The sequence below is a fragment of the Gastrolobium bilobum genome, unplaced genomic scaffold, assembly GCF_033153095.1.
Source record: "Gastrolobium bilobum isolate Gb01-03AN ecotype WA unplaced genomic scaffold, APGP_CSIRO_Gbil_v1 utg14995, whole genome shotgun sequence".
Lineage (NCBI taxonomy): Eukaryota > Viridiplantae > Streptophyta > Magnoliopsida > Fabales > Fabaceae > Gastrolobium > Gastrolobium bilobum.
The window spans coordinates 189,676-301,668 of record NW_026897755.1 but is presented as its reverse complement, the minus strand read 5'-3'; the positions used below and the strand labels follow the sequence as shown (position 1 = coordinate 301,668).

The following is a 111,993-nucleotide window of genomic DNA, read 5'->3' as shown; positions in this document are numbered from 1 at the left end:
AAACAATTGTATGTAGAGTCCTTTTGAAATGGACTGAATTTTGATAAAATCCTTCAAAAAAAAAAAAAAAAAAAATTATTTTTTTAACATCTATTATATCATATTATTTAAGTATTTTTATTTATAATATGATTTTTTTGTTTTCGCCCTTCATTACAAAAAAAACTAGGTCTGCCACTGTAGAGCTCAGGTTAGCTTTCACCAATTGCTGAATAGATTTGTGGTAGTCGTAGACAGTGGGATCCTAGTGGTATAGTTAGAATATGAACAATTGTGTCAAAAAGACCCACGTTACACAAAAAAGAAAACAAAGAAAGAAAAATTCATAAGAGATATCTAAAAATTGAAACAACTAGTGCTTAAAAAATGGATCCAAAAGTTGGAGTAACGACTTGCACAAGCACAAAGAAGGCAGATCAAGGATTCAGAGCAACAACTTGTGTAATCGTGTTTAGGTACTTAACTCAAAGGACTAGAAAATGGAGGATTCATCGAATGACAAAGAAAGGGAAAGTAGTATGAACTGGGACTTAATAAGGAAGTATGACTTGAAACCAATACTCTTCTCCAAATATCGAGATGCAGGTTGGCATTCCAAATTCATCATTTTGGTATGTTGCTATTGATTGTCCAAATGAAAAAGTTATGATGATTGTTGATAATCATGACAGTGATGACAATCCTGACCATAATAACTCTAATGTATAATATGACTCTGATTACTCTAGTGGAGAACCATAGGATGGAGAACACATTCTTGACATGTTCTTTGAGATGAAAACGATCCAAGGGCTAAAGCCTAACATTGTATATAAGATTCTAAATTCTCTTAAAGCTTGTGGCAATGTCTATTATTGAATCTCCAAGGGCATTAGAGTATAGGATGAACGCAAGGTATTTGATGAGATAATTGTGAAAAACTTGATGGCTAAATGTTGTTGTTTTCTGGACACACTCAATATGGCATTACAAATGAGGCAACATGTTTCTCATTGGGTTTCATGCTATGCAATTTTAAGAAAATTACTTGGATCCAAATGTGTTAACTTGGAACGATTCGATATTCGAGCTTTCACAGAGGGGTAAACAATGGTATCCGAGATCTTCAGGTTGATGATTCCAAATGGTGTTGAGCCTGATTTGGTATCGTAGAATTTTGTTATATATGGTGTCATGGTAAACTTTTGTAATGAATTGAACGAGTAAACATTTGATACATTTAAACAAGTGTTGCGCCATAGATTCTTCCCACCTTTGGTTACTATCAATGAAGAAGAAACATATTCTTGGTTGAATTTTTTCCTACTAGAACAGGGTGATGCACCTAAAGTTGACTTACATGAGAAGACCAATATTTAAAATTGATTCAGATTCCTTTTTATAGTCTTTCAATTATTAAGTTGATTTAATTTTAATTATTTTCTCATTTTAGTTGGATATAATGTTGATTAAATTGTAATAAATTATTTTTAAGCTTTTATTTTTTAGGATTATTTTATTCTAATATAGTTGTAATTTGTTTATGAACGAATATCTAAGACTTTATTGTTAAGAGCTAAATTTTTAAATTTTTGGTAATTGAAATTGAGAATCAAGTGTTTCTCTTTATCTACCATGATTTTTGTGTTTAGCGTGCTTTTTTAGGCACATTCACTCTAAAATCCTGAGCGCTGACAAGTCAGGGAGCGATCGCCGGTGCGAAAGGGCATAAATAAGGAGTGGCTCCTGGCAGGCTTCCAATGAGGGATACATGAATGAATTGAATCAATAGCCGAAAGAGAGGGATTCCAGACACTGTGCAGGTATAGGACTGTACAGTTGGTGATAGCTTATAAGAATTAATTAGTACTACCTATACTAACAAGATGCATCCACTTTTCGGTAGCCCATAACAGAAAAACTTCATAGTAAAATGTGCTTGACTTAGAGCAATTCTGGGATGGGTGACCTCCTGAGAAGTTTTTCCAGGAAGTATGTGGGTGAGAACAAAACACGCTGAAAAATCTCGTGTTAATGTGTGGAGACAGTCATTGATTCTGCAAGCGGCCGAGCGTTAAAAGTGGTATAAGAGCAAGGCCTCTCTTCCAGTATAGTGTGGTCCGAGGATGAACCAGGCGGAAGCTGGTGGGTATGTGACATCTTGAGCGCTGATGAGGGAGAGGAGTGATCGTCGGTACGAAAGAGCACGGTGTGAAAGGACACAAACAAGGAGAGATTCCTGGTAAGCTTCCAGCGGAGGTACGTGAATGAATTGAATCAACACTCGAAAGATAGGGATTCCAGAGACTGTGTAGTATAGTTGGGGGATAACTTATAAGAATTGATTGGTACTACCTATACTAATAAGATGCATCTACTTTTCGGTAGCCCATAACAGAAAAATTTCATAATTAAGCATGCTTGACTTGAAGCAATTCTGGGATGGGTGACCTCCTTCGAAGTTTTCCCAAAAAGTGTGTGAGCGAGGACAAAGCATGTTGAAAAGTCTCATGTTAGTGTGCGGGGAAAGTCATTGATCCTACAAGCGGCCGAGTATTATATTCACCATCATATGGTTTTGGTAACAAAGCGATGCTGAAAATATACAGAAAAAGTAGGCCAAATAGAATATCGAGATAGATAAAGAGAAATTAATGGATCTCAATTTTTATTATCAAAATAATTCAGAATGCAATTTCTTATAACTGGGTCTTAAATATTCTTTTTTATACTAATTACAACCCAATATAATTCAAATACTCCTAAAATAAAAAGAAAAATTAAATATAATTATGATTAAAATAAAAACAATTAAAGTTATCTTTAACCTAATAATTAAAAATTATTAAGGAAACCTAATTCATGTTTCAATTCTCGAAAAACGAAACAAGAGCATGTTATTCATCCTTTGATTCTCCATCAAAGTTGTCGTAGACTGAACCATGGTCATAGTCTTATTCTACATCTGAGTCATTATAGTTGGGATCATAGTCTCATTTATGCTCTCTATTAGAGTTATCTTATACTGGATAATCATCACAATCTTGATTATCAACTAGTGTTACAACTTATCAATTTGGACAATCAAAGGCAATATGCTAAAACGATGGATTTAGAATACTAATCTTTACCCTAATGTTCAGAGAAGATGATTAGTTTTGAGGTCATACTTCCTGATTATGTCTCTGGAGTAAAATCACTTTCATATATTCATCATCATATGCATTGTTCGATTCCAATCCTTATTCAAAATGAGTGCCTATGCCCACATGCGTAGGTTATTGTTTCAAATCTTGGATACCCTTCTCGGCACTTGCGCAAGGGTTCGCTCCAACTTTTGTATTCATCTTTTGAGCACTAGTTATTCCAATTTCAGGATTTGCTTTCTCAACTATTTATTTTATTTATCGTGTAAGTCTTTCTGATGTGATTATTTATATTTGGTCTCATATGTAATTTCACATCCCTACAACCGATCTCGTTGTTCGCGACTATCACAAATCTGTGAAGCCGTTGGTGAAAGCTGACCTAAACTCTAATAACCAAATGATGTTGAAAACATATAAAAAAGTTTGGTCAAACAGAAGATTATGACAAATAAAAAAAAATCACTTAGTCTTAATTTCTATAAAAAAAATTCAAAATCCAACCTAATTTAAAAATTGTCTATTACAATTCATCTAACATTAAAATATATATAATTAAATACTTGGGTTATGTGAACCTGTCAATAATTAAAGACTTGTAACCCTTGATGGGTGACTTGTTTACTACTTGATTTGCTGATGGTGTATTTTATGAGGACATTTCCCGACATTAGGGGGAGAAAGCTAGAAGCTTAAAGAATTCTGAGAAGTTTTCTGAAAGGAAAATCAATTAAATTATCTTGATCCACATACAAGTATGACTGAACTTGAAGTTCAAAAGATCATTAACTAGGAAGCTTTATTTAATATCACAAACACGGTTAATTAGTAAATTACATGTAATTAAGTAATTAAGCATATATCAGTGGTTTGAATTAAGTAAGAGGCCTAAGTAAATAAACTAGGGTCACATTTGAGGTAAAAGTGCAGTCAGTGAGATTTTCAGAGTAAAAATGAGTGTAGGCAAAGTACCCAGAACATAGAAGTAAAACTGGAAATATCAGTGTAAAAATATTTTGGTCCATTTGATAAAGTTTGGAAGTGAATGGTGGTGAATGAATAGATAGATGAGTGTTTACCCGGTTGAACGAAACTTAACTATGTTAAGTGAAAGAAACACAAAGTCAGCCCCACTTTCCTTATTTTTTCTTCGTCCAAGGCGTGAAACAGAGGGAGGGAGAAAGAGTGAAACCATTTGAGGAGCAAACCCTAACTTTCCCATTTCTTAACCAAATCCAACTATTCCAAAGCCAAAACCACTTGGAATCTTCCTTTCATTGTGAATCCAAGCTTGGTTTGGAGTGGGAAGCTTTATAGAGAGAGATCTCTCCTTCCAAAGATTTTGAACCCTTTGAAGATCGGAGGAGTTTGAGGGTATTTCACTCCTTGGGAGCTTTGAGAGCACTTATTCTTTGGTTGTGTGACCATTTGTTATAAGTTTCCATCCCTTAAACCTAGATTTCATTGAGATCGTAAGATGGGAAAAGATTTGAATAGTGTTTTATGGGTGATATGAGCTTCACCTGGATTGATACTTGACTCCTTTATAAAAGTTGTTAGAAGTGATAAATAAACGGTAAAAATGAGTTTAGATAGTCATTTAGTTATTGTTCAATATATTGGAAAACTCATGCTTGAGCTTGTGAATGTTCTAGCATTTTGAGTAATTAGTGAATTGGATGATTGAATATGTCCATTGTGTTGGTAGGATTGGAGCAAGCGAACCACCTTTGATTGTTGAAGAACCGGTGGAAACCATCGAACTTGATTAGCTCACTTGGATTGGTGAGTTTATGCCTGGTATATGGCATTTGATTGCCTTAGTGATAAACATTTAGTTTATCCAGTTTTATAGACTAAACTTACATGATTAATCAAGTTAAATAAGTGAAAACTAGGGTTTATTGATACAAAACATGAACTTTGTGAATTATGACTGAAATAATGTATATTTGCTTATTTTAAAGGGAATTAATGTTAAATGGATGCAAATATGAAGTTTGGAGAGATGGAGATCAAGAATTGAAGATATAAATATCTTATTTGAAGAAAAATGAAGAAAATCAAATTCTTGAAGTGGAGGCTTAAGCCTCCAATCTGGGGCTTAAGCTCCCAAGAACTTCAAAAGAGCCAAAAGCCCCCAACTCAAGGCTTAAGCACGCTACAAATAAAAATTCTAATTCGAAGTGCGCGCTTAATCGTCCATCAGCGCGCCACGTGAAAAATGCATGCATAATCTTCGAGGCTTAAGCGCCCAGATGGGGGCTTAATTAAGCCCCTCGAATGTACCAACTTAGGCCCACTTGAATTATCCACCTAGGGCACAGATTCTTTTCTCTTAAAAACATAAGTTGGGGCAGAATTAGGGAGCTTTTGATAATTCTTGACAATTCTTGGTACTTGGAGGCAGAGGAAACACAGAGAAACACCCAGTTCATGTTCTTGAAGGTTGGAGATGGATCAGAGTCAAGCCTGCACTGGAGTTATTGGAGAATTCTCATTCTAATATGGAATTTGGGGGAGCTTTTCTAATTCTTTTCTTTCTTGATTTCACCATGTCTAGCTAAATCTTTTAAGTAGTTAGGGTTAGATAGAACTTGATTTATTTATTATGCTTTGAATAATTCTTTACGTTAGTTTTCCATTTTATCATGAATGAAATTGTCTGTTATTAATGCTTTATATGAGCTTGAATCTTGTAGATTGATCCTAGATAATTGTATGATAATAGGAATATTGGTGTGTGTTGTGCAATTATGTACCCCTTTTATCAATCGCACATTAACGCAAGTGCACGTGTCAACAAGTAATAAAGTGGATGTGTAGGTCTAGATATCGTTCCCACGAAGAAAGCTATAAAGTTGGGATCAATCTGAAGCAATAAAAGTAACAATATTATGAAAGTTTTGTAAATTAAGAACTAAGGACTAAACTAATACTAAGTACTGGTTAATTACTAAAAGTGAAGTAAAAGCAAACTAAGAGTGCACTCAATAACAAAGAAGTGAAGTAATAAAGTAGATTGGGATCAATTTTCCCCATATTGCAATTTCACCAGAATGCAGTAACAATGCTACAATAATCATCCATTCAGTAATCAGAACACTAATGTATGTAAGGGCTCTCACCAATAATACATGTATACTAGTTCCTATATCTCTATAGCCAACATAGTTATGAATCATTAAGTTCAAGTTCTATGTGATTTTATGGTGTGAATGATCTCTCTACCCATAATTAACCAATTTTACTTAGTTAAACCACAATGTTTAATAACTTCCAGAATTTACCTATATCTCTATAGCCCAAATTCTAAGTACCTTGCAACTCTCTCTCGATGAATCAATAAGATTAGAAACAATGTAAACACTTTATTAAACAACTAAAAGGATAATAATCCAACAAAGTTTAGGCAAACTGATTACATCACAATAAGGGTACTCTATCACTCAATCCTAACAATTTAGCTTATACTTGGGTGAAAAGAAATAACAAAGAAAGAATAAGATTCCATAGATCTAAGATAAGAAAAAAAAGGGACGTTGTTGTAGCACTGCTCTCGTAGCAACCGTGAGCTCCACCAACATCCACTTGTCTCAGCCGCCGAAACAGTGCAGAAAATCACCGGATTCAATGATCTCTCTATTGAACCCTAGCTCCTCCCGTTGATTCGTTGGATCTCTCTCAATGAACCCTCAAATTTCCTCTAAGTGTTTCCCCCACTTTTTCTCTCTAAAAGAGAGGTTGACCAACCTCAAAGATAGATTCTCCCACCTTTTTGATGCGTGTAGGCTTCCTCTTTTTATAGACTTTGATGAATTGGGCTCCAATTAGTTCTTCAAATCCATTTCAAATCAAATTCAAATCTGCTCTATTTTGCTGCAGCTATGATTGAAGATGCAACACTATTTTGCTGCAGCGTTGAAGATTCTTTCCTTATTTGCTGCAGATATGATTGAAGATACAGCTCTGTTTTGCTGTAGCGCTGAAGATTCTTTCCTTATTTGCTGCAAATATGATTGAAGATACACCTCTGTTTTGCTGCAGCACTGATCAGGGACAGAGCATAATGTTGCTGCATATCTTCTCCAAATCTTTCCAAATATACTTCAGATTTGATTTGGATTTGTTGAATCTGATTTGATTAGGATTTCTTGGAGAGATATGAGTGATTATTCATATCAGATCATTTGTTTACGTGCTAAGAAGTTTCCCTCCATTAATTTGGGCTTGGGTCCATAGCTTGCTGGTGATGATGTCAATCACATGCACTGTTGACCTCATCTTCAATGCTACAACACTGACCTGCAATAAAACAACAAATGCAATAAATGATTCTAACACTCAAATTATCTTCAAATATCCACACTTAACATATTTCTCATTCAAATCATGAAAATATAGAATTCATGCATTAATCATATAAAATCAAGAGAATTATGCATATTTATGGCACCAAAACATCACATATAAGCCTAAAAATAACTCTCCACCAGAGAGTTATCAGTGTATGATCCTTATCTGACAATTTCATCGTAATTCTTATGATTCTAGGGATAGACATAAGGTTTTGCACAGTCCTATGATTCTTGAACTTAATGCTTACTTTCTTGGAGAATAACCGGGGAACTAGGATTCTTTCAAGATTGTGAAGATTTAGGATGTCAAGGGATTGAGTCCTAATTAAATTAAAAGAATCGACTGAATTGATATTAAGGACGATTAACTTAAAGAAAGAACTCAAACATAATAAAGAGATTGAGGGAAATCGAAACCCTAGCTACGTTTATTTTCTATCAGTTAATTCAAATCTTTAATTTCTTGTTTTTATTCTTGTTCTTAATTAGTTTTTAATATTTTAAATTTCAATTCAAATCCTGTTACAAATCAAATTTTGATTGTCCAACTTAAGTTGAAGTAGTGAATTAGTTCTTGATTTATAATCATCGTGGGAACAATCTCTTACTTAAACATTATATTACTTGTACGACGTGCACTTGCCGTGAGCGCAACACTTGGCTATGATGAATATATTGATATTCATTGGTTGGTATCGATTGATTGTATTGTACCTTGATGTTGGTATTAAATATTAAAGCTTGGTTGTTTGCATTGGTGGTGAACAAAGGTTGAATTGGAAGCAATTAAGGTAAGCCTTCGGACCTTGAGATTTATCCTTTTATTGTTCCACCAAGCCCTAATGGGGTAGTGGTATATATAATTGCAATGGAGTAGTTTAATGCATTGATATATGTATGTGTATGCTCTAAGCATGGCATAGGATGGTGTTTCCTTATGTTATGAATGTTACATGATGATGCGTAATTCATACTCGGTAGTTTAGCTGGCCAGTGGGACTATTTGCATCTGAGTATCTTAGAACGACATTAGAGCTCGAGGGATGTCTCCAAGAGATGTTTTACACACTACTCGTAAGGATTATCTATTGTAGTAGTTATACAATGTCAATTAGGTGAAAGAAGGTATTTGGGTTGAAAATCAATATAGATATCAGGATACCTGTCTTATGGTATATTTTTTATATTCTATATGATAGATTTTGATCCTTTGGACTTTTGGAAGTTATAGATCATTTTCTTAGCTTTTAAACGAGACCAAAATTGCGTCAATCGGATAAATATAATCTAATTTATGGGTGAAATACCAAAGTAGGTTGAAATTCCTTGTTTTGGAGTCTACCTCTAGACCCGCGACGCTTTTGGCACCATGGTGGCGCAATAGCACCGCCAAACAATGGGTTGGCACTGATGACACCGTAAGACAATGGGCAATCCATTTTCTGGGGCTATCAGCGCCTGGTTTTGTGAATTTCAACATCCTTGTATTACAAAATTCATAACTTGAGCTACGGTGCTCTAAATTGAGCATGGTTTGAACCCACGCATAACGCAGAGATCTATAATATAGTGGGAGATGAAGATTATATCGGAAGTATAGAATTCCTGGAGTAATTAAAAAGTAAAGATGTTTAGTGTTGAATATGAATAAAAATGAGTTTTAAGCCTTTTTGGATTAAAGGGACTACTTGGCGCTTTATGGGAGAGATGTATGGCATGGTTAAATAAACCTTAGAGTAAATTGTGGTCCCTCACAAATTCAAAAAAGACCCATATTAGTCCCTCAAAAAGATTAAAATGGGTCCACTTTGAATTTCATACGGATCAGGCGACTAATTTCTTTTTGTAAGGGACTAAAGTGAGGACTGTGTTTTTTGTTAGGGACCCAAAATGAGCTTTACTCTAAACCTTAAGTGTTCCGCATATTGTTTAAGTTGTGATTACAATTTTTGGAACTGTTTTAATTACGAAATTGATTTTAAACAGAAACATTTATTAATGCAAAAGGAAAATTTTTATCCCTTTTTTAATTCAATTGTTGTGATTGTAACTGCGGTTAATGTCATACGTAATGTTAACAAATCGGTTCTAGAACGGGGCATTACACTTTTGCGAGTCAACTGCCGGATGCATTTACTGATCTCAAAGGAGTGAATAAGTCCTACATTCTTGCAGAGAATGCACCACATAAAGTGGAGATTCCTATGGGACAAAATTTAGCTGAGCCTAGTCAACGTCGGAAGCATGGATGACCTATATGGGGTTAAAGACATAAATCCACGAAAAAAGAAAAATTAGTCACTCATTGTGCCTCTTAAAAAGGTTAATCTTGATGAAAACGAAGAAATAAGATTAGTTGCTCAATGTAACAATCCTGGGAATACGGAAATATCAAAATTAAATGTCACGGGAAATGACAAAGATTTAGTTGATGTTAACATAGAAGTTGCAATAAACTATGTTGACACAAGAGAGAAATGTGATAGAATTACAACTATCGTTGATGATTCATTTTCCTTCTCAGTAGCTCTTGTTGTCTCAAGAGATAATTGGGATCCAGAATCTAGAACAATTTAAGAATGCTAGAAGAATTCAGACTGGAATAAATGGAAGGAGGCAATTAAAGAAGAACTAATCTCACTTAATAAACATAATATTTTTGGACCTATTATTCGAACACCTAAAATTATTATCCTTGTAGGATATAAATGGGTGTTTGTAAGGAAATGCAATGAGCGTAATGAGGTGGCACGCTATAGAGTGAGGTTAGTTGCACAAGGGTTTTCGCAGAAACACTGTATTGATTATGATGTCATTTGTTCTCCCGTAACGGACATTATTACGTTCCGTTACTTGATCAGTATGGCAGCGAGTATATTCCTTAAGATGCACTTAATGCATGTCGTGACTGCATGTTTATATGGGTCATTTGACACTGACATTTATATGAAAGTCCCTGAAGGTTTTCCCATATCCCATATGAACAAGAATGAAAATTACAATATGTTCAACATTAAGCTGCAAAGATCATTGTATAGTCTCAAACAATCCGGACGTGTGTGGTACAACTAGTTAAAAGATTACCTCCTAAAGCAAAGGTATCTGAACAATGAGATTTGCTCTTGTGTGTTTATTAAGACATCTCTTAATGGCTTTGCAATTATATCAGTATATGTGGATGACCTGAATATAATTAGAACTCAAAAGGAGGTTGAAGAAACTCGTTCCTATCTAAAGAGGGAATTTGAAATAAAAGATTTAGGTCAAACCAATTATTGTCTTGGCCTACAGATTGAGCATCTCCGAAAAGAGATTTTGCTGCACCAGTCTAACTATGTAAAAGGGATCTTGGAGAAATTTTATATGGACAAGTTTCACCTTCTAAGTACCTCAATGATAGTTTGCTCACTAGAAGTGGTTAAAGATCCATTTAGGACTAAAGAAGCTAACAAGGAAGGATTAGGACTTGAAGTTCCTTATCTTAGTGCTATAGAAGCACTATTGTATTTTGGAAATTGCACCAGGCCTGATATCGCATTTGCAGTTAATGTTCTAGCTAGACAATGTTGGCCAACTAGAAGACATTAGAATGAGGTTAAACATATCTTTTGTTATCTTCAAGGTTCTATTGATTTTAGTTTGTTTTATTCACGAGATGATTATTTTACATTGGTGGGATATTCTAACGATGGCTATATGTTATGTTGCACCGACACCTACACGTGACACGACAAGATACTCCGACACGTTAATTCTAAAAATATTAGATTTCGACACTTTGGGACACATTTTGATATTGAATAATATTTTTAATTTATGTAGTGTATATTATATTTAATATTCAATAATTTAACAAAAAATGAAACTAAACTTATAATACCCATCAATTTTGCAAAGAAATATAAGATGTAAATATTTACTATTATATTTTCAAATTGAAAATCTGTTATGCATTCTAGTGAGATTTATTCGATATCCATTTTTTTATTATATCAATTTGGTAAAACATCGATCTATTTTTTTCATGATATTTAATGAAATTTCAAATATTATAGATATCAAAACGTGTTAGAGTGTCGGGGAGTGTCAGTATGACACTTCAGGTTTTTTGAAGTGTTGGGGCAATATAGGTGCTTGCAATGACCATCACTGTATGCCTGGATATCTTGCACTGACACCGACACAAGACACGACATGATGACAAGTTAATTCTAAAAAATGTTAAATTTTGACACGTTAGGACAAGTTTTGATATTAAATAAATTTTTAATATATATAATATACTTTACATGTAATACATATAGCAGCCCATAATAAATCATACAACCAATCAAATATTCAAATTCCATAACATAAATATAAAGCAAAATAATTTTTCATGTCAAATTTCATAACATAAATTATTTGATTTATATATTAATTTTTCATGTTTAGTTAAAAGGATAAAATAAAATAAAATTTGGATCTAGAAAAAAGTGTTAGAAAACATCGATCGCGTGTCGGAAAAACGTTGATTGCATGTAGGACCCGTGTCAGAACGTGTCGGTGTCCAACACACATTTTTCACAAAAATATGTGTGTCGATGCTTCTTAGGCTATATGTATGATCCACATAATGCTAAATCACAAACTGGATATATTTTCCTTTGCGAAGGTACTGCAATGTCATGGAAGTCTATAAAGCAAAGTCTAGTTGCTACTTCCTCAAATCACTCTAAGATTATTGTATTGTATGAAACTGGTCAAGAATGTGTTTGGTTAAGATCTTCAAAAGAACACATTAATGTTTCATGTGGTTGACCTATAATTGGAAATTTTTCCAGTGTCCTTTTTTATGCCAATGTAGATTGCATTACACAAATGAGTGATGGATATATTAAAAGTAACTGGACTAAACATATTTCACCAAAGTTCTTTTTCTTTTTTTTTGATAACTCACCGAAGTTCTTTTACCCACATGAACTCCGAAAGAATGGTGAAATAAATATCTGGCAAGTTTACTCTAATGATAAGTCCATCCCTAAACTTAATAATTTACTTTTATCATGGGGACTAAATTAATTATTATCATCCACAAAGGATGGAGTCCTGAAGGTATAATTCTGTACTCTTTCTTCCTTTGCTAATTTTTTTTCCAAAGGATTTTTCTTAGTTAAAGGTTTTCAAGGAGGCAGATTATACAATGTTTGATAGCATGTGTCATGTATTATTTTTCCTTAGTTGATTTATTTTTCCATATTGGATTCTTCTAGCATAATTTTTTTTTTTTTTTTTTTGGAGTTACACAACCCTAATTACCTCTTTGAGGCGAGTTGGCTCCCTCCGGTATCCCCACAAGCTTCGACTCTTTGAGCCGGCTATGGGACTAATCCGGAGTACGGGGGTCAGTGATGGCTAAAGGTTCAGCCCCCTCCCCAAGAATGCATTCAGCGGGAATCGAACACATGTCCAACCCCACTAACTCAGCGCCAAGGAACCAACTGAGCTGCACTCATTGGGTCTTCTAGCATAATTTTAACAAGGAATAAACTTAGCATAGTAATGTCGAAGGGGAGTGCTACAAATGGACTTTACTACATTTTATGGGAATGTTACAAATGGACTTTATTATATTTTATGATAGATTAAATGTATTGTATGTAACAATAGAATAGATGAAAAACTTATATTCTTCCTCCACCTTCATCTATATAAGAGATGATAGGATTTATATTCTTTTACACTGAATAATATAATTTCTGACTTTTTCTCTCTTTCTCTTTATCTTATAATTTCTTTTCTTGAGTTAATTTCATTTACTCACTGCTTTTTTCACAATGTTTGATATTTTTTGACCTCTTAATAAATTATTATTATAGTTAAATTTTTTTTAATTATATATAAATATATATTTAATACCTGATAATGAAAAAAATAATTTTGAAGAACCGTCTCGAATATAAGTCCAACAGCAGTATTCGAATTCGACTAATTCAAAAAGAAGAAGAAGATAATATAAATAAATGTTATACTCACTAGTCACTATGAATAAAAACTATTTATTTATTCATTCAAATTACTCCTTGGGTTTTAACAGCACGCCCACGCCTCCCCTTTATTTTTTTATTTATTTGGTGGCTTGTTGATCATGCATCACTTTAGAATTTAGATTGTTTGACTAGTAACTCCCTCAAGCCTTGTCAAAATTATGGGTTCCAAAATTTGACCTTGTCATCCATCTCGTGTGGCAATTTCAACGGACAAGTAGAGTGATGAACCATTGAACCATTCACTTGACAGCCTTTTATACTTTATCCCTATATTTAAAGTTCCTATATTATTATTAGTATTATTATTATCATTATTTTTCAATACATTAATAATATCATTTATTATTATATTTTTAGAATTAATTCAATCCTAATTATTATTTTTTAAAGAGAATGACTTTTTCGATATCCAACTCTTTAAGTTATCTATACGACTAATTTGAAATACAGTACGAATAAAGAATAAAAATAATTTTTTTTTTTTAAATTAAAATTTCGCCCACCAACCCCCTCCTCTTACCTTACCTACCCCCAAAGCACACCCTCCTTTCTTCTCATCCTCCTAACACCTTTGAGACACTCACCCCCTCTTCATCACGCACACAATCTCCACCAACAACAACTACTTCAACTATCCCCATTCCTATAAATCCTCCCCAAAACCCAGCTTCATTCCACAACAAACACTAACGCAAACACAAACCCAAACACAAAAAACTTCCGTCTAAATTCCCATTTTGCCCCTTTCTTTTTTTGTCATTACCATGGATCTCCTCCTCTTGGAGAAGACCCTCACCGCACTTTTTATCGCTGCCGTGGTGGCCATCGCCGCCGCCAAGCTCCGCGGCAAGCGATTCAAGCTCCCACCGGGACCAATCCCTGTTCCGATCTTCGGCAATTGGCTCCAAGTCGGCGATGACCTCAACCACCGGAACCTAACCGACCTCGCCAAGAAATTCGGCGACATCTTCCTCCTCCGCATGGGGCAGCGCAACCTCGTCGTCGTTTCCTCGCCGGACCTCGCCAAGGAGGTCCTCCACACGCAGGGCGTCGAGTTCGGCTCACGCACGCGCAACGTCGTCTTCGACATCTTCACCGGCAAGGGACAGGACATGGTCTTCACCGTCTACGGCGAACACTGGCGGAAGATGCGCCGCATCATGACGGTGCCTTTCTTCACCAACAAGGTTGTTCAGCAGTACCGGTTCGGGTGGGAGGATGAGGCGGCAGGCGTCGTCGACGACGTTCGCCGGAATCCTGACGCCGCCACGTCCGGGATCGTTCTCCGGCGAAGGCTCCAGCTCATGATGTACAACAACATGTACAGGATCATGTTTGATAGAAGGTTCGAGAGTGAAGAGGACCCTCTGTTTCAGAAACTGAAGGTTTTGAACGGTGAGAGAAGCCGTTTGGCTCAGAGCTTTGAGTACAACTACGGTGATTTTATCCCTATCTTAAGACCCTTCCTTAGAGGGTACTTGAAGATCTGCAAGGAAGTTAAGGATCGAAGGTTGCAACTTTTTAAGGACTATTTCGTTGAAGACAGAAAGTAAGTGTTTAGATTCTAAAAAGGTTTAACTTTTTGTTGCGCTATTTCTAGGGACCGATCATTTTGTCACGTTTTGAGAAAAAAAAAATTATCAGAATGGCACGCGAACATTGAAATTTCTCAAACTGCCACGTCAGAATCAAAAAATGCCATGTGTCAAAATTGTTAAAATTCGCTACCCTATGTAGCGAATTTCAACAATTTCAACATTCTGACACATGACGCTTTTTGGTCCTGTGCATTCTGGCGTGGCATATTTCGCTACAATATGTATCGAATTATGTCACGTGACAGTTTTGAGAAATTTTACTGTTCGCATGACATTTTAGTAATTTTTTGGTCAAAGTGTGACATTTTGGTTACTGTTCCTATTTCTAGGTTCTCAACTTGTTGAGAACGACGTCGTTTGATGATTTGACTGTGAATTTTGTGTAACAGGAAGCTTGGAAGTACAAAGAGAACGGACAACGAAGGACTCAAATGCGCCATCGATCACATCTTGGATGCCCAGAAAAAAGGCGAAATTAACGAGGACAACGTTCTTTACATTGTTGAGAACATTAACGTTGCTGGTAATAACTTTTTTTTTTAATTTCACTTCTATTTAATCTTTTTTTTTATAGAAAGAATAAAAAAGAAAGTTGACTAAATTAAGGAATTGGATGAATTTTTTAAAGTTGTATTAGTTTGATGAATAAAAAAAAATGTAGGATTACTAATTACAATCGGATTGGTTTAAGTACTGATATAATATAATATGATTTAATGTAAAGGTAATATGTCTTTTTTGGAAAGGAATACATATCAACATGGACATGATAATATGACATTAATCATTGAATGAGGGGTTAGGTGGAGTGGTGGAGCATGTTAATTAATTTTTGGGCCCACTTATAAATATTATTTATTTGTAAATAGTTTTCTATCGAGATGACGTTCAGAAATAAATTTCACATAGACGTTATAAATTTTTTTGACATAAAACATTTATTATACAAGTTTGCCAAATTTTCAAACTTGTGATGTTAGATGACGTATATGTGTATCCTTTGTTCTTATCGACGAGATGGGGAGTTTTTAATATACGTAACTTGTAAATTCATAAATTTATGGTAGTTTTTATAAGGGAAAAATGTTTGTCCTTTTAAATGACACAACTTATATCATTTCACTCTCACAAAGACGTGAGATTCACATCTTTATATTTTTTTGTCCACTCTTTCTCCTCCTTTATTTATCTCTTTCTCTCACTTAAAATGACACAATTTTACATCCTTTAAAATGATACACACTTTTTCCTTTTTTTTAATAATAAAACCTGTATCAATTTATGTAGAAATGTTAAAGGTGACGGACCTATTCCCACTCTGATTACGTCGCTCTCCCAAATTTAACCACGGTCCTATAGTTCGGTGACCATACCGTAGTCTCGGAGTGGGTAAGATAGTGACCATTTAGTTGGTGACCTAACTCCACTCTAGTGGGACGGCAGTTTTCGTGATTATTTGTGGTTTGTTCAACAATATCACCAGGATCATCATGAGAAAAAGAAAAAGCAAAATTATCACTAGCACAAGATTAAAAGGAAAAATTACAAAACAAAATAAAAGGGGTATTGAATGCGTAATTAGTGAGTAGGGGCCCACAAGATAAGAAATTTTTTTTTTTTGACTGCTTATATGTGATTCCTAATTGCAACTTTGATTAGTTTATTTCTTCTTCGAAATGGTATAATTTTGGAATAAAAGTTTTCTAATGTACAAAATGTTTGTTTTGGAGCAGCAATTGAGACAACTCTATGGTCAATTGAATGGGGCATTGCTGAACTTGTAAACCACCCAGAGATTCAGAAGAAGTTAAGGGATGAAATTGACAGAGTCCTTGGACCTGGACACCAGGTGACAGAGCCAGATACCCTCAAGCTCCCTTACCTACAAGCTGTTGTCAAGGAGACACTACGCCTTCGAATGGCTATTCCACTCCTTGTCCCACACATGAACCTTCACGATGCAAAGCTTGGTGGTTTTGATATCCCTGCTGAAAGCAAGATCTTGGTCAATGCATGGTGGCTTGCTAACAACCCTGCTCATTGGAAAAACCCTGAGGAGTTTAGACCTGAGAGGTTCTTAGAGGAGGAGTCCAAGGTGGAGGCTAATGGGAATGACTTTAGGTACCTTCCCTTTGGTGTTGGGAGAAGGAGCTGTCCTGGAATCATTCTTGCATTGCCTATACTTGGCATTACTTTGGGACGTTTGGTCCAAAATTTCGAGCTCTTGCCTCCTCCAGGACAGTCCAAGCTTGATACCACTGAGAAAGGAGGGCAATTTAGTTTACACATTCTGAAACATTCTACCATTGTCGCAAAGCCAAGGTCATTTTAGTCTTGTGAATCCCCTTATTCTTTTAGTGTTTTACTGTATTTTATCAATGCTGAAAATGGGGATGTTGTTTTAGTATCAGCTTTGCTTCCCTATATGTGCTCACTGTAAATCTCTCAACTTGAAATGATGGTTTTGAGAATATTTTGGAATAAAGTTTACCCTTTACTCCCTAGACTTCTTTTCAATCTTGTTATGATAATATATCAATATCTTACTTTACTAAAAAATATATATCAATATCATAGCTTGGCTAATTGAAGCCCATTCAAAGTTTCAACTAGCTCGTAAAAGTCAAAGGATGAAGAGAAGATTCAAGATTTTTGGCTAGGCGAAGGTTGTAATAAATTATATATCACTTAGATGTCGTCCTGTAATCAACATTAAATAGCACATGGTGCACTTACATAGGTCGAAAGTTACAAGTCACACGTGTGGAATCCAATTCATAATAAAGAAAAGTAGACTATTCAGCATTTATATGAACCACAAACACTGTAAGAAGTAATCATTATTATAAGTCTAGAGGTTTCTTCGCTCAGAAAGTGAATGCGAGTTGTACTGGTAGTTGGGCATATGCAAGTTTAGCTTCCTTTATGCACTGGTGAAGACGTGTATGCTTCGTCATTCACAAAAAGACACACATTATATCAAATTGTGAATTTTGTTTGGACCGCGTGGACAAATAATGGACATTCAACTTACCGACAAGCGGTCCTGGTGTCATGATTGAATTAAATAGGTAGGGTTTAATTATTATTAATGAATAAAGAAATAAATATAAAATTTTGTATGACCAGATAGATGATAAAATTTTAATATAAAAACATCTACTTCCAATAAAAGCATTGTTGTTCATTCTTATATAAATTTTTAGAATTGAATATATTTAGAGCTCGTCCAACTTTCAAATTTATAGAAACTTTCACTTGTAAGTATTGTTTAAAAAAAAATTTATTTAAAGAAAAAATTATATTATGACTTTGTCCCCTTCAAAAAATGTGAAGTGCAAGTACCTAACTTGAGTACTATCCGCCGCCCAAGAACATCCCTTGCTTTACAAGGAACTTCTTTTTCCTTTGCTGTGTAATTGGCCGATTGGTTTTACTAAAAAAATAGAATAAAATTGGCCGATAGGGATATGCTTGGCGGTTACTGCAACTTGTCCTTTTCATTCATTGACTTATAAGTTATAATTAAGTTGAAGGCTGCAATCTTTCTTTTAAAACATACAGTTGCAACTTCTTTAGCGGCTGCCAGTTCATCAAACGAAGGACGCTTTAGGTATTTCCTCATCACCATTTCATAAATGCATTTATATATATATATATATATATATATATATATATATATATAAATAAATGGATTATATTTATCTTATTTGACATGAGATTAATCAAATTTCTAAATATATATAACAAAGGTAGATTTCATCTCTATTTTTTTTCTCTAATTATTTGTCGGTCCCTCTTATAATTTTGTTTCACTAACATAAAATAATTATCTCCAACAACAAAAGAAAAATATTTTCCTCTATATATATGCGGCAGGATATTTTTACAACAGTATAAGAGATAAAAGTCTTACACTCAATCTTGAGCATTGAACCACTTGTATCCAATGGCTCACATTACTAAAAAATTAGAGCTCTTAGATATAAATGGGATTCAATGGTCAAAATTAAGAGTGTAACTTATACTGGTGTAAAATGATCCTGACAGTATATATATAGGTTATATTTATCTTATATTGTAGGAAAATAGTTATTTCATGTTATAGAAATAAAATTATAAGTGAGACCCACATGTAAGAGGAGAAAAAAAATAGATACGGGATCCACCTCCACTTTGTATGCGTAGGAAGCTTATTTATGTTACGTAACATAAGATAAATGTAATCCTATATATATATATATATATATATATATATATATATATATATATATATGGGGAAGAATATTGTGACAACCAAGTTGTATTACTACCAAGTGACTACCAATCAATCTCACCGTTAGATCGAGTATGTTGATCCAACAGTTATATTTATTTCCATCTTTGTATGGTCATGATTCCCCATATTTAAAGTGAAAGCATTAAATATGGGAAATTATAACCATACAAATGTGAAAATAAATATAAAGTATTAAATTTGGAAAATCGTGACCATACAAAGATGGAAATAAATATAACCGTTGGATCAATATAATCGATCTAACGGTAAGATTGATTGGTAGTCACTTGGTAGTAATACAACTTGGTTGTCACAATATCCTTCCCCTATATATATATATATATATATATATATATATATATATATATACACACGAGATTTTCTATTTTCTCATATTATTGGAGATAATTATCTCCTACTATAGACACATGATGCGGTGGGACCAACCACCTATTAAAAAAAAAGAAAATGGTGGCATAATTTTTTATGTGAGGATAACATGAGATAATTATCTCATGTAAAATGAGATAATAATTTTCCTATATATATATATATAGGGTAATGATTATCTCCATCCACATGTGAGAAGAAGCTTTTCCTACTGATACATCGACTTGTGTGTCAAATTTGTTTTTATTTTTATTTTATTTTTAAAATGATGGACCCACCATTTTGTTTCAATAGGAGATAAGGTTTTGATTTATGTAAAATAAGAAAAGTTTTCCCCATATATATATATATATATATATGGAAAAATATTTTCTCCTTTTAAAGGAGAAAATTTTTCTTATGTCAGTGACTCATAGTATAAGTGGGGCCTACAAAATAGTGGAGATGAGACCCACTTATGCTATGAGTCACTAATATGAGAAAAAATATCTCCTTTTAAAGAAAAAAATGTTATATATATATATATATATATATATATATATATATATATATATATATAGGAAAATGTTATATTTACAAAAAAAAAAAATCTAACAAACTTACAAACTACACTAAGTATGACTAGTCAGACTTCAATCAAGAGTGTCTGACTAGTCATCCTTAGTGTAGTTTGTAAGAAAAAAAATTTGTAACTAGATTCTTCCCCAAATATATATTCCAATCAAGGTAATTAAAATTAAGATTTTACATAAAATTGAAAGGGGGATAAAAAATCATAAAATATAAAGTTAAAAAATCATAAAAACATAAAAGCATTTGGAATATTGATAAAATCGTTTTGATTAAAAAAATTGTAAAAATATAACATCGTAGTGATAAATCGATATTTTAACTACTGTAATTCTAATTGATACATCGCTTAACGATTAGTTCAATTCATGACGGATTATGAGTAGGGGTATTCATCAACCGTTCAAAATTGATTCAAACCGAAAATCGAAAAACCGAAAATAAAAAAAAAAACTGCAAAATTTAATTGTATTGGATCGATTTTTGGATTGGTTAGTGAAAACCGATCAAATGCAAACCGATCCAATGATTTTCCAACCTTACCGTCTGCCTACTTAGGCCTTTCTCCAATCATAGCCCAAAAACCATATAACAAAATTCTAAATCTAAGGCCCATTAACACATCATGTTGGAGAAAGTGGGTTATGCTTGATCTATGTTATGCCCTTTTTTTTGGTAAGATACATAATATATTTTTATTACATGGGTTATTGTTGTACAACAGCTCCTCTATATGATCAAAATTTTGGTTACATCGTATCTCAGGCAACCATATTATACATTTTTTGTTTGAGGTAAACAATGGTAATTAACCTTTTTGTTGTACAATGCTTATAGATTGCACAATAATCATCGTACAAACTTTACAAAGCCGATATTAGAATAGATATGTTATTTACACACTAATCATCATACAAATCTTAGGCTTTTAAAAAAACTGAAAACCTATACAATCCAAACCAAATAAAATTGGATTGGATCGGATTGGATTTGAAAAAAAATACAAACTGAATTGATGATTACGTGATTAAACCGAAAGGATTTGATCATATGATTTTTGCTTCCAATACCGATACAATCGAGACCGCAAACACCCTTAATTATGAGATTAAGACTTTAAACTCCTCCCAAAGACGATACTAAGAAGGATCGAACACATGCACTCACACACTCACTTAATTTCTTGATGACAACTAAACTACCATCATTTAATACGCATCCTCTTTTTAAAACTTATAAATTCGACATTCTAATTAATGTGCCCCATTTTTCTAAAAAATTTGCAAATTATCTTTTACATGAATCTATTTTTTAATAGTATTATTATCTCTCATGTTATAAGAGATAATTTTATCTCTTACAGACACATACAATATATGAGGCCTATACTATCTTTCTCTTTTTTCTCTTCAAATAATTTCACACGAGTCCCAATATATTTTTATATGTGTACAAGTGATAAAATTATAAAATAGTAATCCCTTTTTCAATTTATCCTATTTAGTCCAGTTGACTCCATTAAATATTAATTAATATCGGGACATTGACCGTACTACCACAAAAATATATATAATATACTAAAATGCCACGCATTTGAAAAAATAAACCAAAGTGTCACGGCACCATAGTCGCTGAGTTATGTAGCGACTATGGAAGATAGCGACTTTGGTGCGACTTTACCATAGTAGCTACCCTATGTAGCTACTTTGGTCTTGTGAGACAATTCAGCCATAGTCGCTACCTATTTCAACTACTTTGGTCCACTGTCTTTAAGTTTAATACTCCAGTAACTATGAAGCACCGACACTTCAAAAACCCTGACGTGTCGTGTCCGACACTTTCCGACACTCCGACACTCCCCGACACTCTAACACACGTTGTAGAGACTCAAAAAGACGTTCAAAAGTTGCGTCGCATTGTGTTTTTAGTTCCAACAATTAGATTTGTTATATTATGATTACCATTTTATTGAGTTTAATATAAATATTTGAGATATTTTATGTTTCTTTGCAAAATTGATGGGTATTATAACTTTAGCTTCATTTTTTTTGTTAAATTATTGAATATTAAATATAATATACACTATATAAATTAAAATATTATTTAATATCAAAACGTGTCCTAACTTGTTGAAATCTAACAATTTTTAGAATTAACATGTCGGAGTGTCGTGTCGTGTCGTGTCTCGTATCGGTATCGGTGCTACATAGTCCACAAATAATAAAGAGAGATGCTGCTAATAAATTACTGAACCCTTTATTTTAAATATTTTATCTATTCTTAAATAAAATTTTAATATCAACATCACTAGTGGATAGTAAACACATGTTATTTAACGGAAATCAAACATAAAATTTTACAATAAGAACTTAAAATGAAAATATCAAAAAAAATTATTAAGTGTTTTATATAAGTAATAACACATCTCTACGGTCATGGTGTACATTAATGAAAAATAAATAAATATTTATTAATGTTTTAAAATATAATTTTTTAATTTTTATATATGTTTTAAATCATTTTTTGTAAAACATTATTTTTTATAAAATATAATGTTTTAATATATAATTTTAAAATACATAATTTTTTAATTTTTATATATGTTTTAACTCATTTTTTATAAAATATTATTAAAACTAATTTATTAACGGCATCGTTTTTTCTTATTTGTGGATTATTAAACTTCATGAATCATGGAAAAGAGAAAGACACTTGACCAAAGTAGTTAAAATAGGTAGCGACTATGGTAGAATTATCCAAAAGAAAACAAGAAAAGTTGGGGACATTGATCGTACTGCCCCTTTTTTTAATATAATATACCTGAATGCCACAGAGTCGATTTTTTTTTCCAAGCTGCCACGACACCATAGTCGCTGAGGTAGTCAGCTACTATGGACGAGACACGTAACTCAAAGTCACTGAGGTAGTTAGCTACTCTGGTTTCCAACCGCTGGGAAAGTGACACATGTCCCATCCATAGTAGCTGACTACCTCAGCGAGGTGCCGTGTTAATTTGGAAATTTTTTTTGACTCTATGTCATTCATGTAGATTATATAAAAAATGAGGCAGTATGGTCAAAGTCTAGAAAAGTTGTCACAAGGCCAAAGTAGCTACATAGGATAGCTACTATGGTAAAGTCGCTAGTTTTGTTAGTTACTTTGGGAAAGAAATGGATAGATGTCACAATTCAACCAAAGTTGCTACATAAGATAGCGACTTTGGCATACTTGGTGCATTTTTTCAAACGTGTGACGTTCTGATATATTATATGTATTTTTGTGGTAGTATAGTCAATGTCCCATTAATATCATCAACAATGAATACTAATTTTTTTTGGTGAGGATAATATTACTATTTAATTGTTAACAGTTACGCATTATGTTAATTATTATTTATGATATTCATTAATATTTAAAGTAGGATGAATGAGTAAAAGGATTCCACGGGTAGTTTGATGTTTTTTTTTAAAAAAAGAGTAAACACCTTTTTTGATCCATGGCAATATCCACGAAATTCTTTTTAGTCCCTGGCAATTAAAAAGGACCAAAATGGTCCCTGAAATTACAAAAAAAGGGCCACATTAGTCCTTCTGTCAACTCCACCGTGACGGCCCAACTAACGGTGCCTATGTGGCACGTTAGTGTGCTGACGCGATCTGGACGCCTGCCACCGTGGAAGAGCAAACAACGACGTTTTCTTCAAAATGGGTTGCAATGTGTCTAATGGATAGGACGACGTCGTTTGCTGTTATGATAATGAACCCCAATAATGAAAAAACCCCAAATTCCTTCAATCGAACCCTAAACTGGAAAAAAAATCCCCCAAATTGATGAGCAAATCCCTAAACAACAATACGCCCCCAAAATGTCTGCACTTTGATTATTGAAACTCGACGACAGTAAAACCCATCAACCGGATTTGGTGGGCGTGGGAGAAGATGAGTGTTTCTTCTGGCATGGGGGGATCAAGTGGGAGTAAATCAATGGGGGGAAGAACAATGACAAGGACCGCCGGTCGGAGGTGCAAATGTGGGAAACAAAGTATTGTCTATACCTCCAAAACTGAGAGGAACCCAAACAAGGCTTTCCTTGGCTGTCATAATTTCAAGGTATGAATTTGTAATCTGCCCTTTTATTGAGTTGGAACACTTGCTAACCGTGGTTTTTTTTTTTTTTGGCAGGAGAAGAAGCTCTATTGTGATTTTTTTAGATGGGTAGATGACATGTGTAATGAACCCATGGAGCTGGAAGAAGCAAGAATTCACACCGTGGAGTTGGATGTTGCTGAAATGAACTTCAAGTTGAAGTATGTGGAGATGATGATGAGAGAGCAAGATATGAAGATTACTGAGCAAGGAATGAAGCTTCATCAGCAGGAAAGAAAACTGAATGATGTATACCTGAAGATGGTGGAGGAGGTAGATAGGATAGACAAAAAAATTAGGACAATTGATAGGTCAGCTAGGGTCTTAGGTGCTTGTGTTGGTGTGATCATGATCTGTATGTTTGTTGTTAGTGTGGTAAAAGTGAAAACAAGTGACCCAAATGTACTTTTCCTTCAGTGAATTGTAATGAGTACTCCTTCCTGTTGTTATACAAATTATGTGTTAGTTCGAATCTGTTTGTGTGTATTATCATATGGCCTATTATAAAAAAGCCTTGAATGTATTCCTCTATATATTATGGCATTATATATTTGTGTATTGGTCAAATGTTGTACTGGATGCTAAGTTTCTTTTAGTATGGACTATTGCATAGTTAGGCATCGATTGAAGGATAAAAGATTGCTACATTGTATCACAAACAGATATAGATTGCTACTGATATAGACGCATAACTCATGACATTGCTGATACAGAAGTTGTATACTGTTATGCATATTTTGTTACTGATTGCAAAACACGAGGACCATTTAGGTCCCTGGCAATGTTACTCAAGGGTCGTTTTGGTCCCTGACAAAGTGCATGGGGCACTTATTGGTCCCTGATTCCAGAATTATAGGACATGAGTTGTTGATGTCCAGATCAACAAAATGCAGCACTCATTTTAAAAAATAGTAGTGCATTACATCAGATACACTTGTTGTCCCTGACTTATATGCTTTTGAATGCAGTCCAGATCAACAAAATAGAAGTGCATGACATCAGAAATGCAGTATGTAGGGGTCCAAATTGGTCCCTGACAATGATTGTCGGGGTCCTAATTGGTCCCTGCAACCAGAAAATTGGGCATGATCTATTTTGCCAGTAACACCGCACAAACCTGCACCAGAATGCAAATATGGAAGCTAAATGACCAACAACAAGCTAACTCAGTTAAAAAACATAAAATGGACATGAACTTATGACATGCATCAACCCTGCCACATAATAGCTGCAACATTCAGCAACCTGCAACATTCATCAACCAGTAACCAGAAAATATGGCCACCACAAACCTGCACAAACCAGTAACTAGAAAATATGGCAGCTAAATGATAAAAACATAAAATGGACATGAAATTATCACATTCATCAACCCTTCCACATAACATGCATGTCCAGAATATAACCAGTTACACATAATTGTCTTCCTAGAACTAGAAACCAGTAGTGTATTACAAATAAAATCCAACTGATAGGAATCAAAAGTGAGGCCTATAAAAACAATATGGCCATGCATCAAAAAAATTACATTATAACTGTATAAGGCCTCCAAAAACACATGGCCAGAATTTACAAAAAAATCACATTATATCCACTCCTTGTCAGTTGGCTCATGCACTACTCCCTTGCTCTTCTTCATCAGCAGCTCATTTTCTTAAGGATGGCCTTGGTGGCCTGAAACCAGGTGTTGTCATGAAGTGCAAAAATTTGCTTCGTGTGCCACTGCTTGCTGCTTTCATTGTCTCTTCAGTCAACACTACATTTGCTTCTTCTGGATTTGAAGGAGGCAGGCTGCCTCCTCTCAAATTGCCTTCATGTGGCTGAGAACTACCAACTACTGAAGGGCCTCCTTGACTTAATGGGATTTCATCTACTGAGTTCGAGTCAATCCTCACAGATTATGGTCTTGCTTGGCTTTTATCTGTTTTGGAAGTTGGTGGCCCGTTACAACTTTTTGCATAGTGTCCAGTCTGACCACATTTAGTACACTTGGCTGCATATGTCCTTTTGACTTTCTTTGTACTGCTCCCTTGGTCTTCAGATGGGTCCTTCTTCCTATGTTTCTTGGGACGCCCAAATGGCCTTTTAAGTTTTTGAGGAAGAGGTTTGGGTTCATCAGATGCAGGCCAATACTTGTCCGAATTAACTGGGTTTAAGGTGTGCGCATATGTGGCATGCAATGCATCCACTGTAAGCCATTGATAGACATAGTTCTCAGCTGCTTCGTTTTTTTGACAAATGGCTGCTATAGCATGCTCACATGGCAGTCCAGTCAACTGCCATACATTGCATGCACATGTATGTGTTGTTAAATTTACTCCAACTCCATCACCTCTCCCACTGACCTCATACATATCTTGCTGCAGATTTCCAGTCCAAGTTGGTGTCCATGAATTGCTAAGTACCTTTAACTTATCCAGTTTCTTTTGCTGAGCAGGAGCAATTTTACCTCGAACAGTTCCTAACACCCTCTGATGTGTAGCCATCCTCCTCATAATGTAACATCTCAATTCCTCTAATAGAGTGATTTTTGGTTTTGATCTATACCCAACAATCTTGGCATTCCATACCTCTGCCATGTTGTTTGTGATATTATCACATTTCGGCCAGTGGCTGAAATAAGCTTTCACCCAACTTGAGGGTTAAATGTTATCCAAGTACTTCCATGCAGCCTCATTCTTCCCTTTCAACCGTGCCATTGACTGCTGGAACTATGGGACAGTGGTGCATCTTGAACACTCCCAGACCATGCCTCGAATTGCCTTGTCTTTCCACTGCTCTATGAAGTTCTTCCATACATGCTGCACACAAAAACGATGATATGCACCAGGCATCACCTCTTGCAGTGCTGGAATCAGCCCCTACACACAGACACCAAAAAAACCAAAAAAACCAAGGCTAATGGATCAGATTCAGTGAAGGAAACACAGAGTAAACAAATAAAACCACTAAACAGAGTAAGCAAGTTTAAATGAAATAAGCAAAACAAACCTTCTGTTGGTCAGAAATAAAGTTCCACCCAAACACTACATGAGGGCCAATGTCTTCCTGTAACAGGGTTAAAAACCACTTCCAGTTCTCTTTTGTTTCACTATCAACAACTGCATATGCGATGACATAGAAGCTTTTGTTGGCATACTCCCCAACTGCACTTAACAATTGACCTCCATAATATCCTTTCAAGAAACATCCATCCAGACCAATTAAGGGCTTGCATCCAGCTTTGAACCCTCTCTTGCATGCATCCAGACAAATGTACAACTTAGAAAATATGGGTGAGGCTTGTGGATCAGGTTGTGGAATCACTTGCATTTGACATGTAGACCCTGGATTGCTTCTCAAAAGCTCTCCTAAGTAGTCTCTCATCACTGCCACCCTCGTCCTCATCACTGCCTTCCACAGGTGCAGGTGCAAAAATATCAGGGATAGAAATGCAATGATCAAAATATATTTCTATAAAGTTCCCATTACTTAATGCAGCCTTAACCATCTCCACTATATCAGAGTCCGTACTCAGAGGCCTTAAACCACTGTCTGAATCCATTGCGTTTGGCATGAGCCACAACATCTGATCACATTTCTCATACCCATAACCCTTGAACAGAGTATCAAGGTCACGCAGGTTGACAAAGTCAGCATCCATCTCAGGTAAGTCATCCACTTTGCCATTTGCATAGGTTAGGACCCCTTTATCATCTCTGATTAACACACCCCCATGATGATACCTTATCACTATATATTCATCCATCTGAAAAAAAACATACACCATGGCAGTTACTTCACAACTTCCACAAACCAATCATATTTTAACAACAATTCTAGCCATTTGCATATATAAATCAACACGGGAATGTTAACACACAGGGCTGTAAATTGCAACAAAAAAAATTCACATTTACAATAAATTCACATTTACAATAAATTAATGCTAACATCAGGTCCACAAAGCAATTTTAAAATGCCAATAACCCTATACATCAGACTCAACACTGTCGTGTAACCATACAAGCCAGTAACTTGCAAAAAAATTTCACCTTTATAAATTATGCATGCACTAAAAAATTGGGGACCACAAAGCACTAAAAAATGGCAATAAACTATACAAACCGGGACCATATACATAAAAGGGTATTTTTTTTGTAAACCCTAACCATAATAACACACAATGGAGCGCACATGGGGGACCATATCCAACAAAGAATAGACAACAAGTAGTGAGGGGGACCACAAATATTGAAGAATTTCTAAAAAAACACTTACCTTATTGCATGTAAGAAAACACCAACACTCGAACTTCCCTTAACCACCAGAGAACCAGCCTTTCGACAACCTTCACTGTCCACGCTCGATTGTCTTACCTGCAACCACCGTCTTCGACAACCCTCACCGTTCAACGAAGCTTCGGAGGTCAACAATGGGGTTCCAATAATATGCAAAAACTTAGTGAAATAAAAATGACTCTCTACGGTAACTTCCAGTGTTGGTGCTGAGTTTTGTCAAACATAAAACGACGTCGTGTGGTACTTTGGAAAGCCATGTACCCATTTAGAAGAAAACGTCGTCGTTTGTAGTTCCAACGTGTCAACCGTCCAAGCCGCGTCAGCACACTAACGTGCCACATGGGCACTGTCATGGACTAACGTGGCCCCTTTTTTTGTAATTTCAAGGACCATTTTGGTCCTTTTTAATTGCCAGGGACTAAAAATGATTTCGTGGATATTGTCAGGAACCAAAAAGGGTGTTTACTCTTAAAAAAAATTTCTACGAAAAAATCTGGATCCAATCGGAAAAGCAAGTGTTCTATTTTTCCATGAATTAGAATTTTGTAGAAAAAAGCGTTTTTGGATTCTCTTTTTTCAAGCTAAAAACTATTTATAAGATAAAGCTAAAGAAGAGAGTTAAAAAAAAGCTAAAAATTATTTAGTAATTACATAGAATTTTTAGCTTAAAAATTAATTAAAGTCACATATTTTCAGAAAACTATCTTTTTCTCTATTTTATAGCTTCATTTAAAAAAAAAAAACAATTCAAGAAAAGCAAATAAGATTTAAAAAAAAGCTCGTCCTAAGAGCTTTTAGCTTCTTCTTTTTCGTTATAAAAAAAAAGCTTCTCATTATAATAGCTTTTCTCAAAACATTTTTGGGCTAACTTATGCTTATAATTAATTTCTAACAATAAAAAAAGAGAGGATCCAAACAGGAAATAAGGATAGAAAGACTTAGTATTATATTATGAATTTGGTTCCTCTCATGTAAAAAAGTGAATGTGATAAAATAAGTAGTTGTTATTAAATAACATGATATGTGAAAAAGTGATCATGTTATTTGATCACAACCACTTATTTAAAATCATACACTTTTCTCTCATGTCATCATCAATAATTGATTGTAATTGAGTAATATGACCAGAGAGGATCCAAATCCATATAGCTCTTTGATAATATTTAAAGGAACTCCTTTATCAGGAGAGTTGTTTTCTTATGTCAGTGAGAGTTTGTTTTACGTGCAATATTTTTTTTTATTTTTATTTTTTGTTTATGGTGGGATCCATTAAATTATGTGTGCATAGGAGATTTTCTAACCTCATGTTAAATAAGAGATGTAAAGCCCATATTTAAATGGTACATAAATTATTTTTAAGTGTACAATACTAACAACAACCTTAATATTTAATTTGGGCCTGAAAGAAGGAAATACGTATAAAAGACTTACTGATATGCAAATATTGAAATTGGGCCTGAACAAAGAATATATATTTTTCATAGTCTTTAAAAGGTGATTTATTTGTTAACTTTTTTAATCATCTAGCCAAACAGAGGACATCAAAATTCCTTAAAAGGTATTTTATTTGAAAAAGGGAAATTTATTTGATTTTTTTCCAATATAAAATTTATTAAATATTCGTACACCTTTATTTTAAAAAAAGTTAACTAAGTAAATGTTTAAAGAATGAGGATATTCTAACTACTAAAAATTCTTACTACTAGCTTATTACTTATCATATCACCATTGGATCAAAGAGAGAGAATGTTAAAAAAATTTTGAAGTGAGAGAAAATGTTAATCTAATGGTAATTAGATAAGTAATAAGTTGATAGTGAAAAATTTAAATAGTAAAAATATCCCTCCTTATGTTTAAATTATTTTATTTGTTAAAATTATGTTTTGTTTTTTTTTTCAAAAATATTTCTATGGGTAATATTTTTTTTATATTCCATAAGAAAAATATTATCTTTACACTCACATTTTTCAAATGGATCCTAATTTTTTTTTTCTTACCTACAACTATTTTCTTTCTTCTATTTATTGTTTGAGTAAAAAATAATATTTCTTATGTAAAATAAGAAAAGTATTACCCTACTTTTATTAATAAAAACATGTTTAACAAATTTGACAGTAATAAAAAGGTATATATCTACTCTTTTAAAGAAAAATAGAAAATTGTTTCAATATATTTACGAAAATTTAAGATTATTAAAATCTGAGTAACATTTTTTTAAAGAAAAACTTATATAGCAAAGATATTTGTTTTCTCATAATTTATAAGGGTTTTATTAGTGTTATGTTACATGATTTAAGTGTTGTTTTCAACCCACACAAAAAAAATGGAGAGAGAAAGTGAAATAATGAAAGAGAAAGAAAAACATGTGGACAGACCCCACCTCTTTAATGTGTGTGTAGAAAAATGACGTTATATCATGTTACATGATAAACATAAAACTCAATTTATAATAGAGTTTCTCTTTATAAACAATAAGTAATAGGTCCCACCACTTATTAAAAAAATAAAAAATAAAAAAAATAACACAAATTTTGATATCTCACGTAAAAACAATGTCCAATAACATTAGAAAATAATTTCCCTTTTATCATATCACACCTTTCATCATTTGGCGACTGAACTACAGCAAGACACATAAAAACCTTAAGTGTTGAGGTGCAAGAGATTCAAATCCGTAAAATATGCATTATTCTTTTGTGTGTAGAAAAGCACATTACAAGTTTATCTTTTCAAACCCGTGCCAATTTGGTAATTGAAGATTAAAAAAGAACACAGGCTTATCCGAAACGGACTGGTATTTAAAAAATAAAATGAAAAATATCAGCACATAAAGAAAACGCAATGCTCATAAACTTTAGATTTCAAAAGTGATAATAAAAAAAATTGAAAATCATAATCTGAATAAATCGATTAATTTCCACATCAAATCAGGTCACAAAAAACGAAGAAAAGAAATTTAACAAGAAAATAAAATGACAATGTTCAACATGGAACATAAAATGTGGGTCGCAACCAGGCCCTCAAATCAATTCAAGCGATCAGAGAGAGCAGACATGTTGACCCAAGGGAATCAATTTCCGTGCACACAACCATGCTTCCTTCATTATGCAATCCAGAGCATCGGCTTATTGTGCACGGGTTCAAATCTGATACTTCAAAATAAGATTGATAAATTAAAAGAGAGAAAGAACAGAGAAACGTTAATTTCGAAACCTAAGAGAACATGGAACTGCTAGATCAAACACCAAAAAACCTATGAGAACAGCATATGCTTTACGAAGCAAACATAGCGGCAGCTATGTTCTCTGAACTCCGAAGTGACGAGGTTTGAGGCACTATTTATAAAATATAGCAGTTAGGGTTTCTGCCCTCGTTGTCCATTTTGTGGGCTTATTCTAAGTTTGGTTTGAAACCTTCAGAGCTTGGCCCAAAGTATATTCTGGGTAAACGTTTGTTGTGGATCAACTAAAAAAATCTTTGATTGAGTGAAGATTTGGACGTTGTATTTTATTTAAAATACGAGATATGATAATCTTACTATCGTTTCACTATTATCTTAATCATCGTTGGATTAGAAAAAAAGTTGAATTAAGAAAGAGAAGAAAAAAAAAAACAACAACTGTTGAATCTAATAGTAATTAAAATGGTAGTAGAAAAAATTAATATTAAGAATATCCTATCTCATAAAATATTATATTTACTTTGTTTTTTCCTATCTATTATACCTATTTCTATCTAACAGAAAGAGAGAGAATATGAAATTCAATAAAGATTATAATCTAACTGTATATATAAAAATGGATAGAATAGACATATTTAAAGATGTGAACTGTGACAAAGATTTTTTAGTTTAAAAAATTACTATGTGATCTACTAGAAAAGAAATTACCGTGTGAATAATGCAAAATTAAAAATGATTTAGTTCCATATTAGTGCATATATAATAGTAAATCTTAAAAATTTCATATTCACAGTAGAATAATAGTGAAAAAATATTTTAAAAAACATGTCATTTAAAGGCTGGTGACTAGGGGTGTAAATGAGTTACGTCGGTCTACATGGACTTATGATCTAGCCTATATTAAATCAGACTTGACTTATTACAAATAGTCAAATAGAACAAGTATAGACTTTTAGAAAAACCTATTTAGAAAATAGGCCATAGGTTTTTTTGTACATGTCGGACCTAAAAGCTTACGTGACGGCCTATATCATATTATCTATTTTAAATATAAAATTATTATTTTAATAATTTTAAATAATAAAGTAATATTAATTTAATATTTTTTTATTATTGAATTTTAATAGACTTAAACAGACTAACAGACCAATATCAAGAATTTTATTTTTTAAATATAGGTAAGACCAGACATGTAATTTGTAGCGCAGGCTAATAGGTCAGGCGATCCATAAGAATTTGTACATAGGCTGGTGACTGAGGTTTTAATCATCGAGTTGTCGTAACTGAACATTTATATAGTTAATTTTTTTTCAATATATTTTGTTTGAAAATGATTTTTGTGTATGATTTAATTCTAATTACTAACCTTTAAATGGGGAAAAACTATTGAACACTATATATTTTCAAGTATTTTGTAGTTAGTATCACATAAAAAAGAAGAAGAAGAAAGATTTACTGTTTTATTAGGAAGCAAATTACATCATACATGAATTTAAAGGCAATATTAAAGTAATCCGTAGTACACATGGAATAAAAGCTCTGAACAGTGAACACATGTGAAAAGAAAATGCAAATACATACTAGCATTCTAATATACGAGTGTAATTTTGATACTCTTTCGGTGTAAAATAATTTATACTGTCACCCAATATTAAATTATCACATTATTTATGAAGTTTAACACTATATATGATGTTAAATTCATTAAAGAATGTAACAATACATCATTAGTTGACAATATATTTTTTAACACTCACATTGCATACAAATCAAATTCATATTATATTATATATTTCTTTAATTTTAAGCATTATTATTCTCCATAAAGCACACAATTTGCTTCCCAAGTTCTGAAGCATTTCGCAGCAAACTCTACTCAAGTCCATGTCTCTGTTTATATTGCAGGGCAAAGCCATAGATCTTGTGAGGGTGAGGGAGTGACTTGGCTACACTCTCTTTTTCCATGCACCTCTTGGCCCAAGCCACAAGCTTTGGACACTCTTCCTCTATGCTTAGTTTCCCACATGTCTCGTACGTGTAAAACCAGCTTGTGAATGGAACAAGAGCCACATCCACAAACCCAAAATCCTCACCACCAAAATATTTCTTGTCTCCAAGCTCATCTTCCAGGATCTTCAAGCATTCTATAAATTGCTTCTTGCCCTCTTCTTGTTCTTTACCCTTCCCCATCCATACCTTCTTTCCAATACTGTATACCTACATCAAGAACAACCAATCAATTAAAAATTTAAAACGCTAAATATATGTTAAATTATTTATATACCGGTATAAAAATAATTTTTTTTTATATTTATTGATACACTTCTATTTCAACAATTTGCATAATTAAAAATATTGAAGCCGTTAAATATATATAAAATCAATAACAAAATTAAAAATGTAACTTATATACACTGTAAAATAATTTGACCATATATATATAAAAGGAATGAACTTACACTAACATAAAAATAAAAACTTGTACACAATTTATTAATTATTACTTACACCTTAAATAGCTAGATATAAATAAAATCAATACTTAATAATTATGTGGCATATAACTTACATTTTTGTTAATGTAATCGCCCCAAAACCTGGCTTGGGATCGCTTGTAAGGGTCCGAAGGCAGCAGAGAAGGTTTGTGGTTCCAAGCCTCATCAATATACTCAACGATGTTGAGTGATTCACATATGGGTTTTCCATTATGAATCAAAACCGGGATCATTTTATGAACCGGGTTCATCTCTAAAAGCAGAGAACTTTTAGCTTGAAAGTCTTCTTGCTTGCACTCATGTGAAACGCCCTTTTCTGCCAAAGCGATTTTCACCCTCATTCCATAAGAGCTTGGCCAGAAATCCAATAGAACAACATTGTCCTCTGCCATTTTCCTTTAGACAGTTTGTAGCTTGCTTAGATTGATTTTTATCTGAGACTGGGATTTTTTAGATGATTTAGATCTTTGTGAGTTTGGGGTATTTATACTTGTACATTACTTGTCTGCCAAATAATGAAACGTGTGGAAGGCTTACCAAAGATGGTGTCATTGCTCATGTTGGACTTGAGAACCATCTTTGTTGTGGTCCTTGTTCGATCAACTTTTTTATTTTCTATTGTGATTGTAGAGTGGTCGCTATATAAAAATTTTATAATATTTAATTCTTCTATTGTGGAATTAGAGCACGCATGGTTTATCTTTGGGTGCATTACTATAACCGCTCAGAATGTGAAAGGAACAAACTCAGATATATTTGGCATATTTTAATAGAAATCAAATTTGACACGGGATGTCTTATTGGAAGAGGAAGCTATGTAGACAAAGTTAATTGTATTATCAATAGCTAGACATGCATGGTGTATCCTAAAACAGAAATTCAGATCTCGAGCTCTTTCTTTTTTTAGGGATTGAATCTTTTACTCCCTAGTGCCCACGCCTCCTTCCAATGACGTGTGATTTTATTTTCTTAATTGGTGAAAGGGTTTTATCATGTCACATTGTCCCGAACACTTAACTTCAAATTATTTTAGCTTTTGTTTTGTTTCTTTTGTATTTTTTTTTTAAGTTTCAATTACGAGACACTCTCTCATGGAAAATATTATCTGATTAGTCTAATAATTATTGGGCTGGGCTAGATTACACACTATTAATGTAGAGGATGTTGATGAAAAGAAGGCTATTGATGAAGAGAACACTTGCCGAGATGATGAGCGGTAGGCGAGATTGTAACGTCTGGCAACTTGCAAGGATTAACGACTGTCCCCACACACTAACATGAGACTTTTCAGCGTGCTTTGTCCTCACTCGCACACTTCCCGGGAAAACTTCCCAAGAGGTCACTCATCCCTGAATTGCTCCAAGTCAAGCACGCTTAACTATGGAGTTCTTCCGTTTCGGGCTACCGAAAAGAAGATGCATCTTGTTAGTATAGGTAGTACCAATTAATTCTTATAAGTCATTCCCAACTGTACCGTCCCATACCAGCACAATCTCTGGAATCCCTCTCTTTCGGGTGTTGATTCGATTCATTCATGTACCCCCGTTCCTAGAAGCCTGCCAGGAGCCGCTCTTTGTCCATCCCCTTTCGCACCGGCGATCACTCCCCGCCCTCGTCAGCGTCCGGTGTAAGAACCTGCGCCGTTAATTAAGGTATTTAATTAATTAATTATGTGAAAATAGGAAATGATTCCATAATTGACCCTAATAATTATTAAGAAGCTTTAATAATTATGGTAAGTGATTAAGAATGCTGAAAGTCGCTTTTCGGAAGAAAAGTGCAGATACCGGTTCTGCTAGTCGGTATAAATGCGTACCGAAAAAGTATCCCGGAAAATTAATGTAAGTGCATGATAATTACTAGAATAATATATAGGACTTGTAAAACGATTTTCAAGTCAAAATAATGAGAAATGATGCCAGAAACTGATACTGGCTATGAAAAATGCGTACCGGAAATGTGCTCAGAAAAATATAATAAAAATATGAAAATTCTTGTAAAATTGAGTAGGTTATGAATCCAGAGTTTGAGATTAAAATGCTAAGCGTAGCAATTAAAGCTAATATTGTGTGTTTTAACCCTTAAGTGACCTATAAACACAATAGTTGGGCACAAAACCCTAGGTGTGTTTTTTTGAAAGAATCTCAGCGGCTGAGTGTGGCTTCTCTTTTGAGTTTCTTGGAGTCCCAGCCTTCTTCTCTAAAGTTTCTATTTTTTTTTCTTCCTCTCTTCCATTGAAACACCACCCATCCATTAAAGCTTTAGTTGTGCTGAAGGAGAACCCTTTGTTGAAGATTTGGGTGCATTCTAAACCTCTCAAGTTTTCATTTTTCTGTTCTAAAAAGAACCAAGGTAAACTTAATTATCCCTTTGTAAATCCACAATTTTGGGTATAATCTTTGTTGTATGTTACTGTTGATTGAGGAACCATGTTAAAATTAAAAGTGATTAGGATACTGTGCGCTGCCTTCTTCTTTACATGGTCATTTATTTTGTCACTTTGTATCTGTTGATTTTATTGGTTTGCGTGATTTTCAAATGAAAATTCAACGCTTTTATACATGATTTTGGCCACTGTGTGTCTATGAATTCGGTCACTTTATGCTGTTGGCCGGTGGCATTTTTGACTTGTGCGAATTTGAGTTTGCTTTTAGTTGAGGCCTCTGCTATTCATGATGACTTTAGTATGTATTTAGTAATTGTTAGATTTTTATAATTAAGATTTAAACATCTACAACATATAACTTGCAACTAATAAAATATTTAACGTTATACATATATATGTATTGTTCCCAGGGCTCACATGTATTGTTCCCAAGATATTTATCAAACTTGCATTAAACAAAATTTTACAGAGGGATACTATTCACAAATGTAACAATTATAAGGTTCTGGAATTCTTTGAATCATGGATGATTGAAAAATTTCGCATTCCTGCGTTTTATAACTGCTACGGCACTTTATTATCAGAATTCGAATTACTATGGCTATTTTATCTGAAACTTCCCAGTTCCAGATTTTAATCTTTAGAAGGATCTTTTCCCAAAGTCTTCTAAATCTTTAAAAATTGTATCAAAGACCTCCTTGGGTTATCCCTAACCTCAAGGGTTCAATTAACAAGGAACATAACCTGATTTCCCAATCATAGCTATGCTAAATATATTCAAGATCCATTCCCATGGTGTTCTTGAACTTAAAATCAAAATCTTGTTAATCAAATGAAACTAAAGCAAACCATCACAGTATTCAGAAAAATAAAAGATCACCCAATCATCGTGAATCCCAGAAAAAGAAACTTAGAAATTCATATTAACAAATGAAAATTGCAATATCTGAACTGAAATTAACATGCATTACAAAATATAAAGAAAATAGATCTCAAGTAGAAATACAGACCAGTATTCCAGAATTACAATGTTCAGAAAATGGAAAGCTTAGAAAAGGAAAATGAAGAACCAAAGCTTGCATGTAGTTGAGTCTTGGATCCCACCAAGAAAGAAGTTTCACTCTTGCTCTTGATGAGAGAACTTGAAGAACAGAAAGAACACTTAACAAAAGTTCAAGAATCTAAAAGTGAAGTATGAAAAACAAAAAAAATGAAAATCCTCTCTCTCAGATCCTAATGACTCAGACTTCTATTTAACGAAAAAAAACTAAAGAGCTCCCCAAAATGCATTGCTGTCCTTCAGATTCTATTGGCATCCTATGGTTTAGATCTCTTTCAACTCAGCCAATTGTTCACATGCTCTTAATTCCTGCAATGTAGTGGTAAAAACAGTAAGTAGATTTATCTAAATCTCATCTTTTTTTACTTTTACCTTCGTGGGATGATTTCCCTACCTTTTGGGTCTTTCACCTGCTTTATTAATTCTTTCACAGCCCAATAGGAAGTAAAAAATTCAATTTTCTTTTTCTTTTTTTAATAACTCAGCGTGCAAAATTAATCAACACAGCATGTATACTCTGTATACCCCACCCCAAACTTAAAAGGAAGTTGTGTCCTCACAGCAAACAAAACAGGTCACAGATCACACAACCAACCAATATGTTATTCAGTGAAAAATTCTAAACATGTCAGCACAATGTACATCAATTAAACAGATGTTATATATATACAAAAATGTGAAGATGAAACCTGCGAGACCATGAATATGGTCTTCCTAAGTGGCCATGACTGAGGCTGATTGAGTGGAGTCCTCGGTTAGCAAAGATCATGCTTCCTGAAATGTTTCCTCGGTAGCCGTGAATGGCATGTTGGATGCAGCTCTGTCGCTGTCGGTGAACTCATAAAGATGGTGTATATTGACCGAACATGCTCCAACTGAACTGCTAGCTCTGACCATGCAGCAACTTCGAGATGAGTTTTTGGTCTTGATAGCAAACCGGCGGCGAGTAGGCTCAGTGGGTTTCACAAATTCAGACCGAACACAATGGGTTGGAGTGCACAAAGATGGTGAGCAGTGACAAGTGTGATGGAAATCAAAAGGAAAAAAAAAGGTTTCGGTCAAGCTTCAAGAGGATCACGATTTGGATGTGCAGCCTGTGAAGGAAACTTTGGTTCTGGAAATCGGAGACGAGAGTAGGGCATATAAGAGTGGTGAGGTGTTTTGAGAGGAAATGAAAGGTTTTACCTCTCTTTTTTTTATTTGGTAAAGTGGTTCAATTCAGTAAAGTGGTCCAATTCAGAAATACAGTTAATGGTCACGTCACAAGAGCAGGCCTAGTAACATCCTAATAAGCTTTATTTGGGTGCCATTAATGGCTGAGCAGTGAGGACCATCTCAGACTTACTCTGGAATTGTTAAAACATCACAGTGGTCATCAATCATCACTTCTCTGTTCCAATTCGGTAACATTTTTTTTATAGAATAGATGGGAAGGAGGGAAGAGATAAAAGAGAAAAAATTTATGAACATTGTTAGATCCCCAAAGTTGTTGAGCAACCACAGAACACTTGCAAGTTCAAGATTGGGTCTTTTAATAACAATAAATATTTGGTCCAACTAACATGATACTTGAATCAGCCCATTTTTGCTACTGTAAAATTTGAGGAGGCCCAATAATTTCTTATGTCTAAATATGCAATCAAAATGTGCATTAAAATTTTTATAAGCCCGGCTCAATTATTAAGCATTCATCAATTTTTTTTTTACCAATACCACAATAGGGTTATTATTTTTATCACATCTTACGGGCTCATTGGATACTCTTGACAGGAAGAGTGGGAGTCAAATGGGCTAACAAACATAACATTATTCTCCCCCCCAAATGAAAGCATTCCTCACTCAATACCTTGAACTAACAGACATATCAAACACATCTAATACATTGGGCAGAAACTCGCTGAGTTTGCCACAAAATCATCTCTACCTCACATCTCACTTATATATTCAACAGGTCATTTGCTCAAAAAGTCAACTTAGAATATATTGGTTCCACTCACACTATTCCCCACTGCTTTATCAACCTCATTGTTAGGCTTAGCAAGTAATCACCCATAGTATAAGGAGAATAATACCTAGTTCTGCCTACCCATTGTGCTACCCCAAACTTAAGAGGTTTGTCTATATTCTCTGCACTCAATCAGCACTTCAAAGTTTCCTTATTATATCAGACTTGTAGAACCAATCCACTTTAACATTACTCAGTCTCACCTCTTATCAAATCAAAGTTCGTATTTTGTTTTTAATTTTCTTTTATGGACAACAACATGACTTGGTTTTTAACAAAACAAAAGAGAAACCTACGTAATGTCTATAAAAGAAAGAAATTTACTATTAGTAAAACCTACTCAGAAAATTAAACTAAACTTGACAGCTTTCACATACTAAACTAACCTACGTACTAACTACACAAGCACACTATCTAACTAATCAATTAAACTCCTTTTTTATTTCATCCAGCATCTAATAAAGAAATAAAAGTCTTCTCTTTATTTACATAGTTTCTCCAGTAATGCTTTACCCATTGAATCTTGCATGAAAACAATTTAATTCTTATCTTGAAATTTAGAACAATTTGTCTTGTATCCAACCAATTGATTATTTTCTTTTGAATCAAATCTTTCAAGAGTGGGTTGGCTGGTTTAAACTCTATATGATTGAAGTTGCATTCTCCAAAGTTCGTATTTTTACTATTTAAAAACACATGATCATTAATCAGATGATCCCAAACAGAAATAGCAGAACAATTATTAGAATCCTTATCCATGACTTTCAAGACATTAAAAGTCATATTTTCCTTATTAATTCCCATGGTTAATTCTCCTGTTTTAAATTCAATTATAGCATCCTCTTTAACTAAGAATGGCATATCCAACATAATAGGCACATCCTTTTTAGCTTCAAAATCAACTATTATAAAATATGCTGGAAAAGTAAACCTATAAATTTTTACTAATTTGTTCTCTATTTTTCCACCATGGTATGCAAGTGACCTATCTGCTAATGCACATGGAATTTTAAAAGAACCTGGATTTTCCAGCTTGGATGGGAAATTGTTGGAGAGATAGTGCTCTTGTTGCTGCTTTTGGAGACCTTGAGGAGATGGGAGCAATCTTGCCCTTGATAAAGGTTGAGGAGCCTCAATGTTGTGCATAGGCTTGTCTAATCCATTTGATTTCAATGCTGCCCTTAATGGTTCAGTAGTGCTTTCCTCTTCTTTTTCTTCTTCTTGATGTGAAGTTTGAATGGTTGATGGTTCGGTTGAAGGTGCATCTTCCTCTTGTTGCCCTTCTTTCTCCATTAATTTTCTCACAGTAGATGGCCTTATAACAGGCTCAAGTTGATCAACTTCTCTGTCATTCCTCAATTTGAGGGTCTTACTAGCTTCCATTCCTTCCACTCGTAGTATCTGAGTGTCATTTGGTAGTGCCTCCAAAGGTCTGCTACTAAGGGCAGAAACAAGCTGCCCCATTTGTGTCTCAAGGCTCTTCAAGATAGCTCCATGACTTTGAAGCATAGCTTCATGATTTTGTAGCATCTGATTCATCCACTGCTCATTTGGAGGTTGAGCTTCTGCAGCAGGTTGTTCTAGCTGTTCAGCAAAAGGAGGATGCACAAAATAAGGTGAGTAAGGTTCATCCGGTTCAAATGACTGATGCCATCCATGATAAGGCTGCTGGTATTGGTAATTTTGGCCTTGATTTTGGGCAAAATTACATGCTTGGTTCTGCCATCCTTGCTGATCAAATTGGGTGTGGTTGATATAATTGTAGTTGAAGTCTCCCACATAAAGAACAAATGTTGGGTTGCTTGGGCATTCTTCAAAGGCATGGGCACCATAACAAAGTGAGCATATAGGTGCTATAGCAACTATTGGAGTAGGTGCTGGTTGCTTGGATTCTTCCATAACCATGACCAAATCCTTCATTGTGTTATGCAAAGCTACTAGTTGAGCTGCCAATGCCATTGTGCTTCTCCTGTTGAGTGCTTAACAACCAAACTTTTTTTTTATTAGATTTGGCAGAATGCTAAGTGTATCAATCTGTTTTCACAGTAAAACATTATTGATCTGCAAAATCTTCAAAGAAATGTAAGTTCAAGAAAAAATAAAAAATAAAAATGAAAGAAAACAAATTCAAGAACTAAAAGACAGAATTTTAAAAAGAAACTAAATCAAACACCGTTCCCCGGCAACGGCGCCATTTTGTTGGGTAGTATTTTTCTCAAATGAAAGAGTTATCGTTCTCAGGGAACGGTTTGTTTAGTTTTCTTTTTTAATTCCTATTTCTAATTTCTTGAATTTAAGTAATCAATCTTTTAAAACTAAGAAAAGACTAAATCAAACAAGATATTTATCAAACTTGCATTAAACAAAATTTTTCAGAGGGATATCTATTCACAAATGTATCAATTATAAGGTTATGGAATTCTTTGAATCATGGATGAAGGAAAAATTTCGCATTCCTGCGTTTTATAACTGCTACGGCACTTTAGTATCAGAATTCGAATTACTATGGCTATTTTATCTGAAACTTCCCAGTTCCAGATTTTAATCTTTAGAAGGATCTTTTCCCAAAGTCTTCTAAATCTTTAAAAATTGTATCAAAGACCTCCTTGGGTTATCCCTAACCTCAAGGGTTCAATTAACAAGGAACATAACCTGATTTCCCAATCATAGCTATGCTAAATATATTCAAGATCCATTCCCATGGTGTTCTTGAACTTAAAATCAAAATCTTGTTAATCAAATGAAACTAAAGCAAACCATCACAGTATTCAGAAAAATAAAAGATCACCCAATCATCGTGAATCCCAGAAAAAGAAACTTAGAAATTCATATTAACAAATGAAAATTGCAATATCTGAACTGAAATTAACATGCATTACAAAATATAAAGAAAATAGATCTCAAGTAGAAATACAGACCAGTATTCCAGAATTACAATGTTCAGAAAATGGAAAGCTTAGAAAAGGAAAATGAAGAACCAAAGCTTGCATGTAGTTGAGTCTTGGATCCCACTAAGAAAGAAGTTTCACTCTTGCTCTTGATGAGAGAATTTGAAGAATAGAAAGAACACTTAACAAAAGTTCAAGAATCTAAAAGTGAAGTATGAAAAACAAAAAAAAATGAAAATCCTCTCTCTCAGATCCTAATGACTCAGACTTCTATTTAACGAAAAAAAACTAAAGAGCTCCCCAAAATGCATTGCTGTCCTTCAGATTCTATTGGCATCCTATGGTTTAGATCTCTTTCAACTCAGCCAATTGTTCACATGCTCTTAATTCCTGCAATTTAGTGGTAAAAACAGTAAGTAGATTTATCTAAATCTCATCTTTTTTTACTTTTACCTTCATGGGCTGATTTCCCTACCTTTTGGGCCTTTCACCTGCTTTATTAATTCTTTCACAGCCCAATAGGAAGTAAAATATAGGTAAATATAGGTGTTTAAACAATCCAATTTTACACCTAACAACTGCCTTCTTCTTTACATGGTCATTTATTTTGTCACTTTGTATATGTTGATTTTATTGGTTTGCGTGATTTTCAAATGAAAATTCAACGCTTTTATACATGATTTTGGCCACTGTGTGTCTATGAATTCGGTCACTTTATGCTGTTGGCCGGTGGTATTTTTGACTTGTGCGAATTTGAGTTTGCTTTTAGTTGAGGCCTCTGCTATTCATGATGACTTTAGTATGTATTTAGTAATTGTTAGATTTTTATAATTAAGATTTAAACATCTACAACATATAACTTGCAACTAATAAAATATTTAACGTTATACATATATATGTATTGTTCCCAGGGAGTCCTTAGAGAAAAATGCATGCTTACTTTAAAGTTGTTCCAGGGAGTCGTTGTTAGAGAAAAAGACATGCTTTATTTTTACAGTCAGTGTTTGTATTCTTATATATATATATATATATATATATATATATGTTAGTACGTTGGTTATATATATAACGTTGGTTATATATATATATATATATATTTATATAATATATATATTATTGTGGCTATATTTATAAGATAATAATTATCTAAAATTAAATAAGTAAAATGATATGTCTTAAAAAGAAAATATTACCCAATTTCCTTGGAATTTTAGAATATGTATATTGATACTATGATGGTCATTGAACCAGATGTGTGAGTGCATTGGATTCTATTTGGGGTGTGGACCCTTGTGATACCGAGTTCGAGTCGGAGGGGCATACGGGTACAGGTAAGCTTTCGTGTCCTCGGTTTAGCCATGTTGTGGTTCCACCACGTCCCATGGGGATATGGTATATGCATGCTGTGTTACATACTTTTGATGTTTTGGAAATGCTGTTGAGCTATTGTATGTTAGTGCCTTGTTGATATGCATGGAGGTGTTCCACCTATACGGTAAGCCTGAGTATGTAGAACATACAATAAGGTGAGGCTGTGGGTGAGGTGCAAGCGGTGTTCCTTGTACTACATGTAGGGAATAGACGTATTCCTACATTTCTCTGGCCAGTAGATAGTGATTACACACATGCCATAGATATTTGTTGCACTACATAGTTTTGGAACTGATAATGATATAAATGCTTTTAGAACTTATATTGCACATGTAAGTGAGCTTGGGGTGGAAGATCCTTGAGGACCCCTTGTCTTACTGAGATTTCTTGTTTAGAGATCTCACCCCACGTTTGGGGAATGCTTATTTCAGGGTCAGGTAATGTTGAAACCTCAGGCGGCAGGAGGCCGGAGCTGAGTTAGATTGTTGTTATATTATGCTGCCATGATTGGATGCTGGATTTGCATGCTGTTTATACTTATAGCTTCAGTTATGTTTATGGAGTTTTACGTTGAGACTGGTTGCTTACTATGTTTATTTGGTGAGCATGGGGATTGTCCATGACACATAGTATTGTTATGTCTTAATTATGTCTTGAGTCTTTTGGAGTTGTAATAATGTATCAGTATATTGTCTGGATTACTTGATGTAATGCCGTGATTTAGATACACACTTTATCTATATATTGAGGTATTTCAGTAGATGTCTTATTGCAATTTACATACAGGCGATATTTTATGAAATTGATTAAGTAATCAAGTTGGTAATTGATAATGACGTCATAATTGAAAAGAAAAAGAATATTCCGCAATTTTTTTTATTAAGCACCGCTTAATACGATGTAATGTTAATATTCCGAGTATACACGGGGTGTTACACTCGGGATGTTACAGAGATGGTATGGTTGCCTTAGGGAGATAACTAGGCTAGTATCCAGACAATTGGAGGAGAATAGGGGCGGGGGGAGTGTACCTGCAAGGCACTCCGACGTTTAAGTCAGTTTAATACTCAAGAATATATGACCGTATTTGGACTAAATGCCTCTGTATTTATACTGAGAGGATGCCTTGCTTCATGCCGCTTTTCTATAATGGTATTAACTCCTATTGGTGGAGCATAATATCCTTTCACATATTATTCCTTGGGAGAGATGCCTATAGTTAGGATAACCTTTGTAGAGGTTGGGGTGAGCTGGTGTTGTCGTTCAGTCATTGGTTTCATGTGATGGTCAAATGGCTCTGAGCAGCTGATCTCACCGTAGTTCCATTTGCCTGTGCATCTTGGCAAGTGGTTGTCAGTCAAGTTGGCGAGATGCCCACAGTTTCTACGCGGGAAGTACACGTTTTCTTCAAAGTTAAGTCATGGTTTTTTTGGACCTCTGTTGGACTGGGCCTTTGTAAGAACCCACACCGTAAAATAAGGAAATTATTAATTAATTATGTTAAATTAGGAAATGATTCCATAATTGACCCTAATAATTATTATGAGGCTCTAATAATCATATTAAGTGATTAAGAATGCTGAAAGTCGCTTTTCGGAAGAAAAATGCAGATACCGGTTCTTCTAGTCGGTATGAATGCGTACCAAAAAAGTATCCCGGAAAATTATAATAAGTACATGATAATTACTAGAATAATATGTAAGACTTGTAAATCGAGTTTCAAGTCAATATAATGAGAACTGGTGCCAAAAATTGATACTGGCTATGAAAAACGTGTACCGAAAAGGTGCTCCAAAAAATATAATAAAAATATGATAATTCTTGTAAACTTGAGTAGGTTAAGAATCCTGAGTTTGGGATTAAAATGCTAAGCGTAGCAATTAAATTTAATACTGTGTGTTTAATGCTTAAGTGACCTATAAATACTCTTATTAAGGGCACACAACCCTAGAAAACAGACTTCTATGCGTGAGTTGTTGAGAGCCTGATCAGTTTGGCTGCTCCTTTGGGTTTTCTTCTCCATTTCTTGAGCAAGTTGGCTCCTTTGGCTTTAAGTCTTCTCTTTTCCTCATCCTTAGCACTATGGTTGGGTGTGATGGTCACTTGTGAGTGGGAGAGGAGCTTATGTTCTGAGTTGTGTTGTTGTCTTAGTGAGCTTGAGGTGCTGTCTTGTTGAGTTGGGGGTTGTGGAGTCATCTTCTTGGTTTGTGAAGCTTCAAGGAGCTTCCTTTGTGAAGAAAGGGCCAAACTTTGTGGCATTTTCGTTGGTCTTGTGTAGTCAGTTTGTTGGAGCTGGTTGTGAGCTCCAAGAGCAGCCCTTGTTTCTGCTTTGAAGCCTTGAGTATGTACCTCAACTTGATCATGAGTTTTTATGCCTAAAAATGGAACCTTGATGCATATAATGGTTAAAAGATGATAACTTAGCGTTGGGTAATGTCAATCACACATAGAAATGCATGTTTAAGTGTCTTTAATCGGTAAAAACCCAACCTTGGAAGGATATCTTCATGAAATGCAGAAACTGCATTCTGTCGTGAAATATCCGGATATCTGTTTGTGGAATATCCGGATATTGGATATCCGGATATGGCAATCTGGATATCCAGATATTGGATATCCGGATATGGGGATCTAGATATCCGGATATTTATATCGGGATATGGACAGTGAGATATCCGGATATTGCATATCCGGATATATCCCCGAGGAATATCCAGATATTCTGTGATTTCGAAGAACAGTAGCTGTGCTATGAGGACAGTAGGCTATTGGGGGTTTGTGGACCCTAGAGTGATGAAGTTGAACTTCTGTAATTAATTAATTAAGTCAGAATCATGTGATTAAGGGCTTATGGCTTGTGTGAAGCCTTAAGACGTAAAATGTAACGGAAATGCGTTGTCTTTAAGTTGTATGCTTGTGGTGCATGTTTAAAGATATACTATTGGTCCATAATAGATTGTGATACTGCTGTGTTTGGACCTTGAGATTGTGGACTCTTGGCATTGGATAGTGAGCTTGCAAGGTAAGCTTTCGTGTCCTCGGTTTAGCCATGTTGTGGTTCTACCATGTCTCATGGGGGTATGGTATATGCATGCTGTGTTACATACTTTTGATGTTTTGGAAATGCTGTTGAGCTATTGTATGTTAGTGCCTTGTTGATATGCATGGAGGTGTTCCACCTATACGGTAAGCCTGAGTATGTAGAACATACAATAAGGTGAGGCTGTGGGTGAGGTGCAAGCGGTGTTCCTTGTACTACATGTAGGGAATAGACGTATTCCTACATTTCTCTGGCCAGTAGATAGTGATTACACACATGCCACGAATATCTGTCGCACTGCATAGTTTTGGAACTGATATTGATATAAATGCTTTTAGAACTTATATTGCACATGTACGTGAGCTTGGGGTGGAAGATCCTTGAAGACCCCTAGTCTTACTGATATTTCTGGTTTAGAGATCTCACCCCACGTTTGGGGAATGCTTATTTCAGGATCAGGTAATGTTGGGGTTGAGGGCCCAGGCGGCAGGAGGCCGGAGCTGAGTTAGATATTGATGATATTATATGCTGACTTGTTGGATGCTGGATATGCATGTTGCTTTTATGCTTTGAGCTTCATTTTATGTTTATGATTATCTTGTTGAGACATTGTTGATTCAGTGAGCATGAGGATTGTCCATGACACATAGACCAGTTATGTCTTAGTTTTTTTGGAGTTGTAATAAGGTATCAGGATATTGTCCGGACTACGTGATGTAGATCTGTGATTTAGATACTCACTTTATATATATATATATATATATATATATATATATATATATATATATTGAGGTACTTCAGTAGATGTCTTATTGCAAGTACATTCAGGCGATATTTTATGAAATTGATTAAGTAATCAAGTTGGTAATTGATAATGACGTCATAATTAAAAAGAAAAAGAATATTTCGCATTTTTAATTAAGCGTAGCTTAATACTGTAACATCCCCGTCTCGAGCCGGTTCAATTAACATGTATATGATATAAACAGAAACAGCGGAAGACTTAACTTATGAAAATACGAGCTAACTTTTTCTTTTTCTTTTTAAATTCTCATTCGACGTAAACGAAAATCGGACAGAGTTTCCTCTATAAATTGGACAACTGGGGATTTTCCAATCCCACTCAGAAACATTTCCTGATAAACAGTTTATACAGCACATCAATCCAGAAGTACCAGTCATGCGAATATAATCAGATACCCATCCATGGGTGCATGCATAACTTGGCTCCGTGCCACTATATCTAACAACATGCAATCTAAAACGTAAACATATCTGAATACTACATCATCATATAACGTGCCTGAATACTCAAATGTACATGTATCAAACCGACAGACATGTACAAAACATATACAGGCCATATACAAAATAAAGGATCTAACATCATGATCCACAAAATACTGAAATACTATATGAAAGCACTATACTCCAAAATCCTCAGCCACGGGTAGCGTCCTTGACTCGAGAGGTCTCACCGGGGATCTGGGCACCTGAAAATATGGCCCCAACGAGGGGTGAGATTACAAATCTCAATAAGCTCTAGGTTTATAGAGAATTCTCCATACCCCTGGCTCACTCCTGCATGAAAGTCAGATACAGAGTATACAAATACAACATATAACAGATATCATAACAGAACAGAGCATATATCCATATCATATCAGAGATGTGTGCCGTCATTCCCAAGGGAGGACCCCAAGCGGTAATCAACGCACGTGTTCCCGAGGGAGGACCCCAAAGCGGAACCAGACATATCAGAGGCGTACACCATCAGTCCCGAGGGAGGACCCCAAAGCGGACATTGGGGTACTATACAATCAATGGCCAGAGATTGTTACAGAAATCATATTACAGAAGTCATATCAGAGCAAAACATATCATGTTATCAAATAACTCTATATGAATGCATCTCTACAAAGCATCTAAATAACAGTCATACAGTCCAACCATAGTTCACTAACCATGGTGGAGCACTCAAGCAGGAAAAGACTCCTTAAACATAGAGCTTACCTCTTGAAGCTTTACCAATACTCTTACTTGTTGCACAAGTTAATTATATCGCTTCAATAGAATTCCACTCCTTTTCAATCCCTAGGCACACCTAGAGAAGAATTTACAATCACATCAATAAAATGATACTATGCCATGATCCTTTCATCAAGCATACATTTTATCGCTTATTTTCATTTCTTTACATTTTTGCCAATCCTATGCCAATAACACAAGTCTAGGCCATTTCACTTCATATTCTTATTAATCTCATGTGTTGAACTCAACCCTTAATAAAATACATCATAATTTCATCATCCTTATTTTCACCCTATAAGGCCAAAACCCATAAAGAGGAAACCAAGGTTTTCTTTCTTTTTTTTTCTTTTTTTTATTTCATTTCTTTCACTTAATTTAATAACTCCACATACATAATTATATCTCTACCAAGTTCCAATTAAATTTTTGGAATCTCAAACCCTCCAAATCCTTCAAGGTCGAAACATCAAGGGTATGTTTCAAAAGATTTTCTTTCCAATTTAACATTCTTACTAACTCATCCAAATTCCACTTACTTGCACACATAAAACCCCTCTTAAAACATAAATTAAAATTTGCACAATAAATCTTATTACCCTATCAAAGGCCGAACATAGAGAGGAAAGACATATGATTTTTCTCTAATTTTTTTACATACTTACAATGCTCTTTTTCATTTCCTACATTCAAAATATCAAGGATTCATCATCAAATCAAATTTTAAAACATAATGCTTTCCCATCAAACATATTCATAGTTTTATAACTTAATTAATCAAGACACTACCATGGAAATAGAGGTTTGTTACCTCTAATCAACTACCAAAGCCTAGAAGACACATCTCCAAGCAAGGCTCCTTCAAAATGCACTTTTTCTTCCTTGATGAATAGTGTCACGAAAATGAGATGACAAGTATCTCTCTCCACACACGAAATCAGCTCAAACGGAGGGGTGGAATAACTTCCTTGGATGATTTCCTATGGATTGGTATATTGGGTGGAAGATTTGGTGGCTTTACCATGGAGAAATCAAAGAAAGAAAGAGACAAACCCTACCCTTCCCCCATGGCTGCTGCAACTCGGTTTTGAGAGTGAGGAGAGGAGAGAGAAATTGGTTTGGAATGAGACTTAAGTGACTTAATAGGTGAGCACATGTGGCCCTTTTTATCCGGTTATTTTTCTATCGCGTATTTTACTTAAAATGACCCGGAACTTAACTTAAAGCTAAGGATATATTTTTATTTTTCTAAAGTCATTTAAATTAATTTTTATTTCCTAAGGAACAATATTCATAATTCACAGTATGGTTTCTGCACCGTTTTTGACGCAATGCACTGTGAACCACTAACTGTACTTTATTTATTTTTGAAACTTAACACTTATAAACTTATCATTTTCTTGGGCCTATATTGAATTGCTTGGCATATATTGGACTTTCTTATTCTTATTTCATCAATTATTTGTTTCTGGACTCTACCGGTTGCTTAAACAACAGTACAAAATACCCGGTAGAACACTATTCAGGAGATTTTCACGGAAAGTGCCAGACTATACAATTTTTCGTTCTGAACTCATATTTGTCGTCAGAATTGTCAAATTATGTTTCTAAAATCATTTGGCTCATTTAAGCTCTACCGGTTAATTCACAAAACTGTAAATTCTCCAGCAGAACACACTGTTCATAACATAGTCATGATTACAGTCAAAATACTCGAAATCGCTCACTGAATCTAATTATGGCATTTAAATCCTTAAATTAAATCTCTAACTAAGATTTACCAGTTAGGGTCATTATAAATACGATGTAATAATAACACTACCGGATATATACAGGGTGTTACAGCCTTCATCTCGTAGATATAGATCACCATCAAATTTAGATTTGAACACAAATCACGACTACAAAGAGAAGATTCAACCAACTATGCTCATCCTCATTGGCTTTTAGCCTCTCATTTTTTATTATTATAATTTTGGTAACTATTAATTTTTTAAGGAAACTAACCTCCTTTTAAATTTTACTAATATGATGTTATTAACCTCCTTAAAGTTTGGGTTAAAGTGAAGAAGTTAAATAATCTCAACTTTAATATCTTATAATTTATGTGACAAGCCGGTGCCAATACAATTTTTTCCCCGTTAGCCAAAATTTTAACTAGCTAATCAGTTTAAAACTGTTGCTAATTGCATGTTATATTTAATTATCCATTTATGTTATTCGTGACTAACTTCCTTGTTTTTTTAGCCTTTTCAAAAATAACTTCATATTTTTTTATTTCACTTTGTCTATTCTATCCCTAGAAAGGAGAGAATCAAATCCTAATGGTAGGAATAATTTTTTGGTGTATCAAATGCACCCAATTATATATTTATTTCACATTTAGAGAATTTTTCATCACTTTTGAAAATTTGTTTTCCTGCCACATTGATTTTTTTTTCAAATGTAAAAAAAAAAAAATACCCAGTTAGATGTTAGATACATCTGATCTACCAAAGTTTTATCCTAATGGCAGGACTATTACTCTCAATCATTATTAAGAAAATCTTAGATTTAAATCTATGCAAGTTATTCTAAATTTGAAACGAATAATGTTACACATATTTAAAGCAGTGCACAATGCATGAATCAGCTACAAAGTTCTCATACACTGATACCAACAAAGGAAAAAGGACCAACAATGTTATAAAATACTTTGTGAATGACCAAATCAATAATTGGGTTTCATACAATGCTCTTATAAAATGTTCTTAGATTCACTAATAAACACTCAACACAACATTTGCAACATTTTGTCATGGTATATATTGTGAAAATGTCAACTGACTAGTTCAGCTTTCACTATAATAAAAGTTTTGATTACTAAGTTTGCCACACTAATATGGTAGCTATTCTAATTATTTAATTTTTTTTTTAATTTAGTTATAGTAATTTATTAATGGGTTCGTCGTTTCTCCTTTCGCTGCTGATGAGAAAAGTTACAGCAAATTATTAACACTAGGATACGGGGTTGTATCCTGGCCTAAAAAAAAAAAAACACATCAGGATTCGGACGCGTATCTTGATAAAAATAAGTGTTGCTGCACTTTTTCCCATCTGCAGTGACATAAGAAATATATAACCCTTTATTAATTAATTACAACTAAAACTATGGCTATTTAACAATTTCTTTTATTAAAGACAGAAGTTGTTACATAGCTTTTTTTTTTGGAAATTGTTCAAATACTATCCCCAGCTGAAAGCTAATCCCCTCAAGACAGAGAAATTACGCGATCACGCGATCGTGAGTACAGCTTCTCCCAACAAAACCTTTTCTATACCTGTTGTCAAGAATTGAATTCTTATGAGCATGCTTAAAGAACCCATTTAAGTAAGCCGGTCTATTCTTGGTTAGTTGTCAGTAGCTTATGAGATATTAAATAACAAAATCTAACGGTTTTCATTTTTAAATTCAAACTTAAAGGAATTTAGTGATAAATAAAATTAAAGTCGACAAGTTAAGAAAACGTTAAAAGCATCCTAAATTTTTTAAGGCCACTAAGTTCAGTCTCTTCCCGCGGTGCCATTGGAATTGAAAATTTCGGTTTTGGCAGAAGCAGCTCCAACTTTCAACGATCATCTTCTCTTCACTTCGCTCTGATACAGAGGTTCATATCTCGATTCGCCATTGCAGGTCTTCTTCTTTTTCTTCTTCTTCAGTTCCTCTGTAATTGCAAAAATCTCTATCTGACATTGCGTTTGCTCGCTGAATTTCTCTTTATGATCATTCTGATTGTTTCTCGAATTTTTCGTCTTCAATCGAATTTCCGAATGTGATTGTTTGAACATTGTGGTTTTGCTTTGTTTCGTGTGAGGTTTTAGATCGCATCCTGCACGATGTTGCAATGGATGGGAGGATCCAGGCGGAAAGTCACTACTGTGAGTTGGATTTTTGCTGAAATTTGATTGATCTTTGGTGCATACTGCATTATGCTTTTAGTCCAAATGAGATTTCTGATTCCCTGAATAGTTAGGGGGAAAAGAAATCTGAATTTAATTTGAAGGATTAACATTGTCCTATAGGACAAGCCAATTTTTTTGCAACAAAATGATGACAAGTAAGGCAATCTACATGCTTGCATTGATTCTGAAGATAACATACTCTGGAAATTGATTTCGTGTTCATGGAAATCGTGAAGTTTTCTGAAAAAAAGGAAAGAATAAAGAAAAAAAAACTAGTCAATGCCTTTGCTACAAATTCGAAACATGGATTTCATGGGTTAGCTAGCAGACGTATTTGGCCTGACATGCTGATGGGGACCTTTTTAGCAAAAAGGCTAAGCTTTGAAAAGTAACGTAAATGGGATAATAATTCTGATCCTTTCATTTAAATGATAAAAACATTAAATACAAATTACAATGAGCAGTTTCTTTCCACTAATTACAGAAAACTGAAACTTAATAACTGACTTCCCACTAATTAAAACTTAATAACTGACACCGCAGAAAATAAAAACTAAACAACAAAAATACAAGAATGCAGTGGACGTGCATTTGGTCTATTAAAATAACTGAAGGTCAGCAAGTCTTTAACTTCTATTGTTGTATCTTCATTGCACGTAGTCTGAGAGGTAAGATGGTGGCTTACGTGGGCGAGGTGTTGGGACATTGACAGTTGGGTTTGTATCATCCCCCACCACTTCAGGACAAACCTTGTCCCCAAGGTTCTCAAGATCCGGTTCTGGAAGGGCCAGCTTGTTGGGTGTGTTGGGGTCTCCATAAAAAGGTTTAAGTAATGACACATGGAAGACAGGGTGTATACGGGAGGAAGAAGGTAAGGAAAGCTTGTAAGCAACTAAACCAATGCGAGCAAGAATTTGGAAGGGGCCATAGTAACGTCGGGACAACTTATAGGATTGACGTTGGGCTAGGGAATGTTGTCTATAAGCATGAAGTTTAACAAGGACCCAACTTCCAATGGAAAATTGGCGATCAGTGCGTTTGCTGTCAGCAAGAGCTTTCATGCGTTGTTGGGCCTTTTGTAAGTTACTTCTGAGTGTTTGCAGCAGTGTGTCTCTATCATGCAATAGGCGATCCACTTCAAAGTGTGGAGTACCACCCGAAATATAGTCAGGAATAGTCGGAGAGGGACGTCCATATAAAGCCTCAAATGGTGTCATCTTGGCAGAAGAATGGTATGTAGTATTATACCAATATTCTGCCCAATGTAATAGCTTGGTCCATGAGGATGGGTTGTCCATGGTAAGGCTACGGAGATACTGTTCTAGACAACGATTCACAACCTCGGTTTGTCCATCGGTTTGTGGGTGGTAAGCCGAGCTGACCTGTAGTGTGGTGCCATGCTGTTTGAAGAGTTCCTGCCAAAAGGAGCTTAAGAAAACCGAGCCACGATCAGTTGTGATACTTTTGGGGATGCCGTGGAGCTTCACAACATGTTGAATGTATGCACTGGCTGCACTCTGAGCGGTGAAACTAGTGGGCAGGGAAATAAAATGCGCATACTTTGATAGACGATCAACCACTACTAAAACAGAAGTCTTGCCTTGTGAAGGCGGGAGACCAACAATGAAATCCATGGTGACATCATCCCAAACGCGTGTTGGAATGGGAAGCGGTTGAAGGAGGCCCTGAGGTGAAGTGGCAGCATACTTCGTTTGTTGACAAACCGTGCAATGACGAACCCACTTCTTGATATCGACCTTCATCTGTGGCCAGTAAAAAGCTTGAGTCAATCGCTTTAGAGTGCGATAATATCCAGAGTGGCCACCAATAAGAGTACTGTGATGATCATCAAATACTTCTTTGCACAATGGGGAAGGATTAGGAAGGAACAATCTGTTTTTATAAAACAAAAGACCATCAGTGTAACGATAATGAGGATAAGCAGTGGGGTCCTTACGTAAGGCAGCAATGATGGTGAGAGACTTCTGGTCCTTTTGTAGCAATTGTTGAATTTTGGTGAAGAGGGCTGGTAATGGAACAGAAAGAGCATGCATGGTAGGACAACGTGACAAAGCATCTGCAGCAGCATTATGCTTGCCAGGCCTGTAGACAATTCGATAATGAAAGCCCAAAAGTTTGTAAAGCCATTTTTCCTGCTCAGGAGTGTGGATGGATTGGTTGAGTAGGTGCTGGAGACTATAATGGTCTGTACGGATGAGGAATTCGCGGCCTAAAAGGTAGTGGCGCCATTTGTGAACAGCCTCTGTGATAGCACATAATTCTTTGACATATGTAGAGGCAGCACGAACTCTTGGGGAGAAAAGCTTGCTGAAGTACGCCAGAGGATGGTCATGCTGGGTGAGGACAGCGCCCATGGCATCACCGGAAGCATCTGTTTCTACACAAAATGGGGCGGAGAAATCTGGTAGCTGAAGAACAGGTGCATTGGTGAGGGCCTGCTTGAGGTTTTCGAGAGCTTTGTCTTGATCCTCTGTCCAAAGAAAATTATTTTTGCATAATAAAGAGGTCAGAGGAGATGCAATAGTAGCATACTGTTTAATGAAGCGCCGATAATAACCGGCCAAGCCCAAGAAAGCTCTAAGTTGAGTGATGTTACGAGGAGTAGGCCACTCCAAGATTGCTGTAATTTTAGCATGATCAACAGCAATACCAGCAGCAGAAATGATATGACCCAAGTAATTAATTGTAGTTTGTCCAAATGAACACTTAGATAACTTGATGTGCAATTGGTGCTGAGCCAGCAGTGAGAAGACATCACTCAAGTGGGTTAAGTGGGATTCCCATGTGGGACTATAGACCAAGATGTCGTCAAAGAAGACGAGCACGAAGCGGCGCAGGTAAGGAGCAAAGATGGAGTTCATGGTGGCCTGAAAGGTGGATGGTGCGTTGCAGAGTCCGAAGGGCATGACTTTGAATTCATAATGTCCTTGGTGGGTACGAAAAGCAGTGGCGAGAATGGAATCTGGGTGCATACAAATTTGGTGGAAGCCGGAGCGAAGGTCAAGTTTGGTGAAATATTTGGAGCCCCTAAGTTCATCAAAGAGCTCGTCAATGGTGGGGATAGGGAAATGGTCACGGGTAGTGATGGCATTGAGGGCACGAAAGTCAACGCAAAAGCGCCAGGTACCGTCTTTTTTACGGACAAGGAGGACAGGTGAACTAAATGGGCTTAGGCTAGGCTGAATGAGTCCATCTTGCAACATTGAATGAACTTGACGCTCAATTTCTTGTTTCTGAAAGTACGGGTAACGGTAGGGTTTGACATTGACGGGTTTGGCTCCTGGAAGTAAGAGGATGCGGTGATCTTGGTTTCTGGGGGGAGGAAGACCACTAGGTGGCTCAAGGAGATGGTGAAAGGGTTGGATGATAGGGGCAATGCCGTGTGGAATAGTGGGAGAAGTGGATGTAGAATCTGTATTAAGGTGAAGATGGTAGAGTGTTGCGATGGAAGAAGTAGCCAAGTGACGTCTTACTGTGGATGATGTAATAGGGGTGGACATAGGAGGAGTGTATCCATGAAGTGTGACAGGTTCAGAGTTGAAATGAAATGACAAGGTAAGGAGACGGTAGTCAAAGGTAACTGGGCTTAATTGACGCAACCATTGAGCTCCAAGAACAATATCAGCACCATGGAGGGGAAGAACAAATAAATCAATGTGAAAAATGTGTCCAGGAAGTTGAACAGGAACAGCAAGACACAAACCAGAGCACTGCAACGTATCTCCATTACCCACTGTAACAGGAAAATAGTGATTGGTATCTACAGGAAGATGAAGGTGGTTTGCCATCCGTTGTTGAATGAAGTTGTGAGTTGAACCGCCATCCACTAAAACTTGTACTGTGACACCCTTAATGTACCCTTGCAGACGAAGTGTACGAGGAGAGTCTTGGCCAGCAAAGGCATGGAGAGAGATGTCAAGTGTTTCGGTTGAAAGGGGGGTGATTGGGTCGATTTCAGTTTCGGGTGGAATGTCAGTGATATCCTCTACGAGAAGGAGATTGGAGGGTTGTTTGCACTTGTGGCCACGGGAGAATCGTTCGTCACAATTAAAGCACAATCCTTGTTCACGGCGGGTTTTCATTTCCTCAGGTGTGAGGCGACGGACACCGGGTGGAAGGGAAGGTGTTGAAGAAATGGAAGGGCGTGACAGAGTCGTTGATTTTGGTGCAGGCAAGGCTAGAGCAGTGATGGCAGTGGGTTTAGAGTGTAGATCGGCAAGTTTCTCCTCTTGTAGTTTGGCTAATCCTTGGGCGGAAAAAATAGTGGTTGGTTGTAAGGCCTGGACTTCTTGTCGTATGGCTGGTTTGAGACCGGAAATGAAGTTGCGAAGGAGGAATTCTGCAGGGAGGTTGGTGGTACGGTTGGCTAATGCTTCATACGTGGCAATGTAGTCAGCCACAGAGGTGGTCTGTTGAAGTTTGGCTAAGGATCCCATATGATCAGTATATGGTGAGTCACCAAAGCGAGCTTCTAATGCTTGCGTGAACTCGTTCCAGTCATGAAATGGATGATTAGAGTGCATCCATTGAAACCATGCTAGAGCTGGTCCATCCATGTGGAAGGAAGTTATTTGGAGCTTTTGGTGTTGGGGAGTGTTGTGGAAGTCAAAAAATTGTGTTGCTTTGAAGAGCCATCCTGATGGATCACTGCCATTGAACCGAGGAAACTCTAGCTTAAAGGCACGAGGTTGAAGGACCGGAGGGAAATGAGGTGGTGTGTTGGAAGAATTGGTATTGTTGCTAAGTGTCAGTTGATCAAGGCGCCCCAGCAAGGTGGTGAGAGTAGTTTGAACTTCATTTAGACGAAGGACAGTTTGGTTGGTTTGTTCTGTGAGTTCAGAAATTTGGGTAGAGGTTTTGGTGGTAGAGTCACGAAGTTGATTGATATGGTTTGTTTGAGTCTCTTGTGTTTCTTCAAGCTTCCGGAACCGTGTTCCTTCTGCCATGGAGGGAGAGTGTGTTCAATGAAAGCACCAAATGATGGGGACCTTTTTAGCAAAAAGGCTAAGCTTTGAAAAGTAACGTAAATGGGATAATAATTCTGATCCTTTCATTTAAATGATAAAAACATTAAATACAAATTACAATGAGCAGTTTCTTTCCACTAATTACAGAAAACTGAAACTTAATAACTGACTTCCCACTAATTAAAACTTAATAACTGACACCGCAGAAAATAAAAACTAAACAACAAAAATACAAGAATGCAGTGGACGTGCATTTGGTCTATTAAAATAACTGAAGGTCAGCAAGTCTTTAACTTCTATTGTTGTATCTTCCTTGCACGTAGTCTGAGAGGTAAGATGGTGGCTTACGTGGGCGAGGTGTTGGGACATTGACAGTTGGGTTTGTATCACATGCCATTCCAAATTTCAAATTATTTGAACTAAGCAACATAAATGATGTTTGTTTTTCTTCTGATATCAAAACATTCTATGTATTTGGTGCATGATATCCCCTGCGCTGAGATGGGAATTTTCAGTCAAGGAAGTCTACACAGAAGAGGTAAAACATAGATGTTAGATATTCTTATCCCAATGAAATTTGGTTGGTCGAGACTGAGAAGAGTGGTCCTGCTGAGAGTTGGTAGTTACATGCTGGAATTGTAATGAACTCCTTATTTCCATCAGGCAAAAGCAATACTTCGAACAAAGGAAACGTCAACAACAGAATCTGCAGATGCTGGGATCAGATAACTGTTCTGATAGCCCAGGCATAAGTGGACAAAGCCTCAAAGAAAATCGGTCTCTGGACATTCTTAATTTGCTAAACTTGTCAACAAATGCTCAGAAATGCAATTCTTCCTGCCCAAAGGGTATGCATCTAATATTCTTTCTGCATTAGCAGTTTTATTGCTCCTGTAATCCTGTTTCTTTACAGTCCTGAAAATAAGGTTTACATGTGAAGTTTAAAAACGTACTTTTTTGTAGAATATATTGATCGTATGAGTAGTTTCCCAATCTTGTCGGGTTTAATTTATTCATGAGGCATGGACAATAACTAGCTAATGGAGGGTTATTTATAGTTAACAGTTGCACTGAACATTAACCAAGCCTATTCAGGATCTTCTCTGTTTGTTTACAAAGGAGAGAAAAAGGTTTCTTCATGAGATTTTCAAACAAATAATATATGGCTGCTTAGTATTATCCACTCATTTTCTTTCTTTCCCATTTTTGATGTTATACTAATTAGCTAATATGGAAATGATTCCAATATATTAAAAACTGGCTGCTAATTTTGGTAATTAAGTTATAGGCTCAAAACATTCATCTTCTGATAGACTTCCTGAAGGACAGCCATGTGATATGGTAGGAAAAAGATTTATTAGGATTTAGAATTCCTTGCCAAATTGTGCAGTTAAAGCTGCTGCTGCTTGTTTCTTTTATTTTGATGGCATCTGTTTCTTTTCTTTCTTATGTCCAGTTTACTAAAATTATCAATTTCCCCCCAATTATTTCTTGAACAAAAATGAAAGGGAGGGATGATGGAGAAATCAATGTTTCTAGCATGCCAGGCAGTGTCGCAACAAATCAGCCAACAATGTTTACCAATGTGGATACTACTGTAAATTCTTGCAAATTTGAAGAAGCAAGTATGTGCTCTAGTACATTTGCACAACCGTGTCAACTGTCAAGTCTAACTGGTTTCATTTAAATGCAATTTGAACTGAGATATGCAATTTATAATGAATTTATACTGGAGCAGGAGCACCTTTACGCTACCCGATTGAAACATCACCAAAGAAGTGAGTGAATCCTTACTTTCAAATGTTTTTGTTAATTGTTATTGAACCTTCTACTTTATTACTCTACTGGTTAAGACATATATCTTAAAGCAATTGAATGGACGTAAGGGGCTTTTCATGAGGCTGGAGAATGACTGCATTGCCTAATTGTTCACATTATTTCACTTTTTTCTTCTAAATTATTGCTCAACCTAGTAACACATCCATGGCAAGCAAACAGATAAAAGGTGTTCTCAATGAAGCTAGAAGGAAATGTTAGACATAACATGCTTTTACTGGTTGCTTCTGATTCCATTATGTCTTTTTTATTTTCCTTTAATAGGTGCGTGGGAGTTGGTTTGGTTTGATGTGGTTCAAAATTTAATACTTTATTAAATAGGATACTTCGGTATGTGGCTCAGAAAATTTCAGAAATCTGGAGTCTGGACCAAACTAATCAAAACAAATTTAAAATTAAACCAATTGGCAGAATTTGAAATCAAACCAAACCTTCAATTGGTTTGCTTGCTTCTTGCACCCCCCCCCCCCCCCCCCCCCCCCCCCTTATTTCCTTTCCCAGTTTCTCACTCTCCTTTCTCTTCTCTTTTTGGGAGTTGGGCAAATACGAAGACAATTATAACTTCCGAGATGATTATTTCTAAATGGATAGGCTTGGTTATTCTGAAGATAACCTTCAACCACCATTTATTTGTTTCACCTAACATGCACTTATTTCTCACCATTCAAACTATTGATATTTTATCATTTGACAGGGTTTTAGTAAGTGCACCTGATCACCAGAATACTGCTTTTAATGGAGCACCAAGCCGTTGGAAGACAGTCACTGATCAATGTAGGTAGCATATTACAGATATCCAACACATGCATGTTGGGACTGTGTTGCTGGCCATAATAAAATAAGATTCCATTAATATTTTTGGTTTTGAGGCCATAACAGTGGAAATTATTTAACATCTATTAGAGAAGCATAAAACCATCAACGTAGTCTCATCCATGAGCTTAAACTTTTGGGTTGAAATGGTTCTTTATATGATATCAGAGCCTCGGTGTTACGCTCACCACCTTCCATTTAATTAATAATCAATTAATTAATAATCAATTAAGTATTGTGGAGTTTCTTAGCATAGGTAGGTGGACATGTGCATTGTCCACCCTTCAATTCCAATGGGCTCTCGTATGAGGACGCGTGTTAAAGAAGTATAAAATCATTAATGTAACCTCATCTAACAGTTTAAACTTTTAGGTTGAATTGGTTCTTTACAACATCTAATTTTTATTTTCATCAACCTACCCATAATCCTCCAAACTTTCTTCCTCTCACCTATTGATTTGTCTTTGTTCTTAGACTCAGAATTATCTGTTATCGATCTGCTTTGTGATGATGAGCTTAATGCCACTGTGGAAAAGTGTCCCACCTGCGAAGCTCATGTTTCTTTTTCACTTGAAGGTATATCTCGCTTTTAACTCATGTTGGATCCCCTTCTATTTCATATTGCATTATTTGTAGGATCAATGTCAATATTGATATATACTCATCAACAACATGTACGGATATTTCCTTTTTAAATTTGATGGAAAGCAAAGTTGTCCGGTTGATTTTTCTCTTAATTGTGAACCAAACATGAATCTTTGGATTCATTTGGCTCTCACACTCAATTACCTATGGAAAATTTTCATATCTGTTGAGATATATAGTCTCACATTGGTTGTATGAGCAACTAATGTGGAGTTTATAAGGTCTTGGACACTCTCACTCTTTGAGCTAGCTTTTGGGGTGGTGTATCCCAAGGTTCTTTACATGGTATCAGAACCTCGCCGCCCCCCACTTTCTCTTGTAGAATTTCTTAGCACAGGTAGGCTGAGCCTGTTGCATCATCCACTCTTCAAGCCCATTGGGCTCTTGTGTGAAGGGGCGTGTTGAGATATATAGTCTCACATTGGTTGTATGAGCAACTAATGTGGAGTTTATAAGAACTTGGACACTCCCACCCTTTGAGCTAGCTTTTGGGGTGGTGTATCCCAAGATTCTTTACTTTTTTTTCTATATTGAGCCTATCCTCTCTTCTCTATTTATATATTCAAAAAAGATTGAAAAATATTTAAAATGAATACAAAAGACCAGCGGTCTCTACCCCTTTCTTTTCTTCCCTTTATTTCTTTAGAATCTTAGGCACTCAAAACAATTACATGTTCGAGCATCATTGACCAACTCCTTTTCAATTTTGATTCATTTCAATATGAATAACAATTCAACGCAATTGTTGAAATTATGGGGTTTAGTTAGAGGGAGGACAACAAATACTTTTAGAATAGAATTATATTGACATTGTTACGAAGGATATGATACAAAATTCAAAGTAATAATCCCCATTTATATTATTAGTAGACTCCTAAAATAGGGAAATAAATCATGAAATATGAGAAAAATAGATATAATTCTAATATATTCTAGATATTCTAACGTAAATGTCATGTTGTTCTCTTCCTTACCAATGATTATTCCGGTGATTTCTTTCTTGCCAATGAGTAATACAATGAAGAATTGTCTATGATTTATACCGGATTTCCATTGAGAATCATACCGATGGTGATTTCTCCTATCTTACTAATGAGTCATACTAACGATCAGTTCTTTATGGCTGTGATGGACGTCAAACTCAATTTCAATTTCATTTTTTTTGGGTCTCCTAAGTTTTCTTGTGGTTTGAAGCTTCCAAATGCTACCCTTGATGTAATTAGAGATTAAGTTTTAGTTCTTGCTGTGTATAATTACTTGGAGAATAAGTTTTAGTTCTTTCAGATTATTCAATCTTTATTCTCTCTTTTCTTCTTTTCCTACCTAAATCTCTTTAATTTCAAACACAATTTATTATAATGGAAAGTAAAGAATTGATGATAATGGTTAAAATTGAGATCTTCAAACGTAGTAATGAAACCAAAAAAAGTCTTAATCTAAGTTTCCTCCTCAGGTAATTGATGTCTTTAACATTCTATGTTTGTCTCTTGGCACTCAAATTAATCTGTGGTTTGCTCAGTTCATGTCTTTCAATACATCTCTGTTCTTGCAGGTGTTGTCTCTTAGATGATTGCATGATGTACTTCCACATTAAGATAAAATGGAACTTTATATATATCAATGTTTACCAATTGTCTGTTGCTCTGTCATTTTTTCATATAACATTTACTGAATCTTTCTAGGTTTGGGTAAAGTGGGAACAGAGACGCCAGTTCATTCGCCAGAACAACGGGCTAGGTAACTAGATTGATAATATTTAGGATAGTTCATTTATTAATTGGTACTTCCTTATGTAAGAGTTTTCTGTTAACATTATTTATATTTTTAATATTCCCATAATGTGATTAAAGCAACTATTGTCAATGGCATGGTTTTAGGCCAAATAACTTTATTTCGTTACAAAGTGGAAATTTGCTAAATTTCATTTAACAGTATCACCAAACCATCTCACTCGCATTGATGAAAATTTTGGCTAATAAACAAGCATACCTGTAACATTTGTAATGGTATACATGACCTGTTGCTAATTAAACATCCATCTGGGCATGTTTATTCGTGATGATGCCCATTTTAGTTGTATAGGAAGCCTTGAACAATGCTACAGTTACAATTTGCTCCATTCAATCAAGTCTCTCATTCTCGCTAGACCTCTTGATTTTACTTGGAGTGTAACATCCCCAGCCTCGAGCCGGTTCAATTAACATGCATATGATACTTAACAGAAACAACGGAAGACTTAACTTACGAAAATACGAACTAACTTTTTCTTTTTCTTTAATCCTTTTTCACATGACATATCACATTGCATACTTCTTCTAATTTAATTCTTATTTTACGGAGACGAAAATCGGACAGAGTAACCTCTGTAAATCGGACAACTGGGGATTTTCCAATCCCACTCTCAAGAGTTCCTGATAGACAGTTTAAACAATATATATTTCCAGAAGTACCAGTCATGCAACTATACTCAGATACCCATCTATGGGCGCATGCTGAACTTGGCTCCGCCACAAATCTAATAGCATGCAATCCAATACATAACATAGCTGAATACTACATAGTCATATCATCATGCCTGAATACATAAATGTACATGTATCGAATATGAACACTATGCAACAATACATCTTTTCCAAAAATACGTCTAAAACAAATAGTAGCATCCGACCACCCAGAACTCCACATCCTCATACTAGTACCTCTAGCCACGGTTAGTGTCCTTGTCCCGTGAGGCTCTTCAATTAACTGTGTTCCTGAAATCATATCCCCAAACGGGGTTAGAGACGAATCTCTAGTAAACTCCAGGTTTATGGAAAACCCTCCATACCCTGGGCTCACTTCCTGCATGACAGTCAGATACATAATATACAAAACATCATATAAGCAATTATCATAACTGAACAAAGCATATATACATATCTTATCAAAGACAAACGCAGTCATTCCCAAGGGATGACCCCAAGTGAAAATCAACGCACGTAACAAATATCTTTTACAAAAATCATCACAATACTCACATCAGAACAAAACGTGTTATATCAGAGACGTACGCAATCGTTCCCAAGGGATGACCCCAAGCAAAAATCAACGCACGTAACAAATATCTTTTACAAAAATCATCACAATACTCACATCAGAACAAAACGTGTTATATCAGAGACGTACGCAATCGTTCCCAAGGGATGACCCCAAGCGGAAATCAACGTACGTAACAAATATCATTTACAAAATCATCATTCATATCCCATAAAACATGTCATATAATCCAATATCATAACTAAACAAAACATATACACATATCTTATCAGAAACGTACGCAGATATTCCCAAGGGAGGACCCCAAGCAGAAATCAACGCACGTGTTCCCAAGGGAGGACCCCAAGCGGAACCAGAATATATCAGAGGCGTACGCAGTCATTCCCAAGGGAGGACCCCAAGCGGAAATCAACGCACGTGTTCCCGAGGGAGGACCCCAAAGCAGAACCAGAACATATCAGAGGCGTACGCAGTCATTCCCAAGGGAGGACCCCAAGCGGAAATCAACGCACGTGTTCCCGAGGGAGGACCCCAAAGCGGAACCAGAACATATCAGAGGCGTACGCAGTCATTCCCAAGGGAGGACCCCAAGCGGAAATCAACGCACGTGTTCCCGAGGGAGGACCCCAAAGCGGAACCAGAACATATCAGAGGCGTACGCAGTCAGTCCCGAGGGAGGACCCCAAAGCGAACATCCGGGTACTATACAATCAATGGCCAGATATTGTTACAGAAATCATATTACAGAAGTCATATCATAACAAAACATATCATATTATCATATAGCTCTATATGAATGCATCTATATCATATATCTCATACATATCATACAACCTGACCACAGTCCGTACACTATGGCGGAACACAAAGTAGGAGCGAACCCCATAAACATAGAGCTTACCTCTTGGAGCTTTACAATTTGCTTACTTAAAGAACAAGCTACTTATCATGCTCCACGAGAATCCAAACGTTCACAGTCCCTAGGTACACCTAGAGAAGGAATTCAACACAAAACTCAATAAAATGATATAATGCCATGTAAATATACAAGACACACACTTTATTGTTTATTTTCTTTTTACTTAATCATATTAAGTCATGAGTGGGTGGTTCTTTGTTCAATAAATCCCCACAAAATTTCACATATTCACTTAGTCTTAGGATAGTCCCAACTTAAGGCAGAATGCCCATTACAATGGAGCTATAAGATTTCTCTTTGTCTAGTGCCTAAACCCAAGCTTAGCCACCTATATAAATTATTTTACGCGTATAAGTGTTCTCACTTTGCGAAATAATATCTCCGAACATATACCTCCTTTGAAAATGGCTAAAACTCATTTTATGGTCATACAAAGGAGCTACCTTATTTTCTTTTTTATTTCACCAAAGCGAAGGTCCATACACCTTAGAATATTATTCCACGCATAAAAGTATGCTCGATTTGTAAAACAGTAACTCATAGCACATACTTCCTTTGTAAATGGCTAAGAGGCACATAAAAGAATTCATGCCAACTTCATGATTCCAATGCTTTAGTCCATCAAATTCAAGCTTATTACACACCTCTAATCCAAGATTCATTAATTCATATATATATATACGGTATTGTTCATCTCTACAATACTATTCATGTATACGTCACTATTCACGTATACAACACTATTCAAAAATATGGTATCTTTAATATTTTAGATACATTTTCACCGTTAAAATTCTCATCTAAACACTTTTCTCAACATGAGCTAAACCTGAATCAAGCTCTAACATGCTCAATCAAACCAAATTTTTAAAATGAAACCATAAATTCAATCTTCATGAAAAGGAAGGGAATTTCTTACCACAATGCACTCTAAAACAAAGGAGAGATGAGTATCTAAGCTCCCACGGCCTCAAGCTCCATCAAAATCCATCTTTTCCATGAAATTCGAAATCTTTGGAGGAGGAGGTCTCTCTCTACAGTGAAACCCACCCAGAAATACTAGTACTAATGGATTCCTCTCGAAATTTCTCACAAGTTTGGCTTTGGAACGAAGTGATTTGGAGGTCTCTAGCTCAAGTTATGAGCTATGGAAGATTTGAGATCAAAAACTCATTCTCTTCTCTCCCTCTCTGTCGACGGCGTGAAGAAAGAAGAAGGAAGAGTGCATTGTTTTGAAATTTAACTTATATAGGTCAAGTTAAATTCAACTGCGTAAAAGTTTATCTATCTACACACCTCCATTCATTACTAAACTTTACCAAATGGACTAGAATATTTTTCTAGTCATATTTTTAACTTTACTTTCACTTTTCGGGTAACTTTGTTTATCCGCATTTTTACCCCTTAACTGCCATTTTAACTCATTTTTCACCTAAGGTGACTTTATTTCTTTTACTTCTAATTATTCTTCAAAATTAAATCTACAACTACTAGTGAGGGTTATTATATGGAGCCTCTTTCCGATGTTTAAAAGTGCAAAAGAATAGCCTCATATTTCATTGCAAGTATGAGATATTAGCTTTAGCTAGGGTTCTTTTAAACAGTATACCTTATACTACTTATGAATGCTGGGAGCCTGGGACTGTTGTTCCGTTAGTTTTGTTAGAGAGATGTAATATAAAATCATTGAAAGCTCACCCCTTACAAACTTAAGCTTTTGGGTTGAAATGATTGCTTATCATGGTATAAGAACCAAGGTGACCACAGGGTCACAAGTTCGATTCTCACCGCCCTTACTTTTTAGTGGAATTAAGTTAGTACAAGGTAGAAAAAAAAATAGACGGTGCAATATCCACTATTCAAGCTCAAAGAGCTCTTATGTGAGGGTGTGTGTTAGAGAGATATAATATAAAACTATTGAACTCCAATCACTTATAAGTTTAAACTTTTGGGTTAAAATGGTTCTTTACAAGTTTTATGAAAGGGAACCTTAAGCAGTCATGTGAAACAACATCCCCTTGTAACTTGTGGTTCTTGAATATAAAATTGGAATTCTATGAGGTTGACAATATTTCAATGAACAACATAACCTCAACAGTTGTCCTTTATTACGGAAGGGGTTTTGTAGCATACATAGCAATATGAGGTTAGCATTCATGGCAATTCACAGGCTGTTAGCATAAACTGATGAAACGTTTTGAACATATTTTGTAATTTGTGGTTTTTAGAATTCCATACAGCTACTCTCCATTGCCGAAGGATGGAAAGAAATCAAATTTAAAGAACCTTAACCATGTGCTGGATGACATTGATCTTGAAGTGGTGAGGCAAATACCGAAACCATCTTTCTATATTTTATTTTTGGATTAATACTATCTTCATCTTCAGAAACTACATGTTAATAATTTCAGCCATACCTGAACTGATATAAATCTTCTATATTTAGTTTTTGTACCTGAAGAATTTACATCTTTTCTTTTATTAACGTGCTTTCATAATTGTTATATCTGAAATAATTTTGTCAATGGTATAAAATTAAACTACGGGATTGATGACTATTGACTAGCAGGATACCATAAAATAATGTATGCCATTGTGTTTGAAAAGTTGTTAAAGCACCAATAAAGGTTGAAGCCAAAATTTTGTCCATAATCTTTGGTTATAATATAAAATGTATGCACAGTATTGGGAAGTACATATGGAGAATCTGCTTTGAAAAGCCAGATTCGTATTTATAAGCAGGGGTGAATTGGCTTAGTGAGTTATCACTTGGCTATGGTGTTTTGATTGGAGAAATAATCGTTCAGGCAAAGGATCTGTTTCTTTTAAGTAGAGATAGCTTAGTAATTACTTGTAATGGTAATATGACAAAAGATATAATCGTGCATGATTGACCTCTGTACTTGTGGATCCTCATACCTCGTTCTTTTATTCGTCTTTGCTACTTCTAGTTTCTTGATTACATCACAGTTGGACCACTTGTTCTTCTATCATTATATTCTGCCTTTTTAATTCAAACTGTCTTGTATTGGGTAACTATGTTGAGATTACGTAATGTGACTCACTACTTACAGGATACAATGATGCAAGATATTAAGGTTTCGCCTATCAGTTCTTCAAATTTCCCATTTAACAAAGTAAAGCGAAGTTCCGCAAATGATGGAGACTGCAAGCATTATTATGACCATTTTAACAAAAATTGCTCTTCCATTAATGAAGAATTCTTCTACAAGACTGAAAATAGTAATGAAGACATGTGGAATGGTAAGACTGTAAATTTAGTTTTATGGGTCAATGAGTCAGTTAAAACGTTCACGGGTCATACTCATACACATATGTCTAGGATTTGACGATACTTAATCTGTTAAGACCAGCGCTGCTTCGGCTCACGGTCACGTATTTAGTGTTTTTAAGAAATGATATGGCCATCTTTATTGCTATTTGAAAAATATCTAACCCTTCCGCCTTTTTTGTAATATAGCCTGTTCTGGCTTCCTTGATGAGAAATTTGACAATGAGATGGTATATGATACCTCATATAAGAAGACTTTTCAAATGGGTTCTAAATCTTGTGAATTATTGAAAAGTGGAGCCTACAAAATGGAAAGTTATGCTTTTGAAGACCTCCTCCCAAAGAATTGGTATTTGCTGTATTTGAACACAACTTTCCCTGTTTCCCATAATAATATTTTTTACATACAGATGGTTGTTATGTATGGTTGTGCAGGTCTTCAGCAACATCAATGAAAGAGATCAACATTCATGGTACAGTTTACTTCCTTAGACCATCAATGAAAGACGATATATTTTTTAGTTCATTGTTTTAAAATGTATTCTTGGAACATCAATGACATTAACAAGATTCATAATTCTTTAATTTTGACCTGATCTGGTTAGTACCCAACTGTGAGTTTCTGTTCTCCAGTTATGTCATATGCACCTAAAAAATTGGTACGGATTTGTCTGGTCATTTGACACTTCATTCAAACATATCATAGACCTTGTGTCTATTTATTTAAGAATGATACTACTTAAACATTTGTTGGTTATGCTCAGATGGAGCAACAATTATGCACATTTGTGACTAGTACCAGTGGTTTGTGCTAGTGATTTTTACCAGTGGTCAAAATTTCGTCTATTACGTAGTCATAGATCTGATGTAATGTAACGTACATATAACATGTATGACTTCATTGATTTGCGAATCGTAACATATTGACATAAGTAATGATTTATATATCATTCCATGCTGGTGTTTACTTTTATGCTCTTTTTCTTCAGCCTCAGAGCCATCGGCTTCATTTTCCAAAGACCAATTTGAGAATGATTTTGACTTCTTTGATGCTAGAAGGTCAAGGTATGATCATTATTCTTAGAAGCTCTGTCGTGGGATGTAACACCCCGTTCTAGAATCGGTTTGTTAACATCGCATTATGATATTAAGCGCAGTTACAATCACATTGGCTCAATTAAAAATACGGATAAATTTTTCTTTTTAAAACGAAGCCGAATTTAAAATATCCCATTTGCGTGATCATAACCATATTACTTTGCGGAATCAGATAAATCGAGCTTAATATCATGTTCTAATTCTATTTTTAAACCATTAATTTACTTCTTATTTAATTCACAACTTCTACTATATTGTAGATCTCTTCGTTAGCTACGCGTGGTTTCAAACCGCTCCTCATTTGGAGATCTGTAGCTCAAGTTATGACAATTTTACTAACTCAGGTGTATGCTGAAAAACTACGCGGACAATGCGCTTAAGCGCGCTCCAGGGCGCTTAAGCGCCCACAGACAGAGGGAATTCACATTTTTTGGCAACCAAGGGCGCTTAAGCGCACTACCTGGGCGCTTAAGCCCCCATTTTGGGCGCTAAAGCCCCAGGCGGCAGAGAGCTTTTGGTCTTCACAGGTGCATCAGGGCGCTTAAGCCCCCTGAGCAGGCTTAAGCCTCCATTTGCAGGCTTAAGCCCCCTCTTCTGGGCAATTTCCTATACTCATATTTTTCATGTATCTTTCTTGGGGAATCAATCCTACACATTTTACAACCTATTTAACAAGCTTGCGATATCCCTATATCATTGCTTAACTCTCATCCTCTCATCATTGATTTAACGGAAATTGGGCAGCATAACCTTTGTTTTCTCAACGTTTCCCAATCTAACAGCTTAGCTCCTAATAGACAATTCAGCTCAACATTTCCAATATTCATCATGCATTCATAACCTTGAAGTAAATAACATTAACACAAGTTTAATTACATAACGGGGAACTTAGCTACAAAAGGCTATGACCATCCCTTGGCTCTCATCAACAAAAGAGATATCCAATGACATGATCATAGGCTAAGTCCATCAAATATAACGAGATATACATACGTCAATGCTATCAATGATCAATCCTATACATGTAAATCTACAAAATAACATGTATGATCTCAAAACATCATTTTCTTCATGCATGATCTACTGCAAATAAGGCCACTTGCCATCAGAGGCTCCTGCAGCTTCCTTACCTGAAGGGGGCCCCCATAACACGGGGTGAGATATACGAATATATCACAGTAAACCAGAGGTCCTTGGAGATCACTCCACCCTAAGGTTCACTTTCGATGTACACATAATCATAATAGCTTAACACATTCTTATCAGCAAGCATCACATGGACTTCCAAGAGAGATCCACTAAGGGCTGTTTCTCTTAGGCTCTTACCACATGGAGATCCACATAGGGCTGTTTCTAAGGGAAGTCCTTTCCTCAATTTAGGAACCTCCAAGAGGGATCCACATAAGGCTGTTCCTCTTAGACTCTAACCACATGGAGATCCACATAGGGCTGTTTCCAAGGGAAGTTCCTACCAATTATCCTCATCATAATACTATCACTCATAACCTCAATCACAATCCTCAACCATTACCTCATTCATTATTGCTACTTCTATAACCATTCCTCAATTACTCTTAAACAATCAAACATCAACCAATAATCATCAATCAATCATAACATGTATCAATGCATGAATCAATGCATGAGCATACAATTACTATCATAATTACATATCACATCTCATAAACCATTTCTCCTCAATGGAGTATGGTGGAACACTCAATGGGATCAACCCCAAGGTCCAAAGGTTTACCTTGCTCTTGAGCTTTCCTCAATTGCACACAACCCCAAGGGTTGGTCACTCCACTTGGTCCTTCTGCCTCAATCCTATCAACACAAGGAATACAATCAAACAATGCTAACAATGCAAGGAAATCCATAGTTCCAAGCCTAGATTTCTCCAAACATCAAAGCATACTAAAATAACACTATAAACTCATATCTACCGATTAAATGTCATTCCTAGCATTTTTCACAACATACTCTAAGCCTCATTCTTCCTTGAACATAGCCAATCTACTCAACATTTCATAAAAACTCTAAAACTGTAGAAAATTAGAATTCAAACATGTTTCCGTTTTTATTTCCTATTAATTAGGATTGATTATGATTGATTAGGATTGATTATGATTGATTAGGATTAATTGTGATTGATTAGAATTGATTGTGATTAGGATTGTGATAGGATTGATTAGTCATCGCTTAGTCATTCTTAGCGATTCTTTCTTGTATAAATACTCACTCATGTAATTTATTCAATATCAATATACAAAAACTTCTTTTCAATATGGTATCAGAGCGGGTTCGTTCCTACCCTAATTCAAATCTGAAATAACCATCCAAACACTTCCATCACCGTCAAACACCTCCTAAACACCGCCTTGAATCTGTCCAACACAGAAACCTAGTTTACTGACCTCCGATCAAAAAAGTGAGGTGACCATTCGACTCAGAAAGATCCGACGAGTCGACCGCCGCTGGACCCATCGCCGTCAGCCGCTGCACGCGCCACCACGCGCCGCCTTCCAGACGTTTTTTTTCCGTCGCGACTTGCACAGACCTTCTCGCCGGCTTCTCCCCTTCCTGTTCCAGAGGTCAGATCAAAAGTTTACAAAACTTGATTTTTCATCAACGGTCAACCCTTCTCTTTTTATTCATGGCTTCCTCAAAACACTCTTTTTATTACCACGAGCAACCTCCTAAGGCCACTAGTCATGTGGTCCAGCAAGGTACAACTTTCCATGTTGATAGTCAAAATCATTGGATCCTTGATTCTGGAGCCTCTGATCATATGACAGGTAATCTTGGCTTGTTTTGTTCATACACTCCATATTCTGAACCTTCTCGGGTCAAGATCGCCGATGGCAGTTTTTCCCAGATTGCGGGACACGGAACCATTAAACTTTCTGAGCTGATTACTTTGACATCAGTTCTTTATGTTCCTTCTCTGACTTGTAATCTCATTTCCATTAGCAAGCTCACCTCTGAGTTGCATTGCTTTGCTAAATTCTTTCCACATGGTTGTGTTTTTCAGGAACAGGACTCGGAGAGGATGATTGGCAGTGCTAGAGAGGATGGTGGACTTTACTACTTTGAGGAGGATGTGACTCATGAAGCTGTTTTCGTAGAAAAAAACTCTATGTTTCCTTTTGATTCATGTAATGATGTTATGCTGTGGCATCGTAGGCTAGGCCATCCAAATTTTATTTATCTTCAGAAGTTGTTGCCAAACTTATTTATTAATAAAAGTCCAAGTTTGTTTTCTTGTGATATTTGTCAACTTGCCAAGCATACTCGTGCTCATTATCCTTCTAAAGTTCACCATGACTCTTCCCCATTTTCCTTAATTCATAGCGACATATGGGGTCCAGCCCGTGTTAAAAATATTTCAGGTACTCGATGGTTCATTACCTTCATTGATGACCATTCTCGAGTTTGTTGGGTGTATCTTCTAAAGGATAAGTCCGATGCTGCATCCGTGTTTAAAAAATTTCATGCCATGGTTCAAACCCAATTCCAAGTTGCTATACAAATTCTTCGTACAGATAATGGCAAAGAGTATTTTAACTCTATTCTTGGAGAATATCTTTCCCAACATGACATCCTTCACCAAAGCTCGTGTCCTGACACACCCCAACAAAACGGAGTTGCGGAAAGAAAAAACCGACATCTCCTTGAAGTTGCTCGGGCTCTTATGTTTACCACGAGTGTTCCTAAATATCTTTGGGGAGAGGCAGTTCTCACTGCCTCGTATCTGATAAATCGAATGCCATCTCGCATTCTGAAATTTCAGTCTCCTCTTTCTAGTCTTGTTCGTATCTTCCCTTCCTTCCGAGGTGTCTCCTCCTTACCTCTCAAGTTATTTGGTTGTGTTGTATTTGTCCATATTCCCTCCCATCAACGGTCTAAGCTTGATCCTAAGTCTCTCCAGTGTGTCTTTATTGGTTATTCTCCTACTCAACGTGGCTATAAGTTTTATTCACCCTCTCTTCGTAAGGTCTTTGTCTCTATGGATGTCACTTTTTCTGAGAATGACCCTTTCTTCCCCTCGACTTCTCTTCAGGGGGAGTCTATAGGAGTAGATGAAGATCAGTCATGGGAACCTATTAATGCCACAGTATTACCTCTACTTTTGGAAACAGGGGGAGCTACAGAATCCTCACCATCAGGAGCCTCCTCAACATGGGGACAAGTTTATAGCAGGCGAAAGCCTCCTCAAAGTGTGAATAACCCAGAGCCTCTACACTGCCAGGATTCTGAACCATGTTCTAGTTCCAGCACCCCAATACTTGAGTGTCATGGTGAAAATGATCTACACTTGCCCATTGCTCTCAGAAAAGGTACTCGATCTTGTACTACTCATCCTATTTCTAATCATATTTCATATGGAAAGTTGTCCCCAGGGTTTCGTGCTTTCAATACTATATTGGATAGTACAAAGATACCGAGAAATATACATGAGGCTCTCAATGATAAAAAATGGAGGGATGCTGTCTTTGAAGAAATGAATGCTTTAGAAAGAAATGGAACTTGGGAGATAGTGACCCTACCCAAAGGAAAAAAGGCAGTAGGATGCAAATGGGTGTTTACAATAAAATTCAATGCAGATAATAGCATCAACAGATACAAGGCAAGATTGGTTGCAAAGGGTTTCACTCAGACTCATGGGATAGATTATCATGAGACTTTTGCTCCGGTTGCTAAAGTCAATACCATTCGAGTTCTCTTATCTCTTGCTGCCAATCTAGATTGGCCTCTGCAACAGTTAGATGTGAAGAATGCATTCCTAAATGGTGACTTACATGAAGAAGTCTATATGGATCCTCCACCTGGTTTTGAAAGGGGAAATGAATCAGTGTGTAAACTAAAAAAGTCTCTATATGGATTGAAACAGTCTCCCAGAGAATGGTTCGACAAATTCACACAAGCAGTCAAAAGAAGAGGCTTCATTCAAGCACAGACTGATCATACTCTCTTCCACAAACACTCTAAGGATGGTAAAATTGCTATTCTTATTGTATATGTAGATGATATAATTCTTACAGGTGATGATATTGAGGAATTGAACACCTTGAAGAAATTTCTAGCAGCTCAATTTGAACTCAAAGACCTTGGCACTCTCAAATATTTCCTTGGTATGGAAGTTGCTAGGAGCAAAACAGGCATCACTCTAACACAAAAGAAATATGTTCTAGATCTTTTGTTGGAAACAGGAATGTTAGGGTGTAAACCTGCTGAGACACCTGTGGAACCTAATACCAAGTTAGGTATTGAAGATGGGAATGAGGTGGATAAAGAACAATATCAGCGATTGGTTGGTAAACTAATCTACTTATCTCATACGCGTCCTGACATTGCCTTTGCGGTGAGTATGATTAGTCAATTCATGCACTCACCCAAGGAGAAGCATCTTAGTGCAGTCTATAGGGTGCTTAGATACCTCAAGAATACTCCAGGAAGAGGATTATTCTTTAAAAAGGGGTATAAAAGGACAATTGAAATCTACACTGATGCAGATTGGGCAGGCTCATCAGTAGACAGAAGATCTACCTCAGGCTATTGCACCTATGTGTGGGGAAATCTTATTACTTGGAGAAGCAAAAAGCAAACAGTGGTTGCAAGAAGTAGTGCTGAAGCAGAATTTCGAGCTTTAGCTCATGGAGTTTGTGAAGGAATCTGGTTAAGAAGACTTCTACAAGAGTTGAAGATTTCATATTCCCTACCAATAAAACTATATTGTGACAACAAGGCAGCTGTTAGCATTGCTCAAAATCCTGTGCATCATGATCGAACAAAGCACGTGGAAGTTGATCGTCACTTCATCAAAGAAAAATTAGATGATGGAAGTGTGCATTTGATATATGTTCCAACCAAAGAGCAAACGGCAGATGTCCTTACCAAGGGCCTACACCGTCCAGCATTCGAAGACTTGATTGGCAAGTTGGGAATGATCAATATTTACCTCCCAACTTGAGGGGGAGTGTAGAAAATTAGAATTCAAACATGTTTCCGTTTTTATTTCCTATTAATTAGGATTGATTAGGATTGATTATGATTGATTAGGATTAATTGTGATTGATTAGAATTGATTGTGATTAGGATTGTGATAGGATTGATTAGTCATCGCTTAGTCATTCTTAGCGATTCTTTCTTGTATAAATACTCACTCATGTAATTTATTCAATATCAATATACAAAAACTTCTTTTCAATAAAAACATTATTCATTAAACCCTAACCATGAAATTTTCCAAGAAAACAAGGTTCAAGGGTTAGAATCTTACCACCAACGGTTGCACAACCAAGGATTGATGGCTCCTCAAGTTTCAATGGAGGTTGAAACCTCCAAAACCCCAAATTTCACCAAATGGGCGAATTTTTGAGGGGCAATATCCCTCTCCACAATGCTCTCCACTCAGAATTAAGCTTGGATTATGAAAGAAGGCGAGATTCTAAGCGATTTAGGCTTTTGAATCACTCAAAATGGTCAAGGTTTCCTCCCTCGTCTCTCTTCTTCTCCCTCCCTTTTTCTTCTTCTCCTCCTTCTTCTTCTTCTTTCTGGCGACGGGAATGGGGAGGGTTTTGGGTTTTTTTTTTCTTTTTTAGTCACTTAACATTAGTTAAGTGGAATCAAGTGGGTATTGGTTCATTTATCTATTCAACTCCATTAATTACCAAACTTTATCCAAAAGTTTGGAATATTATTCTAGGAATATTTATAATTTTATTTTTATATTTTGGGCACTTTTGCCAGTACCCATTTATACCCCTTAATTTTCACTGAGTACACTTTTTAACTCCAAAGTGACTCGGATTCATTTAATTAAGTCTTATACTTAATTTTACTCACTAAAACAGGCTTAATTATTTAATTAAAATTAATCAATTAAATCTTTAAGTTTGAGGTATTATATGAGATGAGCATTTGCTTATGTTTTTGTGTGGTCGTAGATGTTCTAGATTAGATGGAAACTTCAATGCTCAGAATTTAATTCCAGAAGATGTAAGGGATAATTCGAGCTTGCTGAGGTAAAATCAGAATAGTCCTGGCTTCCAAGGTGATTTTATCTGTTTTTTTATACTCAGTCTGTAGCTTGTGTTTGACTATTATTTGTATTCTTTCCGTCAGCGAAGAGTCAAGTTCATCCACTGCCGGTAATATATCGTCTTATCTCTCTCTCTCTCTCTCTCTCTCACGCACACACACACAAACGCAATAGTTCTATTTGATACATAAATCATTGGTACCACTCTTAGAATGTCTGCATTTTATGTCAGTGAGGGGTAAGGCCATCGAACATTCACCATCAAGAAAAGTGACAGGCGAGGAAAGAAGAAAACATAGAAATGCTTTTGCAAGCACTAGAAATAAGTGCAGTACTGAGGACGAAAAATACAGAAGTATGTCAAATCCATCGAAGCAAAAATCATCTCATTTTTCGAACTCTCTTCTCCAGGAAGAGTTGGGTGCAAATAACAGTTGGCAGTTTGAGGAAAGATATGCTTCTGCTCATGGAAGTTCTGTTGCCACTTCATTCTGCCGAGATTTAGAGAGAAACTTTACAGCCTTCGACTCCAAGAATAGGACTGAAGATCCTTTTATGGTCATTACTACTCCGGAATTACATAACAAGGCCAGTCCTTCCTTTGGTGGATTTAAAAATGCTGCACCTCTTGCAGATTCATCTCCTTGCAGTTTTACCCCTGAAAATTTTGCATTCGATTGTTCAACTGCATTCCCGAATGATTTGTCATGGCCAACCAGCCCAAGTTTATCTCCTGATTTTCAGTTCAAAAGAAAGCCTCTAGATGCTGGTGGTTTTAATTGTGAGACTTCATCTTCTGATATGTCAGTACAGGGAAGTGTTAGCAAAGGTGAGAGAAAAGTGAAATTGCAAAAAGACACGTACAAAAATTTTGAGCAAGAAGAAGATATTTTCATGGGAGATAAAGAATTGTCCTCAGAAAAGAAAATGACAGGAGATGCTCCAACTTCCAATAATCATGCGCAAGGCACAGACGACACAGATCCAAAAACAACAGCGTGTCTTGGAACAGCTGATTCTCCTGGCCATGTGGAGGAGATATCATCGTCTCTGAAGAAACATGACAAACACGAAAACCAAGTAGATAAAAGAAAGTATGTCTATCCTTAATTCCTATATTTTTTCTCTTGGCTTGGTGGCTGGTGTCAGCACTCTCATAATACTTATATGAGATATATACTAAGGAAACTGAAATTTTCACCAGGATCAATTGTGATGCTGAAACTCCCCTTATATGTAAAAGTACAAATGAAGGTATGCAATTCATTGGCTTTATCTAATCTAATTTCCCTTGTATATTGCTCATTTATTGTTTTGGAAATGCAAATCAGTTCACGACTTCACGTTTCCTTATGCCGTATACATGCTGCTCTTCTTTCTTTATACAGAAATGAAAAATTGGCAGCGTGAAGAAAGAAACACGGTGAGTGGAAAAGAAAACAATGATCAAATTAACTTGTCAGATCAGGTGATGTTTGAAAGCTACGTCTTTCATCTTCTGCGTGTTCAGAAAGTATTATTGAAGGGTGCATGCACAACATAAAGAAGGAATAACGCCTTCCTTGGACTTAGTAGCAATACAATTTCTCATCAGACTTATAGGGAACAAAAGAACAGTAAAAAGCGTTTTTTCCACAATGCATTGTTCAAACAGATAACTTGCTCGGCTAAGTTTCGGTATTCTACCCGTTTAAGTCTGCTTATTGGTTAAGGTCAAATCTTCTCCAGCATATATAGCATGTCCGACTGTAACATAACATGAAGAAGTGTTAAGTATCTCAGGTTACAAATCTCCATCTTTTTCTTTACTTCCACTCTTTGGTTAAGGGGAAGGGAAGAGAATAGTTCAAGGAAAAAAAAAAAGATAAAGGAAAACAAGAAAGTGAGACTTTAAAAAACATTTTTACTTTTATATATATATATATATATATATATATATATATATATATAGTGAATAATGACATAATTTTGATATCATCTTGTAAAACATCCAAAGATAAAATTTTCAGTTCTCCCTTCTTTCCTTCCTTTTCGATTCAAACCAACCAAAGTTTTGAGGCTTAATTAGTTATCAGGGTCACTGGTAGAGGTGGCAAAGTGGGCAGCCCTCCCCGCCCCGCTCCACTCCGCCATCAACCCGCCAAAAAATGAGTCAGCCCGCCTTGCTCCGTTTTTGAAAGTGGGCTAAAAAACTCAGTCCGCCCCGCCCCGTTTGGCGGGTTGGGCGAATTGACCCGCCAGCCCGAGCCTATTTTACGCTGACCCGCCTCGGCCCGCCTATGCCCGCCATCAACCTGCCAAAAATTGAGTCCGCCCCGCTCCGCTCCGCTTTTGATATGGGTTGAAAAACTCAGCCCACTCAGCTCCGCTGGACATGTTGGGCGGGTTGGCCTGCCGAGCCGAGCCCGTTTTGCCGGCTCTAGTCACTAGTACTTGATTTTTCTAGCCTGTATGCTTTTCCCGCACGTGCGAAGCATTTCTTGCGAGGCTTGTGAAAGTGGAATTCCAATTATATTCAGGATAGGCTTCCTTCCGATAACCGTTCACACCAATGAAATTGAATGTTGGTAAAGGAAAAATGAGAACTCTGGAGAAATAAATATATTTATTATGGCTCATTTTGAGATGGAGCTATCTCTTTTATTGCATCGATACCGGTGAGTATAAAATAATTTATTAGTGCAGTGTGGTCCACGCCGGTGTATATATTTATCTAGGCTTTTTCACGTCTTTATTAATTAATTAATAATTATTTTGTCTCTGATTTGAAATTATCTATTAATCTGTCCCTCTTTAATCGACTACCTTGCATTTTTAATCGACTAAATGATCAAAACAGACAAAAAAATGGCTGTTGGGAGATTTAGTCGACTAAATCTTCCTATTTAGTCGACTAAATCTCCATATTTGACAACAAAAGAAAATAAGTCAGTATGATTTTAATCGATTAAGTAGGGAGATTTAGTCGATTAAATCTCCCAACAACCATTTAGTCGATTAAAAATGCAAAGTAGTCGATTAAAAATGAGCAGATTAATAGATAGTTTCGAATCAGGAACAAAATAATTATTAATTAATTAACGTGGGACAAAATGGTTAAATAGTCTATTTATTTAGCTGGGAAATGTGATTGGCCCATAAAAGAGCCACCAAATACAAGGACGAAGAATTCGATTTACAGTACAATTAAAATATGCTTGGAGTCGTAAAAAGAGTGGTTGTAATATTGCTTATACAACACCCACCATATAATTATGGAATTAATTTCATTTGAATTTTTCATCAACTTGTACACATGTAAATGTGGTCAGTTATAACTCAAAATCGTAAAAAATAAAATTTCTTTACACTTTAAGATTGATTTCAGTTAAAAAGAAATCGAAAGGAATGAAAATATTTGCATAACATTGAAATTTTTGTAGAAGAATTCCACATTGAATGCACTGCATTTCTTATTTTAAGATATGCTTGAGCTGAAGTTTTGGAAAGGAAAAAAATTGGATAATTTTTTTCATTTTAAGTAAATATTATCTAATACAATAATTTTAAGAATGAAAATAATAAAATGATAGATTATCAATTTATCATGAAATCTTATTATCATCTCTTGTTTACTTTTATACACATTATATAACTCTTAATTAAAAAAAAGGAAAAACCTTTTTCCCTTTCCCTTCATAATCTTCCGTCCAAATATACTCTTAAGGATCTAAATTCGCTCAGGAAAAATAAACTAAAGAAGTAAAATATCTTTTACCAAATAAATAAATAAATTATCACATGATTTATTATACAGGTGTTAGTATTTTATAAAATCTTAAAGTCTTAAAATTTTAACATCAGTTATCTACATATTTATCCATATGCAATATAAAAGTTTTGTATTTACAAAAATAAAATAAAAATAAATATAAAAATTCTGTAATATGACAATTTTTTAATTTTGATTTTTTTCTATGATATAACTATTTTGTTGTAGCTTTTGACTTTTCATTTATTTTATTGGACCTGTTTGATGTGATATATAAAGTCTGATAGTATTATAAGCTTATACTAGATGTTATGATATTTTTAATTGTTTGGTGTGTGACCATGATATAATATAAACTTATATAGCAGAATCCCTTTATGCATCTAAATAATATATAACTTAATCAGGCCTAAGGGGTGATATTAGGCCTGAAAAGGGATTGGTGTATTAATATTGCTGACCAGTCCAATTCTCAAGAATTAATGTATTTTAATATTAATATTTTAAAATCAAAATTAATTATTCTATATAATTTTTTTTTAAATATTGAAGATTTTTATTTTAATAAAAATTAATATCATATGATATATTTAGAAGAATTAAATAAATTCTTTATTAAAGGATATTTTTATCAAAATATTTATTTTTATCAAAATATTTATTTTTATCATATCTAGATTATACGGTGCATTACCAAATACTGGATGATATTATCTTATACAATATATTATCTTTTTTTCTGAATACAAGTGAAAATCGAATACATAACCTCACTAGTGTATGACTCGTGCCTTTGCACGAGACGATATTAAGTAAAAAATATAAAATATAACTAAATGAACAATAAAATTACATGTACTTACGTATTATAGTGAAATAGCAAACTTTGTAAATTAATGAAAATAGTTCAACGAATAAGACAAATTAACTTATTTCAACCTTTAAAAAATTTCTTTGAATACAATGTTTGTTGTAGTATTGGCAATTGTGCCATGATCGTCAAGTATGAGAAGCTTTAATCCCTTCTTACTTTTGACCCTATAGAGAGCAATATACAATTAGCTATGAGTAAAAATTGGTTTTAGAAGATAAACTTTTACATAAGATAAAGTCTGGCTTTGACTCTTTTTTATTGTCATGGCAAAGCAAACAACCAACGAAAATTGTCTCCATTCAAACTTTATAGGGAATGTGTAATTAGAAGGACTCAAATTCATCCTTGGAATTATCTCGGTCTCACATATGTTATTTCCTGAAAGAATTTTTCCTTCAACAACATGTTCACCATGTTTTGTAATAAGCAATCGTGTTCCGTTGCACAACCTTCTTAATTGATCTATATTCCTTAGAAGCATGACAGACACTCCTTTTTTGGACGTTAATTTACAGTTAGGAAGTCTAGTTCCAGAAAAAAGTGTTAAGTATTTCTAGAGGAAATGCTTCTTCCTCAAGATTGTTATTCCCTTCTCTTTACAAATGTTATTTGAACTAAGATATACATTTTCTTCACTTGGAATAGTTGACGTTAAGTACTCATTTAATATGCAGACATTTGTTAATGTAGGTGCTAAGATATCACGTTCTTAGAAGAAATACGAATTATCCATATTTTTCAAAAGATTTGGATATGCAAATTATACTAAATCCGAGTGTATAATTGGAATCATTGATCAATATTTCATTAGGGATTTTTATGATAGAGAATCCATCAACATTGTCACCAACGTTGCCGCCACCAACATCAAGAAGCAATTCAGAGAACATTTTAATCTCCATCAACATTCTGCAATATTGCCATAGATTTGAAGAATTAATTTTTGCATTTATAATTTCTTTCGTTCCACCACGAGGAATAACAAGCAAGATCTGTCTGAAATCACCTCTGAGAACAATGACTTTCCCACCGAATGGTTGTTCAGAACATTTTGGATTTGAAAAATGAAGGATATCTCTCAATGTTCTATCCCAAGCTTCAAAGCAGAATCTATGAACCATTGATGCTTCATCCCAAATGATTAATTTAGCTCTTGACAACAACACAGCTCGAGCCGAATTTTGCTTTATGTTACAAGTGGAATCTTCATTGATATCAATTGGTATGCAGAACCAGGAAGGAACAGTTCTCCCCCAAGTAACAATAATGAAGCAATTCCACTTGAAGTAATATTAAGAACAATTTCTCATATTGATCTGAAAGTAGCCGACAATGTTTTCCATATGAAAGTCTTTCTCGTGCCTCCAAAACTATACAGAAAAAATAATCCACCTTTATTTGCAGATGTTGCTTCCATGATTCTGTGGTACACATTTTGTTGTTCTTTTGTTAGGCGTTCAAGTAAATATTTATGCTCTTTTACCAACAAACTGAGATAAATTTATTTGTTGAATTATGCAAAACAATGATAGTGCAGAATTTTAAACTTTGCACTATACTCTTTTTAAGAGTGGTAACACGCATGGTGACCCATGCATTAACTCGTGATATGACAAGTTAAAATGCATATTGCGTGAACCAATGGATTCAAATAGGTTATGTTTGTATTTAAAAATATAATATTAATTATTGTTGTATAGAGTCATATGTTGATTTATGTGTCAATTTGCGAATTTTTTTCGTAAAAAAAAGAGTTAAAATTTTGGTGAATCAAATTTTTAATTTTTGCATTTCAACTCATGTGACCTGCGACTCGCGACGAGTTATATCTAGGTTTGAATTTTGGACGCACAAATAAATATGTCTTGTGTTCAAATTTGACAATTTCACCCGCAAGTCAGACCTTAAGACGCCATAAACTTGTCCGATGGATTTGTCACCCCTAACTGCAACACTTTCCTTTTAGTACAATCTGCAACACTTTTTGGTAACTCATTTTTGTTCAGTGGTGGAGTCACGTGTATTCTGGAAGTAACTTCGGTTCGGGCTAAATTTTAACAATTTGTACTTATGATATATAATTATATAATTAATTATAATTTGACCCGAGTTAAAATTATAACTTGGCCCGGTTACAATTTGTAATTTGGCCCCATCTAAAACTTAAAATATTTTTGATAAAATATTTGAGTAAGTTGTATTAGGTTACATGTTTAATTTTCACTTATACAAAAAAAAAAATATTTTTGTAAAATTAAAAAATTTAATAAAATTATAACTCTTCTTAGTACTGCCTACTCAGGTGCTCTATATTTAATATAATTTAAATATATTATGATATGAATTAACTAAAATTAAGAAAAATAAATACACATATAATTTTTTGGCTCGAGCTCAAATTGGAGCCCGGCTCCGCCACTGTTTATGTTATCCTTACTCCGATGGCTTTTGCAAAATCCATGTTTGTTGGGTATAGCTTATATTTTGTATATTGATGAAGATTTTAGTTGGCGGGGTCAACAGAAAGGCAACTGAAATTTCGTTGTAGCCCTTGAGTCCCGTAGAGGCCTGGTACTGTTGTGAGCCTTTGACATATATATAGTAATTTTTTTTTTATGTAGTAGTTTGGGCTTGGACTCATGAATAACTGCTGTTAGGATTTTCTAAATCCTATTTATATTCCATTGTAAACTGAGTGACTTGAAATGAGTGGCGGTAAGGTGAATATAATACAGACAAATTGGACATAGCCTACATTGATTGAATCAGGATAAATCACTGTGTCAATGTCTTTCTTTCTTTTCTCTTTTGTTTTTCGATCTGTGTGATTGTCGATTTCCAAGGGATTCTCTTTTGAACAAAAAATCGTATTTAAATAATATAATAATTTAAATTTTATTTAAATTTTATTTTCTAATAATATTAGTATAGGATGTGTCACAATTTTAATAATTATTAGATGGATATACTTATTACCAAAAAAGTTTACAACCTTTACAACTAATGTAATCACCATTGATTTTCGTCAATCTAACGGTTATAATTTATTAGGTCATATTTATTAATTAATTATTATTTTTCAATAAATTGTAACCGTTAGATTGACAGAAATCAATGGTGATTAGGTTGGTTGTAAATGTGATAAATTTTCTTGGTGGTGGTAAGTATATGCTGCCCCTTATTCGACAATATAAAAAATTTGTGTTAGTATACGATGACTTTAAGAAAAAAATATCCAAATATAATTAAAATGGAGTTCAGAAATTATTTTGAAAAGTTAAAAAAAAAGAAGTAACAGCGATAAATATTTTTTTGTTTTAAACGAATTCAATCAACATGTTAAAATAAATATAATGACCTTTTGCATTTAAATCATGCTTATAAAGTTAAAATGCAAATCTAAATATTATTTAAAAAATACAATTGAATTATATAATTCTTAAATTTTAAATGAGTTTTCTATTATACTTTATGAAAATTATATTTAACGCTTTTAATCAAAAAATATTTAAAAATTATCTTGGCTATAAATTTTTTTTAAAGCAAAATAAATTATTTAGGAATACATGTAATTTTTATTTAGTAAATAAATATTTAATGTAAATTAAATATTTATTTACTACATAAAATTTTTAATGTACATTAAATATTTATTTACTAAATAAAATTTTTGTAGTTATACATATTTGACTGGGATACTTAGTTATTTGTGAATTTTACCTTAAGTATAATTTTTTTTTATTTTTATCAATTCATCAATTACTCGATTATTTCAATTCGAGTTAATTAAGTATAAATTTGCACTCATACGAAATAACATGACACCTGTTAGGCTACTCAAAAATATGCTACATGTAACCTTCAAGGGTAACTCAGTTGACAGTTGAGCTCCCAAGGGATTGCTTGGTGCAGGGATCAAACCCTGCCTCAAGCAGTTTCTTAGAAAATCTTTGGGGGCCAGAGAATAAGCCAGAAATCTTCGGTTGGGGGATTAGTCTCGTCCTTTCTCCGGTTGCGAAGCTTAGTGCACCCACTGTTACAATGAGGGGCTAGCCCAAACGGACCGTACCCCGAGGGCATGGTGCCCGGAGAATGTTGAATGGGGATATCTCCTGGCAATGTACCAAAAAAAAAAAAAATATGCTACATGTACAATGGAGAAAATATTGCTTGGAGAGTGGCTCCTCTGATTCTGCTCCAATCAAATTAAATTGATTAACATATTTAAAATAAAAGAAAAGATTTGTCATTTTAAATAACGTAAAATTATGTCATTTTTACAGAGAGATAGACACATAAAAATATTTTTTATTTAAAATTTAAATTAAAAAAAAATCACCCACTTTCTCTCCGATAATTTTCATTTCTTGTGTCTCTCTCTTGAAATGACATAATTTATTTAAAATGTCAAACACCAAACTTTTAAAATAAAAATAAAATGCACAGGCATAATTAATGGTTATTTCACCATTTTACCCCTCATTAATTATTTAATAACCATTTTACCCCTCAATCAAAACTATCTACCAATCTGCTCCTCTTTAATCGATTAAGCCAAAAATTTAATCGATTAAATGGTCAAAAGAGGCGAAAATCGTTGACTTGAAGATTTAGTCGATTAAATCTCCCTATTTAATCGATTAAATCTCTCATGCATAAGGTTGTTCTTCTGATAAAGAGGAAGATTTAATCGATTAAATCTTCATTTGACCATTTAATCGATTAAATATTCAATTTTTTAATCGATTAAATCTTCAACTTAATCGATTAAAGAGAGGCATATTGGTAGATAGTTTGCAATAAGGGGCAAAATGGTTATTAAATAATTAATGAGGGGCAAAAGTGTAAAAAAGCCCATAATTAATTACATATTTATTTTTTTCCAATTTGCTATAGATTTTTTTTTATCATGGGTCGATGCAAGAGGTGGATAAGTTGACTCCAAGGATATAGATATTTATTTAAAAACTCGGCTCGGCCAACGACCCGGCTGAGGTCAGGGGTTATGGGGTCACAAGTTTAACCAGGGAGTTACGAAGTCACTACGCTGACCCAGTTTTATATATTAAAAAAAAATATAAATATATATATTCTATATGAAAATTTTAAAAAACAAACCACCAATCATCAAAGATTCAAAATATACTTAACATAATTCATCAATTACAACCATAAGTCAATATTACACAACCTAATTAAAGTATCAAGATACCAAAGTACAAAACTCATATTCTAATGGGGTCACTATGCCTACCCGATTTTGCCTTTTTTGAGAAGGGCCATGACAAAGGAAAATTTAAAGGAAGTAAGAACGAGTTTTTGTTTTCCATCGATGACCGTAAAGATTTCATTTGAATGGGTAAAATTCTTACATTTTTTAGAAGATTGACGGCAGCGAGGTGAAGATTGAAGACATCTAAGTCGCTGCAAGAGAAGAGAACGATTAGATTTAGGTTTACAAGCATTTTTTTTTAATAAAACGATGTTATGTCATGGAATTTAAAAAAAAAAAACATGCAGTGACCCTCTTTGACCCCTCTGACCAGGGAGTCACTGAAACTCGGTCGGGTTTTGGGGGTTGAAGAGGTCGATATGCATATATATAAGGTCTAACTTGTGACCCCAACCCTAAGAGGGAGGGGTTAGGATTGACCTGGGTCAACCGGGAGGCGGGATGAAGTTTTAAAACACTGATTCTAATAATTTTAAAAAAGTAGAAAAGAGGGAGAAAATAAAATCATTGAGCCTTGAGCCTAATTCGCGAAGAGAAGTGGGGTATGTATATTTGGCCAAGATAGACATCCTCCAATTGAAATCGATTTTCAATCATATCGTGTGGATTCCTAGATAAAAACTTTCATATAAAACTTAATCATTTCATTAACATATTTAATGACCTTATTTAATGGCATACCATACATTTGGCTTTAAAATATACGCTGGTAACTTGTTGAGGTAGTTGGAACCAATGCCTTGATGATGTAATTGCTTTTCGTCGACCAATTCTGCATATCTAATCTTGTAGTGGTCGAATTTTTATATTTGAATGGGTGGTTTCATATAGCAATAAATTAAGGTCTTCATGGTATCTAAGAATATATATTGTACATGGTTTTTCATGTTTTAATGTTTTATGTGAAGTAGAGAACAAGAAAAAATAAATAAATTTGACGCAGACAGTTGTGGCGTGGCTGTTCTTGTTGAGCACCTAGAGCATGTTGGAAAGGATAATCGCAACTAAAATATTGTCGTTGACAACCATAAAGAAATAATGCATTTGGGTTTAAGATATATTACTGTTCACGTTATAACTAACTAAACATACACATTCATTTCTGGTTTTCTTAATTATGCAAGATTAATTTCATGCACCAATCAAACATTTTTGTAATAAAATTTTGCTTTCTATATGATCTCATTCAGCTATGTGACTTAGCCAAATGATTCTTATAATGCTAAAGTCTCATTCAATAAATGTTTAATATACCTAACCATGCTTAGATATATTTATAGAACCATACCCCCCAAAAGGATCGTTGAAACTTAATTTGAAACCACCCCATCTCATGCATTCTCACGAGGGAAGCACAATGCCTAGGTTATTTAATTTAACTATATCAAATGCAAAAGTCAACATAATATTTCTATTATCAATTGTCCACCCAAAGGATCCATTTGGTTTCATTACATTAAGCAAAGGACGGAAAAAACAAAATATTATGTGTGCGGTTTTTAACGTTTAATTAATGGGGTTGGTTAATTTGTCAATGAGAATCAAGAGATGTTATACTTTTGATTCTTAAGGGTTCGTTTAAATGAGTATTTCAAAAAAGCGTTTTTTATGCCTTGTTTATTTTAGAATATTTTTTTAAAGTTAAAACCTATTTTATATTTGAATATAGTATAACCAAAATACTCGCAACATTAAGAGATTTTGTATTCTTCCTTTACCTTCAACTATACATAGAGATGATATGACTTGTATTGTGATACAATTGATAATAAATTTATAACTTCTTCTCCCTAATTTTCTTTGTCTTGTAGTTGTCTTGAACTAATTCTATTTTTCTGCTGCTTATTTTTCATAACACGTTATCAGTATAAATTAGTTAAAATTTAGGAAATTACTCAAGGTAATAAAATTTGTTCTAAAATATTTTATTTATTTTTTGTACAAAAAAGTTTAAGTTTTATGAAGATTTTCAGGAGGAGTTACATATAATCTATCAACAAAGCCCTCACATCGGTCAGCAGGATTTGAACCCATGTCCTTGTGGGGTATATATGGACAAACACTTAGCCAATTATGCCCATAGTTGACTAAATATTTTATTGTTTACAATTTCATAATTTATTGTTGATTCTACTGTGATGATTAATCTTTGAGATTATACAATCATCAACATATGTCGTTATGGTCAATATACATATTTAGATGTGTGATAGCTTCTATATTATCGATCTTGAAACATAAAGGTAAACAAAGAGTTTATTTTATTTTGCGTATGTTTAAATTACATTTACAAGTTTGATGTATTATTCAAAAATAGAAATTGTATTTTTTCCTAATCAAGTTGAAGGTTATGATGTTAAGTACTACAAGGTGACTTGCGCTCTTTCTTTTATAATATCTTAGATAACTTTTCTGTTAATATAAACCTTGCATTCTACATATGCCTAATGTATTGTGGATTGCATCCTCCCTAATGTATTGTGGATTGAATCTTGGCATATGTTCAGCGATGGACCGAGGGAGGATATTTCAACTGTGTGTTTATCTCATTCATTGGTAGCCTTTAAATAGGCGAACATACAATAAATGGTAACAACGTAACAGACTAAAACAAATAAATACTCTATCTAAACAGTCCTACGGTTACAAAGAATTCAAACAATATACGTTACAAAGAATTCAAACCTACGGTTACAAAGAATTGAATTCAAACAATATACGTTACAAAGAATTCAAACCTACGGTTACAAAGAATTGAATTCAAACAATATACGTTACAAAGAATTCAAACCTACGATTACAAAGAATTCAAACAATATACGTTACATATAATCTCCAACACTCCCCCTCAAGTTGGAGTATGTAAGGATGAAATGCCCAACTTGGGAAGAAAACTAAGAAGCTCGCGTTGTCCCAAGGCTTTAGTAAACAAATCAGCAAGTTGGGAACGAGAAGGCACATGAGCTGTTGTAATATGCTTGGCTAGAATATGTTCACGTACAAAGTGGCAATCTAACTCAATATGCTTGGTACGCTTGTGAAACACCGGATTCGCTGCAATGTGTAAAGCAGCTTGGTTATCACAAAACAATTCCATAGGACTTGAGTGAGTGACCCCAAGAGAGGTCAGAAACGACTTGAGCCACACAATCTCTGCTGTAGCTGCAGCCATTGATATATACTCTCTTCTGCAGAAGAGCGAGACACCGTTACTTGTTTCTTGGTCTTCCAGGATACGGGTGAAGAACCCAACATAATAAAGAAACCAGTGAGAGATCGTCTGGTAAGAGGACATGAAGCCCAATCCGAATCACAATAGGCATGAATTTTTAGGTCACAATCCGATTTGAGGAGAAGTCCTTGACCAGGATCTCTCTTTACATATCGAATAACCCGGAGAACAGCCTCATAATGAGCTAGGCGCGGTGAATGCATGAATTGAGAAAGGATATGAACAACATAGCTCAGGTCGGGTCTTGTGATAGTGAGGTAAATCAACTTACCAATGAGTCTTCTATACCGTTCAGGGTTCTCATATACTGGTCCGTCATCCAAGGCAAGACGATGATTTTGTTCTATGGGGGAAATCGCCGGTTTACATCCACTGAGCCCGGAATCAGAAAGAATATCCAGGGCATACTTACGCTGACATAAAAATATTCCTTTCTTGCTGCGGGCAATTTCAATACCCAAAAAATATTTCAGACTACCCAGGTCTTTTATTTTAAAACACTGATTCAGATACTCCTTGACTGTAAGACAAGCATGTGAATTATTACCTGCTAAGATGATGTCGTCGACATAAACTAAAAGTGCAAGAGACACCTCCCCTTTTTGCATAGTAAAGAGCGTGTAATCAGCTTTTGACTGAACAAATCCATATGCCGTCAACGAACTGCTGAGTTTGGAAAACCAGTTTCAGGGTGATTGGCGCAAACCATACAATGACTTTGTAAGACGACATACTTTATGCTTAGACCCAGTACTGAATCCAGGGGGAATCTCATGTAAACTTCCTCACTTATTTCTCCATTCAAGAATGCGTTATGAACATCAAGCTGGTGCAACTCCCAGTTTCTTGCTGCAGCCACTGCAAGCAATGTACGTACACTCACCATCTTTGCCACTGGTGCATAAGTCTCACTGTAATCTTCTCCGGCAATCTGATAATTACCTGCAATCACCAATCTTGCCTTATACCGTTCCACCGTTCCATCAGAACGATATTTTATTTTAAACACCCACTTGCTTGGAAGAGCACACTTCCTTGGAGGTAAATCCGTGAGGCACCATGTATGGTTGTCTTCTAAGGCTGTGATTTTAGCCCTCATGGCTTCCACCCATCGGGAGTCTCTCATAGCATCTTGAAATGTACGTGGTTCATGACCTGTGTCAATAGCTGCAACAAAATCTTGATGTTGCTTAGAAAAGTTAGTGAGGCTAAGATAATTGCACATAGGATACTAAGTACCTGAGGTGACATTGGTTTGAGTAGGGAGAGATGAAGGAGTGTGTGTTTCAGCTACTTGACATGCATAGTCCTGCAAATAAGATGGCTGCTTCCTGGTACGGTGCTGGCGTGTGACTGTTTGACGCAGATTTGCTTCCAGCAACTGCTGTTGGGTTGATGCATCACTAGAACTCGAACTTCTTTCTAGTAAGGAGGACTCCCTAGCGGCAACTTCGTTAGTTGGTGTTGCTTCCAGCGAAACACTCCCCCTATCGTCTAGAGGAACACATGATCCACTAGGCGTTGGGCTGTCATTTGATGCATCAAAACCGTCATGGACAATTTGGCCTTCGTCAAAGTAATTTGGCTCTGTAGGCACACGAGAATTTGGTGCAGAAACAGATTGTACTGGAGCTTCGCGAAAAGAAAAAATATTTTCAAAAAATTTTACATCCCTGGACACAAAGCTTTGTTGCGCTTCTATATCAAACAATCTCCAACCTTTCTGCCCTATTGCATATCCGATGAAAACACATCGTCGCGAACGTGGAGCAAACTTGTCAGTTGGTTTCGGTCTTGTATTAGCAAATGACAGACAACCAAACGTGCACAAGTATGTATAATCTGGTTTAACTCCATGCAATTCTTCATGTGGTGACCTGCCTTGGAGAACTCTTGTAGGTGTTTTATTAATTATATGAACAGCAGCAAGAATACTCTCCTCCCAAAAATCAACAGGGAGATTTGCATGAAACAGTAAGGCACGTGATACATTAAGGATGTGTCTATGCCTCCTTTCGACTCTCCCATTCTGTTCAGGCGTATAAACACAAGTTGTTTGTTGCAAAATACCTTTTTCATTCAAGAGTTTCACCATGTTATGAGATTTGAACTCAGTACCATTATCAGACCTTATTATTTTTACGGTTTTACCAAATTGGTTCAGAACCATAGCAAGATATTTGCACATCCGATCATAAGTTTCACTTTTATCGGCCAACATAAAAACCCATACATGCCTACTATAGTCATCCACCACAGTTAAGAAATAACGTGCACCAGAAGAAGAAGAATTTTGATAAGGACCCCAAGTGTCACAATGGATTAAATCAAAACATTCTTTGCTGCGAGAAAAACTTATAGGAAACATTGATCTAGTTTGCTTGGCACGATGACAAACTTCACATGCCTTACATACTACTTTATTTTGCAAAGCTTTAAATTCTGGAACCAGAGATAAGATATCATAGGATGCATGGCCTAGCCTGTTGTGCCACAAGTCAATTGACTCTCCTGCTTGAACTGCCGAAGCTGAAGCACATGAAGGCTGAAACACATAGACTCCTTCATGAAGTTCACCCAAACCAATCTCCCTCTTCAGTACTTGGTCCTCCAAAATGCACTTTTTATCAGTAAATGTAACGCTACTGCTCTTGGAGTGACGCAATTGGGAAATAGAGATGAGATTGCAGCGTAAGTTAGGCACATATAAAACATTTGACAAGCTGAAGTTTGTATTAAACACCATCGAGCCTTGTTTTGCAGCATAAGTAATAGAACCATTTGGTAGAGTCACAGATAGAGGGGGAATATGTGTAATGTCAGCTAATAAAGCCAAAGTGTCTGTCATATGACGTGAGGCCCCACTATCAATGAGCCATTGAGAATGAATACGCTTACCAGATAATTTTTCATGTGACTGAGGCTGGTCTACCAATGTTAACAGTTTGTTCACAATTTCTGGGGTCAAAACAGAGTGTGCAGCAACTTGAGAAGAGGCAGAATGGGAGACGTATGGAGGAAGAGAGTTAGCAGCAACTGGGTGTGATGCATCCATTGCAAACGTCGCATGAGCATGCGTATAACCTCCTGCCGAACGTCCTCCCTTTCCTCGTCCGCGACCAGCACTCCTGTTTGGTGGAAAACCATGAACGTTCCAGCATTTGGAAGGGTCGTGATTGGTCCTGCCACAATGAGGGCAAGGTATTCTGTCTTGTGGTTTGTTAGGAACCATCCGCTGCTGCATGGACGTGTCTGACTGCTTCATGGAATCGGTTTGGGCTGAGTATCCCACTACCTGACTCCTCTCATCTTGAACGCGAGAAATACTACGATGGGTCTCCTCTTGAGTGACAATTGCGTACACTTAGTTGACACTAGGAAGAGGAGAAGTGTTGAGGACATGGGATCTCAGATTGCCAAATGTATATTCATCCAGCCCCATAAAAAATTGATAAACGCAATCATGCTCTTGCTCCTCCTCAATTGCTTTGGCAATGGCACACTTATCACCACAATCGCAAGACTTGCGAGTTTTGCTGCCTTCCAGATCATCCCATACAGCCCTGAGTTTGGTGTAATAATCACCAACGCTATCTCCATGTTGCTTGATATTGGCTAAACTGGATTTCAGTTGATACTGTCTTGGAAAGTTTTGCACTGCATACCTTTCCTCTAGGTCATTCCATAAGTCCTTGACGTCATCGAAGCACTTGATGAATGGTTGAAGTTTTGCATCAATGGTGTTGTGAATCCAACCATTGAGCATCGAATTGCACATCTCCCAGGCGCGCCACTCTTCGGCATCATCCTCTCCTGGTTTCTTGACTGAACCGGTCACAAAACCCAATTTGTTTTTCGCCTTCAATGCGTTTTTCATGAGCTTGGCCCAGTTGTCATAGTTGGCCTCACCACGCAGCATGACAGTCATTAACAAGAGACCTGGACTGTCGGATCCAACCAAGTAAAATGGCGAACTAGGATCAGTTGTTTTGGACTTGCTGCAACCACCTGGTGCCATGTTAAATGAACCAGCTTTCGCACTGAAAGGGAATGCGGAAACGTGTATACTAGGATTGTTCTGATACCAAGATAAACTTGATATTTCAACTGTGTGTTTATCTCATTCATTGGTAGCCTTTAAATAGGCGAACATACAATAAATGGTAACAACGTAACAGACTAAAACAAATAAATACTCTATCTAAACAGTCCTACGGTTACAAAGAATTCAAACAATATACGTTACAAAGAATTCAAACCTACGGTTACAAAGAATTGAATTCAAACAATATACGTTACAAAGAATTCAAACCTACGGTTACAAAGAATTCAAACAATATACGTTACATATAATCTCCAACAATAATTTTAAATTTTATTTTTGTCTCCTATTACAAAAAATCGCGGGTTCGCCATTGCATATGTTGGTATATTGTAATAATAATAATTTATTTACTTATATAGCATGTCAAGCATTACAAAGAGGGACTTCACAATGTTAAATATTACTGAAAGTAATTATCTAATATAGGCTTTTGTTGTTAAGATTCATATAACATCTTTAGATCTCAGTGAAGCCAATTTCCATGAATCTAATTGTATTTCCACCTAAGGCCAAAACATTGATATTTATTAATCACTATTTGTATGAAGATCTAAAGATTGAGTACTTAACTGAAGATGACCCTAAAATTTTATGGAAATCATTGAAGGATCACTATGAACATTAAGAAGAAGTTGTCCTTTCCCATGCTAGATTTGAATGGATCACTGTGTTTTTTTGGATGTTTTTAGAATTTTCTCAAATGTACTACTTAAATTTAATTTTTTAATGTTTTTTTATGTCTATTTTAACTTCCATGCTTTTCTTTTTTAACTTTGCAAACATTGGATTTTTGAAAAATATTTGTTCTTACTGTTTCCATTTCTTTAATGATAGTGAATATTTATCATGACGCATAATAACCCCAAGGATAACACTAGAAGCATGTGTATAGTAGACTGGGATAGACATAACATCCTCCAACTGAGGAATTTTTTCAGTTATTGAAAAAATGTGCAGGGAATGTCATTGATATTTCAGGTGATAATAGTTTGGTGGTAGGCTTTGAAAGAGCTTGCATATTGTTACCAATGGGCACAAGAATTATTATTAATGTTGCCTTATTTTGTCCTCGGTCAAAACAAAACCTACTTAGTTTTAAGGATATTTATTTTAATGGACTTTATATTGAAGTTAAGGCTTATGATGATAAAGAATATTTGTACCTAACCTATATGGTCGATGGTAGAAAACAAGTTAAAAATTTGCAATCATTTTCTTCAGGACTATATTTCACTTATATATAAGTAAGTGATTATATTGTGACCATGAACCTGAAGTTCACTAAAGTAGATGCCTTTAAGTTGTGGCATGACCGTTCAAGTCATCCTGAGTTTAATATGACGTGTCAAATTTTAACACATTCAGTTTGACATACATTAAGGAATCGTGGCATTCCTTTATGAATTGATTATGTATGTGATGCAAGTGTTAAGGAAAAATTAATCACACGACCATCATCTCATACTAAAATTAGGATGGAATCTCCTATTTGTTAATCGTATTCAAGAAGATATATATAGACCCCCTATCCTTATCGTGGACCTTTTAGATACTTTATGGTCCTAATTAATGTTTCAACATGATGGATATATATTAGCTTGTTATCTACATATAGTTTAGCTTTCATAAGGTTTCTCATCCTAAATGATTACATTTAGAGCACAATTCCCAGATTTCTCGGTCCAGAATATTTGATTAGATAATGTTGATGAATTTATGTGTAAAACATTTGATAGCTTTTGCAAAGCCATTGACATAGACATGAATCATTTGGTATCAAATCTCAAAATGGACTAGTAGTATCTTTAATTAAATGCCTTAAAATGATTGCTACATCATTATTGTTCAATGCAAAATTACCTTTCACCTTATAGGGACACATGATATTGCATGTTGTAGCACTCATCCAAATATAGCCAAGAGTACATCATGAATACTCCCTTCTTCAACTTGTACGTGGGTGCGAACCTGAAATTTCCCTTCTGCCCATTTTTTCTTTTGTTGTGTATATCCCTACACTATCTCCACAATGTTATAAAACAAGGATAACTGGACATTTACTTAGGTTATGAGACCTCATATATAATCAAATACTTGGAGATCCTAAATGATATTCTAATTGTATATATATTGAGAGACATTTGCCGATGTTAGGGGGAGACATCCATAAGCTTAATGAATCTCCAGAAGTTTTCTAGAAAGAAAGAAAAGTGAATCATCTTGACTCATTCACAATTATGACTGAACTTGAAGTTTAAAAGATCATTAACTTATAAGTTTTAGCAAGTCAATTGCCAATTGTATTTACTGATCACATAAGAGTGACTAAGTCCCACGTTCTTGCAGAGAATGCACCTTAGAACTGAGATTCCAATAGGACAAAATATATCTGAGTCTAGTCAACATTTGAAGTGTGGACGATCTATAGGGACTAAAGACATAAATCCATGAATAAAGAAAAATATAATCACTCACCCCGCCTCTTTAAGAGGTTAATCTTGAAGAAAAAAAAACCCAGTGAAATAAGTGCAGTTGCTCAATGCAACAATCTCAGGAATACAGGATGACCAAATTGAATGTCATGAAAAACGATGAAGATTTTTTTGATATTGACATAGAAGTTGCAATAAACTATATTGATATGTCAGAGAAATATGATAGAATTTTAACTATCGTCGATGATTCATTTGCCTTCTTAGTAGCTCTAGTTGCTTTATGAGATAATTTGGATCTCGAACATAAAACCGTTCAAGAAGTCAGAAGCGTTCAGACCGAAATGAATGTAATGAGACAATTAAGGAGGACTTAAGCTCACCTAATAAACATAGCTATTTTGGACTTATTGTTCGAACACCTAAAAATGTTATCTCTCCAGGATATGAATAAGTGTTTGTAAGGATACATAATGAGTTTAATGAGGTAGTACATCATTGTATGATCTCAAACAATCTAGATATATGTTGTACAACTAGTTGAAATAATATCTCTTGAAGCAAAGGTATGTGAACTATAAGAACCCACACCGTTAATTAATTAATTATGTGAAATTAGGAAATAATTCCATAATTGACCCTAATAATTATGAGGAGGCTTAAATAAATATGGTAAGTGATTAACTGAAAGTCGCTTTTCTGACGAAAAGTGCAGATACCGGTTCTGCTACTCTGTATAAATGTGTACCGATGAAGTATCCCGGAAAATTAAAATAAGTGCATGAATATTCCTAGAATAATATGTAGGACTGTGATTTCAATTTTCAAGTCAAAATAATAAGATCTGATGTCAGAACTGATACTGGCTATGTAAAAGCGCGTACCAGAAAAATGCTGCGAAAAATAAAATAAAAATATGACAAATCTTAGAAAAATGAGTAGGTTCAGAATCCTAAGTTTGAGATTAAAATGCTAAGCGTAGCTATTATTGTTAATACTGTGTGTCTTAACTTAAGTGGGCTATAAATAGCCTTGGGCTCTTAACCCTATGCCATATTGAGGCTGCCTACGTGAAATTTTCTGAGTGCTCTTCATCAGCCACCTTCTTCCTCCCTTTCTTGTGAGCCAAAGTGAGCACCTTTGGTCTTTGTTTCTTCACCAAATACCTTGTGTGTGAGAGAGCTTGCATGGTGAGTGAGGAAACACTCCTTTTCTGAGTCGATGGGTCTGTGTGAGTGGGTGTTGGGGCTGACCTTTTTGGTTTGTGGTGTGAGAGCCATTCTTGTGGTGGTTTGAGCTTCAAGAAGCCACCTTTATGAAGAAAGGACCCTCCTTGGTGTGCCATTTTCGTGCACATTGGAATCAGAAGCTTGAGGAGCTGTTTGGTGAGCTCCAAGAGCACTTCTTTCTCTGTTTTGAGCTTGGGTAAGCTTCACCAACCTTGATCATTAGTTTTAATGGGTTAAAGCTTGAGTCTTGGCATGTAATATGTTAAAATGAAGTAACCAACATAAACATGAATCTGTAAGTCTGTAAAAATGCATGCTTGGACGTTGGAATGGGTTAAAAACCCAACCTTTGGAGTGATATCTCGCGAAATGCAGAAACTGCATTATGTCGCGAAATATCTGGATATTGATATCCGGATATGGGGTCTTGTGATATTCGAATATGGATATCCGGATATGTCCCCGACAAATATCCGGATATTCTTGGTTTGCGTGAACAGTAACGGTACTGTTCATACAGAACGGTGTTTGGGGTTTGTGGACCCTAGATTGATTAAGTTGAATTTTTGTAATAATTAATCTAAGTCAGAATCTAAGTGATTAAGGGCTTATGGCTTTGTGAAAAGCCTAAAGACATGAAACATAAAGGAAAGACGTTGTCTTTATGTCTTATGCTTGTATGTTTGAATATTGATATGATTGCTGGTCCAAAACAGATTGTGATTCTGCTGTGTTAGGGCTTTGAGCTTGGTTGGACTCTTGGCTTGGATTGTTAGCTTGTAAGGTAAGCTTTCGTGTCTTTGGTTTAGTCATTGTTTGTTCCACCATATCCCATGGGGGGATGGTTTATATGCATGATGTGTTTACATGTTTTGATAATTGAAAATGCTGTTGAGCTTTATGTGCAATGACTTATAATATGTATGTGTTGTTCCACTTAGACGGTAAGCCTGAGTATGTGGCGTCATACAAGACGGTGACAGTGTGGGTGGGTGCAAGTGGCACCTTGCACTAGTGTGGGTAATAGACGTATTCTTGCATTTCTCTGGCCAGTAGATTAGTAACACACATGACATGATTATCTGCTGCATTGCACTGTTTTGGAACTTATACTGTTTAACTATTTTTGGAACTTATATTGCACATGTAAGTGAGCTTGGGGTGGAAGATCCTTGAGGACCCCTTGTCTTACTGAGATTTCTGTTTAGAGATCTCACCCCACGTTTGGGGCGTTTATTTCAGGTTCAGGTAACCCAGGGGTTGAGACCTCTAGCGGCAGGAGGCCGGAGCTTAGCTGATATTTCTGCTTATGTTGTTTATGTTTGGATGCTGGATGATATTTGTTGCTATTATGTTATGAGTTTCATGTTATGGATCTTGGAGCTGAGACTCTGTTGATTATGTTGCTATTTGGTGAGCATGGGGATTGGCTTGACTTTATGTTTTAGTTATGAGTGGTATTAATGTATCAGGGTATTGTCCGGACTACGTGTTGTAGATCCGTGACTTAGATACTCACTTATTTATCTATTGAGATATTTCAGTTAGCTCTTTTTTGCAATTTACATACATGCGATGTTTTTACGAAATGATTAAGTAATCAACTTGGCTAAGTTTAATGACGTCATAATTGAAAAGAAAAAGATTTTTCACACATTTAATTAAGCGTGGCTTAATACGATGACATGTTAACAAACCGGGTATACACGAGATGTTACATGAACAATGACATTTTCCCTTGTGTGTTCATTAAGAAGTCTTTTAATCAGTGGGTGAAAGAAGGTTGAGGAAGCTCATTCCTGTCTAATGAAGAAATTTGAAATGAAAGGCTTCAGTCAAAATAGATCGAGTATTTCCCATAAGGGATTTTCTTGCACTAGTCTAATTATATAAAAAGAATTTTGGAGAAATTTTATATGGACAAGTGTGATACTCTAAGTACCCCAATGATTGTTTGTTCACTAAAAATGGATAAAGATATGTTTTGGTCTAAAGAAGCTAATGAGGAAGGATTATGACATGAAGTTCCTAATATTATCACCATAGGAGCATTATTATACCTTGCAATTTGCACTAGACTTGATATTGCATTTGCAGTAAATGTTCTAGCTAGTCATAATGCTGCCCTAACTCAAAGATATTTGAATGATGTTAAGTATATTTTTTGATATCTTCAAGGTTATATTGATATTAGTTTATTCTATCCACGAGATAGAGATTTTATATTAGTGAGATATTCTAACGCTTACTATATATTTAATCCACATAATATTAAAGCACGGTCTGAAAACGTGTTCTATTGTGGAAGTATTGCAATTTCATGGAAGTATGTAAAGATAGTCTAGTTTCTACTTCTTAAATCACTCTGAGATTATTGTGTCATATGAAACTGCTTGAGAATGTGTTTGATTAAAATCTTTGAAATAACACATTAATATTTCATGTGGTTTAACCACAATTAATTATACACCCACTTTCCTTTTATAGGATAATGTAACTTGCTTTGCATAAATGAATGATGAATATGTTAAGAGGGACAAGATTAAACATATTTCAATAAATTCTATTACCTATATGAACTTCTATAGAAAAGTGAGATATATCCATCAATTCGCTCTAGTGATAATCTTACAGATTGTTCACTAAATCCCTACCTACTTCCACATTTAAACATAAACAAAATAATAATAATGAGAATTTAGATAAAACATACAAATTCAAATTGTAATATAATAATTTTTTTATAAAATTAGAAAAATATTATAAGATGAAAAATTTAAATAGAAAAATGATTTACCTTCTCTCAAAATCATAACATGGTTAAAGCCTATTTTATAGATGTAAAATCGACAGATTTCTCCATTAGTTCATCAAATATCCTGCTAATTTGGTTTAAGCAGGACTATAATGTTAGCCTCGAACTCAAGATCTTTGGTTAAGATGAAATAACCTTTTACCAATTGATGAATGTGCTTTGTGGTATTACAAAACTGTCTATAAAAGTGTCAAAACTTAGCATAACTTGATAATAATTTGACTCTAAACTAATTAGATAGAGTTGAAGTCCTGAAAAATGTTACAAAATCATAGTAACGATAGAAGTACTTAAGACTCACCCTAACTAGATAACAACTTGACTAAAAATTAATCACGTTGGATTTACTTCTTAAAATTTATGGGCTTGTTTGATTGCGGTTTCAGAAAATAATTTTTTAGTTTTAAGAATGAAAAGCAAAAAAATTATTTGATAATGAATATTTTTGAAAAAATGATTGTAAAAGTAATATCTGGTTTTAGTTTTTAGAATAGAAATTAGAGAATACTTTTGACTTGTTTTTGTTTAAGTTTTTAACTTTATATTCTCAAAAGGATGAAAAAAACGAAAAATAATAATTTATTTTCATTAATGGAAAAATTATAGTTATTGAGCCATTCTCATACTTTAGGCGTAAGGATTCGGACACTCAGGCTATAAATTTTCAAATTATTTGTTGATACCCTATCCCATCTCTATCTCATGGATGCATACGGCGCTCCCTTCAACATTCGTGCTCTTATTCCTTGGTACTCATTGATTTTTACTGTCTTTTACCATTATTTTTTCATTCTTGTTTGATTTTATGATTTTGTGCTAAATTCTGTGAGTGACATTGTTTTTATGTAATTGCATATGGAAATTTTTTCAATTATGTCTTACTAGAAGCTAAAGGGGATTAATTTTGTCATTTAACATGAGAAAATTTTCTAATACTACATACTTAATATATAAGTGTGATCCACAAAAAAGTAAAAAGACAAAAAATAAAGATGGGACCTACCTTTTAATTATGTGTGTAACATGAGAATCTTTTCTTATGTAAAATAAAAAAAGATTAACCTTAAAATTAAAGAAAAAATTGAGAGAAGGGATTTATTCTATTTGAATTAAATCTAAAATATTAATGTAAAAACATTTCAGTATTGATTAATTTATATCTTAAGAAGGAAACTACCACTTTCCTTTATGCTTGTATTCAGGAGATTTGATCTCATTATTTTGTTTGCTAGTTTGTAATCAAATGGGCAAATCATTTTTAGATTTCTTCATTTTCCCCATACGCATATAAATATTTTTAAGCTGTTGTAGTCATTTTTATTACAATATTTTCCCCAATTGATATAATGCACCATAGAATAGAATGCTGAATTGAATGATGATGAGAATTAGGGATGGCAAAACATGTTGGGTTGATGAGCGACACAACATGCAAAATGCGGGTCAAAATACAAGTCGACAGATAAAATGTGTCGTGTGTAGCTTTGAGTAAATGATAGGAATTAGTGTCGTGTTATGAGTTGAACTGCGTGTTAATCCGCAAATTTTTTTGTCAAAAAATGAAAAAACTTAAAATTTTGATGATTTTAACATATTCCTTGCTGGTTGCATGTCAACCCGCATATCTTATTTAGTTTTTTTTCTTTTATTTTGAAGTTTTAAGAAAAAAAATCAAAATTTTTATTTTTGCAGGTCAACCTATGTGAACCACGACGGGTAGTGTTTGAGTTTCATTTTTTGAACTGCCAACCAAAAATGTGTCATGTTCGGATTGAACAGTTTGACTCGAGAGTCAAATTTGACACGACACGACCGATTCACTTACACGTTTTGCCGCTCCTAAATTTAATGATAACCTTTTTTTATGGAAAGTATTAATTCTAAATATCATTTTTATAGATTATTTTACAAAATAATTTTCAAAATAAAAAAAATCTAAACACTATCAAATAAATTCTAAATTACGTGTATTTTTCGATCAGGTTGATATCGTGCTTTAAGTTCATTTGACCCGTTTTGATATAACATACTATTTTAAAACAAGTAAATTTTTTTAAAGTTTATTGATAAATTACAAGATTTCTTAACTTTTTGTGTAATATAATACTATTTTTATTTGAATATATTATGTAACTTTTTTTTGTAAAATATTATTTAATTTAGTTTATTTATTTTTGAAAATTCATGACCTTATGAAAAATATTCATAAAAATTGTCTAATTTTTTTTTTCATAAAAACATTAACTTTCATGTGGGTTTCACAACTAAAATCTTTTTGCTCCGTTGCCCCATCATTAATGATGCCCTTTTTTATAATATTTTTTAGCCGTTTAACTAAACAACAACGCATAATAATAATAAATATTAATGTTTTTTAAAAGTTTTTAAATGCCACCTCACCTCCATGTGCAAGCATGGACACATGTTTCACCTAATCCCAATGCAACAAGGGGTGAGACAAGGGAGTCTAAATCACAGTCACAAGAGACACCGCCGAAACCCGCGGGTTACAGTATCACTGTCCTGAAAGTAAAAGAAAAGAAAAATGAACGACTTGTGTGTGTGTGAGTTAAGGTTAGCGGTGATGTGTGTGTCTTCAAGTGTCGTGCATGCATTTTATGCATCTGTTGCTTTGCATGCATACTCTCTCTCCTCTCTCTCATTTTTCTCTCTCTACAGAGTCTCCTCATCCCTTAAATTTCATACATGCCCATGTTTTCTCTCTCTAAAACCCAGGTCAATTTCCATTACCCTCTGGTGATTTCTCTCTGTTCTTCTTCATTGTTTTGGCTCTGTTATTCTTCAGCTTAATGCTCATGTGTCTGTGGATGCATAGATTTGACCAGATAGATAGCAAGCACTGCAAAGTTGGGTTCTTTTTTTGTTCGTGTGAATGATCCATTCCTAGACTTTCTTTTGGGGTGAGACTAAAGTTTATTTTTTTCTGGGTTTTATTTTTTTGTTTGCCCTGTGTTGTTTCATGTGTAAATCTTGAAACTTTGTGTATGGATGTCAATTCTTAAGAATTTTGTGAATTCTGGGTCAAAAGGGTTTATTTTTATGTTTTTTGGTTTTAGGGGTTTTTGGTTTTGATTTTGATTTTGATTTTTTTGAGTATTTGGCAGTTGGAAATTTTGGAATTTTGATTCATGGGTTCCGACATTGGGTTCGTCAATGCTTCGTGCGCCCACGAATGGAAGAAGGGGTGGCCTCTGCGATCTGGTGGATTCGCCCAACTATGCTGCAAGTGCGGGTAAATTTGAGTCCTTTAGCTTTGAATTCTATCTATTCGCCATTTTTGGGGTGATTAGTCGTTGAAAGGGTACTTTTGGGGATTATGGTTTTGACTCGTGTGTCCATTGATGTTATTTTGAATGTTATAGATATTTTTGGGTTTTGACTTTGATGAAATCACGTGGGCTCTTCAATTGGATTTGTAAGGTTTAACTCTTTTTTTTTTTTTTTTTTTTGCTTTTTCTTCCCGGGATTTTCTGGTTTTATGTGCGTGAGGCTAGAATTAGAAAACTGGTCTCGATTTCGTCAGTAGTATTAAGTGCATAATCCAAAGTACGTAGTACTTGTTCTATATATATATATACATTTATGTGTGTGTGTGTGATCATGTATTGGGGTAGCCAGGGTAGGAATGGAAACTGTGAAATTGTTGTTGTTTGAGGATGAGGATCAATGTAGCTAATTTGTGAAATATTTCTAAAGACTGAACTAGCTAGGATGTTCTTGTCTGTCGTAGGGATTGTGAAATAAATATTCTTAATTGTTAGTAGTAAAAAATATTATTATAATTTTTAAATTGTTATCTCATATCATATATTTTGTTGACTAGTTTTTTGGCTTCTTTCTGTGATACTAGATTTATGGAGGAAGGGAAGCGTGACATCCTTGATCCATTGTAAGTGTAACAATATGGTAGTTATATATGCCAATGTGGCGATTATATTGCTTTTTCCCTTAATGTTAATTGTAATAAAGACTTGATTGATTTTTTCTATATTTCATTAATAGTTCTACTTTTCTAGTAAAACTGTATAAATAAATGATTTTTGTCATAGGTTTTTACTGCCAAAAGCATTAGATCCTTTATTTTGATAAGGAACCTGAATTTATGTGATGCACCGACACTAATGTATATATGTCTACCTGACTTTATTTAGTGTATACTTTTTTGTAAACATTTCTCACACTTTGATAGTTTAATTAAATTCCACCTAGCTGCTGTAGTTTTAATGCCACTTTTCCTGCTTCTCTTGTGAAGTCTTTACTTTCTACAAAGATGCATCCTGCTCCTCTAAAGGGTAGGGTGCATACTAGAGAATACAGAGTAAAGTTTAAGTTGTAATCAATAAGAAGAAAATCGTAGGAATGAGTTCTCACATGTCCGTACTTAAAATAAATAAATAAATCTAAATGCTTGTATTTTGTTAAAAACAAACCCTGTTTCCCCCATATGATTATTGATCAACTCTGCCCTTTACTCTGCTAAGTGTACCTTGCACTTTCAAGGATATTTTTCCTAAAAATTTTTCACTAGTTCAAATGGAACTTAGGTTTAGTTTTCATTGTGAAATTTTGTCTAGGTGATGTAATATTTTCTCTCTCTGCTCATATCTTCCCTCTGTTATACTTTTGACAATCTTGTCAAGCATTTTGATTAATATTAATTCATTTATTGATTCTTTATATTTCCTACTTGGAAATCCTTAATGTGTCACTCCATGTGCTTTAGATCTGCCTATGAGAATTCAGTTTTTTGTAATAAATTCCACCGTCGAGAACCTGGTTGGAGGGAGTGTAACTTTTGCAACAAGGTAAAGTGGTGATCTATTTTTATTTAAATTTTATTTAGTCCTCTTTCTCTCCTTAATCATTGAAGTCTATTTGACTTGGTTTGGCAGCCTATCCACTGTGGATGCATAGTATCTAGATCTTTGTTCGAGTACCTTGACTTTGGTGGTATAGGTTGTGTTAGTTGTCTCAATACTTCGAAACCTAGTATGGTAAGTTTAATCTTGATATTTTCCAACTTAAATTTTGGTTTCGCTTTTGTAATTTATGGTTATTTTCTGTTTAATGCAACAGGCTTTATTTTGTCTCATTTGTTGCTAAATCTTGCTTCTTCTCACTTTTACTCATCTATGTCTAAATTTTCATCACATTATTTGATGCAATCATGCAACAGTGGTCACTAGTTGTTTTTTGTGAATACTTTAGTGATAGATTATTGTCTCAAAGAATTTGTTATTAAAATGGTTGCCAGCAATTTAAATGTGCAGTTTTATTTGGCTATTAAATTTATGGGCTGGATGTTAATACTTAAGCTGTGGCATTACTTCAGCAATAATTGATTAGTTGTGCTCTCTTCATTGTTGTGCAAAAGCCCATATTTCTGATACTAAATTTTTGCTCATCATCTGTATGGAATCCATGCATATGCTTGTGATCATATGAAAGACTTCTGTACAAAAATGATCATTTAAGGACGTCAAGCTTTTGCTATAGAGTTATTTTTCTAATTATGTTACAGCAAACTGTTGCTATTTGCTTGTTGGTTCTTTTTTGTGATTCTATACCATGGTATTCTGTTAGTCCAGTTATTTGACAAATGTAGTCAATAATAATTTTGAAGAGGCTCTACTTAGGCATATTATGTTATTTGATTATGTTACACTGTTTCACAGGTTCCTATTATTTGATGTTTTTCTGCAGATGAGGAATGCTGAAAATCGTAACAGGTCTGTTTTATCGACAAAGAATAATGCAAGTGATCGACAGTCTGCTCATTTTGATGGAAGACTTTTTGCTGGTGGTGTTGATGAAGGAAAACTTATGCAGTTGTGCAGAATTGTTGAAGCTAGTGAATCCAGCTGTTGGAATCATGCTCAAAGAGATGGCAAAATTACATCTAGTGGGCAAAACAGCCGAGAAGCGAAGTGTTCATTCAGGGAAGTCGATACTGGTTTTTCAAATGTGATGAAACCATCTGTTCAGTCTTTAACATTTTCTACATTAGAAAATAATAGATCAACATGGGAGATAAAAAACATACAGGAATCAACTGCACAGCCATCTTTGAGTATGTATCTAGGAAACCCATCAGGGAACAGCTCTGTCCCGGCTTCTGCTGGAGAGATTGTAGAAGGTAGACTTGAGGGCAAAGCATCTCCTCCCTTTCTTCAAGGGCAAAGATCTCGCCCTCTATTGCCTAAACCGTTGAAGGTTGGGATTACAATGAATGCGGAAACAGATAAAGGCTCAGTTTCTCAAGCACGTATTGCCCGGCCACCAGCTGATGGGAGGGGCAAGAATCAGTTACTTCCTCGATACTGGCCCAGGATTACTGATCAAGAGCTGGAGCGATTGTCTGGGGAGTATCCTTTATATTTTTTATTTTGATCTTCTTGAACATCTATAGTAAACTCTGATAATATAAAGTTGATATAGCAGTAGTTTCCCTTAATGTTATGATAACAGTTTGAAGTCCACTGTAGTGCCATTGTTTGAGAAGGTGTTGAGTGCTAGTGATGCAGGTCGAATTGGTCGTCTGGTTCTCCCAAAAGCATGTGCTGAGGTACATTTAGCGTTTTAAATTTCTTTATTCCTTGTTTTCTTTGCTTGCTTTGTTATATCCCTCTCTATGAGTCTATAGAACTCTGTTTCCTGCAGTTTTTTTTTTTTTTTTTAAATTAAAGAAAATATCTCTTCACCCTGTAATTTCTGGACATCTTACAAACTAGCATATGAATTGCAGGCCTATTTTCCTCAAATTTCACAATCTGAAGGTCTTCCTTTGCGGGTCCAAGATGTGAAGGGGAATGAGTGGACATTTCAGTTCAGATTTTGGCCTAATAACAACAGTAGGATGTATGTATTGGAGGGTGTGACCCCTTGCATACAGTCCATGCAATTATGTGCTGGTGATACCGGTAAGCATCAATCTAGGGAACAAATCTTGCACATACCTATTGCTTTACAATTTTGCACTTGTATTATGATTTATGTTAAATTTTATAAAATCTGCACTTGTTTTAATAGTAATAAATCCTTTTATAATTTCATTTAGCCAAAAAATCCTTAAATTTAGATAGGCTGGTTGTGTGTTACGGCTAATATTCTAATGATTTTAAGACAATTGGGAGAATTAATGCCCTTACAGAATTGAGCCATTGTATATTATTTATTGTTTACTATGTAGAGTCAAACTAAAATATAATATTATGTCTTGCAAATCTGAAGTTGCTATTCTTTTATGTGATATTTTTTTTGCAGTAACATTTAGTCGGATAGATCCTGGGGGCAAACTTGTTATGGGTTTCAGAAAGGCATCAAATTCTATCGATACACAGGTTTTAACACAATTTTCCATTTTACGATCCGTGGCCTCTTCTTTGAATGATACATCTTTATTTTTTCTTCTGTTGGTGAATATGATGAATGATTATTGTTTCAATAGGATGCCTCTACATCTGCACATTCTAATGGCATTTCAGTAAAGGGAACCACCTTTTCTGGTGGAACTGACAATCTGCCATTGGGAAGTAATTATGCTGATTTTCTCCATTCGATGAAAGGGAATTTGGAACCTATGTTAAATGGACATGCAGAACATCTGCAGTTGGGTACTGGAGCTGCTGGTTTGCTTAAAATTGAAAATTGTGAGATGACAAACAATCATTCACTGCAGCAACAGATTTCAATTTTAGAGAAAAAAAGGACTCGCAATATTGGGCCAAAAAGTAAGAGATTGCTCATTGATAACGAAGATGCTATGGAGTTGAGACTTACATGGGAAGAAGCACAGGACTTGCTTCGTCCGCCTCCTTATGTCAAGCCAAGCATTGTCACAATTGAGGACCAAGAATTTGAAGAATACGATGTAAGTGTGACAATGTCAAATCAGTCTATAATTTTATTTTTAGGTTAGCTATTGTGAGGTGTATATTTGTAAAGAACCTTGGGATACACCACCCCAAAAGCTAGCTCAAAGGGTGGGAGTGCCCAAGACCTTATAAACTCTACATTAGTTGCACATACAACCAATGTGGGACTATATATCTCAACATGCCCTCTCACACGAGAGCCCATTGGGCTTGAAGAGTGGACAATGCAACAGGCCCAGCCTACCTGTGCTAAGAAACATCACATAAGAAAGTGGAGGGCGGCGAGGCTCTGATACCATGTAAAGAACTTTGGGATACACCACCCCAAAAGCTAGCTCAAAGGGTGGGAGTGCCCAAGGTCTTATAAACTCCACATTAGTTGTACATACAACCAATGTGAGACTATATATCTCAACAATATGGACTGATATAGTTTGAAGCATTATGTTCAATTTTCTGTTACCTGGGTAATCTATGTAACATCTTTGCTTCATTTCATTTAGGAACCCCCAGTTTTTGGAAAGAGAACTATATTCAGAGCCTGTTCATCTGGGTAAGATTACAAACTTTTTGCATATTTAGCATCATATTTGGTACAGAAGAAAGTCTTGACTTGCTACTGCTTGTTTATCACTTGGTCTTGCCTGTTAATTTGTTCAAACAGCTGACAACAGTTTGGTATTTTCGTGGATCCATGTCTGTTGTCACAAGAATGGTACTTGTATCAGAATTAGGCATTAGATTTTATTTATGCTTCATGAGAGCATTTGCACTTGTCATATTGATGTGGCAGCATATTTTGCTTGTGCTTGAATATATAAACAATTTCATCCAGGGGGAAAGAACAATGGGCTCAATGTGATGATTGCTCCAAATGGCGAAAGCTGCCAGTTGATGCTCTTCTTCCTCCCAAGTGGACATGTTCTGAAAATGTTTGGGATACAAGCAGGTGCTCCATTATTATTATTAGGGAAATGTGTTTCTCATGTTACACGAGATAATTTGTCTCATGCAACACACACAAAAGTGGATGGGATCCACTTTTTTACTTTTTCTCTCTCCTGCTTAGTGGGTCTCATATTTTTTTTTGTGTTGCATGAGACAAATTGTCTCATGCAACATGAGAAAAATCAAACCCTTATTATTATTATTTTATTTTTAATCCACCTCTTTATATGAGATAGTGATCATATGATTTACGTTTCTTATTGTGGACATTGTTTTTTCAGGTCTTCGTGTTCTGTACCAGAGGAACTGAGCTCAAGGGAATTTGATAATCTTCTGAAAACAAGTAAAGGTATGGTCCTGCTATCTTTGTTTTAGATAAGCTCTGCGTCTGTCATGTTTGAGACTGGGTTGTGGTTGATGTTGCTGTTACTGTACAATTGATCGAATGCTCATAATGCATTACGAATGCATCTATGCAAGTTCTACATTTCATAACATTATCTGGATGTGTCAAATGATGTCAGCATCAGCATTAGTTCTTTGCTTGCTTGTCTGTGCATAGATTCTAAAAGCTTGTTGGCATGGACGTTGCTTGGCTTCTATATAATTGTGTATGTAATGAATAAAGTCTTTCATTTTTTTTTTGCACACAATGTTTGTATTGGCTATTCTTGGTGGTAGAAATCTCCATTGCCAGTCAGACATCAATTCTACTTCCAAATAAGTCCTCCTTTACTTGTGCCTTGCATTTGTTCTGGTTGCCGGTTGATTGGATTCAACTGTTGTATTCTATTTGTCCTTGATGGTTAGTGTAATAATCCCTGAATCTTTCTGGCTGTGCTTCATGTTTCCCAGATTTTAAGAAGCCGCGACGAATTGTAGAAAACGGCAAGTTGTCAATCCAAGAACACGAGCCTTCTGGCTTAGATGCTCTTGCCAGTGCAGCAGTTTTAGGAGAAAATCTTATTGATCATTCTGAGTCATCAGCTGGGGCCACAACCAAACATCCTAGACACCGTCCTGGTTGTTCTTGCATTGTGTGCATTCAGCCCCCAAGTGGAAAGGGTAGACATAAGCCAACATGTACTTGCAATGTGTGCATGACTGTGAAGCGCAGGTTCAAAACCCTTATGCTGAGAAAGAAGAAACGCCAATCAGAACGTGAAGCAGATGCTGCTGCTCAAAAAGATGATATTCACCAAAGAGATGAGACAGTTACCAATGATGCTTCAAGAGATGATGATACAAGTCATTTAGAGAAAGAGGGTGGACTAAACAGAGATCAACAAGAATTGGGTGAATCCAGTGCTGGACAGATAGACCTGAATTGTGATCCCAATCGTGAAGACATGCATGTTGATATCACAGGACTTTGCATGTCTAGTCATCATCTTGAAACAACAAACCTTCCTGTAAGAGAATATATGAATCAAAATGGCCTAAGAAGCTTTGATAGCGAACTGCATTCTGGTCAGCATTCTTCCTTGCACACTCAATCTAATGGAGAAGGTCAGAAGTATTTCTCTGATGAAAGATCCTTTGCATCCATTGTCTGGAACCAGGAAAGAAGAGATGAGGTATACAATCATCCCAATCAGAGTCAAAACAACCTTTCTTAAACAATTTATTTATTTTTATATTTCTCCTTCTTGCACTCATATTATACAGTATATATATATATATATATATTGCTTTCTTTTTCAAAAGGGGTGGCCAAAGATAGGTTTTTCATATCAAAAGATTGTGATTTTGTTCTCGTTTATATTTTTAGTATTTTTCTTCATGGAAATGGGTCTTGCACATTTCTTTCTTGGACAATGTATTTGTTTGTCATTTATAAGAATGAATTATAGGAAAAAGCATACCCAGTCAAGCGTCTGTTTTTCTCTCTGCAAATCTTGATGTTTATATTTTGCTTGGTGTAGCGCTAAGTGAAGATTCTTTGTAATAATTAATTATCAAATTGACCTTGATTATAAACTATTTTAAAAATTTAACCTCTCCAGAAAACATAACAATCTGCCCATGTTTGACCGTTGACCACAAAGCCTACCCGTGTATCACTCTCCCTACTCGGGTATATTTTGAAATTTTTTACTTACCCGAGTAGGGAGGGGGATATCCGGGTATATTTCTTGAATTTGAAAAATGTTTGAATTATTTATCCAGGTAGGGAGAGTTCTACCCATGTATATTTCTTCAAACTCATTTATTCTCCGACAAGTCTTTGGATGAAAATCAAATAAATGCAATACGATTAAATGGTCTCAGTGATCAACGAACAAGAATCATGCAAGTGCCAACGAATTAGTTGAGGTTCAAATTACATAGTCATAAGATATATCATATATTCATCTTACTGGGTATAAAAATAGAAAGAAAAAACTCGCAATAATATCAAAATGGATGCGAGCCAAGCAAAGGAGTGCGAAAGCTCTATATGAGAGAAGCCACACTGGATTGAGATTTCTTCAACGAGGAATCCACAGGTGATTGTAACTCAAGGACTTTGCTTTGGCCTTTAGAATGTGCATCAAAGATATTATGACCGAGACAATGAGGATCAAAGCACAGACAATGACCTATAGCCCTCACTGTCTTCACCATTGCTCAACATTGCTCAAGAGAACACCCAAG

At 35.1% G+C, this 111,993-nt stretch overlaps 6 protein-coding genes, 1 long non-coding RNA gene and 1 other non-coding gene across 10 annotated transcripts; 4 read left to right on the top strand and 4 right to left on the bottom strand.

Annotated features, from left to right (window-relative positions):
- Window positions 1-14,079: 14,079 nt before the first annotated feature.
- Window positions 14,080-17,607, top strand: LOC133309930 (trans-cinnamate 4-monooxygenase). The gene is made up of 3 exons (XM_061510791.1): window positions 14,080-15,061; window positions 15,500-15,633; window positions 16,844-17,607. The coding sequence occupies exons 1-3, from the start codon at window positions 14,277-14,279 to the stop codon at window positions 17,440-17,442; spliced, it is 1,518 nt and encodes a 505-aa protein (XP_061366775.1). The 5' UTR covers window positions 14,080-14,276; the 3' UTR covers window positions 17,443-17,607.
- Window positions 17,608-26,392: 8,785 nt separating this feature from the next.
- Window positions 26,393-27,073, bottom strand: LOC133309936 (uncharacterized). The gene has a single exon (XM_061510794.1). The coding sequence runs from the start codon at window positions 27,071-27,073 to the stop codon at window positions 26,393-26,395; it is 681 nt and encodes a 226-aa protein (XP_061366778.1).
- Window positions 27,074-31,771: 4,698 nt separating this feature from the next.
- On the bottom strand, window positions 31,772-31,880 carry LOC133309950 (small nucleolar RNA snoR100). The gene has a single exon (XR_009751381.1). It is a non-coding gene; the product is annotated as a small nucleolar RNA snoR100 (small nucleolar RNA).
- A 1,947-nt stretch (window positions 31,881-33,827) lies between these two features.
- Window positions 33,828-34,842, bottom strand: LOC133309942 (probable glutathione S-transferase parA). Its single transcript, XM_061510804.1, has 2 exons — window positions 34,525-34,842; window positions 33,828-34,172 (listed from the first exon to the last, which is right to left on the bottom strand). The coding sequence occupies exons 1-2, from the start codon at window positions 34,840-34,842 to the stop codon at window positions 33,828-33,830; spliced, it is 663 nt and encodes a 220-aa protein (XP_061366788.1).
- Window positions 34,843-58,930: 24,088 nt separating this feature from the next.
- LOC133309934 (uncharacterized) lies at window positions 58,931-67,777 on the top strand. The gene is made up of 7 exons (XM_061510793.1): window positions 58,931-59,006; window positions 59,667-59,783; window positions 59,897-59,936; window positions 60,689-60,768; window positions 61,282-61,383; window positions 63,135-63,189; window positions 67,636-67,777. The coding sequence occupies exons 2-7, from the start codon at window positions 59,699-59,701 to the stop codon at window positions 67,775-67,777; spliced, it is 504 nt and encodes a 167-aa protein (XP_061366777.1). The 5' UTR covers window positions 58,931-59,006; window positions 59,667-59,698.
- On the bottom strand, window positions 63,961-66,587 carry LOC133309931 (uncharacterized). Its single transcript, XR_009751378.1, has 3 exons — window positions 66,327-66,587; window positions 65,390-65,478; window positions 63,961-64,205 (listed from the first exon to the last, which is right to left on the bottom strand). It is a non-coding gene; the product is annotated as an uncharacterized LOC133309931 (long non-coding RNA).
- A 1,197-nt stretch (window positions 67,778-68,974) lies between the features above and the next one.
- LOC133309945 (uncharacterized) lies at window positions 68,975-78,638 on the top strand. Its single transcript, XM_061510807.1, has 8 exons — window positions 68,975-69,048; window positions 69,135-69,172; window positions 69,689-69,764; window positions 76,748-76,825; window positions 76,926-76,951; window positions 77,075-77,936; window positions 78,047-78,096; window positions 78,231-78,638. The coding sequence occupies exons 1-8, from the start codon at window positions 69,008-69,010 to the stop codon at window positions 78,383-78,385; spliced, it is 1,326 nt and encodes a 441-aa protein (XP_061366791.1). The 5' UTR covers window positions 68,975-69,007; the 3' UTR covers window positions 78,386-78,638.
- Window positions 78,639-103,134: 24,496 nt separating this feature from the next.
- LOC133309938 (B3 domain-containing transcription repressor VAL1) lies at window positions 103,135-111,084 on the top strand. Of its 3 annotated transcripts, none has more exons than XM_061510799.1 (15): window positions 103,135-103,249; window positions 103,350-103,434; window positions 103,639-103,760; window positions 104,385-104,423; window positions 105,258-105,339; window positions 105,427-105,528; window positions 106,238-106,899; window positions 107,003-107,099; window positions 107,280-107,454; window positions 107,798-107,874; window positions 107,982-108,404; window positions 108,912-108,961; window positions 109,244-109,357; window positions 109,638-109,705; window positions 110,212-111,084. In XM_061510799.1, exons 3-15 carry the CDS (start codon window positions 103,663-103,665, stop codon window positions 110,973-110,975), a joined length of 2,751 nt encoding a protein of 916 aa, XP_061366783.1. In that variant the 5' UTR covers window positions 103,135-103,249; window positions 103,350-103,434; window positions 103,639-103,662; the 3' UTR covers window positions 110,976-111,084. The 3 variants fall into 3 exon arrangements, with proteins under 3 accessions (XP_061366783.1, XP_061366781.1, XP_061366782.1); XM_061510797.1 differs by having other exon boundaries at window positions 103,639-103,766; XM_061510798.1 differs by having other exon boundaries at window positions 103,160-103,249; window positions 103,360-103,434; window positions 103,639-103,766.
- Window positions 111,085-111,993: the final 909 nt, after the last annotated feature.

What these genes read in the sequence shown, in the direction of transcription:
- LOC133309930 (XM_061510791.1), top strand. Translation starts at nt 14,277, where the DNA reads ATGGATCTCCTCCTCTTGGAGAAGACCCTCACCGCACTTTTTATCGCT. An exon ending in TATTTCGTTGAAGACAGAAA is followed by an intron (nt 15,062 to 15,499) that starts GTAAGTGTTTAG and finishes TTTGTGTAACAG; the next exon opens with GAAGCTTGGAAGTACAAAGA. An exon ending in TGAGAACATTAACGTTGCTG is followed by an intron (nt 15,634 to 16,843) that starts GTAATAACTTTT and finishes GTTTTGGAGCAG; the next exon opens with CAATTGAGACAACTCTATGG.
- LOC133309936 (XM_061510794.1), bottom strand. Translation starts at nt 27,073, where the DNA reads ATGGCAGAGGTATGGAATGCCAAGATTGTTGGGTATAGATCAAAACCA.
- LOC133309942 (XM_061510804.1), bottom strand. Translation starts at nt 34,842, where the DNA reads ATGGCAGAGGACAATGTTGTTCTATTGGATTTCTGGCCAAGCTCTTAT. An exon ending in GCGATTACATTAACAAAAAT is followed by an intron (nt 34,173 to 34,524) that starts GTAAGTTATATG and finishes TTCTTGATGTAG; the next exon opens with GTATACAGTATTGGAAAGAA.
- LOC133309934 (XM_061510793.1), top strand. Translation starts at nt 59,699, where the DNA reads ATGCCAGGCAGTGTCGCAACAAATCAGCCAACAATGTTTACCAATGTG. An exon ending in TTGCAAATTTGAAGAAGCAA is followed by an intron (nt 59,784 to 59,896) that starts GTATGTGCTCTA and finishes ATACTGGAGCAG; the next exon opens with GAGCACCTTTACGCTACCCG. An exon ending in GAAGACAGTCACTGATCAAT is followed by an intron (nt 60,769 to 61,281) that starts GTAGGTAGCATA and finishes CTTTGTTCTTAG; the next exon opens with ACTCAGAATTATCTGTTATC.
- LOC133309945 (XM_061510807.1), top strand. Translation starts at nt 69,008, where the DNA reads ATGGAAAGTTATGCTTTTGAAGACCTCCTCCCAAAGAATTG. An exon ending in GATAATTCGAGCTTGCTGAG is followed by an intron (nt 76,826 to 76,925) that starts GTAAAATCAGAA and finishes TCTTTCCGTCAG; the next exon opens with CGAAGAGTCAAGTTCATCCA. An exon ending in GTCAAGTTCATCCACTGCCG is followed by an intron (nt 76,952 to 77,074) that starts GTAATATATCGT and finishes ATTTTATGTCAG; the next exon opens with TGAGGGGTAAGGCCATCGAA.
- LOC133309938 (XM_061510797.1), top strand. Translation starts at nt 103,663, where the DNA reads ATGGGTTCCGACATTGGGTTCGTCAATGCTTCGTGCGCCCACGAATGG. An exon ending in ATACTTCGAAACCTAGTATG is followed by an intron (nt 105,529 to 106,237) that starts GTAAGTTTAATC and finishes GTTTTTCTGCAG; the next exon opens with ATGAGGAATGCTGAAAATCG. An exon ending in CAAATTCTATCGATACACAG is followed by an intron (nt 107,875 to 107,981) that starts GTTTTAACACAA and finishes TTGTTTCAATAG; the next exon opens with GATGCCTCTACATCTGCACA.